The sequence below is a fragment of the Artibeus jamaicensis genome, unplaced genomic scaffold (assembly GCF_021234435.1).
Source record: "Artibeus jamaicensis isolate MK-2021 breed Jamaican fruit bat unplaced genomic scaffold, CSHL_Jam_final contig_64, whole genome shotgun sequence".
NCBI classification, from domain to species: domain Eukaryota; kingdom Metazoa; phylum Chordata; class Mammalia; order Chiroptera; family Phyllostomidae; genus Artibeus; species Artibeus jamaicensis.
In genome coordinates, this window is record NW_026521911.1 from 10027311 (window position 1) to 10171489 (window position 144179).

Consider the following 144179-nt stretch of genomic DNA (forward strand, 5'->3'; position numbering starts at 1 on the left):
AGGAGCTAATATCCAAAGCACATATAATACTCATACACTCAACATCAGAAACAACAAATAATCTAATGTAAAAACAGGCAGAGGAACTGCATGAACATTTCTCAAAAAAAGACATACAGATGGCCAACAGATACATTAAACAATATTTACACTCATTAATCCTCATGGAAATGCACATCAAAACCACAATGAGATATCACTTCACATATATCAAAATGCTATTATCAAAAACACAACAAATAAGAAGTGTTGGTCAGGATGGGGGGAAAGCTCATGCACTGTTGGTGGGATCCTAAACTAGTGCAGCCATTATGGAAAACAGTATGGAGTGCACTCTCCCTCTGGAGGACGCCTGCACCTTCCCCTTCTTCTTCCCTCTCAGGTGTGCATCTCCTAAACTAAAGGAGACCCATAACACTTGCAACCAGGGGAGCAATGGGCAACAGCTGCTCATCCAGAGCCAACCCCCCAAACCTATCTCCAAGGCCCCCTGTTCTCCGACTTCTCAGTGAGCCGAAGCAGCCCTGCCTTGGCTCTGTTGCTTCTTCTATCCTAAGCCCTTCCGCATTTCACTGTCCCCAACTTTAATAAATGTATTTTTAAAAAATAGTACGGAGATTTCTAAAATATTAAAAATAAAATACTATATGATCAAGCAATTCCGCTTCTGGTGTATTTATTTAAAGAAAACTAAAACAATAACTGAAAAAGATATCTGCACTTTTATATTCATTGCAGCATTATGTACAGTAGCAAAGACATGGAAAGAATTAGATGTTCATCAATAAATGAATGAAGAAAAGGTGGTATGTGTATTTATATATAATGGAATATTAGTCATAAAAAAGAATGAAATCTTGCCATTTATAACAACATGAATGGACCTAGGGAGTATTATGGTAAGTAATATAAGTTGGACAGAGAAAGACAAATATCACATGATTTCACTTATATGTGGAACCTAGAAACAAAATCGATGAACAAACAAAATGAAACAAAAACAAACTCATAGATGAAGAGAACAAACTGATGTTTGACAAAGAGGAATGAGGGTGGGAGGATGGATGGAAAACAGGAAGAGGATTAAGAAGTACAAATTTCCAGTAATGAAATACATCACAGAGCTGCAATGTATAGCACAGGGTACACAATCAATTATATCATAATAACTGGATACAATGGCAGATGATCACTAGTGTTGTTATGGTGATCACTTCATAAGGTATATAAATGTTGAATTCATATGTTTACACCTGAAACTAATATATTTTATTTCAACTATAAAATAAATTTGAAAACCAAAACCATAAAAAAAAATGTGTTACAATGGTAAATAACTCAGATGTGAGGGTTCACGTGGCCTCAAAAATTAAGATCCGTGATAACTTGCCTGCATCTATACCAATTTACAATACTACCACCGGTTTACCAGGGTTCCCCTCTTTCCACACCCTTGCCAACACTTGTTATCTCTTCTCTTTTTTATAACAGCCATCCTGGCAGCTATGATATGATATCTCATGGTAGTTTTTCTCTGCATTTCCTTGATGATTAGTGATGTTGTCCACCTTTTCATGTATCTGTAGACTATTCATGTCTGGAGACATTGTATGTTCATGTCCTTTCACCATTTTTAATGAGTTACTTGGTGTTTTGCTATGGAGTTGGAGGAGTTTCTTGTATTTTTTCTTATATTAACTCCTTATTAGACACATACTTTACAAATAGTTCTCAATCAGTAGGTTGCCTTTTCATTTTGTTTATTGTTTTCTTTGCTGTGTAGAGGCTTTTTTGTTGGATGGAGTCCCACTTGTTTATGGTTGTTTTTGTTGCCATGTAGAAAATAATCATTGCCAATGAGCTTTTTCCCCTATGTTTTTTCCTAGAATTTCAAAGTTTCAAAATTTACATTTAAGTCTTTAATCCATTTAGAGTTAATTTTTGCATATGGTGTAAGACAGGGGTCAAATTTCAATCTTTTTTTATGTGAAGATCCAGTTTTCCCAATACCATCTATTGAAGAGACTATTCTTTCCTTGTGTGTGCTTGTGGCACCTTTGTCAATGGTTGACTATATATGCTTAGATTTCTCTTTTTTTTTTTTGGCTCTATATTACCTTCCATTGGTCTATGTGTCTATTTTCATTACCATACCTTTGTAATATACTATAAATCAGGACCTGTGATGTTTCTATCTTTCTCTTTCTTTCTGAAGATTGCTTGTGCTATTAAGGATTTTTTGTAAATCCATATGAATTTTAAGATAGTTCTTTTCTATTTATGAAAATAAATAACATTGATTCTTTTTTCAATTACTTTGCTGTTGTTCAATTACAGTTGTCTGTATTTTCTCCCCACCCCTCCCCGCCACCCACTCCAAACCCACCTCCCTCCCTTGCTTCCACCCTCCCCCTTGGTGTTGTCCACGTGTCCTTTATAGTAGTTCCTGAAAACCCTTCCCCTCACAGTACTCCCCTCCCCTCCAGCTATTGTTGGATTGTTCTTAGTTTCAATGTCTCTAGTTATATTTTGTTTGCTTTTTTCTTTTGTTGATTATGTTCCAGTTAAAGGTGTTAATTTCTTTCTTTGGTATAGTTTCTGAATACAGGTCTTTCACCTTCTTGGTTAGGTTTATTTCTAGGTACTTTATTTATATTTTTGTTGTTGCTTTATCAAATGGGATTTTTTTCCTGACTTCTACAAATAACATTGATTCTTCATAGGGACTGCAGTGAACCTATAGACTACTGGGTAGTGTGGACATTTTAACAATATTCTTTCAATCCAGGAACTCAGGGATATTTTTCCACTTATATCTTCTTCAATTTCTTATGTCAATGTTTTATAGTTTTAAGTGTACAGATATTTTATTTCCTTGGTGAAATATATCCCTAAATACTTATTATTTTTTATGTAATTATTAATGAGATTCTTTATTTGGGCAGCAGGCAGCAAAAATGAGTGAATTCATCAAGGTTAAACCACTAGTAAAGGGAAGAACTAAAATAAAATCTGGTTCTGACAGATATTAAATCCAATGCTCTTTATTAAAACTCATTAACAAATCAATGACAAATATGTACATCTTCCTCCAAAATTTCATTCTGGCACACTCTTTAAGATTTTATTAGGTCTGGCTTGTTTAAAAACCCTAAAGAGAGGGAAGACCTACAAAAACACGTACAAATTTATTCCCATCAGAACCAATTTGACTACAGAATGAAAGCCTCCTGAAAGTTTCTCTTGAATAACTGCATCCTAATGAAGCCCAGTGTACATCCCCTACGCCATCAGGGTACGTTTCCAACAGGCCAGGGAAGTGGTTGGCGTGGCTGAACACCTGGGTCTTGCAGGCCCAGTTCAGCAGGCTCCCTCACATGGCAACTTGAGACTTTTTCCAAAGCCCCTCTATGTATATGACTCCCTAACTTACATCCGTCAAAAAGCCAAGCCTCGTTAAAGGGAAAGGAATATCACCCACTTCTATTTTCATGCAAATAGTCCCAGCAGAATAAAAAGGGGGGCAGTGAAAGTGATGACACTGATCTAATTATCTGTGGGCCAATATCACCAAGTTCCTGAAAGGACCCCAGAGAATGCCTGACACAGACACACAAAACACAGCCAGAAAACAATGGGGACCTTAGCAACAGACACAAACTGCCTCCTTTCTGCATAAAGAGCTGTTTTATGAGCACTTATTATTCCTCTTAGTTAGGTCCCCACACATCCCCCAAAGAAAGTTGCAGCTCCTTTTTCCCAGCTTTGTTGATATATAATTGATATTAAAACACTGTGGAAGTTTAAGTTGTATCGTGTGCAGATTTTTAATATGTATGTGTTACAAAGTAATCACCACCAGAGCATTAGCCAAAACTTCACATAATTACTATTTTTTGTGTGGTGTGAATGTGTAAGATCTACCCTCTCAGCAACCTTCAATTATGATCACCATATGGTACATCAGATTCCCAGAATTTGGTAATCCTATAACTAGAAGTTTATATTTTTGACCAAAATGTCCCTATTTCTCTAAGCCCCAAATCCTTGGTAATCCTCACTCTGTTCTCTGTTTCTAGGAGTTCAGCTTTTTAGGATTCCACATGTAATGATATCAAACAGTATTTCTCTTTGTCTGTCTTATTTCACTCAGCATAATGCCCTCAAGGTTCATACAGGTTATTGCAAATGGCAGGGCTCCCTTCTTTCTCATGGCTGAATAATATTCCCTTGTATGTATACACCACATTTTCTTCTCCCCTTCATCCATTGACACCCACTAGGTTGTTTTCATGTCTTTGCTATTGTGAAATAATGGTGCAGTGAACATGGGTGTGCTGGTATGCTGTTGGGATCCTGTTTTCTTTCCTTTGTTATATACCCAGAAGTAGAATTGCTGGGTTGTTAAAAATAGATACAACACACACACACACACACAAAAAACACTTCAGGGGGCACAGTGCCTCAGCATCCAAATAATGTTCTTCACAAACTTTCACATCATTTTCATCACCACAGACTGAGGCAAATGTTAAAAATCCCACACGTAAAATAAGAAAATGAAATTCAGGGAAATGAATCTGCCTGACAAAACATTCAAAGCATCAAGTACAAAGAAAGGAGTCGCAAGTCCTAAGATTCTTTATACTGTACCACACTACAGCTATGTTGTTAATGTATCAGCAAAGGATTAAAATGAAAGATGTGCCCTAAAGAGCAAGAGTCTATGCAGTTCAGTGAACAATATAGTTTCCTGAATCACCAAGTATTGCGGCCTGAATTTCAGTATTTCAGGCCCCTCCCAGGCCTGAACCCAGATAACTCCACCTGGGTTTCAATACCCAAACCTTCTAGTTCCCTCTCCCAATGGAAAGTCCCACCCTGTCTCCCCCACCTCTGCTTCCCCCGCCTGGCAAGCTCTAGTCCTACTTCAAATCCTGTTGCTGCCTTACCTCAGTATCATCACTACCTGGGACCATGCTACACCCTGTTTGGTTTCCCAGATAAAAAATCTTTTCCCCTAATACCAGCTTGGATCAAATCAGGTTCATCACAACTTCTTAGACTCTTGCCATGTCCGTCAGTGATCAGACCGACAGGCAGCTTAACCCTCCCCCAGCCCTGAGTCAGTCCAACTCCACCTACTCCTCCAGGGCCTGACATTAGGGTCCACAACTTTTGCAGAGACTGCAGGGTAGGCAATGATTATAGGCTTTGGAGTCAGGCAGACATACCTGGGTTCAAATCCCTTATATGAATTGGGCAAGTTACTTTAGCTCTACAGACTTCCATTTTCTTTCCTTCCTATGGAGAATGACACTTGAGAGGAAACAGCACACAGTGTGGTCAAGGTCATACCTCTCATTTCTATCTAATCAAAACTCATCCTAATGTCAATTTAAGGATATTTTCCTCTCTACCTAAAAACAGCTAATGCTATTTAAGGAGTGAATAAAGGACTAAATGAATGATTAACTACTTAGATTAATCAATCAAACCATTGGATATACTTGATATAAATGAATCCATTCAATTAAAAAATATGTATTAAATACTACTATGGCCTAGGCACTGTGAAAAAGACAGACAGGATCCTTGCCCTCAAGGAGCTTTTGTCCAACAATTACTCTCTCCTTCCTTTGGTTTTTGACATGAAATCTATTATAAGATTGAACTAACTACATTGAAACTATTTGCTTTGAAAACTGCCTTCCCTATTGACCTGTGAGCACCATGAAGGTAAAAGCTAGGTCTTGATCACCTGCCCAGGAGCCTGGTAAGGATTAATTACTTCATGTACTATCCCAATGTGCCATTCCTGATGGAGAGTTTGCTGTCTTTTCTGGATTCCTTAAGTTTGCACAATTCTTTTTCTTGCCCCCTGGCAAAAATTCAGGCAGGAGAAGGCCCTAGAATTTATCCTTCATGATCTGGTGAAAATGGAGGTTTAGGCAGGGAAACACTTTTGTGTCCAAGACAATTGATGGATCTGGAGAGAACATTTTAATGTAATGTATGTATATTATAAATGAAAATGTTGGTATGTAAAATAAAAGTAAGTCCAAAACAGCATGCCTACTGAAGAGAGCTTAGTAATGAATAAGAGCCAAAGAGGGCACTAGGGAGCAAGGAATGGCGACCTGCAGCAAGCCCATGGTGATGCCCAAATTAACTGTGGAGACAGGGGACAGTCCTTTCGTGTCTTCTCGCTATGTATTTGAGTTAAGTGGGCCCAGATTAGTTAAAGGAAGAGAACTACATGGACACTCTTACCTACACAAGGAACCAAACAAAATCTACACCAAGAGTAAGTAAACTTGATAGTGGCCACCCTTTGCCTGACAGGAATATTTGCTGTGGGTGAACTTCGCTTGATTAAGAAAATGGACTCAATTCTATGTTTGTACATTGGCAGACACCTGTGCAAACACAACGTAACAGGGTTTCCTCACCTTCTCTCTAGTGTCGCAGTTGGGGGAAGGACAGATAATAAGGACTAACAATAATTTGCCGTTACAATGGATGGAGAACAGGAAGCTTGGATACAACGGCCTCACCCCTTTCAGAGCTCAAAGCTGGAGACCAGGAACATCTGAGAGCGTGCACATTGCAGCTTTACACAGAGGAACCCTTCAGAGTAGTTGGTGCACATAGGCTATTTCATAAAGCAGATGGTAGCAGACCTCTTGTAGCTGAACTGAGGGCTTGAGGTCTGGAAGGCAGCATGCTCATCCTCGTCCTTGTCCGTTGCAGTTAGTTGGTAGGGGTGGAGGGAAGGAAGCAGGCAGAGAGAGAGAGAGCTAGGCGGGGAATGAGGAGGTTGTGGTTCATGAAAAGAAACCACAATGCTGCAGAGAGCTGAGGATTTGATATTCTTTCAGGATTTTACATGTCTAAACAATGGTGAATGGGAATGATCAGGAAGGAATAATAATTGGCTGCCAGGATCCTCCTTAACCATGGTGATTATCGGCCAGCCAAAGTCAGCAGGCAGCAGACTGATAAGAGACACATCAGTCCTTCTGTTCACAATTCACTTAGAGCTTTTTTCATGTGGAAGACAATTTATTCAGATTTTCAGGTCTCTAGTCAGCAGGAGGGCACTGGTCCATTATTCCTCATCTTCTCCGACTTCTCAAAACCAGAGAGAAAAAGGTGCCAAACCAGGTGGTCAGAAAGTCTAAGTTCATGCAGAAACTTCTTTTAAAACCTTTGGAAGCAGAAGCCTGTGTAACTGCATTTGCCTGTAGCCAAGCATCTTCAGAGGCTCCCCTGCCACCACAGCCCAGCTGTGGGCAGCGGCTGCCCAGCTGCAGAGGTGCTGGCCCTCAGACTAGAGAAAGGGAAATGAACTGTTGCCGTGTATCACCTGTCAACAGCTCCAACTCCACTTGTCTTGAGCAGCGCATGGACACAAAACGAAACCACAAGACAGAGTATACCTATAATAGGAAGGCAGATTTAACAAACCACGTGTCATGTTTTTCTAACTGCTCTAATCTTCCTAAAAATCTGCAGGACCAATAGGACTCAAAGTTTTCAATTAAATATCTCTTTTTCTTCTAGTCTAACAGTCTCTTTCACGTAAATTTTCAGGCTTTTGGCTGTCTCCCCGTCCTCTGATCCACACCAGGTATGGCAAGTGGGTCTGTGAGAAGGGGGTTACCCAGTCAGTGGCAGGTGGGAAGAGGCCCTCATATCTCTTCAGAAAGTTCCTTATGCTTCTGCCTCATGTGTGGTTCTTAGACCAGTACACATGGAGGTATTCTGATCCCATCAGATCTTTGGGGAAATCACACCAGTATCTACTGCCCTTTAAATTCACACTGTTGATTAATTGCTCATAGCTGCAAAATTTCTATTCATGTCTGGCTTTCTCTTTATCTCAATCCCAACTCTGTGCTTCTCCACCAATCTTCTTGGCACACCTGAGCCCCATCGCCAAGCCTGGCAGAAACTTCTGAGTTCCCTGTGTGCTCTTCACAGGTCAGGAGAACCAGAAGTGCTCTTGCATTAATTACCTGGACTACTTCCCAGACACTGCTGCACTACACAGCTCCTGACTCTGGTTAGACTCTTGCTAACCCAAATGCACAACTTCTTCCGGAGACTTGAAGCATCCCTAGGCCCTGGACCCAGGCCCCTATTTCCAATGCTTTCAGTTCCCTCACACCCATCTGAAGACTTCTATGGTACACACACATGCACGCACATACTCCCTCTCACATACACAACTCTAGGTTATACCCTAAAAGGTGGGGAATACGGACCCCCGGGTCTACCTTAAACTACCTCTGCCATGGGATTTCTTCAGTCTCAAGAGTCAGACCTTTACCTACAGATCCTGACTGTTCCCTGCACTGTGGTTTTATTGTAGTTTTTAAAAATCACGTGTTATAAGTTATTGATGAGTGCAAAATCAACTTGGAGAGTCAATACCAGCATTTTTGTAAATTAAATAAAAATAAGTTGAATAGAATACAAAATATTAGGGAACATTTCCTGAAGTAGTGGAAATAAATAATTTTTGATTACTGAATTTTGAATAATTTCTGAAGCTGTTGTTTTAGTTTTACACAAGTATGTGTGTGTGAATGTGTGTGCATTGGGTAAGAAAAAAAATGTGTGTTTTTTTTACCAGGGATTGTAGTCCAAAAGTCTGAAAACAAATGGATAAAATTAAATGTTCATGTTGAGAAATCTAAGCTTTGCTTTTGATATATAAACATAGCTTAAAACCTTTAAAAATGAATCTTTTTTTCAATAATGCCTGACTCTCAAAATGATTGTCTTCCTAAGGATTCATTAAAGAATCAGACACAAAACTGAAAGCTGAGTAGTGGACACTCTGTTCTAGGGGCACCTGCCCTTCCAGTGAAAGAGACACTGAGTCATTGAGTAAGACATTTCAGGGCAACAGGATTTATGTTAAAATTCATCTCATTAGGCACTAAAGTATTATCTCCAGGATACCTTGTAGAAGAAGAAGTATGCCACTGCCAGCAGACCTGGCCCGAGGAACACACCAGCTTTTAGTGACTTGGGACTCCTTAGTGTTTTCCAGATGACTTAGAATAGAAGATACGTGGCTGACTTATATTCTGTGATAAAGGGTCCATTTTAATCCAGTGTTTATCTTCAGCCAAAGTGAGTTATTTATTATTCCGAGAACCAAATTAAGGTGTGGGCCAGCCAGGCCACTTCACGAGACCCCAATTTATCAGGCATGTGAACACAGATGGTTTCAAACAAGTGAGAACAGCCCAGTTTCACCAGAAGAGTCCACCCATAGAGACAGGAAAAACCAACAGAGTATCTGGGGCTGTATGAATGAGAAGATTGCCTTGGAATCTGGTTTGATCCAGACAAGACCACCACTTGGAATTTTGTGCTCAGACGGGACCCTGATCCATCCTTCTCCTTCCCAACACCTGAAGCCTCACACCACTGTCTGCCTTGAGACCATCAGGGTTAATCTCATATACCCTTTATTCCCACTTTAGTCAAACACCTTGTGTTTAGGGCACCCTCACCCTCTGGGCCCTTATCCCCTACTTGTCTCTCTGTATTCACTTCTCTGACGCCATTGACCTCAAATGTCCGAGGAGACCCTTCCACTACATCCTGCTGGGAATCAGCCAGTCATTAGCAAACCTCATACATCTTCAACCTTTTACTTTCCCTTTGCCTTCTCATCCTAACAGAAATCTGACCCTCCTGGAAGGACATCACTCCCCAGCAGCATGTGAAGTGGTTGCTATTTTATCTCCAAAGTCCTTGGACCACAAAATCCAGGAGGGGTAAATAAATGTTTGTTTTGCTCACTGTGGTACCTCTTGACCATTCTTACCCCCTTCCTTCCTAAAACTCCCAGCTTTAAGGAATGTTGCCAGACTATACTACCCACTGCCCTCTCTTTATTGCTGTCACCTAATGACCTTTTAGTCTTGCCCCCTCATTTTTGGAGATTGTATCTCACTTTGACTCTGAGTTATAATTCAGTAATGTCACTGAGACATAATTTCAATAATCATATAGCTGTTCCTCCTTGTATCCTGGCTTCTATGTTCTTTGACTTCATCTCCTCCAAAGACACTGTGCTACACGCTAACCTAGCCACTTATTCCCACAATCATACCTATACCTTATTACTACCAATAATTGCAATTCTTACCTAATCTCAGTTCCAAGCATGCTATTTTCTGATTACCACCACCTCTTATATTTCCAGTATTAGTGTCCCAATTCCAACAAGTCTTTGACCCAAAGAGACCTACAAACTATACATTCTACTCTTTTTCACTGTGCCCCACTAGCACTTTGCTGTGGTTCCACTCCCCTCTTTAACCGAGTAGGCGTCTACAACCATCAATACAGTTTCTCTCTTATGTGCATTTTCAACTATTTTTTTCCTTCCTTACTTCATTGTATTCTTCTTTAAAATTCCCACCCTTGTGAGATTTTCCTCTTCACTTCTCCCAGCCTGCACCTGAGCAGCTGAACCTGACTGCAGGTAAACACCAACCATCCTGACTGTTCTGGTTTTAAGTTTATGACTCCTAACTTGAAGCAGATGCTTGGAGCTGCTTGGAAATCATATCTGTGATTTATTCACTCTCCCACTTTCTTAGATAAGTTTTTCATTCATTTCACTCTTTAAACTTTTATCCTTTCACCCTGACTGGTGCAGCTCAGTGGATTGGGGGTCATCCTATGAGCCAAAAAGTCACTGGTTCAATTTCTGGTCTGGGCACATGCCTGGGTTATGGGCCAGTTGCCCAGGTGGGGTGTGTGAGAGGCAACCAATCAATGTTTCTCTCCCTCTCTTTCTCACTCCCTTCCTCCTCTCTCTAAAAATGAATAAAATCTTAAAAATCAAAATCCAAAGCTTTATCCTCTCTCCCATCATTGCTTCCTTTTTCACTGGGGCCAGAGAAACAGTCACAAAGAACTTCCAGAGGCTGCATCACCACCTTTACCCTCACACATGTGTCTCTGCCCATGTTCTCTGCCTTCTCTCCAATTACTGTGAATGGACGGTTTACTCCTGCCTGGTTCACCTGTCTAATCCTGTGATTTTCAGCCTTTTTCACCTCATGGCACACATACACTAATTACTAAAATTCTGTGGTGCACCAAATAATATATTTTTTGCTGATCTGACAAAATAGATATAATAATAGGTATAATTTTGATTCATTCACAACAGACAGCTATTGTGTTGGCTATTGTCATTAGTTTAATTTGACAATCAAAGGGAAAAGAGGCAGTGCCCTCACTAAATAATCAGGTATTGCATGTTTTAAAATGTCTTGCAGCAACCAGTTCAAAAATCACAGGTCTAATCTACCTGGATTCCTTCTCCTCTCTCCTAATCAGGAGCCTCACTTACAAATTCTCTTCTCCCACTTTTATACTATTGGTTATTATCTCTCTGTAAAGCCATCCCCATCTACATAAAACACCTGAAATTCTTTCACATATTAGAATGGAAATCTTGAGATCCCACATCCCCTTCCACCTAACAACCTATTTTTCTGCTCCCTTTTGTAGAAAAATTCTGGAAAAGGTTTGTGTATGTTCATTCTAATTCCAGGCTTTCTGTTTTCTCAGGAATCAACCTCAAACAAGAATTCAACACTACCATTCCACAGATAGTGCTCTTACACCAATCTTTTTTTTTTTAATTTTTTAGGGTTTTATTTATTTATCTTTAGAGGGGAAGGGAAGGAAAGGGAAGGAGAGAGGGAGAGAAATATCAATGTATGGTTGCCTCTCCAGTGTTCCCTGCTGGGAACTGGCCTGCAACCCAGGCATGTGCCCTGACTGGGAATTGAACCGCGATACTCTGGTTCGCAGGCCCACGCTCAGTCCACTGAGCTAAACCAGCCAGGGCCCAGTCTTTAGTAATTTAATGATTACCTAATTCAATGATTAATTTTAGTCATATTGAATTTGCTAGTCAGGAATATTTGATGTGTTCCCTGTTCCCCTTCCTTTAAACATCTTACTTGGAATCCAGGCAACTACAATCCTCATAACCTCACTGACTGCTACTTCTGAGTCTCCTTTTCTGCTTCCTCCTTATCTTCTTAACCTTTAAACATTGAAACACCCAAGGATATAGTCCTTTGGTCCATCTTTTCTTCATGTATAATAGTACCCCTTTATCCATGGTTTCACTTTCCCATGGTCAGCCATGGTCCAAAAACATTAAATGGAAAATTCAGAAAAAAATAATTTACCAGTTTTAAATGTGCTCCATTTTCAGTAGTGTGTTGAAATTTTGCACCAAACTGCTCTGACCCATGCGGACGTGAATCATTCCCTTGTCCAGCATATCCACACTGTATATGCTACCTGTCATCTGCCACTTAGTGGCTGTCTTGGTTATCAGAATGACTGTCACAGTATAGCAGTGCTTCTGTTCAAGTAACCCTTATCTTACTTAATCATGCCACATTCATATAACTTTCGTTATAGTACCTTGCCATAATTGTTATATTTTATTAGCTACTGTTTTAATCTCTAACTGTACTTAATTTAAAAATTAAACTTTATCATGGGTACATATGACTAAGAAAAACATAGTGTATAATAGGTTCACTAGTATCTGTGGTTTCAGGCATCCACTGAGGGTGGTGGACTGTATCCTACAAGAATAAGGTGAGGGGTGCCAAGATGGAGGCAGAGGTGGAGTGACCGTGCTTTCTCACATAACCAAGTTTAGAGACAACTAAATAATAGCAATAGAAAACACAGCCAGAACACAGAAAACTGAACTTTTCGGAAGTCTGATAACAACAAATTCTTCAGCCTGACCGGTTAGAGGGGCGAAACCAGCAGCTGGCGGAGCGGGGTAGCACAGGAAAACTCGGTCAGACAGACTCAGGTGCGGGGAATCCAGGTGCAGGGTTGGACCTGGTGGGCAACTCAGCAAGCAATCTCGGGGAAACAGCGAGGGAGCAGGGCTGCAGGTTGACTGTGGTTGCGCATTCATGCGTGGATAGACAAGCGAGGGAGTGGGCGATTGGACAAGACCCAGCAGGCCCCAGTGGCCAGCGGCAGCAGAGGGTGCCGCCATTTCCCCACTCTGACCCCGCTTCCACATACAGCATCATAACCCAGGGACTCTGAGTGGCCCGACCCAGGTGAACCACCTAAGGCTCTGCTCCTCACCCAGCTGCACGAATCAGCAGAGGGAGCCGCCATTTCCCAGCTCTGACCACGCTCCCACATATAGCATCACAAACCAGCGACCTGGGAGTCCAAGGCTCCGCTCCTCATACTTAACGGGTGCGAACAGACCAAAAATGGCTCAAGAAGATCTCAAAGCCCCAGAGCCTATAAATCTAAGCGATGAAGAAATAGCAAAACTCTCAGACGCACAGTTTAAAACACTGGTGATCAGGATCCTCACAGAACTGGTTGATTATAGCCACAAATTAGACAAACATATGAAGGCAAAACAAATTGAAATGAATGGAATTGCACAGGAAACCAATAGCGATGAAAAGGAAACTGGGACTCAAATCAATGGAGTGGACCAGAAGAAAGCAAATAATGGACAAACAGAAAAGAGTCAAGAAGCAAGAATTCAAAAAAATGAGGAGGGTCTTAGGAACCTCCAGGACATCTTTAAACGCTCCGACATCCAAATTATAGGGGTACCAGAAGGGGGAAAGGAACAGCCACAAGTGGAAAACTTATTTGAACAAATAATAAAGGAGAACTTCCCCAATCTGGCAAAGCAAATAGACTTCCAGGAAATCCAGGAAGCTCAGAGAGTCCAAAGAACTTGGACCCAAGAAGGAACACACCAAGGCACATCATAATTACATTAGCCAAGATTAAAATGAAGGAGAGAATCCTAGAAGCAGCAAGAGCTAAGGGGACAGTCACCTACAAAGGAGTTCCCATCAGACTGTCAGCGGATTTCTCAAAAGAGACCTTACAGGCAAGAAGGGGCTGGAAAGAGGTATTCCAAGTCATGAAATCCAAAGACCTACAACCAAGATTGCTCCATCCAGCAAAACTTTCATTTAGAATGGAAGGACAGATAAGGTGCTTCTCAGATAAGATCAAATTCAAGGAGTTCATCATCATCAAGGCCTTATTATATGAAATGTTAAAGGGACTTACCGAAGAAAAAGAAGTTAAAAAAACATGAACAGTGAAAGGACAGCAAACTCACAGTTATTAACAACCACACCTAAAACAAAAGCAAACTAAAAGGACAGCTAGATCAGGAGTGAAAGCATAGAAATGAAGATCTCAAAGAGGGTTAGCAACAGGTGAGTGGGAGCAGGAGAAGGGGGGAGAAGGTACAGAAAATAAGTAGCATAGACAGTAGATAGAAAATAGATGGGGGGGCAAGAATAGTAGGGGAAATATAGAATCTAAAGAACTTGAGACACATGGTCATAAACTAAAGGGGGGGTAATGGTGGGGATGGGGGGGTTGGGTGGAGGGGAATGAAGGGGGGAATAGAACAACTGTAATGGCATAATCAATTAAAAAAATAAATTAAAAAAAAAAGAATAAGGTGAGGGGACTACTGACTCACGCCCTTGTGACCTCATCCAGTCTGATGATTTTAAATACAGTCATCAAGCCTTCTAATAGGCATCTCAGTCTCAGCATTGTAAAGCCAAACTCCTGAATTTTCCTTCGAACCTCTTCTACTATTACTTTTTTCTTAGTTAATGAAAACTCTACACTTTTAGCTTCTCAGATCAAAAACTTTGTAGTCAACACTCACTCCTTTCTCTAGTACTAAACATCAAATCCCTCAACAAATTCTTCTGGCTGCATTTTCCAAATACTATGTAAAATCCAACCCCTTCATACCCACATCATTACCTCTTTGATCCAAGACACCCAAACTAGTTTATTGCAATAAAATTATTAACCAGTATCCCTATTTCCTCCCTTGGACACTGAATCTACTCTCCAAACTTTTAAAAACGCATTACTGTGTAAACTAGTCACTATTTTCTCTGAATTCTACATATACCATTGTAACAACACTTATCCCACCGAATACTAGTGACCTAGTTCAACAGCCTGCTCTTTCCAACTCTGTTAATTCCTTGAGGATATGGGTTGTGGGCAGTTTTTTCCTTTTTCATTTTAGTATTCCCAGCTCCTAGCTCTCTGCTTAGTATATAGAATAAAACCAGTAAATAGTCATTGAATTTTAATTGCACATGACCACAGTGGATCCTCCTAAATACCCAATTTTGCTTGAAGAAAAGTCCCAGGTACATTCCAAGCTGGACTTTAAGCTCCATGAGGGTAGAAATTGTACCTGCCTAATTCACAGTTCTGTCTTCATTACCCAGCATGATGCCTACTACATAGTAGGTGCCAGAAAAGGGCTATTGAGTGAGTAAGTGAATAAGTAAGCAATGAAGGATAAATAAATGTCCCACAGCTCAGGCCCAATATGCCACTGTCACCTCCAGAGCACCTCCCTGAACTTTTGTGAGGGAAGGCTTGGAGCTGCTGACTTCTGTTAGCAGTGCCTAGTTGGCAGACAGAAACTGCTGGCCTCATTTCCTGGGCCCAGCTGGCTGAGCTTCAGGCTCCAGGGCTGGCTGTGTGTTAGGGGGAGAAAGAGCAGGGCAACTATAGATCACTGTTTCACTGAAGTGAGCAACACGCTTCCGCAAAGAAAATATCTTCTTTATTCATCTTCGTATTAACTCAGCGGAGCGCCCCACCAGCCAGTTGGTCCTCAGTCTCAGGAAGCCCGGAGCCAGAGCCCACTCCCTCTCTTCTGGTGTGTGGTCTGAGTTTCAGTTCCGTCTGGCAGACGGTATGGAGGGCTCCAGGTCAGCAGGGTCATCAGAATGCTAGGAGGAAATCTGATTGATGAGCAAGTGTCAGAAGGAATGAATGGGAGCCTCAATTAATGACTTCTGCTCTGTTTCAAAGAAAGGTTCCCTTACACCCAGTTCTCTCTTTTCTCTCAAAAAAAAAAATTGGGTTGGGGTGATGTACTGAGGAAGAAAAGGTGGGAAAAACACCCCTATAATCCAGACTTTTCTAAACAACATAAAGGAGACTTCAAAGAGAGACATGGTCAGTTTTTTATGTGTAAGACTGGTTCAGTGATTCTCTCCTCTCTTTGTTTCCATGGACAGCTAGGCTCCAATCCAAAGCTAAAAAATAAAGGCTACATTGTTCTGGGGAGAGCTAGCTTTTACAAGAAATTTCCTCCTCACCACGGGGACAAATTAACTGCCTCAGCCCTGGGTGCTCCTGGAGCATTTCTCCCAGAGCTGGCTCAGCAGGCCAGCCTCCCACCCTGCTGTGCTCACTCTTGCCAGAAAACAAGCATAATCCACCTAGGCCACCCAACAGGCCTGGAAAATGGACAGGTGTGTTGATAGATCACAAGTCAGCACGATAAATGTGTTAACAGAGGTCTGATCAGGGTTCATATGCAACAAAGGGGCAGCATTAGGTTACAGAAGAACTCTTAGAATGGGGGTGTCTACACTGAAGTTTACATTCAGTAATATTGGTTTGTAATTCAGCACTCAGTGTCCTGTGCCTAGTTATGGAGCTGGATGATACAACAGAATATAATGAGGAAAGTTTCAAATCACAGCTCAGCGAGTCACTAAAACTCTGTTCTTAAGATGATATCCAATGGTCAAGGAACATGTATAAGGGACCCATGGACAAGAACAATGTGGGGGTGACGGAATGTGGGAGTGAGGGGTGGGTAGGAGAGGGAAGTACAATGGGGGGGAATGGGGACAACTGTAACTGAACAACAATATAAAGTTTTTAAAAATAAATATATATGTGACTACAGAAAAAAAGGAAAAAGAACTCCCTTATAAAGTGGACTTACAATGTCTATCCAGGGATTTCAAAGGAAGCAATAAAATGAGATTAATATATACAATTCTTATATAGTACTTGGCACAAAAAAAGTTAATCAATGATAGTTTTCAAAGGGTGTGGGGATACAGTCTCTTCCTGGAGGCCCCTGTGTCTAGTGAGAACAATGAACTTAAAAAAAAAGTCATTGCATTGTCTTTTCTTTAATTATATTTTATAGATTATGTATTACAGTTGACCGTACTTTTCCTCTTTTGCTCCCCTCCACCCAACGCCCCCACTCCCTCAGGCAATTCCCCCACCCTTGTTCATGCCCACGGGTTATACATGTAAGTTCTTTGGCTACTCCCTTTCTTGTACTGTACTTTACATCCCCGTGGCCATTCTGTACTATTTGTACTTTTTAATCCCCTTACCTCTCACCCATTCTCCCACACTCTCTCCCCCATCTCTTTATCTTTAACCTTTGGCATTTTAATTATGAAGTATCTTGGGGTGGGCCTCTTTGCATCCATCTTGTTTGGGACTCTCTGAGCTTCCTGGACTTGCATATCTATTTCCTTCACCAGGCTTTGAAGGGGTCCTTCCTAAACAATAGGTGTGTACTTTTCTGAAGACTTGAGGTCTCCTCAGAACCAGAGGTCTCTGGTGACCAGATGCCCGAAGGAAGTGCCTGAGCAGAAATGTTAGGCAATGCAGGTGAGGTGCAGTGGTGGTGCCTCAACCTGTCAAATTGCTGGACCCTCATAGATACACAGCAGCAGGGGTTCTTCTCTATTTTGTTCACTGCAATTATCTTCTGCCACTAAGGAGGCACCCTTGCTGGCTCACAGTGTGCCTCTTTGGAGGTTTGAACTTGAGGCCTTAAGGGTTGGGTGGAGGGGCGTAGGTAAAGGCTGGTATCCTGGGGAGGTCTAGGAGGGCAGCCTGGGTTCAAATGACCCTCAGAATCACCTCCTGTTTAGGGACTTCCTTGATTTCTAAATCTTGATGGGCAAGTGAAAGGCTGCTCTTGATTGGAATTCAAATGATTTCTTCAAATTCTACATACTAGTAAAATAAAAGCCCTTAATTCTGTTTTTGTTTTTTTTTTTAAATGAATATGCCTTAGTGACAGTCTGTTAGGGAGAACAGGGGAGTGGGAAAGACCACATCAATTCATATGTTGAATTTCTCAGTCCCAAGGTGATGGTGCTAGGAAGTGGGGCCTTTGGGAGGTACTTAGGTCATGAGGTGCTGCCTCAGAAGTCTGAGGTGCTGTCTGGACTTACTGTCTCTGAGTAGAGTGTACATGTTGGCTTTTTTTTGTTTTTTTTTTTTAATTTTAATTGTTGTTCAAGTACAGTTTTCTGTCTTTTACTCCCATCCCAGCCCTCCCCACCTCCCTCCCATTTCTACCCCCCTCCCCCTTAGTTTTTGTCCACGTGTCCTTTATACTTGTTCCTGTAAATCCTTCCCCTTTTTTCCTGAAATTCCCTCCCCCTCCCCTCTGGTCACTGTTAGCCTGTTCTCTATTTCAGTGTCTTTGGTTATATTTTACTTACTTGTTTGTTTTGTTGTTTAGGTTCCTGTTAAAGGTGAGATCATATGGTATTTGTCTTTTTAAGAAGGAACAGACTACATGGTTTTCCTCTACAACAAAGGTAATATATAAGAAATCACCATGATTCCAGAGGCCTGAGAATTATTTTCAGAAAAAAAGACTCCAAGGTTGACTCTAGTTTTCATTTTGATTTTGGATTTCTAGCCTCTAGAACTATGAAAAATGAATTTGTGTTGTTCAGTCCAGCAAATCTGTATTATTTTGTTATGGTGGCCCAAGCAAACCAAGAGCCAAACTTAATCCATTTCATATATGCTCTCAATAGAAACAATAATTAATCCTCCTCGGGCAAAAACACCTGAAAGCACATTTTGACACAAATAGTTCATCCTAGATTCACCTGGCTTACCAGGTGAGGTGGCCATTCGTATTTGCTAATTGGCTTTAAGCAAAGGAAAGATAAACTTCTGAGACCATCACCAATGAAATAGTTTCTCACTTTGGAGGGAGTCATCTGAAGTTAGGCTCCTCCCCTCCCACAGACAGGGCTACTGTCTCCCTTGATGATTCCATTTCCCAGAGACCACTCACAAGACGGATGGTGGGGACCCTTGTGCAACAGTGTGAATGTACTTAATGCCCCTGAACCATACACCTCAAAATGATTAAAATGGTAAATTTTACGTTATATATATTTTACTGCAACAACAAAAAAGAGGGAGACAAAAATGGTTCCCAGGTTTTTTGAGAAAAACATTTCTGGGTAGAAAAACTGGCAAATGTGCTTTTTAAACATTTACACGTACATCTTAAGGGGTAGGGAAAACATTTGTTTTCTAAAGAAAATGTTCTAACAAGTGGGAAGGGGAGAAATCTCTTCTCTTACTCTCAACAGGGTGAACTAAGACTTTTATCTTTATTTTATTTTTTATTTCAACATATTAAAACTATAAACAAAAAAATAATTCACCACTTTTCCCCACCTACTAGATCCAGCCTACTCTGGCAACCACAAATCTATTCTCTGTTACCTATGAGCTTAGTTTTATTTTATTATTATATTTTTAAATTCCACACAGAAGACAGATCATATGGCATTTATCTCCCTCTGTCTGATACATTTCACTTAGTATAATGCCCTTGAGGTCTGTCTGTGTTGTTGCAAATGGCAAGATTTCATTCTTTTTATGGCTGACTAATATTCCGCTGTATACAGGGAGTGGCAAAAGTAGATTTACAGTTTTTCACATGGAAAACAATATAACAAATAATGAATAATAATGCAAGAATAAACCCTAGGTTTCACATACTCACAACTGTAAACCTACGTTCCCCCACCTTCTGGTATATACGAGAATTTCTTTATCCATTTCCATTGATAAATATGTACTCAGGTTTCTGTCATATCTTGGCTCCTGTAAATAAGGTTGCAATGAACATGGGAGCACAAATATTTCTTTGTGATTCTTCTCTCTGTTTTTTATTCTTTTTAGGCAAATACCCAGAGATGGAATTGCTGGGTCATATGGTAGTTCTATTTAAAAATTTTTGACAACTTTCCAAACCATCTTCCACAGTTGCTGCACCAATTTACATTTCTACCAACAGTGCACAAGGGTTCCCTTTTCTCTACAACGCTTTTTATTTTTAGGGGCTTTTTTTGACAATACCCATTTAACAAGTATGAGGAGGTAGCTCACTGTGATTTTCATTTGTATTTTCCTAATGATTAATTATCTGGAGCATCGTTTCATATACCTCTTGGCCAATGTATGTCATCTTTAGGGGGAAAAAAGGCTATTCAGATCTTCTGCCAGCTTTTAATTTAATTATTATTGCTATTGAGTTGTAAGATTTCTTTATACATTTTTTTATATTATCCCCTTATCAGATATATAATTTGCAAATACTTCCTCTCATTCAATTCCCTTTTCACTCTTTGATTGTTTCCTTTGCATTGCAGAAGATTTTACATCTAATGGAAAAACCACTTTTTTGTTTTTGCTTCTGTTGCTTTGCTTTTGTTGTCAGTTCAAGAAATTATAGTCAAGGATACTATCAGTTATGTTTTCTTCTAGGAGATTTATGATTTCAGGTCAGTTTTGGTTTTGGTGTAAAGTAGTGGCCCAGGTTTATTCATCTGCATGCAGCTGCTCAATTTTCCCAACATAATTTATTGAAGAGACTGTCCTTTCTTTATTGTGTATCCTTGGCTCCTCTGTCATAAATTACTTTATCATATATATGTAGGTTTAATTCTGGAGAGCCACTTATTTTTAATTAACATTTGCCCTTATAACCGAAATCTTATTTCCTAATTTCATTGTTAAGGAAACTGAAGCCCAAAGAGAGGAAAGCACTAGTCACACAGCTGGTGAACAGCAAAGCTTGGATCTGAATATAGGTCTCTGACATTCAGTCTAATGTTCACTGCCAAGAGCCCCCTGGAGACAACAAACTCCCTACACTGAGTAAGTTACCAAATATGACGTTCAAACCCCAAGATCCAAATAAGCAGGATCTTGTCTTGCAGTTCACTGCCTGGGCGCTGGGCACATTAGAGAAGCGAAGTCCTTCGGCAGCATCTGTGTAGCTGGAGTCAACATGACTCATCTCAGTTTGAGTCAAACACAAACTACCAAGGGGCCTCTCCGGGGTCCTCACTATCTGGTGTAAGGAGAAGGCCAGTGAGGAGGGAGGGAGTATGCAGCCATGGTGCTGAAGGAAGCCCCTCTACCTCCCTTTCCAATCTGCCTTGGCAGGGGCAGATGGTGTAAGCCCTGGACTCCCCTCTGCGTCTGGGCTCAGGAAAAGCTCTGTGGAGGCAGTGCAGAGGAAGACAAACTGGAAGAGTTAGAGGAGAAAATCCTGGTGTTCATCCCCTTGTCCCCATGTTGGGCCATCTTCAAGAGCCTGTATTCTATTGCTGTTGGTGCTAACAATAACAGTGACCACGTGTCTATAGCGCTTAATAGTTTTTCAAAGAACTGTAAAAAACGTGTTTTATTCTCTAAATGAAAAAAGGTTATTATATTACCTACCACTTTCCTCTTCCACTAACACACACGTACACACACAAACACACCACTTCACACTCCAGTCAGAATACACACAACTATTGCTTAAACCTTTTGCCCTGTTTTTTTAAATATATTTTATTGATTATGCCATTACAATTGTCCCATTCCCCCCCTTCATTCCCCTCCACCCTGTACACCCCATCCTCACCATTCCCCCCTTTACTTTATGTCCATGTGTCACAAATTCTTTAGATTCTATATTTCTCATATTATTCTTGCCCTCCCCCTGTCTATTTTCTACCTACCATGTATGCTACTTATTCTCTGTACCTTCTCTCCCCTTCTCCTCCTCCCACTCCTGTTGCTAACCCTTCATGTGATCTCCATTTCCGTGGTTCTGTCCCTATTCTAGCTGTCCTCTTAGTTTGCTTTTGTTTTAGGTGTGCTTGTTAGTAACTGTGAGTTTGCTGTCCTTTCACTGTTCATCTTTTTTATCTTATTTTTCTTGGATAAGTCCCTTTAACATTTCATAGAATAAGGGCTTGGTGATGATGAACTCCTTGAATTTGACCTTATCTGAGAAGCACTTTATCTGCCCTTTCATTCTAAATGAACGCTTTGCTGGATAGAGCAATCTGTTCTAACAGAATACACACATCTGTTCCTTAAACCCCTTGCCCTATTTTTTTAATTTAAAAAACCCTCAGGACATTCAGGAGGTCAATCAAGATGGCAGCACAGTTCATTTCTAAACTCCTCTCTCCCCATGGATGCACTGAATATACTGCTACACATGGAGCAATTCCCTCCGAAAGAAATCCAGGTACTAGCTGGGCAACTCATACGCCTTGAGCACAGGAGAAACACCAACATTAAGACAGATAGGAAAGGCTGGGACACACTCTCACCATAGACTTCACCCCCAGCACAGTGCCATTCATTCAGGAGGAAACTCCCAACACCCAACTTCTCCCTGAGGTGCTAAGGGTTTGGAACTCACATTTAGTGCTCTAACTTAAAAGGCTGACACCTGAGAAATGGGTCCCAGCACCCCTACTTCTAAAAGCCAATGGGGTTCACATTCACAAGTCCCACAGAACTACAGCAAACAAAGAAGCAGTTCTTAAAGGCTGTGCGAGCACTGGATGCAGCTGTGTACCCCAGGTCTCCGTGCAAACAGAGCAGAAAACATGAGTCCACCTCCCAGTCTTTCCCTGAAACAAGTCCACCTGCATACTCTGAAAGATGCTGCCTGAGAGTGAGTTCTCTAATTTATCACACACCTGGGGGCTGGCTGCAGTCCTCCTCATACCTCAAAGAAGTCAGTGGACATTTCCCCAGACTTCTCCTTCTAACCTGCTCCAAAGTTCCAGCATTTCCCTGGAAGGTGTGTACATATGTCTGCATCTCAACTTTTACAGCCACCACCCAAGGGACAGGTCTCCAGATTGCCAGACAACCAATGAGACTTCCCTTCATAAGTTTCACTGGCCTGTAGCAAACAAAGAAACGGTCCTCATCCAGCTATCTCCACAGGACTAAACACAAAGAGAGCAGGCAAATATAAGTATCTTGTGGTCTTTACCACAAAGAGGTCATCCACATACTTTAAAAGATGCTACCTGAAGATAAGGCTTCTAATTTAGCACACATGTAGGTTCTGATTGTGATCCACCTCAGGGACCAAGGAATCCAACAGACACCTCCTCTACCTCTCCCTCTAGCAAGTTCAAAGTTGCCAGCATCTCCCTAGGAGAAGTTTATATACACGTCTGGTACCACAGGTTTTGCAACGGCTGACTAAGGGATGGGCTGCCACGTGGCCTGTCTTTGATAACTAATGGGGCTTGCATTCACAAGTTTCATCAGACTGTAGCAAATAAGGAATTACTTCTTAACCTATACAGGAGCATACCCCTGTTGTCACATACTCAGGTTAAGAGAAAGCCACTAAAAATGCCCATTTACCAGTTTCTCTGTAGAAGGAGCTTAATTGCACACCTTCCCACCTGCTGCCTGAGAATATGACTTTCTATCAACCTGCATCTTACTGCTAAATGTATTTCTCCCTTTTATGACACTGCAGTCTTGGCACACCTTTTACTAGGTAGCCATTAAGAACAAAGAAGGAAACTTGGACAATCACTAAGGTTGAAGAAACAACCAATAGCTAGGGGTCAGGCTGAACAAGGATCATCTCCTACATAAAACCATTTCATTAAGACTGGGAGAAATGGCTTTTTTATCTAATGGACAAAAACCAACACAGACAGTGAAGAAAAAATAAATATATATAAGACTACATTTCACACAAAAGAATAAAATAAAACTCTAGATGAAATAGAGATAAGTGATTAACCTGATAAATAATGGTCAAAATAATGGTCATAAAAAATTATCACCAAAAAAACCCTATCTCCAACTCAAAAGAACAACGCATGAAAAAAAGTGATATTCCCAATAAGAATGATGGAAAATATAAGAAAGTGTGAGACACAAATCACAGGCCTGAAGAATACAATAACTGAACTGAAAAATTCAATGGAGAAGCTCGATAGTAGACTAGATCAAGCAGAAGAAAGGATCAGAAAACTTAAAGACAGTATAATGAAATTCATTCTCTCAGAGGAATAAAAGAACAAAAAAAGAATAAAAAGGTAAAGCTAGCTTAAAGGACTTATGAAACAACGCTCAAGAGACCATTATATACCTAGTCCTGGGTAAGTGGATAGTCACATGCAAAAACAGAATTGGATCCCTATTTTATTTTTTATTATTTTTTTAGTTTAAAGATTTTATTTGTTTTTAGAGAGGGTGGAAGGGAGAGAGAAAGAGAGGGAGAGAAACATCAATGTGAGAAAGAAATGTTGATCAGTGCCTTTCATGTCCTGACCAGGGGCAAAACCCAGGAATGTGTCTTACCAGAAATCAAATGTGACTTTTTGCTTTGCAGGATGATGCCCAACCAAATTAACCATACCAGTCAAGGCTGGATCTCTATTTTACACATTACACAAAAATCAACTCAAAAAAGAGTAGGGACTTAAAAGTAAGGCCTGAGACTATAGAATACCTAAAGAAAACTTAGAAAAATGTTCCTTAACATTGATTAGCCTTGGCAATGATTTCTTCAATATAACACCAAATGCAAGTTACAAACACAAGCATAAACAAGTGGAACTACAACAAACTAAAAAGCGTCTGCACAGCGAAGGAAACAATCAACAAAAGTGAAAAGACAACCTATGGAATGAGAGAAAATATATGAAAATCATATGACTAATAAAGGGTTAATATCGAAAATACCTAAGAAACTCCTATAGCTCAGCAGCAAAACAATTCAATTTAAAAATGATTAAAAAAACTAAATACATATTTTTATAAAAGAGAAAATACATAAAGATCATAACATTAAGAGGTCACTTAAAACACAAGCCATAGAGATACAGTGCTTTCAACCTTTCTCATCAAGAGTCCCTTGACAAAGTTGAATCCCAAAGAAAATATTTCAAATGATTTTTTAAAAGTTTTTTAAGTATCGTACATAACTAGAATCATTTCTGAATGCAATTTTAAAAAGATAATTTGTTACACACAATAGGTCTTTGAACAGTGGAACATAACACTTTCTTAAAATAAATGAGAAAGACTTGAATAGAAAGCTTGGAAAGGAGAGACTTTCGGCCAAGATGGAGGAGGTGTATGTTGCTACACTATGCCTCCTCACACAACCAAAAGAAGGACGACAACAACAAATTTAAAAAAAAAAAATAAGAACTGACAAAAAATTGAACTGTCTGGAAGTCTGACAACCAAGGAGTTAAAGAAGGAACATTCATCCAGACTGGTAGGAGGGGTGGAGACAGGCAGCAGGGCAGAGAGAACATGGGGAGGGCAGAATGGCAGATGCCACATCTGCAAGCAGATAAACTAGGAGGAACAACTGAAGATCAAGACAGACCACACAACCAGGGTTCCAGAATGAAGAAATAAAGCCTCAAAATCTCTGACTGAAAAAATCTATGGGGGTTGCAATGGCAGCGGGAGAAACTCCCAGCCTCACAGGAGAGTTCAGTGGAGAGACCCACAGAATCCTAGAATGTACACAAATGCACCCATCTTGGAATCAGCACCAGAGGGGCCCAATTTGCTTGTAGGTAGAGAAGGAAGTGACTGAAAGCTGGTTGACAGCAGCTTTCAAGTGGCACTGTTCCTTCTTAGACCCCTCCCCCACATACAGCACAACAACACAGCAACACGGGTTGCCCTGCCCTGGTGAATAACTAAGGTTCTACCCCTTACTATGTAATGGGCACACCAAGACAAAAATATATATGTATGGCCCAAATGAAAGAACAGATCAAAGCTCCAGAAAAAATACAACTAAGTGATAAAGAGATAGCCAACCTATAAGATGCAGAGTTCAAAACACTGGTAATCAGCATGCTCACAGAAATGGTTGATATTGCCACAAAATAGATGAACAAGTGAAGGCTATGCAAAGTGAACTAAAGGAAAATGTACAGGGAGCCACAGAGAGGGGAAGGAAACCAGAACTCAAATCAGCAATTTGGACCAGAAGGAAGAAATAAACATTCAACCAGAACATAATGAAGAAACAAGAATTCAAAAAAAAATTAGGAGAGGCTTAAGAACCTGCAGGACAACTTTTAATGTTCCAACATCCAAATCACAAGGGTGCCAGAAGGAGAAGAGAAAGAGCAAGACATTGAAAATTTATTTGAAAACATAATGAAGGACAACTTCCCCAATCTGGCAAAGGAAATAGACATCCAGGAAGTCCAGGAAGCTCAGAGAGTCCCCAAAAAGTTGGACCTAAAGAAGCACACACTAAGGCACAACCTAATAAGTTACCCAAGATTAAAGATAAGGAAAGAATCTTAAAAGAAGCAAGAGAAAAGTAGACAGTTACCTACAAAGGAGTTCCCATAAGACTGTGAGCTGATTTCTCAAGAGAAGCCTTGCAGGCAGCAAGGGGCTGGAAAGAGGTATTCCAAGTCATGAAAGGCAAGGACCTACATCCAAGATTACTCTATCCAGCAAAACTATCATTTAGAATGGAAGAACAGATAAAGTGCTTCCCAGATAAGGTCAAGTTAAAGGAGTTCATCATCACCAAGCCCTTATTATATGAACTGTTAAAGGGACTTATCTAAGAAATGAATAAAATAAAAAACGTGAACAGTAAAACACAACTATCAACAACCAAATCTAAAAAAAAAACTAAGCAACCTGTATGGGAACAGAATCACAGAAATGGAGATCACATGGAGGGTTATCAGCAGGGACAGGGAAGGAGGAAAGGGGGGAAAAGGTACAGGGAATAAATAGCATAAATGGTAGGTAGAAAATAGACAACAGGAGACTAAGAGTAGTATAGGAATTGGAGAAGCCAAAGAACTTATATATATGACCCATGGACAAGAACTACGGGGGGAGAGGAAATGGGGGTGAGAGGGGGTGTGCAGGGTGGAATGCAATAAAGGGGTAAAATGGGACAACTGTAATAGCATATTCAATAAAATATCTTTAAAAACAAAGAAAGCCTAAAAGAAAAAGGTCAAAAAGGAAATCGGAGTTTCTGGCTTGGAAAATGAGTGGCTGGAAGTTCTATTTACTGAAACAAAAAACACAGTTCCCTTCCCTGACCAAGTAGTTCAGTCAATTAGAGTATCTTCCTGGTATGCTGAGGTTGCAGGTTTAGTCCCCAGTCAGGACGCATACAAGAATCAAGCAATGAATGCCTAAGTAAATGGAACAACAAATCTCTCTCTCTCTGTCCCTCTCTTTCTCCCTCCCCTTTTCCTTCCTTACTTTTCCTCTCTCCCTCCCCCTCCCTTTCTTCTCCCCACCCCCTCTCCCTATGCCTCCCACCTGTCTGAAACCAATAAATTTAAAAAAAAATAGAAACAAAAAAGACTTTAATAGCCTGAGCAAGAGAGAAGAGTCAAAAAGTAAACCTGAGTTTCAGGCTTGGGACTTGAGGAGCTAGAAGTTCTATTCAGTCAAAATACACAATCTCTCACCCACATCCCTATGGATGTAGAAAGTTCTGCCCTATCTTGTAAGTTGATTCTTGTCCTTTCTACTCCATCTGCTTGGATATCCCCCAACAGAATCATTCCTCATGTCCCGAAACCAAGTTGTCATTTTCCAGGTCCCTACATCCCATTTCTACCCTCAGACTTTACCCCAGAGATGATGGAAAATCAGTGTCTTGTAATCATCAGTTCAAGGGCAGCATCTACGCAGATGTATCTCTTCAGTCTCCCAGTGCCGACCACAGGACACGGGCTCCATACACACTGGGTGATAATTAGGGATGCATTTATGATGATGCTGACTAAACCATATGGGACTTTTTAAAGCAAGAAAATGACTTAATATTTGTATTTGAAAGGATTGCTGTGGCTACAATGTGCGACATCTCCTACAGCAGGTTTTCTCAGCCACAGCACTCAGTATTTGAACTGGTCAATTCTTTGTTGTGGGGGCTGTCCTGAGCTTTGCAGGATGTTTAGCAGCATCCTTGGCCCCTACCCAATAAGTTCCAGTTGCACTCCCCTCCCCAATCATGACATCCAAAAATGTCACTCTAGATATTGCCAATGTTCTGTGGAAAGCAAACTTGCCCCTGGATGAGAACCACAGTCCTGGAGGGAAAACAAGATAATGATCGCTCAGCCCATTCACTTAATGTCAGAGAAGGAAAAAGGAAGTAAGTACACTCACACTGACCAGAAATGCCTACTATGTGCTGAGACTTTAATATGGTACCATATTTTCAAGAGGAAGATGGGATAAGAGGGCCCCACTCCCACAACAGTTGCCCCCAGAAATCCCCTCAGGGTTACCTGAGGTCAAGCTCCCAAATGATTAAACCCTACAACAGACACCATCACTTTCCCTGGCCCCACATGAGTGCAGTGAAGTCTAATTCCCACATTATGTCAAAGAGGAGTATCTGACTCTGCTCCATGGATATTAATTTCAGTTATCCTAGGGAGGCCTCAGTGTCACTTTCCAGTCAGCTCCAAGGGGGGATACAGCAGAGGTCCTTTGACACAAGCTGGTCAGACCCCAGCAGTTGGGTGTCTTCTTCCTGTGTGCAGGCCCTGGGCCATCCTTGGGGAGTCTCTGCCTGGGGACTATGGGACAGCTGGGCTAAACCCTGAATGCTGGAGCTGGTTTGCTCTCCAGGTGAGGTCCAGCTACAAAGGCCCTGGGAGGTGCCTCCACACTCACTCAGCAGCCTGGGGACTTGGTTTGCTCTTCTCTGCTCCCACCAACACCTGCTGGGTGCTGCTGGTATTAATAACACAAACAGCAGGAGGCTTCGCACCAGAATCCAGGCTGTCTGGATAATTACCTAGAGGCCAAGGACCAGTCAGTAAATTACTCTGTGACCTGGGAATTCAGCAGGAAATCACTCAGGCCTGCTCACTTTATTGCTCCCCCCTCCTGCTGCACTGACATTTATTTACCTCATTTACATTTGGAGCATCAATTTCATGCCTTTGTGTTTTCCATCCCAGAGGTGAGAAGTGCCCCCTTTTAGGGACTGGTTCTCAGGTCACTGGGATGGCTGTACTGATGTGCTGTAACTCTTTTTTTTTTTAATCTATAACACTCTTTGCCCTCCTATTCTTCACACTCTTACTCATCTTTCAGACCTTAACTCACTTTCCTCCATGCCCCAAAAAACTTTTGCTCACCCATCCAGAACCTGGGTGGATCACTCATGCCCCTTCTGAGCTGCCGTAGCACCCTATTCCTTACTACATGACTAATTGCAGTTAGTTGCAATTACCTGTTTTCTTTCCTGTCCTGGCTTTCAGATTGTGAACTCAGTGAAAACAAGAGCAGGCCCCCACTTAAGGAAGCCAGTGAAAATTAATAAGTAGACATACGAAGATATCCCCTAACTCCACCTTTCAGGCAAACCTGATTCCCAGGATCGGCTTAGTTAACTCACTTACGTATCAACACCACTCTCCCTAAAGAGCTGTCACAAAGGTTCTCAGCGAGAAACTTGCAGCTTCAGCTAAGGACTTTATTTTAATTCCCTGGATTATTCAAGATACCTCTGCCTCTTTTTCATTCACCAATTTTCATAAGTGCACCTAAAAATAATCCTGTAACTCTCATGTAATGTTCACTTAACCCCCATAATTCATGTAAAAATAAGACAAATATTCTTGGCCCAGCTGATTAAACTAATTTATAACCTTGACTGAGACATTTATATCCACTCAGCCTTGATTTGCTCTTGCATAGAATGAGCTCATTATCTCTTAAGCGCTTTCCAACTGGAAAGTTTTCTAATCCTAAAATTTGAAGTACATTTTGTGATTCTGCAAAATAAAGGTGACAACAGTTCTCACTTGCTACACAACGCTTTTTGACAGAAAATTAATTAAAATAAATAATTTGCCTACTTTTTTCAGCAAGGTGCAGGTGAGAGCTAAGCTGGCCCTTACTTCCTCCTTCAACTGCCCCCCTCACCACTCACCACTAACTGCTCCTAGTTCCTCTCTGCACACTTTCTAACCAACGTGCCTTTACCCATGTTGTGGCATCTGCCTGAAACACTCTTCTCCTCTGTACCCCTGGCAAACTCCTAATTCTGCCTTAAAACCCAGCTATAGTCAATTCCCCCTGGGAAGTCGCCCTCGAGCTGAGACGCAGCACAGCATGGCGACAAGGCGTTCAGACTGTAATGTCAGACTGATCTGGGACTCTGGTTTGGCCCATCACTTACCAGCTGTGGTTCTGGGGAAAGGTGAAGTGATTGATCAAACCAAGCCTCAGCCTCCTCACCTGTTAAAAGGAAATGATAGCTCCTACGTCATATGCTTCTAACAATTGAATGAGGTAATGCACGGAGAGAATACGGTTCAGCTCCTGGCAAATAATAAGCACAGTGCAGGGTTTAGCCACTAGTGTTACTGTACCCAAGTTAGAACTAATCACTTCTGATACATGTTTATCAAGCTGAATTTTGCATACCTGTGTCCCTGATAAGATTGTGACCTCCTTAAAGATCAGAGACTTATTCATACCTCTGTCCCCAGAACGGGGCATGATGCTCTGCACAGAATGAACAGCTAAAAAATGTCCTATTGAATGAAACTGAATCATACATTTAGGAAACGGGACTATTGTTAAAAGACCATAATATTAAAATAAGACTTTAAGGGAAGTAAGATAAAATAAAAGTGCACACAGGTTATCAGATGTCCTAGACTGGCTGTGACAGTTTCACATTCATGTTCACATTTTCACTTTGAGTCTCACACTAAATTTATGTGCAGATGTTATTATCCAAGTTCACAAGTGAGAGAACAGACTCAGAGAGACTTCATTTTGGCCCCAAGTCACACAGCAGATTGCAGAACCCAAATCAGCATCACTTTTATCCCCCTTTTAATGCCTCTCATCCTCCCTTACTCCCCATAAAAGGAATAACTAAGCAATTCTTACAATTTAGGTATAAGATTTTAAGCTTCCACAGGTGATCCCTCACCCAGCACCCAAGGAAATCACACACTAGATTGGGGCCCTTCTCCAACACACCATTCCCAGTGGTGACCACAGATCTGGCTTCTCCACATGCTGTGGAGAAAGCTGTGTTCTGCCCTCAGCATTCAGAGGAGACGTCTGTGTCTGCAAGTGCTTGGGGCTCCTCCAGGTTTTCCTGTGCTTTTGTGCCACTGAGAAGATGCAGCAAGGGTATCAAAAGCTGCAAGCAGTCCCTATCTCTGGAGACAGGCATTTACTTGGAGGAAGAATGAACCAATGGCTTCCCAGAGCATTGTGCAGCCACATTAGAGAAAGGATTAAGCAGATACATTCAGCTATTCTAACAGACTTGCTGTAAGCCTTGAATATGCCTCTCACACTCACTCAGATAATCACATTAGTTTTGTCATTAAAAGATCCCTTTTATAGAAAGTACCTAAACCGCTTAAACCACCCAGAGAGGTTGCATACATTATCAAAGAGCATGACAAACAAAAGAATTTTCTGATCCACATCCCAGTTTTCCTTACTCCTTAAAAAGTTCAGGGAATTGAGGTAGAAACGAATTTGCAAATGGGCTGAGACGGCACAGCAATTCTCTCTCCTTCTTTTCCTCAGCAACTGGAACTGGAAAGACTGAAAAACTCCTTCAGCATCGGGGCAGCAAAAACAAAACACAGAGACGACAGCAGGGCAAGGAGTGGGTAGAAAAAAGTGGGCTTGCCTCTGCCACAGGAATTGCCTTCGACTCAAAGGAAGAGTAGAAAATCTCAGGATCTGGGATCAGACAACTGCCGCTAGCTAGATCAGTGGCCATGACTGAAGCTGGAGAAGAGTTACTTTGTTTCTCTTGGCCTCATGGTCCGCCTTTATAATACGGGGGTTTTATTATTATATGCCTTGCCTCCCTCCCAGGGTTGTTGAGGGGCTCAAATGAGAAAAGGCAGACAGCAGAGTTCTGAGGTCTATAAAGTATGATATAAGCATTAGAGAGGAGGTTTCCTTGGCCTCTTTTTATGACCCCTAAATGAGAGGAGCTATGTGTGTTTTTTCACAGTAACACAGTAACATGATTGGTTTTTAATAGGTGAATTAATAGTTTTTGGTTTGTTTTGTATTAGTAGATGACTCATAATTTTTATTTTTATGAGTAGTGCTTTTATTGCTTTTCTCACTAAGACCCATCCACCCTGCAAACTCTCATCCTTCAAGTCTCAGTTCAAATGTTCCTTCTCCTTTAAAGCCTTCCTCAGACATTCAGGTTGAATTCATCTCTTCTGCTTTCATGCTAACAGCACCCTGAATGGAACAGATTCTTAGACCAATGTATTTAATCTGACATCGTAAATGTTTCTACTCGTTAAAAACTACCTTCTTTTTAAAAACTGAGCTTTGCCTTCTTTTTCTTCTTCTTATTATTAATAATATTATTTACAATGTACCTACATAGAGTTACCATTCAATAAATATTTGAGTGAAGGAATGATAAAGGAACAATCCACAGAATTGGAAATATTTGGTCCAGGGAAGGGAAATTTCAAGATTCAGCTGAGAACCCATCTCCAAAACAAAGTTTATTCAATTTTAGAGAAGAGTGTACATTCTAAATATTGTACTCTAAATTTTAGACTGTACATTCTAAACATTGCCCTATTGTGTTTTTTAGAGTATAAGACTATTGGATGATTTGAATTGATGATCAATTTTTTATCTCCTTTGCAAGATAAAACTTGAAAAAAGGGCCTTAAATTATGGTATTTAGGTTAGACCTTAAAAGTATTGCTATTTTGGCCACATAATACATTGTTGTGGGAGTTTGTCCTTTGTATTATGAGATGCTTAGTAGCATCTCTATTGTCTACTCATTAGATGCCAGCAGCAACTCCCCCACTTACCCAGAGTTGTGACAAATAGTAACATCTCCTGACATTGCCAAGTGTCCCCTACAGGGCAAACGTGCTGCCAGATGAAAACCACCGGCTTAGACTTAAAGAGTAAACTCCTGACATCAGAAAAGGAGACAAGAGATGGTGGAAATCTTCCCATGAGTCTCTTAATACAAAGTAGATGGATACTTTACTAGTTTACATTGACCTGACATCACGGTAACACATGAAATGTCTCCTGTCGACTCTAAGGGAGATTTCTGAAACAAGAATAATTCAGTGAATTTTGGTGATGTGAGAAGGAAGCCGTTTACCAAATCATCTGGCTACTTCTCTCAGTTGCACTTATTCAGGGGTCCTTCTGGTATACCTTCAGTGTCAGAGCACTCTGCAGATCACAGGGGCAGAAGGTTTCATTTGGAATTTGATACCTTGGAGTTATTGGTTTCTGGTTTTCCATAAATCTCTCTTTGGCTATATACCTCAAATTTTCAAAGTTATGAAACAAAATACAATAAATGGTTAAAACCACTCCCCCAAAGCCACAGAGGAAGTTTGGTAACAGATGCAAACACCTCTGTGGTCAAAGCACCTGACCCTGTCTCTGCCCTGCAGCAGCTCAGAACCAGGTGAGCCACAGGGGGTGCAAGAGTTCACTCGTGAGCCACGTAGGACGATAGTCAGTCACTTCAGGTGCCTGAGCTTATTTTTTTCAAACAACTTCATTATGTTAAAAACATCATTCTTCCCCTCTCTGTTCATCTATCTACTACAGCAAGTAAACTATGTCTCTGTCAAAACTTTGGCTGACAGTCTTCTCCACACAGTAAAATCAACTTCTAGATTAAGCCAGATCAGCAAATATGTGGAAACTCATATAACTAGACACCAAAAAACAATCAAACTAAAAAACACTCAGAGGACCTGAATAGACACTCTTCCAGAGTGATATTTTTTAACAAAAATCTGTTCATGTCACTCTCCTGACTAAGGACAATCAATATATTCTCATTCCTTACAGTGACTCCTTACCATGGTCTACGTGAATGAGCTTTTTCCCATCACACCTCCAGATTCATCTTCTGTCACTTTCTCCCTGGTCACCCACTATTCCATTATGGTGGCCTTCTTCCAGTTCCTTGAACAGGCTACACTCGGGGTTCTGCACATGCTGTTTTCCATCCTCTTCCAAGTATAGTTCCCACTCATCATTTTGATAACAGCTAAAATGTCACATCTAGAAAAAGGAGTCTTATTCCCACAGACTAACTTGGATTCCCTGGTAAATGCCCTAAGAGCCCCTACTCTTCATAGCACTTAAAATTATACCAACTCACTGTATAATTTGACATTCCAGATTTTTTCCTCAGAAAAATGTAAACCTTATTAAGACAGGTACTGTGTTTGCTTTTAACCATCATATTTTCCAGTTTTCAGAACAGTACTATATGCCTGTAGCTCTGTAAGAGTAGGAAAATAGGCCTGGCTGGGTAGCTAAGCTGGTTAGAGTGTTGTCCCAATATGCCAGGGTTGCAGGTTGTATCTCTGATCAAGGCAACCAATGAATGAATAAATAAGTGGAACAACAAAGTAACGTTTCTCTCTCTCTCTCTCCCCCTTTCTCTAGCTGTAGAAAAGTTGAATTCTTGATTACCATTTTGGAGAGTTACAATTCATATTTACAGTTTTTTTAAAAATGCAACTATTTAACTTTGTTTAACCCTTTATTTTCCAAAGTTGCTTAACTATAGAACTTTCTATTGCATAAGTCTTTGGCATTTTGTTAGACACATGTAATCCCAGAAATGCTGTGCAATAGATACATACTAAGGTGCCTGAACTGCCCCACCTTTCACCCCAAATAGGGAATCTCTGACGCCATGTTTTTATGATATTGTCCCCCAACTAACCACCTGAAAGTTGTGGGCTTCTGAAGTGCTGCCTCTGGGGCATGAGGATAACATGCTGGGAAGTCTTCATGGGCCCTGAACAAGCAAAGAAGAAAAAATTGGTCTGCAGACAAAATGAAGCAGCAATGGGAAGAGAAATGCTAGGCAGGGCTTCCAGACTCAAATGGGGTCAGGCAGGACAACAGGAGTGAGGTGAACTAAAGGGACATGCCCTGTCTGAAGAAAATTAAATTCAGAATTCTTTCAACTAGAAGTTTCAAAGTGTGATCACCCAGCATCACCTGGGAAATTGTTAGAGATGCAACTTCCCAAGATCCACCCTAAGATTTATTTACTACAAACTCTGGGGTGGGGCTCAGCAGTCAATGTTTCAATGAGCCACAAACATCCCAGAAACAAATCTCCCCCACAGGCTGACAACTGGTGACCTCTGTTCAAGGCGAGACAAAGAGAAATAGCAGTCTGGACTTTTAATGACCTTCCAGACCCCAGTTCCATTGACTCATGACACCTGGTTACCCAAGTTCTGGGGCTAACCCTGCCGTTACAGTAAGTTCTCTCTTTTGTTTAAGCTGGTTTGGTGAGGTTGTTTCTTGTACCCAAACAAAGATTAAGCTACACCAATAAAATGAAAAACAACAACAACAACAAATAAACCTGAATTCATGGCCCAGTTCTGTCAAAAATAAGCTGAATGAGGAGGCCTTACACCATGTTCCATCCCTCTGTTCCTATCAGTGCCATCCACCTACAAACGATGGGGTGGGGCTGGGTATCCAGGGTGTCTTCACTCTCTAATATGCTAGACTACACACTGGCTCCTCTGGATAGTCTCTTGACTTTACAGAACCCTTAAGAAAGATCCCCAATTTTCCTTAGTTTTACCCATTGACTTTAAGTAGTTGAAGTAAAAAACCAGAAGATAAAAACCACCTCAATTCTCTTTGTCTCTTCTGGTCTTTCAAAAGCATCAACTAATAGAGAGGTATTTTGAGTAAGGTTTATTTGATGTTCTAATTATTTTTTAAGTTAAAACTAAATTTCAGCATGCTATAATTAGGCTAAATTTAATTAAGGTTGCCATCTATCATAAACAGTACATAAAGAAAAATATAAAACCAAATTATATTTGCAGAAAATAGTCTCTTTTGGCAGTTATTCTCTTAAAAATGCAATTCATACAAATAATTAATATTAGATGAAGTGGCAAATTATTTTAATGCTTTTAAACATGTAAAAATCATTAAGGGAAATACCCCCAAATCAATAATATTCTAAAATAAATAGTAAGAATATCCTCCATTATGCCCATAAACCCTGTGTTATATAACTTCTTAGTTGACGATGAATAAAACTAGAAACTAGTATTGTTTTGATGCTTAAATTCCCACCTCAGCAGACTTTTCTCTGATGTTGAAATGAAAATAGTGACCAAATGCTTTGATGGACAACTCATTACAATGAGAACCGGAGGCTTCTGAAACCAGACAAAGATTTTTCTGTGCCTCCCAGATGCCAGGGAAAATATTTCAGTCTCTTAACTTTAAGAATTAACTTTATATATGCATTTTTTAAAGTACTCTAGTCATGGTCAAAGTCAAGGTATAGTTTTTAAAAAGCAGAAAGACAAGGTGAAAAAATTTTTGAGAGAAAATAAAAAGAAACAAGGGGGAAATTTTTTCAGCAGAATAGAATCTCTTTGCCCTTGAAAGGTTTGGATCCAACCCTATTTGTTATCCTAGAAAAGCTCTTCTAAAGAAAGGTTTCAGTGTAAGAACTGCTTGAAAGAAGCCAACCCTTTGGAAACAGCAACGGCTCAGTCATTTATTAATGTCAAATATGCTGCCCGCATGAATTAGCTTGCCTTTTGGAGCCACACAGAAAGTTCTCGTGCACCTGCCTCTTAACGTCCTGACACTTCTGGCTTCAATGGCAGCAGCATCAACCACCAGGAAATAAAAATTTTTTTTAAAAAGTTGAACATAACTACAGTCCACTTTTTCAATAGTTGATTCATCAATTTTTAATGGCTTCTTACAAAAGTATCATCAGTGACCACAGCATATAAAGGCCTGCTCTGATGTAAAAGGAAAAGCAAAACAGAGTCATTTTCCCAAACTGACAAAATGTAACTAAATTACCACAAAACTGACCTTAGAAACAAAGAGAAATGGAGCAAAAAGAGGCCAGATTTCTCACTGGCAGTTCCACAGTGGCAAACATCCCAGAACTAAGAAAAGCTGCCAAGTAGAAGACAGAAAATTAAAGGACTTTCCAAAACCAGCCAAGCCCAGTGCACAGAGCAATCCCAACAGCTGGAGTGAGCTGCAGGAGCAGGACACAGGGACAAGGTGCCGCCTTACTTTTTATTTACAGCACAGTTCCAAGTCATTAAATCAAGGACACATGAAATGACTCTTTCTTCCTGGTTGGCATCAGACATCCTTCCTATCAGCTGCAATCACATCATCTTTATCCACCTTCTGCTTTTCCTTTTGTGAGGACAAGGGTGGGGAGTGACACATGGGCCAAAGAGACTTCAGTCTGAAAACAAAGAGAAATCCCTGCTTGCAGAGAAACAAAGGAACGGACTTCCTCTCTTGTGAAAGGCAGGAATCCTGCTGCAGTTATGAGGAGCCTGGTAAGGAGAGAAAGCTGCCACAAAGAGATTCTTTCTGGAAGTGGTCAAAGAAGGCAAGGACCTGGGGTGTGGGGTGGCTGCTGTCACCACCATCACCCTCTCTTCTGTCTCAGCCTTTGCCCTGGCAAATCCAATGATAAACAAGGGAAAGTAATTTTGTGTAGAAAACCAAAGTGAATGGGAATGTGAGTGGAATGAACGTAAAAGAAGAAACTGAAAATGGTCAAAAGTTTCTCAGAGTGTCTTTCTCAGACTGGCATAGAAATCTCTGATCCACTGCTTCAGGTATTTAACTTCCAAGGAGCGGGCTAATAGCAGAGTCTCGGGATCAAAGGCATTGTTGGCTCGAAGATCTAGGTGATGGGCCCCTTCTGGGATAGTGATGGCAACCAAGGTGTCTGTGATGTTCTTGGTTACTCCACCTCCTGACCAGGGGTCTAGGTCACCATTGCTAAGTGAGGAAAAGATGAAAAAATAGGATTGTTAAATTTTTGTATTTATATCCAGATAAGACAGGAGAAACCTATTTTGTGAATAACAGCTAAAATTACAAGCTTGTAACCTAGGCATTTGATCTGGGGACCTAATCTGTCATGCAGGAAGGTTATTCACACCAGTACATTTTTCTGCAAACAACTACTAGAAACAGGACCAAGGAGTAAAGGTGGTACCTGATAAATCAGTTCAGATTGCACCAAAAATTGGAATTTAGAAACCTAAATTTCAATCCCAGCTTCATCACTCAAAAGCCAGATGACCTCCCTCCTCTGAAAGACAGAGATAACAAGGCCAACCTCACAGGGCTGTTGCCTGGATTAAACCAGGTGGTACATGTTGTATTTAGTAAGCACGAGTGTCAGGCACGTAGCAGTCCCTCTGTTAATGCCAGTGTCCTCCTTCCTAGGACCAGCTATCAAAGTAATAAAGAAAAACTCTCCTATTTTAAAATGCTAATTATCTCTTAGCTATCAAAGAAAAACCTTCATTTTTCACACAATACATCCCTTGTAGTAGATTACTTGGGGAAATAGGGTATAAAACTGAAAAAATTCCTCCAAATTGGAATCAGAAAATGTGGTCATTACTCAAAGATCCCCATTTTACAGTGGCTTTAAAGTTAAGAAAATGCTATTAGGTTATTAGTCTTAGCTGATACATACAACACATTTCAGAATGATCGCAACAGGATCACTCATTGAAACAGGCTATTCAGTTTAGCTGAGTAGAAATCTATTACGACCACAGAAGACAGCTTCCCTAATAATATTCAGCAACTTTGTCGAGATATAATTCACTGCAAAGTTCACCCATTTAGAATGTAAAGTTCAATGGTTTTTAGTATATTCAGTGTTTTGCAACCATAACCACAATTTTAGAACATTTTCATCATCCCCAAAAGAAACCCATTCTCATTGGCAGCCAATAATCCCCATTCACCTCCCCAGAACTTTCTTACTCTTAGCCCTAGGCAACCACCAATCTACTTTTCATCTCTAGAGATTGCCTGTTCCGGACATGTCATATAAATGGAATTATATAATGGGTGATCTTTCATGATTAGCTTTTTTCATTTCAGAGTAATGTTTTCAGTTTTTGTTCATGTTATTGTATGCTATCAGAATATTATTCCTTTTTATTGACAAATAATATTCCATTGTATGACTGTCACATTTTATTGTCTCCACTTTTTTCTATTATGTACATCATGGCTCCTGTGAACATTCATGTACAAGTTTTGGCATGGATGCAGGTTTTCATTTCTCTTGGGAACATTCCTAAAAATGGAATTTTTCTTATACATGGTGATAACCTTGGGAAGAACCAAAATACTTTCCAAAGTGGCTGCACCATTTTACATTTTGCACTAGCAACACATGAAGTTTCCAGTTTTTCTATATCCTCACTAACACTTATTATCTTTTTGTTAATACTTTCATAAATTTAAATATAGTTGGTATACAATATTATGTTAGTTATACTACTTTCAGGAGTACAATATAACAACTCAACATTGTTATATCTTTCAGTGGGATGACCCCACTAATTCTAATAATCAGCTGTCACCGTCCAAACCTATCACAAGAATATTCACTGTATTTCCTTTTACTTTTTCACCCATCCACCCATGTTATGTGGCTATAGCCATGTTACATGGGTATTAAATGATTCTTTTTGTGACTTTCATTTGCATTTCCCAAATGGTTTATGGTATTGAGCACTTTTTCATGATCCACTGGACTGTATATCTTCTTTGAAAAAAAGTCTAGTCAGATCTGTGCCCATTTATAAACTGTTTATTATGAACAACTTTAATTTTAAAATATATTTTATTGATTATGCTATTACAGTTGTCCCATTTTTTCACCCCTTTATTCCTCTCCACCCTGCACCTGCCCTTCCACCAGCAGTCCCCCCAGCCTTAGCTCACGTCCAAGGGTCGTACATATAAATTCTTTGGCTTCTCCATTTCCCATACTGTTCTTAACCTCCCTCTGTCTATTTTGTACCTATCTTTTATGCTTGTTATTTCCAGTACCTTTTCTCCCATTCTCCTGCCTCCTCCTCCCCACTGATAACTCTCCATGTGATCTCAATTTCTGTGAATCTTTTCCTGTTCTAGTTGTTTGCTTAGTTTGTCTGTTTGGTTTTTTTTTTTTTTTAGGTTCCATTGTTGATAGTTATGAGTTTATTGTCATTTTTACTATTCATATTTTTGGTCATCTTATTTTTCTTAGATAAGTCCCTTTAACATTTCATATAACAAGGGCTTGGTGATGATGAACTCCTTGAACTAGACCTTATCTGGGAAGCACTTTATCTGCCCTTCCATTCTAAATGAAAGCTGTGCTGGATAGAGCAATCTTGGTTGTAGGTCTTCGGATTTCATGACTTGGAATACTTCTTTCTAGACCCTTGCTGCCTGTAAGGTCTCTTTTGAGAAATCAGCTGATAATCTTATGGAAACTCCTTTGTAGGTAATTCCCTCCCTTTTTTTGCTGCTTTTCAGAGTCTCTCCTCATCTTTAATCTTGGGTAATGTAATTATGATATGCCTTGGTGTGTACTTTTTGGGGTCCAACTTCTTTGGGACTCTCTAAGTTTCCTGGACTTCCTAGAAGTCTATTTTCTTTGCCAGATTGGGGAAGTTGTCCTTCATTATGTTTTCAAATAAGTTTTCAATGTCTTGTTTTTCCTCTTCTCCTTCTGGTACCCCTATGATTCAGATATTGGAATGTTTAAAGTTGTCCCACAGGTTTCTAATCCTCTCTTCATTTTTTTGAATTGTTATTTCTTCATTCTGTTCTGGTTGAATGTTTATTTTTTTTCTTCTGGTCCAAATTGTTGATTTGAGTCTTGATTTCCTGTCCTTCACTGTGAGTTCCCTGTATATTTTTCTTTATTTCACTTTGCATAGTTTTCACTTTTTTCTCTATTTTGAGACAATACACAACCATTTCTGTGAGCATGCTGATTACCAGTGTTTTGAACTGTGCATCTGATAAATTGGCTATCTCTTCGTCACTTAATTGTTTTTCTAGAGCTTTGATCTGTTCTTTCAGTTGAGCCATATTTTTTTTGTCTTGGCATACCTTTTACATTGTAAGCGGTGGAGCCTTAGATACTCACCAGGCTGGAGCAACCCTTCTCACTTTGTTGTGGTGCTGTTGTGGGGGAGGGGTCAGAGAGGGAGCAACGTCTCCTTCTTGGGTCTCATTGAGCTTTCAGTCACTTCCCCAGCTACCCACAAGCAAATTGGGCCCTTCTAGTGCTGATTCCCAGATACATAGGATTGTGTACATTCTAGGACCCTCTGGGTCTCTCCAATGAACCCTCCTGTGAGGATGGGAGTTTCTCTTACCACCATAACCCCCACAGATTTTTACAGCCAGAGGTTTTGAGGCTTTATTTCCCTGTCTGGAACCCAGGGTTGTATAGTCTGTCTTGCTCCACAGTTGTTCCTCCTGGTTTATCTGTATGCAAATGTGGGACTGCCCACTCTGCCAGCCGCTGCCTTGCCCACGCCAGTCCTCCAGCCACAAACTTGCAGTGCATCCTCTCTACCCCAGCTGTCCATCTCCGCCCCTCCTACCAGTATGTACAAATGTTTCTCCTTTAACTTTTTGGTTGTCGGACTTCTATACAGTTTGATTTTCTGGAAGTTCTGGTTGTTTTTTTGTTTTTAAATTTGTTGTTGTCTTTCTTTCAGTCGTGTAAGGAGGCAAAGTGTATCTACATATGCCTCCAGCTTGAATGCAAGTCCCACATGATTATGGAGGCTGAGAGGTCCAAATCCATGAGAACTGGTGGCATATTTCCAGTCCTCCTCCAACACTAAAGACAGGAGAAGACTCATAGCCCAGCTCAAATATAGTAAGGCCAAAACTGGGTTATCAATGAAATCATTTGATCCATTCTGAGCTAATTTTTTGGTATGGTATGAAATGGGGATCCAGCTTCATTCTATTGCATGTGAATATCTAGTTTTCCCAGCATCATTACTTGAAAACCTATTCAGATGTCTAAAAGCCAATTAACCGTACATATATAAAGGTTGACTTCTAGACTGTCAATTCTTTTTCATTGATCTATTTTCTATCTTTAAGGCAGTGTAACACTGTGTTGATCATGGTAGCTTTATAACAAGTTTGAAACCAGATGTATGAGTTCTTCAAATTTGTTCTTTCTTTTCAAGACTATTTTAGCCATTTTGGGTCCCTTGCATTTTTATATATATTCTAATATGAACTTTTAATTTCTGCAAAAAAAATGCAGCTCCAATTTTGACTGGGATAACAATATATCTGTAGATCAGTGTGGCATATTGACATCTTAACAATATTAGTTCTTCCACAAGAAGAACATGAGTACATCCACAAGAACATGAGATATTTTTCTATTTATTTAGATCTTTAGCTTCTTCCAGCAATATTTCGTAATTTTCTATGTATGCATGTCACACTACTTCTGTTAAGTATTTAATTCTTGATGTTTTTGTAGATGAGATGGATTCCTGGTATTAACTTCATACATACATACACTGGTTCAGAGTTTACAAAGCCTTTCATATTTGGCAATTATAACAATCCTACAAAGTAGGTTTAATTACAATCCTTTTGTAGAAGAGAAAACTAACACCCAAATTATTCACCTAGCAATGGCAAATCTGATAGACAAACTCAGGTCTTATAACTCTAGTCCAATGCTCAATGTATTAACAGTCCATTGTAATAACATTGCATGTTATTAACATTATTAATATTAATATTACAATGGAACGTTAATGCACTCCATTGTAATAACATGGAATGTTAATAACTACATTACATTCCATGGGAACATGATTGCTGTTCAAAATCTTTAGCACATACCCTCTTGACTTGTTTGGTGCAGAGTAAAAAAAACACATGAGCTTTGAGGTCAGACACACCTGGGTCCCAGGCCCATGTCAGCCTCCTAATCTCACAAAAGCTTAGATTTCTCAAAGTAAAATAGGGACCAAAATACCTGGATTTAATAACCTGGCCTATGGCACAATAGGTATTAGATCACTTTTCCTTTATATGGCATCACTTGGAAACTCTTTGTCACTTGAAATAACAGGGCATTTTATGTTATGTTGTGACATTTGTTTAACGCACATTCATTTTGCTGATATTGTTACAAAGCCTGACATAACAAATCTTCAAGGTTTTATCATTAGATATATGAAATTACTCCCATAATTTGCATAACCATCAAGAAACCCTTATCTATAATCTATACATAGGTGACAATACAATAGTGTACCTAGCCAAGACCTTACCCATAAACTTCAGAACCAAAATTCAACCACCTACTTGACATTTTTATGTGGGAGTCTAATTAGACTTCTCAAATACCAGGTCCAGAACAGAGCTTTTGGTACTGCCCAAATCCCAACCTGGCCTTCCCTCTATTTTCTCAATCTCTGTTAATGGTAACCCTGTCCTTCTAGTTATTTGGGCCAAAACATTTGGTGTCATTCTTTAATCTTCTGTTTCTTTATCACCCAATCTGTCAACAAATCTTGTCAGCTATATTCAAGTATACCCAGAATTTGGACATCTACCACCACCACTCTGATCCAACTCACCATTATCTATAGACTGAATAGTCTTTTATTGACCTTCCTCCTTTTCTCTTACCTCCCTACTGTCACTAAAAGAGCAATTTGATCATATTAAAACCTGAATCAGATTATGTCAAAGCTCTGCTCAAAACACTTCAAATTTTTCCATCTCATTCAAATTAAAAACCAAAGGCGCCACTGGGGCCTGCAAGTCTCTACATGATCTGGGCTCTCTGCTAACTCTGATTTCAACTAATGCTACTCTCTTCCTCATTAACTAATTCAGCCACACTGGCTTCCTTGCTGTACTTGCAGAACATGCTTGGTCATTCACTCTCAAGAACTTGGTCCTTGTTTACTCCTGTGGGTGAAGTATTTTTATCTCACCAAGCTCATATCTGTCTAAGTCCTCCCTACAGATCATTATCCAAAAGTCACCCCTTGGTGATGTCTTCCTTGGTCACTCTCTGCTAAAATTTCAATCCTGCTATTTCCCCACATACCTTGACATTTTATAGCCCTCTTTCCTGTTTATATTTTTTCTCCTTAGCACTTATGTCCTTATATATTTACAGATGCTACCTTGTTTATTATTTCTCTATCAAAACTAGCACTCCCCAAGAGGAGGGACTTCTGTCTGCTTTATTATGGTCCCTTTAATACCTGGCACATGGTATAAGCTGTACAAATGTTTAATAAAAGAGTAAGAATGTAAATTTCTAGTTGTCTTTGTCCTGGTACCATACACCCTACATGAAGATGTCTAAATACATGTATGCAAGGTCAGGAACATATAAATCACTTTAGTATTTTTTCAAGATTTTATTTATTTTTAGAGAGAGGGGAAGGGAGGGAGAAAGAGAAGGAGAGAAACATCAGTGCAAAAGATGTTGATCAGTTGCCTCTTCCATGCCCCCAACTGGGGACCTGACCCACAAGCCAGGCATGTGCCCTCACTGGGAATCAAACCAACAACCATTTGATTTACAGGCCGGCACTCAATCCCACTGAGCAACACCAGCCAGGGTCGTGTAAGTATTTTTTATGTGAAAAAGCAGAGTGCATATAAATGATTAATATAGATATATAGAGACTGATCTGCAGTGGTGTATAATATGTGGCAAGAAAAATTAACTAAGCAGCAGATCTAAGTTTTATAGCCTTACTAGCCACATAATTTTGGGTAAGTAACCTGACCTCTCTGATCCTCCATTCCCACATGTAGAATGCCCCCATGTTTTAAGGGCAATGCCCTTCCTTAAAGAGATACTGTGGGGTTTCAGTTAAATTATATATGTGAAAGGTATAAACTGTAAGACACCATATAGATTTGCAGTTTTATTATAATTATTAGCATGTTCTGTAAGCCTTCGAGGTATTAATGTAACCAAGCAGCATGGGGTCCAGCTGCATGTCACCATATACATGCACAACACAAAGTTTCATGGGAAAGGAAATGGGTTTTTATTAGCAGGGTTCCCAATTTGAGGGGGTTGGGAAAACCTCACCCACAAAGTACAGAAAACCAGCCACCCCTAGGAAGCTTCAAGTCCAAATCTATAACCGGAGGTTCCCCATTATTGCTTATTTATAGCCCAGTGTTTTTTTTCCAATGAGCCTCCATCTCTCCAGCTCCAGGTCTCTCTACCCCTTGCCAGTGATGCCATTGCCTCGCAGCAGCTCTCTCTCTCTCTCAGAGTCTCGGTGTGCCTCCAGAACACTCCAAACAGTGGTGCAGGGAAAGCTCCATTCATGGGGAACTTCCCGCCTCATGCTCCATGTGTTTCTCTCCATCTCTGTGCTCTGTCTCAGGGTGAGATAGTGGAAACAGTTCAGGACCCGGTTTGCCATGCTGCACAGGGTTGGAGCATCCCAAGGTCTGGTGCCCAGAGAGGCCGCATCCCAGAGAGGAACCCTGTCTCCCAGAGCTCACTTTTCTAAGCTTTAAGCAGTGTCAGCCACACCCCCCATGCAGGGAAAAGCAAAAGGAGCCCAAGAAGCCAAAATGCCAAGTGGCCAACAGGCCGAGAGGCAGGAGAGGGAGCTTTTGCTTCTCTTCTGTTTAAAAGTCCTTTCCCAAAATCTCATGTTTCCAACCAATGAGTGATAATGTAGCGCTGTTTGTCTTTGCTCCTTTTCCAGCCACCATGTTGCATAAGGATGCAGCCTCCCATCAAAGTTTCTAGTGACGCTGCCTGAGGCCTAGTTTTCTCCTGCAGCTCTTCCCTGTTTGGAAGGCAAGGGCTGCTGGATTTCTGGGACTGTGTACGCTGGCTTGTTTACAGTTACCTTTGTTTATAGTTTGCCTGGGGCAATCTCTTTCCTGCAGTGGCCCCTCCCTTTACAGGGAGGGCAAGCAGCTTCTAACCTTCAGTTCCAAGTTGGGGTTCTCTCCCCTCCCCTTGCTTTCTCCTGGAGATCTGGCCTGACCACTCTTACATTAATACTGCTGAGAGGTAAATGAATCATGAAAAAAATGTAAAATCATTTCTCATAGAAATTGAATCAGATAACTAATGTAATCATTTTTTTCTACACAAATGTACAAGTTAAATGAAAAATATATTCATTTAGGTACATTAAATATACATATGCTTGAAATGCAAGCTTAAATTTCCACAACAAATTCTCACCACAGTTCTTTTTTTGTTTTTTAAGTCCAGTTGCAACATAATAATATCATTCTTTGGAAAAAGTCAATCCAAAAATTTACTTTGTTTGCTGTTATTAAAAACAAAAAGGAGCCCTGTCCAGGTAGCTCAGATTTTTAATGTTGTTCCAACACACCAAGGCTGTGGTTTTGATCCCTGGTCAGGACACATACAATGAATGCTTGATCAAGCAGTAAGAGCAACAACAACAACAAAAAATCAATGTTTCAATCTCTTTCTCTAAAATCAATAAGTGATTTTTTAAAGAGGGAAAATGCACATGCAAAATAGGATCCTTAAATTTTAACTATCAGATCAATTTCTAAAGTAAACTACCCAAGGGGTTGGATTCTCTTAAGTGAACAGTTAGCCTTTATCATTATTCCCATTTGACAGAACAAGCCCAGATAGGAAACTCTCCATTATTTGCAAAACAAAAAAGCCATCCTAACAGCCACACGGCAAGTAAACTGCATTTGATTTAAAAGGTCATCTGAATCGGCCCAGTGACTTAGCAACAGTGTTTGGAGTTGCTGAGCGACCTAAAATGCATGTGGACTTGAATTTCTTGGTCCTATACAAGTGAAATGTAAACAAGTCACCGGGGAATGTTTTTAAAAAAAAATAGTAATAATGACTTTCATGAGAGAATTAGATGCCCAGATAAAATTCCCACCAGTGAACTTAATTGCTGGCAACAATTTTTCTGAAATATGATATTAAACTAATCAGCTTCTCAGTAATTGCCTTTCAGAATTTATATTTAAGTAACTGAGAATGACCACTGACTTAATACCTTATCGTTTGGGGTTGGGGAAAAATTAATCCTTCCAACAAAACCACTATGAAATTGTTTAAATGCTGAAGTGAACTATTAATAGCTATTGCTTTTTCAATCCTCATTCATTCAACAAGTGTTTACTGAGTGCCTACTTGTTACCAAACAGAGGTCCAACAGAGGGGGGGCCAATATTTGGCCCACCTAGGGATACCAAAAACTGCTACAGAACAACAGGGGCCCCTCCCAAGGACGGTATACTAATATCTACTGGGCTCTTCTGTCTACCGCCAATTGGAAAGACATCTCTCAATGCCAGAGATTTGTGAAAAGGAAAGGAAAGGTTTATTTAAAGCTGTACAGACTTAAAAGTAGTGACCCAATGTCCCCATTAAAATATCAAAGTCCTTTAGGATAACCACAGACGCCCACAGCACTTCCTTCTCCCCCTGCCCAGATTCAGGGTACCGTATCTCAGAAAAAGAAGCACACGTCTGTGTTTCAGGCCACTGGTACCGTCAGCTGTGTCGCCGTGCAGGCAGGATCTCCAGTTAATCCAAAGTCATATGGCACCTTCTCCCGGTCCACTGGCAAGAGTTCTTTGTACCCATTTTTCCAGTCAAAGTCTCTCCTGCTTCCCAGGCCACACGGACAAAGGGAGCATCCCAAGGCCGCGTGGGCCTCTTCTACCAAAGCTGCAGGGGTCAGCACTCTGACCAAAAGTGTGTGGCTTTCTTCTTTACCTGGCTGCAGGGGTCTACATTCTGGCCAAAACCACATGGTTCTCCTTCAACGGCTGCTGCGTCTGAGGTTAAATCTCTGCACCCATCCTCCTTTGCAGCCCCATTCTCGACTCCTCCTACAATTGGTTACACCTGCCAGGATTTCCATATCCTCCCAGCTTTACTGGGCTGCCATAGTGTCTGGGCAGGTGTGGCCCCATGGCGTGGAGCCAATCAACTCCAAGCTCTCACACAGGTGCTGTAACTCAGGGGACCAGCCCCCAGTTACATCCTGCGTAGAAACCACTCCCTTCTCCCTGGCTCAAAACTTGGCCACAGCCATTTAACATATCAATGAAACCAGTTAAAGATTATAGATATGTTAAATGACCATTCCAGAGGTTAGCTACAAAACTGTTGCTATGCAAAAAACAGCTCTCAATGGCCTTGCTCCATTTGCCCTTTCCCCCAACTGACACCTGGTGGGTGGGGGTGAGGACATCATAATATTTCCTGGACACCCTGAGCTCTGGACCCCATCCCAAATCCTTTTTTTTTTTTTGGGGGGGGGGGGAGCCACCTTCTGGCTGCGCCCTGTTACATACTCTGTACCAGGCACTGACTGGGCACAGGGCATTCAGCAGTGAACAGACAGAATCTCTGCCCTCATGGTGCTCCCTTCCATAATAGTCTAACCACTCCCTGAAATGACCCTGTCAGGCACTCACAATTTCTACCTTAAATAACTAGCCAATCTGCCTGAGGCCACACAGCTTACTCAGTGAAGAAGCAGAACAACACCGTAGTCTCTCTGACTTCAAAGCCCAAGTTCTTAACTGGCAAATCTCCAATTATGGACTGAACTTCCCAATCAGAAAAGCAGTCATGCGTTTGTGGGAGGCATGTAAGGAGGGAAGCATGAACATAAAGATATTTTCACATGGCTCTTCATAAGACATTTTCTCACTCACCAACCAGAAGTGTTTTCTAGCAGGTAGCCATTAAGTACACAGCACAGAGACACCTGAGGCTGCTCCTTACTTTGCAAAAGTGCTTTCTTCAGAAAAGCAAAATTGTGAATTTTTAAGTAACTTAAAAAAATTGGCACTGGAGTTTTCACCAAGCAACATATAAAAAAGATTTCTTTTAAAAAAGTAGACTTGGCGCTGCAGAAGTGGATTAACCAGCATCTTCACATCTTTAACCTTTCACGTGCCTCTGACGCCTTCCCGAGCTTTGTATTTCATTCCTCGTTTTTACCAACACATTGATTGTACATTCAGTATGTGCCAGTCACTGTAGCAGGTGCTAAAGGTACAGAGATGATTCAGACAGTCCCTGACATTAAGAAGTCCACAGTCTCATGGGGTAGACAGAAACACGGACAGATAATTTCCACACAGAGTGCTGGTGACAGTCACAGGCCCTGGGAGCTAAGCGGGTACAGAAACCTGACCTCCCTGAGGGAGTCAGGGAGGGTTTCCTGGAGGTCGCCTGTGTCTTAAGAAAAGGAGGAAAAGGACATGCAGGGACAAATAAACCAGTACTTCAGGGACAAGTAATTCATGGGAGTAACACTTTTAAGCATGACAAGTTTATGGAGTGAGTGGTATAATTATTCTCATTTTTTTTGGGAGAGAAAACTGAGGATCAAAGAGAACTTGAGTAATTTTATTTAAGACAGCTCATTTCTACCTTTGCACAGCTCTGTTAGAAAGTCCTTTCTCACACTGAACTAAAAACTTGTAACACTGAGCTATAATTTCCACCTATAAGGTTCAGTTCTATTCCCTAAACTTTTCTCACAAAATCAGAACTGCTCCCAGTGATGAGGAGAAGGAGGACTGTTATACTGATGACTTGATGAAAATAATGTAAGAGGACAAATGGATAATTAAAATCATATCTTTGATGGTTGTATCCAATAAAACAAGTGCGATGTATTTGACAAAACGCATATATTAAAATTTTCACACAAGGATTTAAAGATTCCACTTTATAACTCAACTTAAATTTCAGCTTTATAAGGTCAAAACAAGCGAGGATGATTTAAAGTGTCAGCGTGCGAGAGCAGTTTACATTAATGCTACATAGAGATAGATTAGCTCCTAAAGGAAAATCTCTGGGGGGCAATAATGAACTTAGATCCTCTCCGTCCTTTCACACTTTCCTAATTTCAAACACTTGAATTTGGCAGTTTCTTTACATTCCCTAAGTAGATTTATCTGTTCATTTATAAAGCTGAGCTGAAGACTATATTTGTGAAGAATGCTATTGAGAGCAAGGAACACAATTTAAGGAAATTAAACAAAATGAATCTCTAAGTTCTCCATTAAAGTGTTCCTACTTTTATTTTGGGTAGACACCCCACTGAGTGAGAAAACAGCACCAACCCAGTCAGAGAGACTGCAAAGGGGGCCCTGCTATGGGCCTAGACCCAGATGGCGATCCTTCCCGATCCTTCCATCAGAACGGCACTCCCCACTCTTCAGTGCTGTTGAGCACATCCCTAAGGCAGTTTGAACTCTTGTCTCTAAGAGCTTGTCAAAGAATGACATTTATTCAATACCATTTAAACAACAGCTCCAGGGTAAGATCTATGGAAGGTTATCTCTCTACTCTTTCCATACAGATTTGGCAAGTTTTTGGATTAAGAATAGCAACTAGCTGACAACCCTTACAGCTAGTCTTAAGGGCTGCTATTCTTAATAGTTGACAACCTGCTGTACAAGCCAAAACATGGAAATATTGAAGTCACAATCAGACACACAGAGAGTCTGCTCACGTAACTCTGATGTGAACCAAAGCCAAATATGTCTCTCTAGGAGCAGTGTAACATAGGAGAACAAACAGGATTTTTATGGTCAAACAGACCAAGGTTTGGCTTTATCAGTAACTAAAACAAAGCTGGATGAATTTTGGCAAATGACTGAACACAGTGGCCCTCACTTTCCTCTTCAGTTAAAATAAAAGAAGAACTATCACACCACTTCACAGGATTGTTATAAGGGTTCAATTTCAGGTAATTTATTTAAAGTACCTCAGACAGTGTCTGGAACAGAACAGATTGGGAGCTTCAAAAGTGTCTGTTGACTACATACTGATAATTTTTTATTACCATTAATAACAATAGTAACAAAAGTAAAACAAATTGAGAACAAATGATGCTTCCTTTTGTGCCGGACAGTTTTTGAAAAATAATTTTGTCACTGGGTTGTTTTTAAGCCTCTAAGAATGTAGAACAGGTAATAGAGTGTAAAATCATACTTCTCAGCATCCTCTGTCATTCTTTCTTCTTCTCTTCCTTCTTCTCTTCTTCCACCTCTTCTTTCTTTTTTAGGAAATTTTCTAAGAGTTTAGTTGAGCCAAATTGATGACATACACAGAAGCAAGATCTCAAAAGCTCCCAACATCCTCTATCTTTCAAGGAATAAGTAAACAGGATACCACTGGGTATATTCTATAACATTTTGTTGTCCAACATTTTTTTCTCATTCTATTTTCCCACCTATTCTACGAAGGTATCCATCAACCAAGTTTTTCTCTGGACCAATAAAAACTCACCTGAAAATGATATTCGTATGGGAACCGATGTTTTTGCCTCCATACATAGTAGTGATCCAGGAGGGCCTTGGTTTCACACCCCACTGTTTAAAACAATCATCTGAAAATTCCTTCAAGTCCCATAAGTGAGGTTCAAACATGTCATCAATCCCTTTTGTACAAAAGGGCATAACCATTTCTGTGCAGGCCTGAGAAAGCAAACCAGAAGAATCTAGTGAAAAATAAGGCACAAAGAAGTTGAATAACTTGTCCAAGGTCATACAGCTAGTAAGCAGCAAAGTCAGGGTTGGATGTCAGGCAGTCAGGCTTCAGAGCTCCTGTCTGTTAGCTCTGTCCCACACCACCTCTCATGGTGGCTCAACTAAGAAGACACAGAAGTTAGAGCTATATATTCCTTCCCTGTAAACTGCTTTCTTTCACATCTATTATCATATTCAATCCTCAAAACCACTCTGGAAGGAAAGTATTCTTATCATTTTCATTGTACAGACGAAAAAAGGCTCAGAGAGAATCGAGTTAGACTCTCCTTCTTATATGTGTCCATAAAATGCTTCCTTTATAAACCTTACAAGATCAGTTATAATATTAGTGATGTTTCTTTCTCACAAGGTACATTTGATGGTAAGAGCACGTCTTATTTATCTTTGTATCTTTGCAGCCCTTCTGTGCCTGACCCATGGTAAGTACTCAGAATGCAAGTCATTTATTGAAGAAGATACAAGATACAAGAAACACTGTACATACAACAATGACACCTCAGTCCCCTTCAAACTAGGCACCTTGGGACTTCACACGATTCTCTCATTCATCATCAACTACTCCATCAGATTTTCCTGATTCTCATCAGTGATCCGAAATCTCTGCCCTTTCAAAGGTGATTTCAGTTTTGGAAAAAGCCAGAAGTGGCAGGGCACCAAATCTGGGCTATAGGGTGGCTGAGTCATGTGGGTAAAGGGGTGTTTCACGAAAAACTCCACACTAACTGTGATGCATGAATGGGCACATTGTCGTGATGAAGCTGCCAATCACCAGTTGTCCATAGCTGTGGCCCTCTGAATCATCAAATAGTTTCTACAAAGGAATGTTCAAGCTTAATATAAAATTTGTTACAAACTCATTGCTCTGTTTGCTTGGTCATTTTGAATGCTACAGCCACACAGTGCACATGCTCACTCAGTGGCATCTACCACCCTCACTGACTAATACAGTGAAGGCATCATTGTTCACACATGCGCATTCCAGCCCACTCGTCTTGGCTACCATTCATGTTTCCAAACTGCTCTTGTTAATTAACAATGACTGCAGTTTTTCCCGACAGATATCCACTTATTTCAACTTTCCTGTGTTTAAAATTTTTTACGATAAAGTGGTAGGGGAAAATCACAGGCAATGGAATCATAACTGAATAGCAACAACAATAGCTACTGATTACTGAGCCCTGGGTTTACAACCATCACATCACTTAATTTTCAAGCAATCCTATCAGATGTGTTATAGTCCATTATTTCACATGAAGAAATTGATTCTTGGGTTAAAGCACTTTATTCAAGGCCATCCAGCTAATAAATGGCAGGACCTAGATTCAACATCAGTCTTTCTTGTTACAAAATACACATCTGAGCCATTATGCTACACAGCCTAGGCTGTAGCCCCTTGTAAAACTGCAAACAGCCCCAATCGCAAGGAAAACACATTAAGTTTCCATCCTCTGCTAACACCTTCACATGAACCCAGTAGTTTGGTCTTTTCTCATTTCATATGAAAAAGATATATATAACAGGCAAGTTCTGATAAAATTTTTAAAAAGAGAGACAAGTGGATCCAGAAAAGAAAAAGCCTGGAGAAAAAGAACTCAGTTACCCCACTTTAGAGAGAGAGTCTGGGCAGCAGGAGCAACCAGGCCTGGGCCGGTGATGTGCTCCCATCAGGGAGGGAGGTCAGTGAAGAGAGGAGGTAAGTGGCTACAAGCAAACACAACCTCTCAATACAGTTCTGCCTAGGACCAGCTTCCAGAAACACTTCCCTGGAAAAAAGGGAAAACTTGAAAAGACAGAGAAAAAGAATCATAGAAAAAGTTAAATGCCACTCCCCACATGTATTCAGCACAATATTTCTATGTAATGTTAAATGACATTTGGTGTTTGTTTCATAGTCAATTTTAGGAAAATTATTAGCAAATGTGAACAGTTTTCTTGACTGTAGGATTTCTCAGAGCCTTTAACATTCTCAACTCAGTGTGACTTTCCAAAGGGGAGATGGAGTATGCATTATTCCCAATACTTTTTTTGGAAATATTAAGTGTGAGAAAAGTCAGAAATTATGATGTCCAAACAACTGGATATTCCATACCTTATAAAAGTAACTATGAGACCACACACTAGGGTTTAGAGGGCACATAGAGAAACAGAATTGTGCTAAATGAAGAGCTTCACAAACCCACTGAGACTAAAATAATGAGGAAATGTAAGTCAAAAAATACCTAGCTCATAACACTTTTCTCAGAAAATCTTCCTAAGAAATATGCCAATCAGAAATACCCAGGAACATATGGAAATCAAGAATCAAACACAGAATTTATTAAATTAACTATTTCCAACAGATGATCAGCACTGTGTCCTGTATGTGGACACCAACAGCAGATTCAGCTCTTTCAAAACGCAGCCCAAAACTAGAGTAGACACATGGATGCAGAGAAGAGCATTATGTTCAAGCACAGCATGGGAGATGAGGCAGGGAGACAATGCAAGCTGGGTAGGGGGAACAGAGGGTGCTGACTTGCAGCAACAAGTGGCCTCAAACTCTGGAAAAGAACAGTAGCAAGTGAGTGTGACTCACATGTTGGCATCAGATCCCCTCTCGGCACTAGAACACTGGGCCTCTGTCAGGCAAAGAAAAGAGGAGATCCCATGAATAGCATCTGAAAATAGCAGTTACTGTCGCTCCTTAAAAGACACAAGCCTGGCTGGGGAACAGCACCGGTTGACAATGCTTGATGAACAGTTGAAAAAAACCCTACAATTGGTTATTGGTATCATTCTCGAGCTTTCATTATTACAAATAAGCCCAAAATATGTATACTTGGGGCTAAATATTTGCATATGTCTTTTGAGATAAATTCTTAGAAGAAGTACCAGTTCAAAGGAAATAGCATTTTTAAAGGTTTTACAACATTCTTATCAAATTGTCCTATAGAAAGGAAGTAACCATTTATAATTTTATAAATATATTAGATAGAAAGCCAGATAAATATCACTTAATTATTTTTTGCAAAATATTTTAAAAGTTACCAAAGGTATTTTATTATTTCAGGTGGCTCCAAAGTTCTTTGCTAACTCAGAGACTACAAATCCAAGCATCATCTTCTGGCATGAAAAACACAATCTCTGCATATCACTCTGCATTTTCTTAACAATTTTGGTAGCAAAGAGTGAAGTTTTCCAAGAAATATTGAAGTTATGGTTAAACCTTAGCACTATCCCATATTTATTTAAAGACTGTAGTAATTCGAAAGGAGATATTCATATACTTTCATTAAAGATCTGTAGGATGCACAAAATGTTAAGTTGAACCCTGTGAAATTTCCATGTTTATAAGTCAAACAGTCAAATATTGGCATATTTGGGTTAAGGTCATATAATACTTCAACTTAAGCCTGATAATTTGCAGACCTTACCCACTTTTGAGGGCAAGCACTCAGTCTGTTGATTGTTTACTTGGGGGCCATGATCTAATCAGACAAGAAGAAGAGTCCCTGCCAACCACTTCCACCCAAAATACTCAGCACGAAGGTAGCCCCTGTACTATATTTCCTATTTATTTTGTGGGCACTGGCAAACAGTATCTTCTAAACAATTTCTACATGAGGCATTGCTTAAGGCCATAAATTCACTTATTTGGGGTCAGCTGTGACTGAGGCTGCTAGTACAACTATTCAATGTCCCTGGGGGCCAGGTACTTTCCCTAGAGTGGCACAGGGAGAAACATATAGGGACAGTCCCCATTTCATGGAGGAATAAACAGTTTAGAGAGGTCTGGCTACAGACACATCACTTAAAAACTGTGGCTATAGGTTCTGAACCGAGACTCAGGCCACAGAGTCCTGGGAATAACAATCTGTCTCCCTCGTATTACATAGTAGCAATAATAGCTATTATTATTATTTGACATAAATTTAGTGCCTAATTATATGTCATCCTATTAAACCTTATTACTTATTAATGACACTAATAAGTATTACAATTACTATTATTCCCATTTTACAATGAGAAAACTAAAACACACAGTAGTTGAGAGACTTCAAAGCCACACAACCAGGAAATGGAAAAGCTGAGATTCAAAGAGACTTCCTCGGAAGCTCCCATTTGTAATCACTAAGCTACACATACTCAACTTGGCATTTTTAGTGTATGAGATCAATAACAACACAAACATTACCTAAGTACACCTGTAATCTCATGCATATTTATTTATTTATTTATATTGATTACAGGTGACGTTCAATATCCTATGATACTAGTTTCAAGTGTACGTCACAGTGGTTAGATATTTATATAATCTATAAAGCGATCCCCCAATGTCTAGTACTCACCTGGCACCCTCTGTAGCTACTACAATATTACTGATCATATTTCCTATGCTGTACTTCACATCCCATGGTTATTTCCACAGTTAATTTTTATACAAATTTCTTTTATTCTTAGATTGTCTTTATATTTTTCCAAGACGGTTTTTTAGGTAAAAACTTGGAAGGGATTCTTGGGCACTATAAAATCATAAAACTTTTTTATTATGCTATAGTAAGAAGAAAACTGTAAAACAGTAATAAAAGGCTTAAGAATCACATGAAATAGACTTAATTCACTTTCTACTTCCTGGAACAAAAGTAAAATAATCAGGAAAAAACAATAAAGAGCATTAGAAGTCCATTTTAATAAGTGTGGTTTTTAAGAGGGTAGAAATCATGGAAATAACAGCACATTCTAACCTTAGCACTAAACTGACCAGCTCTGCACCCAAATATTTAAGTTCTGCCCCTTGAGCCCATGAACACCACCAGAGAAAGTAAAAGTAATGATTTCCTGAAAAGCCTTGTGTCCCCCACCTATAAGGATAAGCATTTGAATAAAAGAAAGAAAAGGGAGGCAAAAAATGTTTAAAAGATGAAGGAAAGAAGATAGTTTAAATAAAAAGACCAATCTCTCAGAGAGTAAGGCCCATCCACATTAGAGAAAGGATTAAGCAGATACATTCAGCTTTTCTAACAGATTTTCATTCTCTGGGGCTTCAATACCCCTCTCACACTCACTCAGATAATCACATTAGTTTTGTCATTAAAAGCTCCCTTTTCATAGAATGCACCTAAACCGCTTAAAACCACCCAAGAGAGGTCGCATACATTACCAAACCAAGACAAACGGAAGAGATTTTCCACTTTATATCTTATTATTTCGCAACATCTATCTGCATGCTCAGAAGGATAAGCTAAAAGATTGGGTGAGTTGCCAGCTAAAGAAAAATGATTCCAAAATAAATAAACTCTGCAATATCCTTTAAGAGTGCTCTTTAAGCTGAGAAGAGACCTAGTAGTTTTTTGCTAACAGAGCAGTCCACTGACAGAGGTGTGTCCTATTTCCCTCTTCTCCTCTTCCGTGGGTTCTATCAGCCACATCCATGATTACTTCTGCATGAATACTGCAGCTGCTGTTAACAGTAAACAAAGCAAATGGAGTCTCAGTGTGCAAAGTCCAATGACAAATTAGAAAGAATGATACTTGAGTTGACACAGAAAATGGCATTCGGTCACTGCCCATGAATCCTTCAGAACATTACAAAGTCCAGACAGAACTGGAAATCACCTGCTTTTTACCATAACCCAACTGTTGTTTATTATCTCAGCATCCTAAGTCAGAGTGGGATATAAAACTCAAACTCATAGACACAGACAAGAGTATGGCAGTTACCAGAGGGAAGGGTGGGAGATTAGTAAAGGGTATAGAGTGTCAGGTATATGGTGATGGAAGATGATTTGACCTTAGGTGGTGGGCACACAAAATATACAGATCATGTACTAGAGAAATGTACATTTGAAACCTATATATTCATATTAATGAATGTTACCCCAATACATTTAATTAAAAATGAAATAATATAAAAGGGAAACTTTAAAAGAAACAAAAGAAAAGGACAGCTGTTTGTCAGCCCTTTAAAAAGGAGGAAGTGTATCAGAGGGAGGAGGAGTCCTGGTTAAATGGAACTATCCAAGTGAAAGAGAGGACCCGACTGGGTAGTGTTCCGGGGATTAGTGGGCTGGGAGAACAGAGAGGGGTCAAGAAAGGAGAAACAGAATGAACAGTGAAAGAAAGTGATCTGAAGCTACAAGTCTGGGAGTGAGACATGTAGTAGAAAATTCTGAAATCATTTAGAATGAAACTGAAAATTGATGTAGTCAAAATTTCTCAAATAAGAGGCAAAGAGAGGTTATTTTTGGTGGGGTACCAACAGGAAACAGAATCAAAATATATTACAAGCAATCAACAATTCCTAAAATGTCAAAATGAAGTATAAAGGCAATAAGAAATAATTGAAGAAAATGACAAAAACTCATCCTGGATTAAAAGGTAAAAGTTGACTTTGGGACAGACACAAAGTTATCTTGTCTTAAAAATGAACTTTTATAATTCATATATACAGAAGCTAAAAGAAAGACAGACTGTGCTAAATCAAAAACAGGTGACTAAATATGTGAGATATACTCCATTCGCTTTGAGTGATTATTTAAAGGGGGAAAATAGAATATTTATTTACATTTAAGACTCAACAGAAAAGTATCTTAAAAGGAATATTAAAGAAATGGGAAAGAAACCAAAGTTAGACCGTACACTGTTCCAAATCATAAACAAATGAATACTAAAAAGCTATATTCTTGTAGCTTTTTTTTTCTAAATTGGGGTTGGCAAACTACAGTCCCCAGCCAAATCCAGCCCTCTGACTATTTTATAACTAAGTATTATTGGAACACAGTCATCCTCATTCATTTATACATTGTTTATGGCTATTTTCTGCTACTTTCTTAACTATACTTCAGACTTCAGTATCTGTGACACAAACCATATGGCCCACGAAGCCTAAAATATTTATTATCTAGTCCTTCATAGATAGTTTGCCAAACCCCATTCTAAAAAACAAGAGAATTCCCCATGTTTTTACCATCTGACAATTCATTTGTTCTCAGGTGGGCAAAGATGCAGATGTAATTATTACTGTGGATACAGAGGACAAAATTAAATCTGATGGCTGTCACACTGTGGCCAGCAATCCACCGAAACCTTTAGACAAGTCTTGTCCTACCCCAGTGCAATGTGGTAGATCATAGGCTCAGAACAACGGTAGGCCTGAGTTCAATTCTACATCCTTACCTCTTCGTTGAGCTTAAATTTCCTCTCCATAAAACTGGGATTATGCCTCCTTTTCTCACAGTACTTTTGTGGGGATTAAATGAGATAGTGTCTAAGAAAATGCTTTGTAGACTTCCAGTCAAGATAAGCAGACAAGGCTCACCACTTCCACAACCACATCAAAATTACAACTAAAATGTAGAACAACCATCACTCAGAACCATCAGAAATCTAGTTGAATGGAGGTCTGACGATTACAGAATTAAAGAAACCACATTCATTGAGACTGGCAGGAGAAGCACAGTGCAGCACAGGCTGGTCCCACACCCACACATGGTGGATAAAGATTGGGGAGGGACATCTTGGGAGCAAGGAGTCCCAGACCTATACCGGGCACCCAGCCCAGGATTCCAATGCCCGGAAGATAAGTCCCCACAACTTTTGGCTGCAAAAACCAGTGGGATCAGAGTTGGTAGAAGAAAATGCTAGAGCCTCAAGCTGTTCCATTGAGAGAACCCACACATTGACTCACCTACTCAGTCACTCCATCTGAGTTCCAGCATTGGGATAGCAGCTTGAAAGGCACCAGTGGCACACAGGGAGAAACTGAAGTGTCTGGCACCAAGGCAAGCAGAGGCCATTGTCCCTTTCTAAACTCTCCCCTCACAGAGCTGATAAACTGGGGCCATACCTAAGACTCCAACAACCTGGATAACACTGCCTGACTTGCCTTGGAGAGCCCTAGAGACTCTGGCTCATCCATTTTATGGGGCCCACCCAATCTGCTTTTCCATAGGAATGACTGGTCTTGGCTCACACTTCACAACTTCCTAAATCCTCTCAAACAGGCAACAGCTGGCCTCAGTGAACCCCAGGCCCAGCACTAATGGACCAGATTAGATCCACAACATGGCTTCACCTGGGAATCTCTAATCCCAGCACAAGTAGAAGCCACCTCAGGTTGCTTTATAGCTCAAGCAGGGTACCCCAGAAAAAACACAGGATGGGGCTGAACTTGGCCTGCACCACCCAGGAAACCCCAGGTTCAGTGCACCCAGTAGATAGCTACAGATCACATCAGAGCACCACCACACTGCCCCTACCCAGCTGACCCTCCATGGAGGGCAGAGTTTGGTGGTCAGTGGTCACAGCCAGTTCTCCCAGCTGACTAGCCTGGATAAATCCCTCTCATTGATCTGCCAATAGCAACCAAGGCTCAACTACGAGAGGAGGGTGTATGCAGACCACAGAAAGAGTGTACCTCAAGTACACAGCTTGGGTGATAGAGGAGGCTATGCCACTGGACTCTACAGGACACCCTACTATATTAGGCTACACAACCAAGACATGGAGTCAGAGCAGCTCTACCTAATACATAGAAACACACACAGGGAGGCTGCCAAAATGAGGAGACAAAGAAACATGGCCCAAATGAAAGAACAGATCAAAACTCCAGAAAAAGAGCTAAACAAAATGGATATAAGTAATCTATCAGATGCAGAGTTCAAAACACTGATTATAAGGATGCTCAAGGAACTTAATAAGGACCTAAGCAGCATACAAAAGGTTCAGTCAGAAATGAAGTCTACACTAATTGAAATAAAGAACAATTTACAGAGAAAAAACACTAGAGTGGATGAAGCTGAGAATCAAATCAATGATTTGGAACATAAGGAAGCAAAAAACAACCATACAGAACAACAAGAAAAAAGAATACAAAAAAATGAGGGTAGTATAAACAGCCTCTGGGACAACTTCAAGGGGTCCAACATTCACTTCATAGGGGTGCCAGAAGGAGAAGAGAAAGAGCAAGAAACTGGAAGTCTACCTGAAAAAATAGTGAAAGAAAACTTCCCTAATTTGGTGGAGGAAATGGATATGCAAGTCTAGGAAGCACAGAGAGTCCCAAACAAGATGGATGCAAAGAGGCCCACTCCAAGACACATCATAATTAAAAGGCCAAAGGTTAAAGATAAAAGAGAATCTTAAAAGTAGCAAGAGAAAAGAAGTTAGGTACCAGATGGTTGCCAGTTGGGAAGCAGGTGGGTGACAATGGGTGAGAAGTGAAGGGATTAGGAAGTACAAATAGGTGGTTACAGAATAGCCATGGGGATGTAAAGTATAGTGTAGGAAATGTAATAGCTGAAGAACTTACATGCATGACTGACCCATGGACAGGAGCAATGGTTGGGGGATTGCCTTAGGGAATAGGTTATTTGGAGTGGAAGGGGGCAAAAGTGTAAAAACAAGGACAACTGTAATAGCAGAATCAATGAAGAAATAAAGTGCTTTGTAAATAGTAAAATAATATGAAAGGAAAATGCATTATTAGCACATAGACATATATGGAAACAAATTAGTTCAGATTTGGTTTTTCTCGTTATTTTGATTCAGGTTTTCCTACCATGAGAGAGATCTGCTCTTTTAAATAATTTTGTATTATCAAAATTCAATTTACTTCAAGACACATTGACCTCAGGCCTGGTATGTGCGAGATACCCAGTGGTCATTATACTTTCTAGAGGGAGAAAAATATCTCTAACAGCAATCGAACTTGTTCCATTTGGGTTACAAAGTTTTAAGCAAGGTGTGCATTCAATAGTTCAAGGGGACAGTTATAGTAAAAGTGCTTTCGAGATCCGGTTCTTGTATTACCAATTCTATTTACATTTCCAGCACTCATTCCAGTTGCAGAGTCAGTTATATTCTCTAAACTTAATAACTATCAAGTTGGCCAGCCTTTGTTTTTAAAACTAAGAGGAATGTTCTTTACAATGGCATCTTTTAAGAAGAGCACATACAATAACAGATTTTGGTCTAAAATAAACTTAACATTTATGGTGTAATGTGTCTTTACACTTTCCAGAGTATATTCACATCCAATATTTTATCTGATACTAGTGTAACCTTAAGGAAAATGTAAGTATGAGTATCCCATTCTGCAGAGGAAGACACGAAGGCTCAGGAGGAAGAGAGCCTTGCCCAGATCACACCACTGGTGAATGGTAAAAGGATCCAGAGTCATTGCTCTTTCCACTCCACGCCCCTGTAGGTAGATGACCCTTTATGATGTATGTAGCACTATAGTACAGAAGCAGTTGCCTGAATCACAGTGCTATGATAGCAGCTGCCACTCATTAAACACTGACCGTATATTACATAGATCTACATATCTCACATACATCACAAAGATTAATAAACTGAATATGCAAAAGGCATAGCACAGGACTTGTCTCAAGTAATTACTCCATTTACACCAACTGTTGGTCTTATTTCTAAGTTATATAACTCTATAATCTATACACTTTACATCCATTATTCAAAAATGATGATAAAATAATTGATAGCTGTTAATGAGATAGAGACTAGAAATCTCAGTATAATAGAATGGAACGTGTTTTACCCAAACTAAATCTCTAGGTTTGCCTTGACAACCACTTAGAAGTTCTCCTGTCCAACATAAATGCATTTACCCAGCCACCACGTGAGGATATTTCATCCTGAACCAGGCTGCAAGCATGCCACCGTAAGAGCCCCCCAGGGCAATGACAGGTTGATTTGCAGCTCCCAGGATTGTCCTTTTCAAGTGTTTGATTAACTCTCCAAAATCAGCCAGAGCTTGTTCTGAAGTCAGAAAATTCAAGTGCCTGGAATCCTAAAAAAATAAATAAATAACAAAGAACACGGGTATGAGTGTGCAGATAATAGCAGCTTAGGCATAGTGCAGATCCAGAAAAAAGCCAGAGTCAGATAAGCTTTTCTCCAAATAGGCTTTTAGGCAATTGAGTTAAAATGCCTGGTCAAAGCCATAGCAGTGCTGATTTAAAGAGATTTTATGTTTGTAGAGAGAGCATAATGTATTTTGCATTCAGATATAATTTCTATTAAATGTTTTTTACCAAATACCTTGCTGAGTTTATAGAAACAATAGAAATGGATGTAAATATGTTTAACAGCAAATGTCATAGAATACAATACTAAGCTGAATAGATAACTGCTATAACTTTTATTTCAAATCTTCAAACATTTTAAATGGCTACCATGTAGGCAATGGTAAGCTAAATCATGTGGAAAGCTGAAGTAAGAATTGTTACTAGAAATGAAATTCACCCTTCTTTATCAGAAAAAAATTTAAGTCTGATATACCAACTTCTAAAACAAATTAGCCTGCCTATTGTAAACTATAAAATTCAAGTTAAAAAAAAAACAACCTATGGAGCAACTATTTTCAGGCGTTATAAAACAGCAACACGAGACACAGAGAGCTCAGAGAAGGACACTCATAGAGTAAGTTCCATGACCATCTAGGTCTCTGCCCAGGGGCCATTTTCCCACTGCAGTGTAGGGAGGTGAAGCTCAAACAGAGTCTTGCTAAGCTAGGAAGACTAATGAGATATCTCCCTTTATAAGGTGAAGCCTAATTCCTCTATTTTTAAACTTGGGCTGGACTTAGTGACTTGTTTCTAACAGATAGAATGTGACAGAAATGCTTTGTCACTTCCAATCTTAGGTCATAAAAAGCACAGTAGTTTCACCTTGCTCTTCCCATTGTCAACTTTGAGGGAAGTTGGCCACCATGTTGAGAGGCTCCTTAAGCAGGCCTTTGTAGAAACCCGGGGGAGACGAGCTCAAGCCTCTTGCTAACATCCAGTACCAGTCTGTCACTTACATGGACCCTCCATGAGAGGAGAGGGACCTCCTGCCCCAGGCAAGCCTTCAGACGACTGCACCACCAGCTGACATCTTAATTTCACAAGACCCCCTGAAACAGAACCACCTAGCTGAGTCACTCTTAATTCCTGTGAGATAATAAATGGCGGCTGTTGTTTTAGGCTACAAAGGTGTGAGGAAATAGGTACACAGTGATTGATAACTGCTATGGCTGCAGACCTCTTCGAGGCTACCCTATTTGGCCTTCACGCTTTGGTCTCACCACTCTGTTTGACTCCTCCCATCATCTGGCACATCGGATCACACAGTTCCCATCGTTCTATGTGTGTCAGCTACTCCTTCAGCCTTCTGACTTCCTACCTCCCCCTCACTGTCTGGCACTACCCCTCACTTTGTTTTCACAGCACTTGTATTCTTGAGAGAACTTTTTTTCCAATTCTGGAATATTTGTAATATCCCCCAAGTGACTGAGGAATTTGTTAGCACACAAAGAGAAGAAGTTTATCACAGAGAGCTCTCAGCTCCATTTTATTAACAAAGCATGAACCATAGGGACCCAGGAGAGGAGGTATGTTTGTATCTGCCACAAGCTGACTTCTTCCCAATGGTTTCAGGACTTGTCATCTCCCCACAGTCAGATAATTATGCAAAATAATAAGCTAAAAAGTAATTTCACGTGCAGCCCACAAATATCAACAAATTGTCTGCTTATCATTTATGACAAAGGAGTTTTTCTTTATTTATAATACAGGATAATAAAACCTCTGAGGACAAAAATAAAAAACTCTTTTCAAAACAGACAGTTCAGAAAAATAATTGAGCTCAAAATCTTCTAACTCAGAGTTCCTCAAAAGCATGGTATGTGTACACTGGCGGTATGTATAATGATCTTAGGTATTACACAAATATTTTTAATTTAATAGTTGTTTTAATATAACTTAGAAAATATAACTAGTACATAAAGCCCTTGTTAAGGTAGTGCTAAGGTTGAAAAGCGAACTGCTTAAGGGAAAGCATTAAGTAAATAACAGCATAGATGACAAAATCACATAGCCAGAATCACAAGGGTATCACCGGAATGACGCAGCTGAGCAAAAGGTGTCCTGGTGTCCTGGTTTATCAGGTGTAGAGTCTATGGCCAAGGCCCAAGCTCCTTGTGAGAACGGGAAAGGCCAAAAGGGAATCCAAGTGGCCAGCTGGCCTCAATGAATCATAGATTGTCCTTAATTTACTAAAAACACCTTATTAGACAAACATTTGAGTTCTCATATATTTCCCAGTGGTAAAGGGAATTATTGAAGTGTGTAATTTACTGATGTTTTAGAAACAATGAAGAGTTCTCCCCACAGTCTCTACAGCCATAGATTAAGACTCACCTGGGAAGACTAGCCTCATCACACTGACTTAAAGACTGATCAACATTAGAAATAATAAAAATATGGTTTTAAAAATCATAATCTGTTCAAATTACATTTAAAAGTGAGAGATAAAATACAAATAATAGAAATCTTAGGCAGTGCGATTAAAGCTATTATGTCCTTTTTACAGTACAACTGTAATTAGAAATTGTTTTAAAATTTACACAAACTTTTAACCTACAAGTGAAAAGTATATTTACTTTGGGTGTGTTGGCACCAAAAGGTAGTGACTTTCCACAGTATCTGTGTTCAGCAAACACCAACAAAGCTTTCATTTCCTCAGCCACATCCCACATGAACCCCTAGGAAGAATTTACAAATTCAGAGGATAAAATCAGGATATCAAAAAAGTCATTAAACTTTTTTATGACTCATATTTAAATGTTAAATCAGACCAAAAAGAGGTCTCTGAAAACTACCTAATTTGTATTTGTTCTACAAATAAATGAGAAAATTCCTATTTCAGTGTCACACATGAGTCTCACACTGTATTATAGTGAAACAATTAAAACTCAGCACAAGATGTTTAACCACAAGTCACCCCAACTCTCCTTATTCTGATACTGTAGCCATAGAATCAACGTAATTTCTAAAATAGTCTTAAAATTGTACTGTTTGTCAAATAACCTAATAAGAGCTGAGGATATCTGAGTGCACTGTCTACTCTTAGACATTTATAACATAAGAGAGAAAACAGTACACATAGGCACACCCGACTCACTTAAGGTTTTCGTATGAATCTTATGTGCTGGAAAAGAAATAGGAACTAGCACTAGCTAATATTAACTGAGTGCTTACAGTGTGTCAGGCACTGTTGTAAACATTTTATATAGTATCAATTCACTTAATTTCACAACAATACAAGCTATGCATTTTGATTACTCCCATTGTACAGACAAGGTCACTGAGGCACAAGAGTTTAAATAACCTGCCATGGTCACACGGCTAGAAGTGGCAGCACTAAAATTCACACATGGGCTATCTGGCTCCAGAGCACAGTCACCCAGGGTTGTAAGACATTCTTATTCTTATTTCCACAGACACTGCTGGTCATCATTAATCAGTCACTGCAATTTTTCACTCATATCAGTGGTGTCCTCAGAATGTTCTCAACAAAGCATTCTAGGCAGCCAACAAGCACCGATTACATTTAGATTCAGCATACATTCAAACTATTTGTCATCCCTACTGCAGATTTTCGCTTTTAATGTGCTGCTCCTCCCTAACAAAGATTAAGAAATTCTAAAAGTTTGTGTTTTGATCAATAATGACAATTAAAAGAGCTGCTGTATGTGTGTAAAAATGAAGAATTTGACCTGATCTGTGATGATCTCAATAACCTCACTTCTCCCTACTGTGATCAACACCCTACTCATTCCTGCCATTTATCTCTAGACCCTGTAACACCCAGCTCAAGGGCATCATCCTCTGCCTGCCACACCGTGGCGGTGCTTATCACTCCCTCCTCTAAACACCACTGTGCTAGGTACAGATCTCTATTACTGAGATGCAATATTTGCTTACATGTGTGTCTTACCCTTACCAGACTATGAGATTATTAAAGGTAAGGACCATCCATCATAGCAGCCAGACCTCTGTGGACTTGACCCCAGGCTTTGAGAAGAAGCAATTTATTTGAACTGATTCACATTGTAATAAGTGATTATTTGTCTCAACTTCAGTATTTTATTTTTCTTTTTTTTTTAAAGATTTTATTTATTTATTTTTAGAGAGAAGGAGAAAGAGGGAGAGAAACATCAATGTGTCGTTGCCTCTCACACACCCTCCACTGGTGACCTGGCCTGCAACCCAGACATGTGCCCTGACCAGAAATCACACCAGCAACCCTTTGGTTCACAGCCTGCACTCAATCCTCTAAGCTGCACCAGCCAGGGCATTATTTTTCAAATGAGGCCCATGTAATACATTGACATTTAGTAACATGATGTGTCTGCATTGCTCTAAGTGCCTGATTCTTATTTAGAATAACTTTATAAACTAAACTTTCTTATTATACCATATAACAGATGAGAAAGCTGAGGCACTGAATAAGAAACTTGCCCCGAGTCACACAGCATAATGGCAAAACCAAAATTCAAACCTTATCAGTCGGCTGAAGTCTTCATTCTTGACTACTATGACATCCTGGCTCTCGAAAAATGAATGTCCAGAATATGTGAATACGTAACTAGAACACTTTAGGAAGTGTGAAAAGGTGTGTAGGGCTGGGAAAGGACCAGCATCTGTCCTTCCAGGAACTGGCTCTGTCTAGCCAGTCCTCTGGAATGCTGCTCCTACACTGTCTACTCCCTTCCACCACTTCTGAGGTCAGACTCCCCAACAAGCCTTCAGTTCACTGCAGCGCCAGTGAGACCAGCGAGGGCTGGGAGAGGCAGGAACAGCCCCCAGCCTATGATACAGAAAAACAGGAGCTGGGGACATCCCTGGACTGGAGAAGCTGCCCTGTGGCCTTGGCACAAAAGGGAAGTCACACAGAAAGAGAAAGGCAGACAAGGCAGACTCAGTTGTTTCACAGAATACCAGGGCAGGCATCTGACAGAAAGTAAGTTCTGATTTCACTCGTCTCTGATCTAAGAGAATAGCTATCCTAGCTTCTCATTTCTCAGGGAATTGTTTTATTTTCATGTAACATATTTATACCCTTCACATTACTAAGGAAATAATCAGAAATGTGTCAGACAATAACACAGTATAACTGGGTTCATATCTTTGCTTTCAGTTTAGTTCAGTTCAACATTTACTGAGACATCCTGAGTACCAAGCACAATGTCAGACATTTACAGTGGAGAAGATAGGATTCAACCCCCACTTTAACATAATTCACATCTAGGTTTTTGGTAGAACAGTTACATTTTCTAGTCATAGCTCTGGCACATATCATGTGTCCTTCTAAATTAAGTCTTATTAAAGAATTTAAATATTATTATAAAAGAAAACATAGAAATGGAATAGATAATAGATAGATAATAGAACATAATAGATAATTGAAAACATAGTAAAGAAAGCAAGCTAACAACTATACCATTCTTAACCCTCATAAATATAAAAAATGATAAAATAGTAAAGCTAAATTCAAATATAGCTACAACTTTAACTTTGTCAGTTCCTATTCAACAATTAAACTTGTATATTTTCTTTGCATTGGCTTTGATCAGGATTTATTCATTCATTTACTGAACAAATATTTACTGAACACCTACTATACACCTACCAGTCCTGGACTCTGTGTCTTTAATACTAAAGAAACATGAAAATTTGTGCCTTTGTATTTACATTCCAGAGATCATAATATAAACAAAATTCAAATAACTACATGCCATAATATTCCTGTTTCCATTTTTCTCATATCTTGTTTACTCTAGAGATAAACTATAATAAAAAATATTTTAAAATTCAATTGTCTAGATATAGTATTTCATTCTTTTCATGAATAATTCATTAAAGCTGAACATGCAGGCTTATTGGGTATCTGTATTTATTCTTTTGTGAACTGCCAATTCACATTATTTTGCTGTTTTTCTATTAAATTTATTTTCTTGTTGTTTTTTAAAGAACTTCACAATTAAGTGCAGTAATATTTGGTCATATATACTGCAAAATATCTTTCTAGTTTATAATGATAAAAGATAAACAAAGTATAGGAACTTTACAAATCTGTACATACCGTATTGTTGCAAAACCAGATCATGTCCCCTTCATTACCAGTGTAGAAAAGTATGGACCTGCCCCCTTTCTGCCACTGCTGAGCAGCTATTAGGTAACGCTGTTTAAAAGTTTTATCAGTCTTAAATCCAAAATGATCAACCTATGACAAAAATGAAACAGACAAAACACATATTACAAAGGAAAATAATTAAATGAGATCAACAAAAAAATAAATTTATTCTTTCATTAAAATCAAACTATGCTATAAAAATCATGAAAAGTTAAACTGCATTTGATTTATTATTAGTAGCAATATTGATGCTGTTATTTTCTTTATATTGTAAACTAAAGCAATGTTATTGGTGGTCAAGATTTTCAGTATAAAAGATACAATTATAAAATCAAGTAACTACTTTAAAACATAATAATATTAAAATTGAATTGGAAATACTGATGTGAACCCATTAATTTAAAAAATTTATTGAATTTATTGGGGTGACATTGAATAATAAAATTACATAGGTTTGGAATATACAATTCTAAAATACATCATTTGCATATTGTATTGTGTGTTCACCACCCAAAGTCCGTTCTGCTTTGTCTCCATTTTTCCCTCCTTTACCTTCTTCTCTCTCTACCCCTTTTTTCTTCTGGTAATCATCATACTGTTATCTATGTCTATGAGTTTTGGGGTTTGGGGTTGTTGTTTGTTTGTTGGTATTTTCTTGTTTAATGCCTTCACCTTTATCACCCAGGTTCCCAACTGCTTCTCTCTGATAGCTGTCATTCCATTTTATGTGAGTCTGTTTTTTTTTAATTTGGTGAACCCATTAATTTTTTAAGGTATAGATATCTCTTACCACCTGAATTTTCATTATTCAAACTTTCAATATCAAAACAAAAAATAAACAGACCACTGAAATGTCTTTAAACATTATCACTCCAGCAACGTTTGATATTTCATGGTCCCAGATTCTGGTGTCTGACCATTCTGGTGTCTGAGGGCCTGTTTGTAATGTGTCTGACTGACATTGAGACATGGAAGCTATGAGATAAAGCTATGCACTTTGCTATTCAAGGAAGCAAGAAAGTGCTCAAAAATCAATAAAGTTATGTCTAACAGGCATAGGAACCAACTATGAGAGATTACCACAGAGTAAAGTTTTAATAAATTGAATAGAAAATAAATTGAATACAAATAAGAATAATACTTGTAATTGATTAAATATTCAATTCATGAAAATTCATTAGTCCATAAGGATATCCAAAAAGAGAAAGCAAGAAAAATAGTCATTTTCACCATATAAGGTGTCTATTAAACCAACTCCTTTGAAATTGGGAATAAAAAAGGTAAAGAACTCAACATTTAACCTGCCTTTTCAGCAGAATTGTATTTCGCTGTTTTTACTAAACAGTCCCAGTTGATGAACAGCATTAAAAGTATTAGGAGAATGGATGACAGGGAAATAGCCGTTCATATTAGTGCCAAAGTCGTAGCATAGAGAGTTCTCTCTTCTCACAAAGGGAACCTGTACCTTCACAACATAAGGATCAGACCATCATCACCTTACTCTACTGATCAATGTGAGTCAGCCTCACTGACAGGCAGGCAGGGGCCATGTATCACTTCACATGGTACAGCACAAAACACAAATCACCTAGGATGAATTCCTGACAAAAATGTTCAACTGCATCTTGCTTCAGCCTTTAGATCTAATTTCCAGTTTCCAGGAAATACACAGAGTAGAAGAACAAGCTAAAGACATTCTACAGAGGCAATCAGAATGAAAAATCCAAAAGCGGGATATTTTACAAGACAATGGCAAGGCGATGTTTAATTTAAAAACATATATGCACCCCTGTGTTCAGTGCAGCATTATTTACAAGAGTCAAAGTATGGAAGCAAAATACTCAATAGATGAGTGGATTAAAAAAGTGGTGGCGCATACACACAATGACACATTACTCAGCCATTAAAAACAAAATCTTACCATTTGTGACAGCATGAGTGGATCTAGAGAATATTATACTAAGTGAACTATGTCAGAGAGAAAGACAATAATACTATGTGATTTGTTATATGTGAAATGTAAAGAAAATAAAACAGCAAGCAAAACAGACACATAGCTACACAGAACAGACTGATGGCTGCTGGAGGATGAGGGGGTTGGGGCGTCAGCTGCAAAAAGCAAAGGGACTGAGCAGTTCTCACTGGTGGTTTGCAAACAGTCTTGGGGTGCAGAGTACAGCACAGGTGGTGTGGTCGATGCGATCGTAATAACTCTGAGTCGTTTCAGGTGGGTCCTTGAAATACCTGGGGATCACCATGTAAAGTATATTACTGTCTGGCCAATGTCTTATACATTTGAAACTAATACAAAATAGTGTTGAATTTAAACTGCAGAATTTAAAAAGAGAGAGAGAAAGAGAGAACATATAATCCGCCCAAGGAAACAGACGTTCCAGAAAATGTTGAAAGATAAAGCTCTGTGAAATACAGCATCATTCCAGCACATGGCTTGCTTTGCTGCCACTTAAATTGCTCATCTATAATTGCTAGAGACAAACTGCAATCAAATTACAATATATTCTAGTAGTTTTGCCCACTGGGGATGGTTTGATCATGGTGAAATTATCCAAAAGGTAACTTTGCTTGCTTTACTGCCTCAGTGGAAACTGGCACTAGACCACTTGGAGGGATAGGATGATGGCAAGTGTTGTTCCCTGGTGAGGGAGCTTTTCTCTCCTCTGCACAGGACTGAGCAACTAACTAAGCTCCTGCCTCTGTGACTGACAACCACATAGGGAAGCAGGAGTTTACTCTGCCCTCTTCCTCAAAGCATTACCCTCAGGCTTACTGGCTTCAATGTGGAGTCATATTCTAGTAGCTCAGTTGTCACTGAGTCATACCTGATGATTATTTAGGTAGAGCTAGCCTGCTGCAGCTAAACCTTCTAAACAACATTATAAGGAAAGTGTTTAAACTGATTGAGAAAATAAATCACTTTTAAGCACTTTTAAAAAACAGACTGTTTGGATTAAGTAAATTTTAAGAAACATTATAACCAGATGCAATGCACGATTCCAGGTTGTATCTGGGTTGAACAAAGAGATATAGTGATGATTTAGGGACAATCAGGTTAATTTCAATGTGGACTAGGTATTAGATGGCAGTTAAGAATGTATTAATTTTGTTAGAAGTGATATTAGTTTAGCTACATAAGAAAAAATTTATTTTTATAGCTGTACATAGAAGAATTTAGAGACAGAATGTCATATTGTATATAATTTACTCTTAAAAACCTCAGCAGAAAAGTAAATAAAATGAATTTAAAAAAACAAATCTATACCCAGAGAAAAAAACACTGGGTACTGAGACTTTCCAAGAAAGATAATAAAAAATATGTCAAAAATGATAAAAATGACAACAATGTTAAACTTAAATTGAACTTTGAATATATATTTTCCAATTTTCCTTCTGCTTAATAAACTCACCACTTAAAATATAATCATCAAGTCCTATCTCGATAAGGGTCCTGTACAACTACTGACACTTACAGTTACCCCACAGCAGAGCTCCACGGAGCCTTAGGGTCAAAGGGGCTGAATTCCCCAGTGTAGCAGACCCTGTCCAGCGGAGTCTGCCTGTTGTGGCTTAGAGCAGGAATGAAAGCACAGGTGACAACAATCCTGTATGGAAAAAGGGAACAGCACAACTACTCTCTCAAGGGGAGAGTGCCTATGATGCCTCGGCCACTCCCTCAAGAGGGGAGCACCCCAACCCTTGCCTCGACAGGCTTTTATTGTTTTCCTGGTGTCTTACATCAGAGAAAGATTTATTATCTATACATAGAATATTATTGTCTACATTCTAGGTACAATCAAGGAAATAAAAATAACATGCAGAGGGGGAGAGCAATGAGCTCATTAGCTCTGTCCTTGGGAGAGCTCACACAGGCTTTGGAAATTACCTTGAAGATAGACAATACACATTTGTTGCTTTAGACCAGGGTGAGGGAGTTTTAGCAAAAGCAAGCCATAACAGTCTGTAAGTATTTTCTAGGCCTGATTCCCACGGGAGAACTCGGTTTGAAGGTCTGGCTCCTGCCCGCCACTTTGCATCTGTAGGTTTTCCATACAGAGCTGAGTCACATTTGTCAGGCCAAGACAAAATGGTCCCCTACAATTCTTCCCTTTTTTTTTTTTTTTTTGTTAAGGGTGCTGTGGTGATACATTCTACAAGACTTGCTACTTTCTGGTCTCTTTTGTGACCCTGGGCAAATAATTTGTAAATGCATCGTAATATGCAAAACATTATTAAAATCAGTAAACAACCAGCGGCTCTAGTGACCCACAGTCTCAGGTTGAGTCCATCAAACCAGTGTTTTGGGTTTAATGAACCGAGATTATCACTAAGGGTTCGAAGAATCTCCTGTGTAGTTAAGCGTTGAATGTCCTATAACTGTTTGTGTAATCCCAGTTGCAATTTATTGATTTGTCTTTTTTAATTAGTAGAAAAAGCTCCTCTTAGGAGATGTTGAATATCACTCTAGGAGTATTGGCTGGAGTTCCATTGTAGTGGGGTGACACACAGTTTGGAGAAACCAGGATCACAGGTCAGCCGCTGATAGGTCACTAGTGCATCTTGGTGTTCACTGATCCAGTGGAGTGCTGATTCAACTGCAGAAAGTCAAGTCAGGATTTTTTGATCAATCTGGGCCTATTGAAGCATTTCTAAGGTGGAATTGGTTAAGAGAACATCAACAGTATGAGCAGTTTGAACTGACCTAATGAGGGCAGCGGTTGCCATGGCCACAGTAGCTGTGACAATTATAGCAGAAACAATAAATGCAATCAAAGTGCCAACAAACCATCGGACTCTTAAAGAGGCCAGCACATTGTTAAGCGCTATTATGCCGTGGGGATTTTCCCATTCACTGGTTACATTAACTGGCACCCATATCTGAGTTTGTCCTCTAACTATATAAACTGTAGTGAGGCTTAACCGAGTAATATTGAGATGAGTAAGACAGCTGGCATATATGGAGCCTGCAGGAACGGGCAAAGAATAAATTTTTGCTGATTCGTTATAAAAGACTTGAGTTGCCTCTGGAATTGCCAAAAACAAGTAAGGGTGAGAGGTACAAACTGTGACCCGATCTCGTTTTATAGGGTCAATTTGATAAAAACATCCTCGGATACCTTTAGGGTCACATACAATTCTTATATACAGATACATTCTAGTAATAAAAGGCAAGCCCATTTTCCATGAGTTGTAATGCCAAGGGCTAGTGTGGTTGGGAGAAACAATTTTGATTATAGGTGCCCCAGTACCGGGCCCCTCCCACCACATATCAGTATATGGGACTTCAGGCAGAGCCGAAACTATTGTTTTGTTAGACTTAGCCAGTACTCTACAATTAGCTCCCCAGTTCTCCACTACAAAAGGACTTTTGGGGGGGAAAGCAACAGTAGCATTCGGTCCTCTGCACAAAGACCAAGAGACTGAGTCTTTGTGGCTCTTGTCTAAAGTACAAGGAGGAATCAGAGTGGGATTGAGAGTATGATAAATCCTCTCCTGGGTACACAGGCCAATTATAGTTACTATGGAAAACTAATAGTAATTACTGTATTGCTCTTTGCTTGCAGCATAAAGTTGCTCCTTTAAAGGAAAACACAAAGTGTCAGTAAGAACAGAAAAGTAAATTAGTAAATATTTAGCAACATAAACTGCCTTTTTTGGCACCAGAATCCAGTGCTTGTTTTCTTCTACTTGGCCAGTGTCAGCTGAGCCACCTGGTCTGCTAGCTGATCAGTTTTCATCTCCAGGTAGCAGAGCTTGATGTCTGTTCTGTTATAAAGCTTCACCCATTTAGCTGGAAGGACCTGTAGGGATGGAAACACACGCATACCGACTTCCCCGTGTTACGAGATCTACAGGACTCTGCCAAGTATCATCTCCCAGTGGATCTCTGTGCAAAACTCAAGGATAAGATGACTTTGGTTCTTTCTTCTGAAAATGTTTCTCAGTTGGAGTACAGTGATTCATCACAGTTTAGAAAATTATAGGTAAACATAGTTCACATAATCAAATTTTGGAGGGTAGACTCCTGACTCCCCCTTTTTTGTTTTTTAAGAAGACTTTTAAAGGTATGATGTGCCCATTCAACAATTACCTGACCGGTTGGATTATAAGGTATTCATGTTTTATGTTGGATATTTTAATGCTGAGGGAAGGCTTGAGTAGAATGGGCAAGATACCCTGGGCCATTATCAGTTTTAATTTGCTGAGGCCAACCCAAATGACTGAAGGCTTCAAGCCAATGGGTTTGTATATTTTTAGCAGATTCTCCTGTTAAAGTAGATGCATGTAGGGCACCAGAGTGAGTATCAATAGAAATGTGAATGCATTTGAATTTTCCAAAGGGAACATAATGAGTGACATCTGTTTGCCAAATCATTTGAGAGCTTAGTCCTCTAGGGTTAACTCCTGTGGATGGAGGTGCCTTAGTAAGGGCTTGGCAGTCAGGGCATTCTTTAACAATTTGCCTAGCTTGAGAATGATAAAGAAACAGTCTTTTAACTTTTTCTATTACTTTTTCTGTTTAGCTTTGGGGGTCTGATTTTTGCCCTTCTGGAAGGGCTCCTTTAAGCTCTTCACCTTTGGCTTTCTAGTTTGCAATAGGTAGGGAGCAGTTGGCTGAAAAATAGCCTCAGTTTTATTATTATTTTTAATATATTTTATTGATTATGCCATTACATTTGTTCTATTCCCTCCTTCATTCCCCTCCACCCTGCACACCCCTCCCCCACCATTCCCCCCTTTAGTCTATGACCATGTGTCTAAAAGTTCTTTAGATTCTATATTTCCCCTACTATTCATGCCCTCCCCCCATCTATTTTCTATCTACCATCTATGCTACTTATTTTCTCTACCTTCTCCCCCCTTCTCCTTCTCCCACTCCCCTGTTGCTAACCCTCCATGCAATCTTCATTTCTATGGTTCTGCTCCTGATCTAGCTGTCCTCTTAGTTTGATTTTGTTTTAGGTGTGGTTGTTAATAACTGTGAGTTTGCTGTCCTTTCACTGTTCATCTTTTTTATCTTCTTTTTCTTAGGTAATAAAAGTGCCATTTTTTTCTTTACTTGGAAAGACAGGCCCTCTGCTGTTTTTGCAAGCTGCAATGAGTTAGAGGGGGACAAACCAGTTCCCTACCCCTCAGTGCTTTGGGGGATGTGAGTGAGAACGCCGTGTCTGGTCTAGAGAGGACAGGGGCTGATCCAAGTGCTGCTCAAGCCCCCTGGGGCAGGAGTTGGCTCTGACCTAACCCAGACCCTGCAAGACCTCCCAGGCTATTCTGAATCAGACGGGACTCCCAGTCCCCAGCTACATCTACACATACCCACCACATTCATAGTATGGGTCCCAAAGTGCACGTTCCTCACAATGCACCTAATTGCATACTTCTCAGTGTCCATGATATTTGCATATGCGGTCCTATTCTGATGTAAAAATCACCTACATTCAGGAAAATAAGTAGTTTGTATAGGATAGATATGTATAATAATGATGTCCATGTGCTAAAAACCCCTTCCATTATATGTTAATTCACTAAATCATTCATCGATGTTGCATGAGCCAAGTACTTGTTCTGGGCCAAGTAGTAAGTTAAGCAACAGGATTAAGAGTAGGCTGAGCCACAGTCCAGATGTTTAACTTAAATTAATCAAACTAACCTGCTCAGCCTAAAAATAAAAGAGAGACAGACACCTGCTTCCACCTGCTTCCAGTCAACAAGTACAGTGCCTGCCTAGTTGAGTTCCCTGGAGGAAGGGCATCACCTGGAACCCGATAAAACACAAATCCTCTGGCTGAATCCCAGACCTACCGAGGCAGAAACTGTGGGAGTAGAATCCTGGGATCTGTGGTTTAACCAGCCATCCAGGTGACTCTGACGTACGGCTAAAATTCTGAGAACCACTGAGTGAGCACAAGCCTCAAAATAAGATATGAATTTAGCATTCCTTACCTCAATCTAAATTTAGTAGAATACTTTTCATACTGTAAGCATCTCACCATGATGAATGAGTCTCGGTGTTTAAAGATGTGAAGTACCACCCAAATATAAGCCACCTACATCATTTAAAGTTCAATAAGAAAAACCATGATCTTTGCAACCAGGGAAGAAAGACTGGCTGTGCCGGATTTAAAGAAAGGAAGCACATGGCTCTCCAACAAGACGCCTTCCTGCGGGATTTTCAAAGATAACTTTGCCACAATGCTGTTCACCTTACCCTCTGACTTTAGAACCTAGCCTTCCTGTAAAATATGATATGGCTGTATCCTTAAAAGTAGCCCACACAGTTCAATAATCCAGGTTACAAATTTAAAAACATGGGTATTTGTTTGTACATGTCATGTTAAATGTAAATGGCAAAAAATTCTTGCCAGAGGAAAAGCTTCCATCTAGAAAAACTGGGGCCACACGAACTTTGAAACCAGAGAAAGTCACACTTCCTTCTGTGTTCACTCTCAGGCACTCCTGCTCCTAGCAATCACCCAATTGTTTAGATTGGGGGAAGGGACAGGGACCCTGATGGAGTAGAAAGAAAGCAGGTTTGAGAGGTCACAGACCTGAACTTGAATCGCTACTGCAAGGACTCAGGCAAGTCACAAAACCTCCTTTAAGAGAAATGATGCTCTGTCACAGAACTAAGAGGAAATACCCAGAGAAGGTTAAAATTACCTATGTTTTCAGTGCTTCACCTATATATTAAATACTAGAAACAGGCAGTGAAATTTCCTTTGAAAAACATTAAATTACAGAATTTTCTCGGCGCCTTCCCCTCACCAAGGATATAAACCTCCAGCTACAAAAACCTAATTTCCAACACCTAATGGCTAGTACACTAGGGGCATGGTGCCCTCTGCTGTTGGAAAGTAGGACCTGCATGCCACCTCAGCTCTGCTCTGCAATAAACAGTTTTACAAATCACAATACGAACGGGGATAAGGACCTTAGAAACTGTTTGATCCGTGATGCTCAGCTTAACAGACTGAACTCAAAGATCAGGTGAGTCATGAGTCAGAAGCAGAGTTGGAACTTCTAATTATTTTTGTAATTTGGTTCCCAGGACTCACTAGTCAACAATAGTTCTGTAAAAGCAGCCTAGGCACGATCTCAGAAAGGAAACACACAGCTAGTCACACACAGCAGTCCTTTCTAGAATGCGGCCCAAGAAATGTCTTAATTATATTGTATTGACTATGCTATTATAGTTGTCCTGATTTCCCCCCCTCTGATCCTCTCCTCCCAGCACCTGCCACTCCCTCAGGCAGTCCTCCCATTGTTCGTTTCCACAGGTCATGTGTGTAAGTTCTTTGCTTACTGTGCTTTACAACCCCATGGATATTCTGTAACTACCTATTTGTACTTCGTAGTCCCCTCAACCATTCTCCCACACACTCCCCATCTCTTTATCTTTAACCTTCAGCATTTTACTTATGGGTCTTGGAGTGGGTTTCTCTGTGTCCATCTTACTCTCTGGGCTTCCTGAACTTAAAAGTCTATTTCCTTCACCAAATTAGGAATGTGTCTTTCTTTATTTTTTCAACTAGATTTCCAATTTCTTGCTCTTTCTCTTCTCCTTCTGGTACCCCTACGAAGTGAATGTTGGATTGCTTAAAGTTGCCCCACAGGCTGCTTACATTGTCCTCACATTTTTGGATTCTCTTTTCTCGTTGTTCCGATCTGTTGTGCTCTGACATGCCCTGTAGCTGTCCACTGGGTGCACTGGAACATGGATGGGGTTTCCCAGGTGCTGCAGGCCAAATTCAGCCCCCACCTGTGTGTTGCCCGGGTCACCCTGCCTGAGCTATAAAGCAGTCTGAGATGGTGCTACTTGTGCTGGGCTTGGAGATTCCCAGGTGAAGCCATGCTGTGGATCTAATCTGGTCCATTAGTGCTGGGCCTGGGGTTTACTGAGGCCAGCTGTTGCTTGTTTGAGAGGATTTAGGAAGTTGCTAAGCATGAGCCAAGACCAGTCATTCCTCTGGAAAAGCAGCTTGGTGGTCCCCTAAGTTGGGTAGGGTAGAGTCTCTGGGGATTCCAAGGGGGGTTAAACAGTGTTAGCCAGGTTCCTGGAATATTAGATATGGCACCTGCCTGCTGGCTCTTTGGGGAGAGGGCCCTGAAAAGAGACGATGGTCTCTGCTCACCTTGATGCCATACACTTCAGCCTCCCCCTGCACCCGACTAGTGCCCCTCAAGCTGCCACCCTGACGCCGGGGCTCAGAGGGAGTGAGTGTGAGTGCGTGAGCTCATGTGTGGTTTCTTTAAGAGCAAATCTTCAAGAGCCCCATGTTTGGGGCTCCAGAAGTTTCTTCCACCAACTCAATCCCCACTGGTTTTTGCAGCCAGAAGTTGTGAGGACTTATCTTCCTGGCACTGGAACCCTGGGCTGGAGCCTGGTGTGCAGCTGGAACTCCTTGCCCCTGAGACAGCCCTCCAAAAACAGCCCATTCCACATCGGCACCCCTCCTACCAGTCTGTATGGATGTGGTTCTTTAATTCCATAGTTGTCGCACTTCCATTCACCTAGATATCTGTTGGCTTTGAGCAATGGTTGTTCTATATTTTTGTTGTACTTTTGTTGTGTTGCGTGAAGAGGCAAGCCTTGTCTGCCTATGCCGCCATCTTGACTAGAAGTCAGTCCAAAAATTTTTAAGAGATGCTCTCTCTCCTTCACCAAGTAGAGGAGAAAGAGATCCATGAGATTGGTAAGCAAGAAGGTACAAAAAGGACATTCTTCAAATAAAGTTTATTGTGACAGAAAATAACTACTTGAACCTTAAGACTTGAAAACGGAGTTCATATCTAGAAAAGCCTGTGAGAACATCAGATCTGGTAGACACAGTTTGGGTGGCCATTTGGGAGCAGCGGCAGGGCAGGGCAGAGTACCTGGGATGTGCCTGGCCCTGTGCTGGTGCTTCCCACAGGTCACTGCATCATCCTGCCAGTCACCCTCTGGGGCACTCTGACCACATCAGTGTTACAACAAGGATGTCAAAGCTCAAAGAGGTCAGATAACTTGCCCAAGCTAACACAACTAATGAATAAAAGTCAAATATAATTCTTTCTCATGTGCTTTTATGCTCTACCCAATCCCACCTCCAACAAACCCCAGTCTGCTTCTGTCAGCATAACACACTACTGCAGACAGGGGCTGACTACAAAGTGCAAACTTTGTCAGGGGACACGAGGGTACCCCCAGCCACTTCCTAACAGTTACACTGAAGAATGTGTGGAGTATCAGTGTTTTCACAGACCTGACTCAATAACTGTTACTATACTACTATTAGTAACTCCTTTCATTGGGCCGCTGTTAAAAAAAAAATCACATTGACTCTTACTCAGCAGCCGTAGTTTTAGAAAACTCAGTATACAGTTGGCTTATTTATACACCCAGACATATGATAATTGATAACTAATATTTTACTAAAGATAGAAAAGTAACTCAGAGATGTACAGGACAAAAAACAATGGACTCACACCTCCAATATACCAAAGTACCCTCAAGGAAGGTGCCCTGGTTTCCAAGCCAGTTTTTCATCTAGAGGTGCTAAAATGAAGGAAGATATTTTTCTTCCCTTTGATGTGCGTCCTATATTAATTCTGACATTCTGGCACTGCACTGTTAGAGTTCCTGAGTGGAGACTGACACCATTTCTGCAGAAGTTGATTTCCCCTGAAAGAGTGAACACCTTCATGTTGGAAAGAAGTAAGTTCTCAAAGAAGGGACCAAAACCTGGAAGGAAGGTGAGTGTTAGGTAAGCCCTCACCTAGAGTTGGAGAGTGGTAGATGTCTACAAGTGGAGTCCTACTAAGTTGTCCCTCACACAGTAGTAGCCAAGAGCTGGGACAAGATGGGAGAGCAAGACATATCTTAGGAGTCAGATCTTGGGTGACTCCCATTTATTTCCACCTCATTATGTCAGGCCATTAAAAAGTCCTGCTTAAATGTTCCATCTTTGTCCATCTCCATGCTGAAGATATCAGGAAGAAATGGAGACTCAATTTGACTTACAGAATTAAAATAAAAGAAACCTGTATTCCTTGAGCACAGTATATGGAAACAAGTGAAGTAATCCCAAGTCCCTCTAAGAGGAAGGTGAATATGAAAAACAGAATTGCCTTTCTCTACCCACAGGGATGCTCTCCTCATTGTCAACCTTAGCAGGTCTAGTTCCCACTTTAACAAGGAAAATGAGAGCTTCTTCAGAGAGACTCTTGAAATGAAATCATTGTTCTATGTATTAAGACACGGACCTTCTTCGCATATTTCACACACACCTTTGTCCATATTTACCAGGAGAGAGAATGCTATACCCTCACATACTTTTTTTGTAGTCTGCCTGAACCTTGAAAAGGAGGCCTTTATTTAAAGAGAAATAGTTAAGTGGGAGAAAAGAATACACGAGACATAGGAGAGTCTACCTTGGAAAAAGTGTGGCTACGTCTAGCCTATCTTAATAAATGGATAGTTAAAATGGCAAGAACACAATAGCTACCACAGTGCTCCTGTACAAGACAGATACAAGGTCTGTACAAAAAGCATCCAGCCAGGAGCTATGAAAAATAGAAACATTTACTGAAGAAGATATAAGATACAAGAAACATTGTACATAGGACAATGATGCCTCAGTCCCATTCAAAGGAGGACCTCACACAGTTCTCCCAATCGCCACCAGCTGCCCCATTGAAGTTTTCTAAATCTCATCAACAATCTGAAATCTCTTCCCTTTCACAGGTGATTTTAGTTTTCGGAAAGGCCATAAGTTCCCGGGTGCCAAATATGGGCTAAGAGGAGCTGAGTCACCTGACTTGATATTTCACCCCCAAACTGCATGAGAAATGATGCAGGAGCAGGCAAGTTGTCCTGATGAAGCTGTCAGTCACCAGTTGCCCATGGCTGCGGCCTTCTGAATCTTCTGAATAGTTTCCATGGAAGAATGTTTAAGCTTAACACAAAATGTGATGCAGACCTGGCTGGTGTAGTTCAGTGGATTGAGCACAGGCCTGCGAACCAGACAATCGCGGTTTGATTCCCAGTCAGGGCACATGCCTGGGTTGCAGACCAGTTCCCTGCAGGCCAATTCCCAGCAGGGGATGCACAAAAGGCAACCATACATTGATGTTTCTCTCCCTCTCTCCTTCCCTTCCCTTCTAAAGATAAATAAATAAAATCTTTTTAAAAAAACTATTAAAAAAAAGTGATGCAGATTTGTTGCTCTGCTCAGTAATTTTGAACAGCCACACGGTACACATACTTACTCAATAGCATCTACCACCCCCCACTGACTGGTACAGTGAAGTTGTCATTGTTACACATGTGCATTCCAGTCCACTCTCTTTGGTTGCCCAATTTACCAATGTCACACAAACTGTTCTCATTATATTAGCAATGGTTAGACTTTTTCCGGAGAGACCTTGTACTTTATATATAAACACAGTTCAAATCTTTTACCTCAGTGGTTCCCCAAATTACTTACATTAAAATTTTCAGCCCCAGATGGTGTGGCTCAGTGGATTGAGAGCTGGCCTACAAACCAAAGGGGCTCCAGTTCAATTCCCAGTCAGGGCACATGCCTGGGTTGCAGGCCAGGTCCCCGGTGAGGGCCATCTAAGAAGAGAGCACACATTGATGTCTCTGTCCCTCTCTTTCTTTCTCCCTTTCCCTCTCTCTAAAAATAAATAAAATCTTTAAAAATTTTTTCATAGATGTGCTCTATTTTAGTAGTCAGTGCTTGAGAAAAAAAGGAGAAGTTATCACAAATTCAATACTGGTATAAATTAATATTATACAACAGAATCTGGTTACATTTTTAAAATGCACTTGGTAGGAAAATGGATTCAAACACACCGTCCAATAGCTGTGCATGGCTCACTAACCCCCTTTGCTCTGACCAGGTCTGAGAGGCCCAAAAAGAAAATTACATTCTAATTTACCAAAATCCTATGAAATCAAAATACTCTCTCCTCTACTGCTGCAGCTGAAGTGGAGATACCCTGCCCGTGAGAACACTGAAAATGTAATAAAACAAGAAATAACGTTTAGTCAAGCAGAGTTAAGTTTCACCATGTAAAGATTCTGGCACCACCCTCTGGCTAGACAACTCTGAGAAGCACCACCTGATCGATAACTTGCAATGGCTTCGGGAACTTTGGCGCACTAGAATTATGTGGCCCCCGCTTAAGCGCTCAAATTAGAGAGAACCTGCTGCTGTGATTATGAAATATGTCAATTGTACATCATAAATGTTTCACCAACAGAGGGCACCGTAGCATAAGAAGTAAAGTGGGAGAGACCATTAAGTTCTAAACAGATTCATAAAATTTTAGGGCAGGAAGGGAACTTAGATCTCCCATCCAAACTCTTAAATGAAAACAAACAAACAAACAAACAAACATAAAACAGAGATCCAGAAATGCCAATTATTTAAAAACCTTATTTCTTTAAGTAAAGACATATTTATGTAACTTAAATATGATGTTCATCATCCTTTCAAGGCAGGAATTAAAATCTATGCTGTTAGAAGTCAGGACAGTTGTCAGTCACCCTTGCAGGGGAAAAATGACTCTAAAAAAAATGATGGGGAGATGGAGTTAAGACACTGCATTTTCCCATATGCATAATAGGATAATTAACAAATAGCTTAGTTAATATTTGAGTTCCTTTAAGACATATTTTCTATTTTAAGACATATTTTATCATGTAAACCTTATGTTTACATTTCTATTTCAGTGTAGTCATCTGTAAATTATATAGCACCAAATCACATGTACATAGAATGTTTCTTTCATTTAAAAATATGTATTGTGTACTCTTAAGTGACAGGCATTAAGGAAAGAGGACAGAGGAGGATACAATTCCTCTCTCGAGTGTTGAACCCAACGAAAGTGGGGAATGTACTAATAAAACGAGTGCATGATGTTGGGCTCAGGTACTATATACAAAGTGCTGTGGAGTTCTGGAGAGGAGGTGACCATCCTGCCTGAGGAAATCGTGGAGGCTGCACCAAGGAGGTGACATCGGAGCTGAACCTTGATAAGTGACAAAAACTTCTGACGTACAGAAGAGGAAGAAGAGCACTTCAAGCAAAGGGACCACGATGAACTGTGTAAGCAAACATACGGCAGGAGGTACATAGTTTATATGGGTAAGATTAGATTCATCAGGCTGCCATTAGATACAGACATGAAACTCTTTCTATAAAAAGAAACCTGGAGAAAACCTTACAACCAAAGATACATGGAAGAAGGCACATCACCACAACATACTCGTAGGGAGTGCGGAGAGGGCACGAGAGGGCTGGCTGGGTTCCTCGGTGGCTGCTGAAGTTGCAGAGAGACATTTCAGCAGCTGGGGGCTTCTCTCTGTGAAATATCAGGTCTAAACCCCAACCTGGTCTCCCCAGCCTACAGCACAAGAGCTGTAGGAACCCAAATAACGTACAGCTGTGAAAAGCAGTGGGGTTTCTGTCCACCAGAGTAAGACCACTCCAGGTACAGAAAGCCTCTTAAAGGGCCGACACACAAAATTCTGTTTGCAGTCACTTACCCTGGGCTCAGGCAAAGGAAGAGCAGAATAGACTAGAGAAGAGTCTGGGGTTAGTGGCTCTGGGGAAAGAACTGATGACAGCAGCCAGGATCCTGGTGCTGATCCCATGCTGCTGGAACCATCTTTCTGAGGCAGAGCACTCCTCACTGAATGGCATCAGCCTGAGGGGAAGCGATGGCCCCGCCCACAAGAATTACTCTGCCCCACACTGTGGGTTTTTTAAAGTATATTTTATTGATTATGTAATTACAGTTGTACCATTTCCCCCCCTTTATCACCCTCTGACCTGTACCCCCCTCCCACCAGCATTACCCTACCCCTTAGTTCATGTCTGTGCATTGTACATATAAGTCCTTTGGCTTTTCCATTTCCTATATTATTCTTAACCGCCCCCTATCTATTTTGTACCTACCATTTATGCTTCTTACTCCCTGCACCTTTTCACCCATTCTTCCCCCTCCTTCTCCCCACTGATAACCCTCCTTGTGATCTATGATTCTTACGCCCTGTTGCTGAGGAGTACAGCTGCAAGACATTCACTAATTAACCCTACAGAAAGCCTGCAAGCCGAGGCAGATCACTGGGAGCTCTGAGATTTTAACTGATCTTCCCCAAGGCGTGGTGCTGATAAAAGCTGGCCTTGGTGCACAGTTTGGTTCTTTCTTCACACAAAACAGGCCAAGCATAGAGAGCCACACGCTATGGATCAAAATGGTAAGACAAAAAAACAGGTCCCAAAGGAAAGAAAAGAGGATTCTCCAGAAAAAGACCTAGGTGCAATGTAGGCAAGCAATTTATCAGATAGAGTGTTTAGAGTAATGATTATAAGGATATACAACATGAAAAAAGACATAGAAACCATAAAAAAGGACCAGTCAAAAATAAACAATGCAATATCTGAAATAAATAACACACTGAAAGAATAAACAGTTGGTTAGATGAAGCAGAGTGTCAAATCAGTAATTTGGAAGACAAATTAGAAAAAATCACATAAGCAGAGCAGCAAAAAAAAAAAAGTTTAAAAACGAGGAGAGCTTAAGAAACCTTGGGGACAACATGAAGCTTAAAAACATCCACATCATTAGAACACCAGAAGAAGAGAGTGAGCAAGGGATCAAGACATATTTGAAAAAAATAATGACTGAAATGTCCCTAATCTGGTGAAGGAGAAAAGCACACAAGTCCAGGAAGCTCAGAGCATCCCTAACAAGTTGGAAGCAAGGAGGCCTACACCAAACTACAGGATAATAAAAATGGCAAGACCTAAAAACAAGAAGAGGATCTTAAAAGCCACAACAGAAAAGCAGGTAGTTACCTACAAGGTACCACCAATTAGACTGCCATCTGTTGATTTCTCAACAGACACAGTTTAGGCCTAAAGGGAATGGAGTGAGATATTCAAGGTGATGAAAAGTAAGGACTTGTAACCAAGACTACTTTGCCCAAGAAGACTGTCATTGAAAATTGGAGAAATAAGGAGCTTCCCAGACCAGGTAAAGCTAAAGGAGTTTGTTAACACCAAACCAGTACTGCAACAAATGTAAAAGGTCTTGCTTTGAAAAGATGATGACAAAGAAGAACAACAACAACAACAAAGACGACAAGAAGGAGAAAGAGAAGAATAAATAATGAAGGAAAATAGTCTAACAATAAAATGGCACTACATACATATACATATCTGTCAATAATCACCTTAACTGTAAATGGCTTAAATGCTCCAACCAGAAATCATACAGTAACTGAATGGATAAGAAAATAAGATCCATAAACAGGCTACTTCCAAGAGACCTACATCTGATCAAAAGATACACACAGACTAAAAATAAAGGATTGGAAAAGGATATTTCAAGCATGAAAAGGGAAAAAAAGCTGAGAGTAGCAGTACTTATATTCAACAAAATAACCTTTAAAATCAAAGCTGTCATAAGAGACAAAGGAGGACACAATATAATGATAAAGGCAACAATCCAGTAAGAGTATATAACCCTAATAAACATTTACACATCCAACATGGAAGCACCTAATATGTAAAACAAATCTCAATGGACATAAAAAGAGAGATTGACAGAAATACAGTCATAATCAGATGTTTTAACACCCTTTTGACTTCAATGGATATATATTCCAGAAAGAACATCAACAAGCAGACACCTCCTGTGTCTCCGTGTGACACATCCAGTGTGGCATTAAATGACAATCATTAAATGACAACCTACAAGTGTTCCCCTTAAGATGGGGATGATACATAAAAAGAAAAACAACGAATGGCAGGATGTTACCATAAAACCGAGAAAGAGAACAACCAACACCCTTTCACACCCCGGGCCCTCTTATTCAACCATCTTTCGCTCCTCCCACCCCTTTCCCCATAGTACTGGATGTTCTAGCCAAAGCAATCAGAAAAGGAGAAATAACAACTGATACCAAAGATATACAAAGGATTATAAGAAAATACTATGAATAAATAGTCTGCTATGAACTTTGGGTGCATAGCAGCACAATATACAGTAGCCAAGTGCTGGAAGCAACCTAAGGGCCCAACAGTAAATGACTGGATCAAAAAACTGAGGTACATTTACACAATGCAGAAGAAAAAAGGAAGGAGCTTCTACCCTTTGTGACAGCATGGGTGAGACTGGAGAGCATTATGCTAAGTGAAATAAACCAGGTGGTGAAACACAAATACCATATGATCTCACTTACAAGCAGAACCTAATCCACAAAACAAACAATGCAAGCAATATAGAACAAGAGACACTGAAATAAAGAACAAACTTACAGTAACCAGAGGTGGTTAAAACTGAACAAACTCAGAGGTGGGGGGAATAACAGTAGAAAGAAGGGAAAGGGTCATCAAGGAACATGTATAAAGGACCCATGGACAAAGCCAAAAGGGTGGAAGGATGGACGGTGGGAGGGGGAAGTAGTGGCAGGAAAATGGAAACTGTATATGAACAATAATAAAAAAATTAGGAAAAAATTATGAATGAACACATGCCAAAACTGGACAACCTGGATGAAATGGATAAATTCTAGAAACATACAATTTCCTAAACCAAATCAAGAAGAACCAGAGAGTCAGAATAAATATATTACATCTAGTGTAGTTGAAGCAGTAATCAAAAAAACTCCCAACAAACAGAAGCCCTGGACCAGATGGCTTCACAGGTGAATTCTACCAAACATTGCAGGAAGAATTCCAGATCCAGGGATCCTCTTCCCCTTCCAAACTATTTCAAAAAATTCAAGAAGAGGCACACTTTCCAAGCTCATTTTAGGAGGCCAGCATTATTCTAAATCCAAAACCAGATACAGACACTACAAAAAAAGAAAATTTTAGGCCAATGTCCCTAATGAACATAGATACTAAAATCCTCAACAAAATATTACCAAACCCAAAACAGTATTGCATCAAAAAGGTCATATACCATGATCAAGTGGGATTTATCTAGGAATGCAAAGTTGATACAATATTCAGAAATCAGTAAATATGATTCACCACACAAACAAAGTGAAGTATAAAAATCATATGACCATATCAAAAGATGCAGAAAAGGCATTTGATAAAATCCAGCATTGATTTATGATTTAAAAAATACTCAGCTAAGTGGGAATGGAGGGAGCACACCTAAACATAACAAAGGCCATATATGACAAGCCCACTGCCAGCATCATATGCAGTGGGCAAAACCTACAAGTGTTCCCCTTAAGATGGGAAACAAGAAAAGGATGTCCATTTTCGCCTCTCTTATTTAACATAGTACTGGATGTCCTAGCCAAAGCAATCAGAAAAGAAGAAATAAAAGGCATCCAAATTGGAAAGGAAGACATAAAGATGTTTTTATTTGCAGATGACATGTTATTATACATAGAGAACCCCAAAGATTCCACCAAAAACTACTGGAAATGATCAATGAATTCAGCAAAGTAGCAGCATGCAAAATTAACTTCCCTTTTTGTTAGTTCATTATTGGCATATAAAAATGCAACTGATTTCTGGATATCAAGAAAACAATCCCATTTGCAATTGCTTCAAAAAGAATATAATACCTAGGAATAAACCTAACTAAGGGTATAAAAGAACTACTCAGAAAATTATAAGACACTGTAGATAGAAATTTAAAAAGATACAAATAAGTAGACGCACATCCCAGGTTCATGGGTAGGAAGAATTAACATCCTGAAAATGTCCATGCTACACAAAGCAATTGATAGATTCAACACAATTCCTATCAAGGTTCCAATGATGTATATTTCACAGAACTAGAACAAATATTTTAAAATGTATATGGAACCACAAAAAGCCCTGCAAAGCAACAGTGATCCTAAGAATGAAGAACAAATTTGGAGGAATCACGCAACCTAATATAAAACTATACTATAAGGCCATAGAAATCAAAACAGTATAGTTCCAGCATAAAAACAGACACATGGATAAATAGGACAGAATGGAAAGCCCAGAAATATACCCACACCTTTATGGTCAATTAATATTCAATAGATGAAGTACATCAAATGGGTTAAGATAATTTATTCAAAATTCAAATTCAAATTCAAAATGGATTAAAGACTTAAACATCAGACTCAAAAGCATAGGAGGAAACATTGTCGAAGGAAACATAGGCAGCAAAATCTCAGACATTGTTCATATATCTAATATTTTATTGGATGTATTGCTCAAGGCAGAGGAAACAAAAGAAAAAACAAACAAATGGGACTACATCAAACTAAAAGGCTTTTCCACAGCAAAAGAAAACATCAAAAAATAAAAAGATAACCCACACAATGGAAGAACATATTTGCCAATACATCCGAAAAAGGGATTAATATCTAAAATTCATCAAGAACTTACAAGATTTGACACCAAAAACACAAACAATACTATTAAAAATGTACAAAGGACCCGAGTAAACCTTTCTCCAAATATGATATGCAGATGGCCAAATGATATATGAAAAGATGCTCAACATTGCTAATTATCAGAGAAATGCAAGTTAAAACCACAATGAGAAATCATTTATCATCAATAAATCAACAAACAAGTGATGGTGAGGATGTGGAGAAGGGAACCCTTTTGCACCATTGGTGGGATTACAGATGGTGCAGCCACTGTGGAAAGCAGTATGGAGATACCTCAAAAAATTAAAAAAGAATCTTTTTTTTGTCCCAGTGATATCACTTCTGAGAATATATCCGAAGGAACCCCAAACACTGATTCAAAACAAGATAAGCACTCCTGTGTTCAGTGCAGAGTTGTTTACTACTGTCAAGATATGGAAGCAGCTCAAGTGTCCATCAGCAGATGAGTACATAAAACAACTACGGGACATTTACATAGCCAAATACTACTTGGTCATAATAAAGAAGAATGTTTTATCCTTTGTGACAGTATGAATGGACCTGGGGAACATTATGCTAAGTGAAATAAGCCAGTCAGAGAAAGACAAATGCCATGATTTCATTCATATGTAGAATCTAATAAACAAACTGAACTAACAACCAAAATAGAGACAGACTCATAAAAAGCAGGATAACATCTTGCGGGGAGCAGGTAGGGCGTGGAGGGATTGAGCAAAAAAGAAAAAGAACTCATGGACATGGACAACAGGAAGCAGTTTGGGGAAGAGAAGGCTACAAGGGGACTAAATGGTAATGGAGAAATTACAATAAAAATAAAAAGAAATCTGACTTAAATCTAAAATTACCTCTCTAAACCAGAGGTGAATGAAATCAGTCCACTAGAAATAGAGCTTTAATGAGGCAAAGACTTTAGTCTGTTTTGCCCATTGATAAATCCCCAGAGACCAGAATAGGTCTAGCAAATAGTAGACCAGCGAATATGTAGAGAATGAAGGAATGTATGCATACATCTTAGCTCCACAATAGATATCAAAACAGACCAAAACCAGCTTCAAAGAACAGCATGACTCAAACCAATGAGAATGGAGAGCAAAATTCCCAAGATCAAGTTTGTACAGGTTCTTTTATTGGACAAGTCTGTTACTGGCTTTGGCAGAGTTGCAGAATGCTGTAGTTAGAGGTCCCTTTTGCCCAGTGACAAATCACATGCCTAAGGGAAAACCCAAGCATAAAATCTAAGACCAGTTCATAAAGTTTAGGCTTACTTAGACTGCTGAGGAAGCAGGAACTGCATGCCCTCTGCTGGAGGTAGAAACAAAATAAATAACTACAAATTAATATACACAAGAAGCCAGAATCTTGCTGGAGGGTCAGGGAAGGACTAATAGCATTTCAACGAAGTACAGAAGCTAAAATATCCCTGATCTTATGACAGGCTTAGTCACAGTGTTTCGGACTGGAAAGCACCTGCAGTTGTGCCTCTCAGCCAGTGCAGTTATTTAACCTACACGACAGCTTCCTGTGAAAGGTATAGCATATGGCTCATTCAACAGCAAACTTGAGTCCTGTAATCCTAAATGTGCTACAAAATGTTGATCTGATCAAGATGTAAAATACATTTCTTTCAACAACAACATTTTATGAAGAAGGAAGAAACTGGAAAAGTATAATGCCCAAGGGCAATAAATGATCAGGTGGATTAGTTAAGACTATTGATGAAAAGGAAGATTTCGTGATGCAGAGACATCCCGAGGTGGCAGGAGGGGATGGGGTCCACAGCACAGATGGAGGGGTCTGACCTGGACAGGAGAGAAACCCTCCTCCAGTGGGAAACAGGGTGGTGCAGAAGGAAACACATTTCTAAATGGAAAGAGGGGAAGTGAAGGGATTCTACTAAAACCCTCTCCACAACATCCTAGTTTTTTAATCAGTGAAACTGGAGGCAAGGCTGCCTATTAAAGAGTAAAATGGCACAGTGTGGCAATGCTTGGAAGACAGAGGAAAAAGTATAGCATGGAAAAAAGAACTGATGCTTAAATCTTCAGGGAGTCCCTGATGGTTAAGGTTGGATTTGCAGGCACAGCAACCTGCCTGGATGTCAGTTCACTCCAGCAAAAATCCACAACCCAGGGCTACAGGGAGAGCCGTTTCACGGCTGGATCACACTAGGATGGGAATTTCATAAAGAGGCTGTGACAGATGGGCAGAGGCAAGAGGACTGAGATCATCCCTGATCTCCATGTCACCATGAACACCCAGACCAATGAAGTCCTCTCCAGCTTAGACAAATGCTGCCAAAATCTGCTTGCTCACTTGCAAGGGAATCTAAACTACGGTACAGTTATTCCATTTTAAGGAATGGAAAATGTTGCCAGAACTCATATGTATAATATATAACCATTTCCATGGTAATCTTATAAAAGTCATTTAATGCTGTACATTACTGAACAAAGCTTTATAGGTTTATATTCTGTTGTTAAATATATGATATATTATTCTCGTTTCTCTTTCTTTATATGCTATTGCTGAATGCCTCTACATATAAAACATTCTCCTCCTAGCACTACCGCAATCATATTTAATGCCAGATCTGAGATGGAAGATGGTAACGTGACAGGAGAGTAAGAAGCTGGGAAAAGCCCTGGGCATGTGGAAAGGGGGAGCTGAGAAACAAAAATTAAACACAAACAAACAATTTAACAACTTAACAGCCAGCCAGTGAATGGCAAGACCTTACCTTCCCTACCAAAGGAGTTGGTACCTCTCCTCCTTAACCAGAAAATACATAGCTTAAATAACCCTCATCTGGGAAATAGAGAACACAGACCCAGTTAATGCCATTTGTGCCACCTAAAACCAAAGACAGATGAAATAAGAGGAATAAATTTAAAAAAAAACACCATTAGAGCCAGACAGACCCAAGACACAAGTAAAACACTGAAGCAGACCAAGAACCATCCCAATCTCCTCTATATGCTCCTTTTCATGCATCAGCACATTAACACCACACCTGGACAGCTGATGAATATTCTGCTGAAACCCTCCCCTAAGGGTCTCACCAACAGGAGAGACAAAAACCCTCAAGACAAAGACCAGATGCAGGCTCGCTCCAGAGCACGCCCATGCCCCTTCCCAGGCATGAACTTTGTACTTCCTCCTAAACTCTAAGGGTCCCAAGGAGACTTGCAGCCAGGGGAACAGTGGGCAGCAGCAGCTCATCCCCAGCTTACCCCGATCCTGTCTCCAGGGCCCCCTTTTCTCTGACCTCCCAGTGAGCTAACAGCTCTGCCTTGGCTCACTTCTGTCACTGTGACCTTCGCTTCCCAGTGAGCTAATAGCAGCCCTGCTTTGGCTCACTCATTTCCTGTAATGTTTGTAGGGAGCCAAAGCAGAGCATACCTAGGCTCTCCTATTACTTCTTCTACCCTAAGTCCTTCCTTTGTTTCACTGTTCCTCACTTTAATAAACATACTCTCAAAATCACCTGGACTCCTGTTGTGAAATCTTTACCTTACAAAGTCTAGAACCCACACACTAGAGGCTGGCCTGAGGCAGACATGCTCTGGGTTGGTCCCTGTCCAATAACAGTATCTGGTGTCATGTCATAGGCCCCACCCCTACCCCCTAAAGAGACAGAAGCATGCATCTCACATAGAGGAGTACACCCCTGCATGTAATTCATAATCTGATCTTCCATACTACCCTCCTCCAAAGGGACAGTCCTCCTGCAGAGGGCTCCAATGACTTCCCAAATCTCTTCTCCAACTCAGCAACCCCAGTTCTCACCCATGTAACACTAGAGAAGGAACCAATCTTGCCTAGACCTTGGTTTTGAAGTTCTGCTCTCCAGGTCTGTGAGAAAATAAATTTATGTTGTTTTTCAGCTTCCCAGCTGGTGGCACGTTGTGACGACAGCCCTAAAAAACTAACACAGAAGGCCTCTCCCAGGAAGTGGCACTGGAGGTAAAGCCTGAAGGAGGAGCCAGCAAGGGGAAGAACCCGAGAAAGAAGGAACAGAAACACAGAGGCCCAGAGGCCAGAAAGCGCTTGGAATGTTGGAGAAACAGAAAGGAAGACAGAGGCTGGAGCTTGGTGAACTAGGGGCAAGAGTGTGGGATGAAGCCCAGGGCTGAGCAGGCCGAGGCAGGGAGTGTGAGTTTAGCATTAAGTGCCATGAGAAGCTTGAAAAGAGTTTTAAAACTGATTCTGGTTCATGTTTTAAGAGACCACTCTGACTGTTCTGTGCAGGATGACCTGGGGAAGGAGATGATAATGAAAGGAAGAGTAAACAGAAGGGAACTGGAAGGTCCAGGTGAGAGAGGATGGCAACTCTACTGAGATGGATTTCAAACCAGTCTCTCTTCAACTGCTACACCGGTAACACATGAACAGTTTACTTTCCAAAATCATGATACACCCTGGAAAGATCCCAGTGACAAAGGACCCAATGTATGACAGCAGCAGGATCCAAATCACAGCAATCAACAAAAATAAGTCTTTTGAACAGTTGCAACTACCACCCTTTTATAAGCGATTCTGCAATGACACTGGGAACATTTCAAGATTTGACAGCACCACCAAACTGGTGACAGAGTTCTAAGACCATCAGGCTCTCCCAGCATTTAATGGAAGTTAACAAAGTAGATTCCGTTTCTACCCTTTTCCTTCTACTACTATTTAAGAAACTGTACAAAGTGAGATTCTAATAGTTCTCAACTTTACATTGCTTGTTTCCCTCTGCTGAAAGAACATATCAGGGATCACAGTCTTTACCTGGTCACCAATGTTAAGTTTATGCTAAAATGCATTTCCTTTCGCATGGAGGATATTCTGTGAATCACACTGTGAGAACCACGGAAACAAAACCTTCAGCATTTTCTTTAGAGATTATTGACTAATACGTGATTTTAGAGGATTTGAGCATTCTGAAAAATTAAACTTAACAAAATCCCCATATGAAGGGTATCCACAAAAGGCAACAACTGAAAAAAAGGAGCTGCCTATGCTTCTTCCTCCTGGGGAACTCCAGCATCAAATTTCCTGTCACGGTTTCACTATACAATGGCCTCAAGAGACTTTATATCATCAACTTAAAAATATACTCTATAGACTACTCATTGTTTCCAACATTCATCTGGTCTGAATGATAAGGCCAATGTAAAAAAAGATAAAGGAAGGGAAAAGGATATCCTTAGCTAAAACCAAAAGATCAGAACAATGACAGCAAGTTCAGACACAACCAAGTTGCTTCTTTGATTACTTTCAGGTGCTTTTGCCACTGCCTCACCATCCTGTACAGCAACTGCCCAGAGCCAATAGGATGTGCAGGGAAATGACAGGGAAGTGATTATAGTCATTCATTCACTTATTCAAGTATTTCTCAAGAGCCTACCTTGGGGTAAATGCCAGACATACAACAGTGGACAAGCTGGATATGGTCACTGCCCTCACAGTGCAATAGTCTGACAAAAGAAACAGACAACAAACAAGGAAATATACAAATAAAGAAACACTTAGAAACTGTCATTGTGCAGGTTTCATTCTGACAGAGAAGGACAGAGGTAGGCCCAACTAAGCCTTTAGTTAGGTACAGCCCAGCCTTCTAATTAGGTACGTCAACCATGTACCTAACAGTTGAATAAATAAATAAATGAAAAGGTCCAGAGGATGTTGCTCAATGCCACTTCCTACACGAAGCATTCCTAGGCCTTTCTGCCTTCTTTGTACTTCCACAGTAATTTTAGTTCTATTACAGTGCTTTTTAAATACAGGGTGGAGCAAAAGAAGGTTTACAGTTGTGAGTATACAAAACACAATTTATTCTTTTTTTTCTTCCACAATTTATTCTTATATTATTTTTAGTTACTGTATTATTTTCCATACAGATAAAGCCCTTAATGTCAATGTGAAAGAGACTCAGAGCATCTTTGTTATTTTTTAAGGAGTTAGCCTTTCTATAAGAAGGTGGTCATCAGTGAGGGTTAAGAGTGAATAAGACCAGCATTTTAATTTTAGGCAGCGCTGTTGTAATCACTCATTCAGCGTTTATTGATCATTTATTTACTGTGCTGCTGGGTTGCACAAGGATGAGCATCAGGAACTGGAAATGCAGGAAGGAAAATGGTAATACCCCAGCGTTTGAGGTGCTCAGAGATAAATTTTCAGCTAGCTGCTATGCGACAGTATTGTGTACTGAAAATGGGTCTTTTGCACATCGCCTTGATGGCCCAGAGGCAAAAGTGATTAACTGAGCGGTGTGAGCAAACCAGAAACAGGAAAGGTTTCCAGATTCCTTCCTTACCACTCACATCGAGTCAGTCGCAGTGCCTGCTGCCTAGCTATGACGGTAGTCTCCCAGCTGGTTCTCCTTTCAGTCCTGTTACATTCCAAGCCAGTCTCCACACTGCCAGGCTGATAAAGCTCAAATCTGATCATCACTCTGGATTTACAACCTTTCAGTCACTGCTATTTTCCTTCAGAGTTAAGTCTAAACATCTTACCATGGTTTGTTACAGGACCCTTGCTGTCTGGCCTTTGCCCGCCTCTCCAGCTTTGTTTTCCACCCTCTGGCCCTGGGTTCCAGCCACACAGAATGTCTTTTCAAGTTTCTTAAATGCACCATCATCGCTCAGCTTTGGTTATTCATTCTGCAGATAATTTTTAAGTGCTTCCCTCCTCTGTGCCAAGAACTGCTAGGTGCTGTGATTATAACAGTTAACAAGGGAGACTCCTATCTTAATGGAATGTAAATCTTTGATGGACGGACTTGAGAGGAAAAACAGGGGAACCTATTGGAATTAGGTTGGTCTGAGAAGGCCTCTCTGAGAAGTTGATACTTAAATTGAGGCTTAAGAGATGAAAATGATCCAGCCATTCAACAGAGGAAAGGAAGAACCTTACAGGGCGAATGGGCTATGCAAAAGGCCCTGGGGCATCTTCACAGTCAAGAACCTAAGAAAAGTCAATGTATCTGGACTTGAGGAAAACAGCAGAATGGAGGCTGACTTGGAGGTGTCTGGCCTGAGTTACTGATAGAGAGTAGTGCCATTCACTGAAATGGAGAAAATTACAAGTAAAGAGGTTTGAGAGGAAAATAAGAATTCAGGTTTTTTACCTAGCAAACCTTGAGATTTCTATGATATACCCAAATACAGTTGACTCTCAGGTCAGCAGTTAGGATATGGAAGTCTGGAGTTTGCACCTTTGTCTCTCTTCATTGACAGTTATCCATTGCCTCAGTCAATGGATGATGAATTTATTAAACACAAGAGCCTGTTTTTCCTGTCTGTAGGCCTGTCCCCTTCCGCATCCCTATAATAGTACTTTACCTACCACGCATGCAGTGGACATACTGTGTGTTGCACTAAGACTTTCCTAGGGAATGTTTCGAAAATACTTTTCACCAATATTTTTCTCCAGATTAAAGAAATTTTGTCTCTCTGGTTTTTTGTTTATTTAATTTTCTGTCTCCTGCCTGCCTCTGGCTTCCCTTTCTAGAATTTCCATACCAGGTTAGTAAATCATTCCTCAGGGACTTCTTTAGACTGTCTTTAGAAAAATTAGACAAAGTATGTGCCCTTGAAGGAGACCATTACATAACACTAGTTCCTACTGGTATTCCATAGGTTAGGTGTTTATTCTATAAAGCACTTTTATGTAATTTCTCTCTTCCTATCATCTTTGAAATAGTTATATGCCATTATTTGTGAAGTTATGGGACCCACTGCTCTCCCATGGCTGATGTCACACGACTCCCAACTCTCAGGAAAGGGCCTACTTCCACACTCACAGGGCCAGAGTTGATGTGACCAGGCCTCCTGCTACCTCAGGAAGGACCCCTCCCCTCACTCAGACGACCCAGAGGTGATATGACCCCCAAATCTCTCAGGAACAGACCTTTCCTTGCACTCACAGGACACAACTGATGTGACAGGACACCCTGCTTTTACAGGATGACATCCCTCTCCACACTCACAGGACTCAGGGCTGATGTCACAGGATCCCCTACTCTTTCAGGCTAGAGCCTCCCCTCCCTCAAAGGACCCAGAGATGATGGCAAAGGATACTCCATATTCTCTTAGATGAGTCCACATTCCACATTAGATAAACACAGAGCCGATGTGTAAGGATCTCCAATTCTTTCCTATGGGAGCTCACCCCACACTCAAAGGACTCAGCTGACAGGATCCCCAACTCTCTCAGGTGGGACCCTCCCAACACCTAGAAAACCCAGAGCTGATGAGGCAGGACCCTCTATGCTCTTAGAATGGAAAACGTCCTCACATTCAGATGCACACTGCAAGGAAATGTTGTTTTCTTCTGTAATCTAGTGGACTTCTTGGGAATAGCACCTATTTACTAACCATCTGCTCTTACCATTTTGCAAGAACCCAAGAATCCCCCAAGGCACTTTTACAGTATCTCTAGCTCAGAATGTCTTACATACCCACAGTGGTAGCACCCAAAGCATATGTGGCAGGAACCACTACTCTCTTAGGTGGGATTTTTTACCAAACAGGACCAAATGCTGATTTGACAGGGAACGTTATTGTCTTAGAGGGGACCCAGAGCTGATATGACACTACCCCTTACTATCTCTCGTGAGGACCCAGAGCTCATATTACAGGACTTTATGCTCTCGCAGGTAATACTTTTCTCAACACTGAGCGGACCCAGAGCTGATGTGAGTGAACCGCACCCCCATTCAATACGCTGATGCACACTGCCATCTAGTGTGCATCTTCGGAATAACACCTGAGTCGAAGCCACCAGGAAATGCTCTTTTTTGGCGCCATCTGGTGTATTACTCACCCACCCCTCCCATGGGAGGCACTGCCAAGGGAGGAAAAGCTGAGCAGAAGTTTCCTGTATGTGAGGACTGCAGAGGGGTGAGGGCAGAGGTTTAGGTTCTCTAAGGCCCCAGCAAAGGATGGGCTTTTAATGAAAAATTGTTGGTTTTTCAGTTAGTTTTTAGTATCATTTTGCCTATGGTTGTCCAGTGTTCTCAACGCCATTTATACGGGTTCATTTTTGAGTTCTGCATTCTGTTCCATTGAACAAGGTTTTTAGTGGTACTGCGATGTGGGAAGTTGGAATTAAAAAACCCCGCAATGTCTACACCACCCTAGTCATCCACAAGACACCCAAGGCACAGTGGCTTCAAACACAGTCTTCCCACCCTGCCTTTCGATGACATGTGGACTGCTACGGGGGACTAGCGTCGCCACTTTTGGTGAACTGGGTCTGCATAGGGCTTCGTCTCTGTAATGATTTTGGATTTCTCTGCTTTCCAACTTTGTATCGGCATGGCTGCTTCAAACAGTGATTTACCTGACAACGTTTTCAAAACTCCAGAAAACTGCCCACGGCAGTGCAGACACTCCCTCTGCACGCAGATTCCCCTTCACCACATTTCACGTGGAGAACTACAGTGTGTTTCTCCCAAAACAGGGGCGCTGCCCCGGGGAATCGGCACGTAACACCCAAGTGTGGAAATCATGATGGTTTCCACATTAGAATCCAATCCACAGCCCCAGGTTACCTTTTACCTGTGAACTTTGGTGAACCGTAGTGACCACAACAGGCTGGTATTGCCATTAAAACAGACACGCTGATCAGTGGAGCGGAATGGAGAACCCAAAATGGACCTGCATGAATGGCGCTGAGAACGCTGGGCAGCCACAGGGAAAACGACACTGTCCGACCGTGTGAAAGTGTCTTCTTCCCTTCTGGAAGCTAGTACCCTTGCCAAGACGTTCCCTCATTTTCACAGCCTTTGTGGGTTTCAAGTGCACAGGTGACTTCATTCTGGGTGGCCTCTTTGCCTGGCTTCTTTCACTTGAAATATTTTCAGTTTATCCATGTTTATACATCAAGTAACATATATCAATACTTCATTTATTTTTTTACTGTGATTCATTATATGCAACATAACATGTGCATTTTAAACCATTTGAAGTATACAGTTCTATGGTATTAACTGTATTTACATTGTTATGTAAATACCAACACCATACAACTTCAGAACTTTATTTTCCTTACATGAAACTATTCATTAAACACTAACCCTCCATTACCCCTTTTCTCCATCACCTGGAAACCACAATTCAACTTTCTGTCTGATTTTGATTTCTGTAGATGTCTCGTAAGTGAAAGTAATAATATTTGTCTTTTGGAGACTGCCTTATTTTACTGAGCATAATGACTTCAAGGTTTATCCATCTTGTAGCCTGTCATAATTTCCTCTGTTTTTAAGACTAAATAATATCCAACTGTGTACACATTACATTTTGCATTCATTGTACATCATCCATTCATTGATGGACACTGGTGTTTCTTTGGTTATTGTGAATCATGCCATGAATGAGGGTGCACAGATACCTGTCCGGGTGCTGCTTTGACATGTTTTGGGTATGTACCCTGAAGTGGAAATGCCGGATCATACATGAAATCTCTTTTTGATTTTGAGGACTCTTTATACTTTATTCCTTTATATGGCAGTATAGAAATCCCATTTACGGATTGACCCATGTGTTGACCTCTTCATGGACATTTGAATACTTTCTACTTTCTGGTTATTGTGAACAGTGCTGCTATGAGTATCATGGATAAGTTTAGTTTAACATGAGTTTTCAGTTTTGGGGGGTGTATACATATTTTGAAGTGGAGTTGTTGAACCCTACTACAATTTTTTGAGAAAATGCCAAACTATTATACACACAGACTGCACCATTTGACATTTGCACAAACAATGCTGAAGGGGTCCAATTTCTCTGTATCATTGTCAACACTTCGTTGTTTCTCATTTTTTTATTATCATTATAGCGTATGGAGGGGTGTCGTGTCCCAGCTTTACTTTGGATTTATATCATGACTTGACATTGGACATCTTCTCTTATCCTTGTTTACCATTTGTGTCTTCTCTGGAGAGAGGATTATTCAAGTTCATTTTAAAATTTAGTTGTTCATCTTTTGTTGATGAATTGTAAGAGTTTTTTTATGTTCTGGAAATAGTTATTGGAGGTAAAATGTGCAACTGTTTTCTTCCATTCTGTGAGCTTTATTTTCCCTCTCTGTTTAGCTTCTTTTGATGCACAGAAGTTTTTAATGGTGAGGAAACCTTATTTATTTTTTTGTCATTGCTTATGCTTTGGTGCCATCAAGAAACCATTACTAGATTCTAGGTCAGGAAGATTTTTTTTAGAGTTTATGCTTTTACCTCCTATAGTTAAGCTTTTTATCTTTTCAAGTTAATTATTGAAAGCGATGTGAGGAAAACCAATTTGAACTGCAGGCTCATAGTCAGTCACTTAGCACCATTTATTGAAAAGTCGTTTCTTTGCTTCATTCATTGTTGGCAGCACTTGTCAAACATCACATGACTGATGGATTGGTTGATTTCTGTGTCCTCGATTCAGTTCCAGTGATCTATGTGTGTCGTCATAGGTCGCACCTTTACGTTTCAGTCAGTGACAGACCATATGGTACCATCCAGATCAATTTATGAGTCAGTCTGGAGTTCTCTCTGATCTCTACAATTAGTTTGAAAAATTTTGCAGATTCTAGTTTGCTGTGATGAAGATGGTTGACCCAACTAGCTCTCCTTCCTGCTGTCGATGAGTCGAAGCCCAAACCCTTTGGTGCCTGAGTAATACTGTCCTCTTTTCTGAAGATCTGACACCTGTTCTCCTTCCCAACCTTGAACTGCAAAACCAATTACTCCCATAATTCGGGTCATTGTTTTTGTTCATACTATATCACCACATTTGTTTAGTTATCCAAAACCATGATATTGCCCTGTATTCCCAATAAATGATAAAAACACAATCAAAGTCCAAATGGGGGCGCTGCTTGCTGTCCCTTTTATTGATTAGGGCACAATCAAGCTACCTTTGACCAGAATGCTGCTGGTTTGAGAAGTTCATCATAAGGACCCTTTGGCTGTACAAAGAAAAGCAAATACCCACACATCGTCACGGGGTTGAGGTGAAAAACAAAGTTCATTTTCTGGCTCTGAGATCCTAGGGTTTAAATTCTGTTTGAAGGTGAAGTTCTAGAGATTTACCAGTTACTCATTTATTTGCATCATCTATATTTTTTCAGGGAAGTTTCTAAATGGGAAGATGGACAGATTATTTCTCCTTGAAGACTAAAGTTACAAACTACTCTGGCCGGCCGGCAGGAAAGGACAACAGAAGTCCCCCAAATGATATGCAAAACAAGGAAGGGGTGAGATAACCAGACTCAGCATCAAAATCCACGTTGTTGCAAAATGTGAAGAGTGTGTGGCTGGTGCTGATACTCTGAGGCAGTCAGACTGACACCATAAAGAGACCATATAATTCAGAGCCCAAACCTAGAGCCATTTGAAGTGGCAGGGTGAGAGAAGGTGACTATTGATAATTACACCTGGAAAGAGGCATACATTGAGACTGTTTGGGAAAACTGGGGTACAAACCCCAGAAACGTGGGGCAGACTGGTGTGCCCCTGTTGGTACGGCACTCCCTGGGGGGCCCACACTTCGTACCAGTGCACGGACTTCCTGGTCTCAGAGCAATGCCCTGCGGTGGCCAAACTCCTGAGGATCAGGGCCCTTTAATTTGCTGTGGGGAATCCAAAGTGCAATGTGGACTTGAGCAAGCCCTTGAGAGAAACTGGAACTTATTCCTGAGTCCAGAGTGAAAAAGACGTGTCTGACGATGAGTAGTCAACAGACACAGGGCCGTTTTATTAGCATGAAACCTAATCTGTTACCAATATGGGTGTGTCAGTGTTGGAAGTAATGACTGACCATGGGAATAAAAGGACACACTAATGATGTAATTACATATTGTAATGCAATTAATTAATAACTCCATTACTTCCTAAGGTATGTACTGGTTTTCTGGTAGTTGAGTTGTTTCTAAAGAATCCAAAGCTTTCTCAGTTTCACGTGTGGACCTGATGGGTCGGTGTCTTGTCAAGCTTTACACTTTTCCTGACAGCCCAGAGAGATGAGAAGCTTCCAAGCTGTGTGACCATCAATTAATATTATGTAGTGGGCCTTCACAAAAATGTGGAAGGAAGGCATTTCCAAATGTGGTGTTTATTGTTTTAAGCCTTTTCGTTGACTGGATATTATTGTAGAAAATACAGGGATGTGAACATATTTTTATATTTTTTAATGTGAAATAAACAGATTGATAAATTATAAATAAAAATAAAGCCATAAACTCTAAAAGAGATATTTGAAATGATCAATCAATTAGGCTTACTTAATTAAATTTAATTGCCATTCCTTTCTTGCTCAAAGTCAGGAAGAAGAGCAACATTCTAGGAAAAGGAAGGAACTCTTTCTTTTATCAAAAGTCCTCAAACCTGGGAATTGGCAGAGGGTCAAAAGCTGCAGCCCAGCGCGGGAGGGTTGCTTACCACCCACAGCGGTGAGCAGCAGGAAGCGTCTGGGAGAGGAAGCTGGACGCTGCCTGTCCTCTGGAGCTTCCTCTGCCCGTTTCTGTGAACTGGCCCAGTAATGGGGATTCATTCTCCCAGATGGTACAAGGGTTTCCTGAAAGCTGCAAAGAAGGGTTGGGGTAGGAAGGTGATGGATCAAAGTTACGTTACATGTACAAGTAGGTATAAGACACTGAGCATTAATTGGTTATCCTTCCATTTTAAAAAAAAAGTGAAAAAATATAACATAATTAAGGTCTGATTATAATAGAATAAGACTCTACTAGATTTAATCATACACCTTGCTGTGTAGGGATTTATTTAATTGGAAATTGGTGGCCTCTGCTTCAGGATTAGCTTCTTTCTCTGTTGGTGTTTTAAATTCCGCCCTGCATTCTGTTCCTTAGAAGTAATGTGGATGCATTCCCTCAGTCACTGACTCTGTTCCTGGTGCGGGGTGAAAGCGCTTGTGTATTTTCCTCTGAGTCCCCTCCCTCCCCCTCGTTTTGTGGCTGATGTTAGATTGATGGTTGCAACAAGATAGAGGGGTTTGTTAACCGGGGATTCGAGGGTCCTACACATGAGCCTCGTCCTGCTCCAGCCCCCTGTGCACCTGCTCCACTCGCCCACCACACACCCCACTCACCTCCTGCAGGGCACAAGCAGCGATGCCCCAAGGGAAGCCGATTCACAGAAGACAATGCCAGTCCCTCAGTGAAACCCTACGCCTAGAGTTTCAGTTTGGGGTAACAAATTCAGTTTCTCTACTTGACATAAGATGATTATTCATATAATAAGGGCTTGGCAATGATGAACTCTTTGATTCTGATCTTATCTGAGAAGCGCTTGATCTGCCCTTCCATTCTAAATGAAAGCTTTGCTGGGTAGAGCAATCTTGGATGTAGGTCTTTGAATTTCATGACTTGGAATACCTCTTTCCAGCCCCTTCTTGCCTGTAAGGTCTCTTTTGAGAAATCTGCTGACAGTCTGATGGGAACTCCTTTGTAGGTGACTGTCCCCTTATATCTTGCTGCTTCTAGAATTATCTCCTTCATTTTAATCTTGGCTAATGTAATGATGATGTGCCTTGGTGTGTTCCTTCTTATTACATGAAATGTTAAAGGGACTTATCTAAGAAAAAGAAGATAAAAAATATGAACAGTAAAATGACAACAAACTCACAGCTATTAACAACCAAACCTAAAAACAAAAACAAACACAAACTAAGAAAACAACTAGAACAGAGACAGAATCACAGAAATAGAGATTACATGAATGCTTATCAGTGGGGAAATGGGAGGAAGAGAGAGGGGGAAAAGGTACAGAGAACAAGTAGTATGGATGGTAGGTAGAAAATAGACAGGGGGAAGTTAAGAATAGTATGGGAAATGTAGAAGCCAAAGAACTTATATGTATGACCCATGGACATGAACTAAGGGGGGGAATGAGGGTGGAAGAGGGTGTGTGGGGGAGAGGGGAATAAAGGGGGGAAAATGAGACAACTGTAATAGCATAATCAATAAAATATATTTTAAAAAGGAAAAAATTAAAGCTCTGATGTGTATTACTCCATACTGACATTTATTTACTTCAATACTGACTTATTACCAAAGGGTTAAAAATAACATACACATAAATATTTTTATTATACATATATTATATAAAACTACATTATAATTTGGTGTTTTTATGCATTCATGTTAGTAAACTAGTTTTTGTTAGACTACTATTGATACTTTATTTGCAACATAGGTCATTATTAACCAGACTGTCCTTATAGACAGCATACAAGAAAAATGTCCAGGCTAGAAATTCAAAGCCTTGGATTTGGGTCATAAAATTCACTAACTTATTCTCCTTGGGCAAAAATTCATCCTAATTGCCCCATATGTAAATAGAAATAAAAGGCCTTGTTTACTTATCAGAATGAAATAATGTATGTTGCAAATGTTTATAAACTGAAAAATGCTGATGCTTATTAGTAGTCTAAGATTTGTTAAGAATTTTACATTAGACTGAAAACTTTATTGATACACAACTTTCAAAGAAGTTATATTTAAAGCCAAACTACAGCACAAACTCCAGCAGATTTGAAAGAGTATATGAATGGATCGGCACAGATCCATCCTCACCGTAGCAAATATAATAATTAGTTCAGATCTAATGACTGATCAATAAACTCTTTTTAACTGAATTTGATTGGGGTGACATCAGTTCACAAAACCATGCAGGTTTCAAGTGTACAACTCAACAAACATCATCTGCACACTGCATCATGCATCTATTGCCTCAGTGAGTCTCTTTTCATCCCCACACACAGACACACACTTCACCCACCTCCACCTAGCCCCCACCCACCTCTGGCTATCACCACACTGTTGTATCTTTTTTTAAATTTAATCTTTATTGTATTTTTATGTCACCTTTCAGTCCCCCTATAACTCCCACTCCCCAGCAATCACTACAGTGTTGTCCATGTCCATGAGTCCTTTTCCCTTTTTCTCAATCCCTCCTTGAAGGATGTACCTTTGTTTGAAAAAAGTCACCTTGGTAGCTACATGTAGGGATCTGGTTTGTCTTGGTCTGGCAAATGTGACTCAGCTCTGTATGGAAAACCTACAGAAACAGGGTGGTGGGCAGGAGCCAGACCCTCAGACCAGGTTTTTCCATGGGAATCAGACCTAGAAAATGCATACAGACTGCTATGGCTTTCTCTTGCTAAAACTCCCTCACCCTGGTCTGAAACAGTAAATGTTTATTGTCTATCTTCAAGGTAATTTCCAAAGCCTGTGTGAATTTTCCCAAGGACAGAGCTAATCAGCTTGCCGCCATCCCCCTCTGCATGTTATTTTCATTCCCTTGATTGTACCTGAAATGTAGATAATAATATTCTATGTAATAGATAATAAATCCTTCTTTGATGAAAGACCTGAGGAAAAAAAAAACAATAAAAGCCTGTCCAGGCAAGGGTTGGGGTGCTCTCCTCTTGAGAGGGTGGTTGAAGCACTCAGAGGCGCTCTCCCCTTCAGAGAGTGGCCTGCCGTCCCCCTTTTCTCCACAGGATTGCTGTAGCCTATGCATTTGTTCTTGTCTTCAGTCACAACAGGTGGACTCTGCAGTCCAGAGTCTGCCACAGCTACAGAGTTTAGGCTCCTCCTAGTGGCTATCTAGCAGCAATCACATTTTTTTAATTTATTTTTTTTAATTGATTATGCTGTTACAGTTGTTCTATTCCCCCCTTCATTCCCCTCCACCCAACCCCCCATCCCCACCATTACCCCCCTTTAGTTTATGTCCATGTGTCTCAAGTCCTTTAGGTTCTATATTTCCTATGCTATTCTTGCCCCCCCATCTATTTTCTATCTACTGTCTATGCTACTTATTTTCTGTACCTTCTCCCCCCATCTCCTCCTCCCACTCCCCTGTTGCTAACCCTCCTTGAGATCTTCATTTCTATGTTTCCACTCCTGATCTAGCTGTCCTTTTAGTTTGCTTTCGTTTTAGGTGTGGTTGTTAATAACTGTGAGCTTGTTGGCCTTTCACTGTTCATGTTTTTTTAACTTCTTTTTCTTAGGTAAGTCCCTTTAACATTTCATATAATAAGGGCTTGGTGATGATGAACTCCTTGAATTTGATCTTATCTGAGAAGCACCTTATCTGTCCTTCCATTCTAAATGAAAGCTTTGCTGGATAGAGCAATCTTGGTTGTAGGTCTTTAGATTTCATGACTTAGAATATTTCTTTCCAGCCCCTTCTTGCCTGTAAGGTCTCTTTTGAGAAATCTGCTGACAGTCTGATGGGGACTTCTTTGTAGGTGGTTGTCCCCTTAGCTCTTGCTGCTTCTAGGATTTTTCTCCTTCATTTTAATTTTGGCTAATGTAATTATGACATGCCTTGGTGTGTTTCTTCTTGAGTCCAACTTTTTTGGTACTCTCTGAGCTTCTTGGATTTCTTGGAAGTCTATTTCCTTTGCCAGATTGGGGAAATTTTCTTTTATTATTTGTTCAAATAAGTTTTCCACTGGTGGCTGTGCCTTTCCCCCTTCTGGTACCCCTATAATTCGGATATTGGAGCGTTTAAAGATGTCCTGGAGGTTCCTAAGACTCTCCTCATTTCTTTGAATTCTTGCTCCTTGACTCTTTTCTGTTTGGCCATTATTTGCTTTCTTCTGGTCCACTCCATTGATTTGAGTCCCAGTTTCCTTTTCATCGCTATTGGTTTCCTGTGGAATTCCATTCATTTCCATTAGTTTAGCCTTCATATGTTTCTCTAATTTGTGGCTATACTCAACCAGATCTGTGAGGATCCTGATGACCAGTATTTTAAACTGTGCGTCTGAGAGTTTTGCTATTTCTTCGTCGCTTAGATTTATCTCTGGGGCTTTGAGGTCTTCTTGCGACATTTTTGGTCTGTTCTGGCCCTTTAAGTATGAGAAGCGGCGCCTTGGACTCCCAGGTCGCTGGGTTGTGACGCTGTATGTGGAGGCGTGGTCAGAGCGGGGATATGGCGGCGCCCTCTACCGCCGCGGCCATTCCAACCACCCACTCCCTCACCTGTCCGCTCGCGCGCAAGTAGGCGACTGCAGTCAACACGCAGCACCGCCTCCCCACTGTCTCCTCGGCAGTCGCTCACCTGGTGGGTTGCTCAGTCGCTCACTAGGTCCAATCCTGCGTTTGGAACCCGTGCGTCTGGATTCGCGCGTCTGGATTCCGCGCCTGGGTCTGCCCGACCGAGTCCTCCTGTGCAACCCCTCACCAGACGCCGGTTTCGCCCCTTACCGGTCGGGCTGAAGAATTTGTTGTTAACGGACTTCCGAAAAGTTCAATTTTCCGTGTTCTGGTTGTGTTTTCTGATGCTAATATTTAGTTGTCCCTAAACTTGGTTGTGTGAGAAGGCACGGCACATCCACCTATACCTCCATCTTGGCGGAAGTCCCCTCACATTTTTTACAAGTACATTTATTTTCTGTTTGCATTTTGCCACTCTTTTTTAACTTAGATCAGCAATTTGCTACTGGTTTACTGCAAGAATTTTTAAAACATGCAATTTCTGACTATTTAGTCAGTAGTACTAACCTCTTTTCTTCTAGGGTTGTCAAGTGAAAAATGACGATAGCCAACAAAATAGACATCTGGTGTGAATGAATCACAATTACACCTATGTTTTTTGTCAGATTGGAAAAATATATATAATTTTTGGTGTGTCACTTAATTTTAGTAATTAGTGTATGTGTGCCATGAGATTAAAAATTAAAAATTACTGAGCTGGCCATTAGCCACAAAAAGAAAAACAAAGTCCTAAGATTAACCATTACCACAGGATGTTTTAATTGGTCAGGTTGCTGAATTGAGAATATGAGTTATAAGAAAGTATTGCAAACAGCTGCAGAGGAGAAAAACAGTACAAGTTATAATGATCATCAAAATATTTACTATAATTATGAAAGAAGTAGATTAATACTAATTGGCAAAATACGCAATATACCTTTCCTTTACTTTCTTTTACTTTGGGTCCTTTTATCCTTCTTCAACCTAAATTTTACAGATGAGGAAATCAAGGTTTAAGGGACTTAGTAACTATCCCAAGACAGGACATTTAGTACATGACAAGAGAGGTACAATTGATACATAGTTTTTGACCAGAAAAACATTAATCATAACTACACGTTGCCTTTTAAAATATATTTTATTGATTATGCCATTACAGTTGTCCCATTTCCCCCCTTCAGTCCCCTTCACACCCCTTCCCCCACATTCCCCCCCTTTAGTTCATGTCCATGTGTCACAAGTTCTTTAGCTTCTACATTTCCCATACTATTCTTGCCCTGCCCCTATTTTCTACCTACCATCTATGCCATTTATTCTCCGTACTTTCTCCCCCACTCTCCTCTTCTCACTACCCTGTTGCTAACCCTCCATGTGATCTCCATTTCTATGGCTCTGCTCCTGATCTAGCTGGCCTCTTAGTTTGCTTTTGTTTTAGGTGTGGTTCTTAATAACTGTGAGTTTGCTGTCCTTTCACTGTTCATCTTTTTTATCTTCTTTTTCTTAGGTAAGTCCCTTTAACATTTCATATAATAAGGGCTTGGTGATGATGAACTCCTTGAATTTGGTCTTATATGAGAAGCACTTTATCTGCCCTTCCATTCTAAATGAAAGCTTTGCTGGATAGAGCAACCTTGGTTGTAGGTCTTTGCCTTTCATGACTTAGAATACTTCTTTCCAGCCCCTTCTTGCCTGTAAGGTGTCTTTTGAGAAATCCACTGACAGACTAATGGGAAATACTTCGTAGGTGACTCTTCCCTTATCTCTTGCTGCTTCTAGGATTCTCTCCTTCATTTTAATCTTGGGTAATGTAATTATGATGTGCCTTGGTGTGTTCCTCCTTAGGTCCACCTTCTTTGGGACTCTCTGAGCTTCCTGGACTTCCTGGAAGTCTATTTCCTTTGCCAGATTGGGGAACTTTTTCTTTATTATTAGTTCAAATAAGTTTTCCACTTTTTACTGTTCCTCTTCCCCTTCTGGTACCCCTATAATTTGGATTTTGGAATGTTTAAAGATGCCCTGGAAGTTCCTAAGCCTCTCCTCATTTTTTTTGAATTCTTATTTCTTCATTCTTTTCTGTTTGGTTGTTTCTTTCTTCTTTCTGGTCCACTCCATTGATCTGAGTCCCAGTTTCCTTCCCATCACTATTGGTTCCCTGTGCATTTTACTTCATTTCACTTACTGTAGTCTTCATTTTTTTTCATCTAAATTACAACCCAAATCAACCAGTTCTGTGAGCATCCTGATCACTAGTGTTTTGAACTAGTCATCTGATAGTTGGCTATCTCTTTGTCACTTAGAAGTATTGGCTCTGGGGCTTTGAGCTGCTCTCCTGCTTGAGCCATAATGTTTTGGTCTGTTTGTCCCTGTTATGTATGAAGGGCAGAGCTTTAAGTGTTTGCGGGGGGGGGGGGTCAACCCACATTGCTGGGTTGTGACGCAGTATGTGGGAGCAGGGTCAGAGAGGGAGCAATGGTACCTGTTCCTTTCTCTCAAATTTCCATTCCCTCTGCCACTTCCCACAAGCAAGTTGGGCCCTTCTGGTGCTGATTTCTAGAATGGGTGTGTGGGCTTGTGTACATTCTAGGACCCTGTGGGTCTCTCCAATGAACTCTCCTGTGAGACTGGGAGACTCTTCCAGCAGCTCAACCCCTGAAAGTTTTTCCAACTGATGCTTTTAGGATTTATTTCCTATCACTGAGGCCCTGGGTTGCATGGTCTGTCTCACTGCCCATTTTTTTTGCCTGGTTTATCTGCACACAAATGTGTGTTCATGGTCAGTCAGCCACCTTGCGAGCCTTACTGGGTTTGCTCATTTAGTCCCCACACCTGGTCCGCTAACTGCTAACCACCACATTTTCCTGCCCCAACCTTTTTCTGCGGGCACCCACTCCACCCCTTTCACCGGTCAGGATGAATGGTTCATTGTCGTTGTCGGACTTTGGTACAGCTCAATTTTCTATCTATTCTGGTTGTGTTTTTCTTTCTAAAACTTTGTTGTCCTTAAATTTGATTGTGCGAGGAGGTACAATATTACCACCTACACCTCCATCTTGGCTGGAAGTCCTACACATTGCTTGAAAAGCAAGTTAAATAAGATGTTTTGTATTTAACTTTTTGTAACCTGGCAAATTATTAGCAAAACCAATGCATTTGAGAAAGGAAAGTTAGTCTTATGGTGGGAAAAATGTAACTGAGTACTCTGTATAAATTTTTTATTAACTGTTTCAAGATTATTCATTATTTTTAATAGAAGATAGACATTAATTTTCAGGTTTTCTGTTGGTATGGTGTTTACTTCATTATATTAAGTTTCCACATCTCTCCAACCCCAGACTATATAGTATGCTTCACTTTGTTCATGATTTAGCTACCCAGGAAGAACATAAGAACATCTCTGTCTCCCCACCAGCACCCCCCCATGCACACACAGTTTTCCTTCACTTTTCTGTCAGTTGGCACTACTTATTAAAATCAATGAAGGTAGCTGCTATGAATCAAGAAATTCAAAAGAGATGAATCTGACACTGTTTCACAAGAATGTAAGTTGTACAGAAACACTTGTACACAAAATAGTATTTTGAATTTTTACTTTTCAAATTTGTTTTTCATTACTTGAGACAAAATTCAGAGAACATTTCTATACATTTTTCCTTCTACTTTTCCAGGTCTAATTGTCCAAAATGTGGTTCTGCAGGTGTCTATAATATAATTTATATCTGTAATTGTAATTTACAGTAAAACTTGCCATTACTGACTTGGAAGCTGCTCAGATGAATTTTTGAGTCTTAAAGCCACTGATTTGTACCAGTAAGATCATAAAGCATTTTTTCCCTAGCTACTCCTTTGGTATATTAATAGCATCTGAATATATGTGTTTTAAGGTAATATGTATTTAGTAAAAAGATGACCACTCAACTACAGATCATCAGTTTCTTCAAAAGATAAAAAAATCAAGAAATAGATGTTTATTTCCTGTATACATATTGTGATGTTAAAGTGGGTTCCTTTTATTCAGGCCAACTAAGCTATAATTAGAATATTAAATTACAAAATTCTAATCCAAGTTAGAGAACATAGAATAAGGAAGTAAACTTGTTTCAAACTGAAGGACTATCCAAATTGAGGTTAACACTCAAGTGGCTAAAGTCCCTTGAGGCAGAAACTAGCTGTGGGAACATTTGCACATCAAAAGTTGAAATTCCATCCCTTCTCCTATTTGCCTGCCCATTTCACCTGCACAGTTTGCCCTGCCATGATGATGTCCTGAGAATGCAAGGATATGTCCTGGCACCTGAAGCTCTTTCTCCCCTTCAGTCTTCTCTCCTCCTCCTGCTGTCCTTGACAGAAGAAATGTCTGTCTCCTTCCTGTGCAGAGCCAACTCATTTGATCAAAGGACAGCAGAGGGACCAGGGCCATGATTGCCAGGGAAGAGGGAAGACTCCCCTCTGCTTTGAGGAGAAGGGCTAGAGATCCCACCACTGCTTCCACTGCCACTTTTAGAAAAGTTGCTGGGCCTGATGGCTAGGTCGGCATCTACTCAACTTATACTTGATCAGTTGTAATCGTCTCTCTAGCTGTGGGAAACTAGAGGGTAGAAATGCCTAAATATATAACTCAGAAGGTTCATGCTGCATTTTCAAGCTAATTGTTCATATCTTCTGACTTTATGGCAAGTTAAAATTTCAAAGTTTATCTCTTCACCTGTTTTATTTTCTTTCTGATAGATACATCCAGGATCCTAATGAAATCCCAGGAACACTGGATAGTGATGCAACTCAGAACCTATTAACCAAAGCAGTTGAAACCTGCTTTGTCGGACAGAGCTTTATATTTGGAGTGACGGTAATGGAGACCAGCTTTTTTGCGTGACATTTCATTTTAATGAAATCATTTGAATTCTCTAAAATGTTTTTAGGAGTCATAATAACTGTGGGGGCCTGTAAGCAATTCAGACTATAAAAATAGGCTATAGGTGAGCTATTAAAACACCATGTGTGGCCACTTCTTTCAAAAGTCAGAAGAACCTACTTTAAATGTTTTCAGAGCTTTACAAATCTAAACTTCTATAAATTCAGAAGTGTTAGATATTCATTTATCTAGATATTGATAACTCTAAGAATAGGTTCAGAAGGATGGTATTAAATAATTATAAAAGTTAAAAAGAACATACTGACTCCTAAGTAGTGATTGTTTTCTGTCTCATCTGTGCTGGCAGGAACAGATGAAAATTTTATCCACATTGGAATCAGGATTTTAAAAACAGGAACATAGCACTTTGTAACCAAACAGTAAAGAAAGATCTCTAGGAAAGGTGAAGCCAGGATCTAAAGAACTTTTTTGAAAATGCCAAATGGTTCTTTCTTTTCTTTTTTAAACAGATAAGAACATTCCCTTAAGCACTCAAAGTTTATGGAAACTGTAGATCCAAGGGGGCAGAGAAGTAAGAGGAAGCGACACTAACCTCCTCCAGGACCAATCTGGAATTACAACTAAATTGTAGAGAAATCATCCTAAATAACCAACTGAACACTAACTGGAGAGGAGCCTTATAACCATGGGCAGACAGAAGAAACCACTTCACCACAATGACACTGGTAGGGAGTGCAGAGAAGGCACAAGAGGGCTGCCTGGACTCCCATGGTGGCAGCTGTGTTTCTGGGGAGATATTTCAGTGGCCGGAAAGTTCCCTCTGAGAAGTGTGGGGTCTAATCCTCAAGCTTGGCTCCTAAGCCTACAACACCAGAGCCAGAAAGGAACCCAGATAACTTCCAGCTGAGAAAAGCCGTAGGGTTTCTATCTGCCAGGAACAAATGACTGGAGACACAGAGAGCCTCTTAAATAGCCAATGTACATAATTTCATTTGTAGCCACTTACCCCAAGCTCAGGCAGAGAAAGGGCAGAGTAGACAAAAGACACTTGAGAAGAGTCTGGAGTTTGTGGCTCTGAGGAGAGAATTGAAGAAATAGCTGCCAGGATCCCTGTGCTGAATGATCACCCATACTGCAGAAGCCATCTTTCTCAGGCAGAACAATCCTCTCCAAGTAAAATCAGTCTCAGGGGAAGAAATAGCACCACCTGTATAAATTACTCTGCAGTGCCCCATGCTTCTTAGCTGAGCTGGTGATTACAGCTTGAAGCTATATCACTGATTAGCTTAACAACAAAGGCGGAACTCTGACATTTCAGTGGACCCTCCCTTGAGCCCAGTGCTAATAAAAGCTGACCTTAGTGCACAACTTGGATCTTTCTGCACACAACCAGGATCTTTCTGCACACAACCAGGCTCAGCAGAGGGAGCCACATGCTGTGGATCACTGATAGCTCCAAACAGGTCACAAAGCAGGTCACAAGCAGTTTCTGACAAAGGTCTACACCAGAGTCTTTGCAGATCTACCTAATTTATACAAACAAATACAGGGAAGCAGCCAAAATGGGGAGACAAAGAGACAGACCTGAATGGAAGAACAAGAGAGTTATCCAGAAGAACTAGATGAAACAGAGAAAATTTATTTATCAGATAGAGTGTTTGCAGTAATCATTATATGGATACTCAACAGCATAAAAAAAAGACCTAGAAACCATAAAAAAGGACCAGTCATAACTAAAGCATGCAATATCTGAAATAAATAATACAATGGAAGAAATAAACAATAGGTTAGATGAAGCAGAGGATTGAATCAATGATTTGAAAAACAAGGTAGAAAAAAATGTCCAGGCAGAGCAGCAAAAAGAATTTTAAAAAATGAAGAGAGCTTAAGGAATATTTAGAACATGAATCATAACATCCTCCTCACAGGAATACTAGAAGAAGAAGAAACCAAGCAAGGGATTGAGAACTTATTTGAAGAAATGCAAGAAAAAATTTCCCTAACCTGGTGAAGAAAAAAGACACACAAATCCAGGAAGCTCAGAGAATCTCAAACAAGTTGAACCCAAAGAGGACCACACTGAGACACATCATAATTAAAATAACAAGGCTTAAAAACAAGGAGAGAATCTTAAAAGCCACAAGAGAAAAGCAGGTAGTTACCTACGAAGGAGCACCAATTAGACTATCATCTGATTTCTCAACAGACACATTTTAGGCAAGAAGGAATGGCGTGAAATATTCAAGGTCATGAAAAGTTAAGGACCTACAACCAAGGCTACCTTACCCAGCAAGACTGTCATTGAAAATCGAAGGAGAAATAAGGAGCTTCCCAGACCAGCTAAAGCTAAAGGAGTTTGTTAACACCAAGTTAGTACTGCAGCAAATGTTAAAGGGCTTCTTTCATTAAGACATAGAGAGGAAAACAGTCTAACAGTAAAAGGACACTAAGTGTGTATCTATCTGTAATCACCTTAAATGTAATGGCTTAAAGACATAGGGTAGCTGAATGGATAAGAAAACAAGACCCATTTATATGCTGCCTCCAAGAGACCCATCTCAGATTGAAAGATACACACAGACTAAAAATAATGAAATGGAAAAAGATATTTCATGCAAACAGAAATGAAAAAAACTGAAGTAGCAGTACTCATATCTGAAAAAAATAGATTTTAAAACCAAGGCTATGGTAAGAGACAAAGAAGGGCACTACATAACGATAAAGGGAATGATCCAACAAGAGGATATAACCCTAGAAAACATTTATACACCCAAAATAGAAGCACCTAAAGATGTAAAGCAAATCTTGATGGACTTAAACAGAGAGATTCACAGAATTACAGTCAGTTGGGGATTTTAACAGCCTTTGACTTTAATGAGCAGATCTTCCAGACAGAAAATCAACAAGAAGACAGTGGCCTTAAAGGACACAATAGATCAAGTGGACTCAATTGATATCTTCAAGCATTTCACCACAAAGCAGCAGAATACAAATACTTTTCAAGTGCACATGGAATGTTTTCTAGGTTAGACCACATGTTAGGACTTAAAATAAGTCTCAATAAATTTAAGAAGACTGAAATTATCTCAAGCATCTTCTCTGACCACAACGCTATGAAACTAGAAATCAATCAAAAGAAGAACACTGAAAAACACATGAAAACATGGAAACTTGTTATTAAACAATGAATGGGTCAACAACGAGATCAATGAAGAAATCAAAAGATACCTTCAAACAAATGAAAATGAGGCCACAACAATCCAAAATCTGTGGGATACTCGGAAAGCAATCCTAAGAGGGAAATTTATAGCATTACAGGCCTAGCTCAAGAAACAGGAAAAAGCTCAAATAAACAATTTAACTTCACACTTAAAGGAACTTGTAAAAGAACTATAAATAAACACAAACTGAGTAGAAGGAACTAATAAAAATAAGAGCAAAAACAAATGAAATAGAGTCTAAAAAATGATACAAAAGATCAATGGATCCAAGAGCTGGTTCTTTGAAAAGATAAACAAGATCAACAAACCTTTAACCAGATTCATCAAGGAAAAAGAGACAGGACACAATAAATAAAATCAGAAATTAAAGAGGAGAAATAACAACTGACACCAAAAATACAAAAGATTGTAAAAAATATTATGAACAACTATATGCCAAAAAATTGGACAACCTTGATATTTCTATGAATAAATACATAGAAACATACAATCTTTCAAAAACTAAATCAGGAAGAACCAGAGAATCTGACCAAACAGATTACTTCTAATGAAATTGAAGCAGTTATCAAAAAATTCCTAACAAACAAAAGCCCTGGATCAATGGCTTTACAAGTGAATTTTATCAACCACTCCTGGTCCTAAGAAGATAGACATATTCCTAATGATCTATTTGAGTCCAATAGTCATGTCATTTATTTACTCATTCAGCAGACATTTACTGAGCCCTCCTATACCCTGTGTACACCATGCTCTAGGCATGGAGAAATGGCATAGACATGCTTCCTGTCCTCAGGCCAGTATTTTAATAGAGGTACAGCAAGTAATGAGATGTCATTAAGTTGAACCATAGAGGAGAAGTAGAGTTTCTGACAGGTTAAAAAAAAAAAAGCATATGTTGGGGAGGGAATTCTAGAGAGTCCTTATGAGCCAGGACATGGAGGTATAAAGCTACAGAAGGGTGTCAGGGTAATTTGAATAGTTCTATGTGGCTGATATGCAGAGTGTGAGGCAGAAAGTGGAGGGAGATAAGATTGGACTGGGTGCCTGGAATGGTATGCAAAAGAGCCTAGACTTGGCCACAAGAAAATGGGCAGAACCATGAAAGATTTCTGAGCAGAGAAGCTGATTTATCTTTGTGTTCTACTGCACGTGGCACACTGCCTTATCCTTGGTGGCAGTTTTTAGCATCTGTCACTTTCCTGGCACCAGAAAAGACTCTGGCCCCCACCCTGATGCCATGCTCCATTTACACAGGCAAAATAATGCCCATGCCCTTGCATATAGCAATTTTTTTTTTGCCAGTCCCACTACCGAGGCATCCCAGATCTGAGAGCAATCTTTTTTATTCAAGGTCAAGTTGTTGCTCTCATGTTATTTTCGCTGCTCAAGACTGCTGATTTCTTCTTGGTCCCAGTCAGTGGAAGGTAAACTACACTCATAGGTTTAAGGAACCAGGACTCTGATCCTTGGTCTACAAGAACCTAGACTATAATTTGGCCTGTCATCTATAAAATGGAGAAATGATTTCTAAATTCCCATTCAAAATTAAAATTTAATTTCAGAGTCAACATGCTTTTAGTTAGGCCAGTCAGTGTCTATATCTGCAAAGTCCTGCTTTAACATGTGGCAAAATAATTTTCTATGATTATAATCTGTTTTATTCTCCCTGAAATTTGTTTCACACCTTCACAATCTACCTCCTTCTTGCCCACTCCAGGAAGATTGCCAAGGATGTTTCATCTCTATGCCTCAAGAGAGTTTTGTGTTGCTAAGTAGGGGCAGAACTTGCTAAAGAAAACTCTCTATGCCAAAAAGGATCTTCTTTGAAATCCTAAATGCAATGAAGATATCAGACCATTTGTCCCAAACTGGCTCCAGAAAGAAAACAGCACTTTTCAGAAAAGAGAGGCAGGCCTAGTAAGATTGAGAAGAATTTCTTTCTCAGGATAACCATAAAATTGATCTTTTGTGGGAGGATATTTTGTAGATAAAAGTAACATTACTTATTAAAATTACCCTGAAGCACAGGCATAAACCAGGATGGTCCAAGGCACACACTGTGTGATGTAGTCACCCTCCAACACCATTAAAGCCAAGAAGGAATGTGGCAGCAACCCCACCCTCTACAAAAATCACTGATCCATCCCCATACTTCTCTACTGAGCCCAGGTAAGTCTAGAACGCTTTCAGCACAGTGCTCCTGACATTACCAATCCATCAGTGTTGGCCTTTCAGTTGAAACCTTTTATTACAGTTAATTTTGTAATAAAAATGAGACATGGTGGATATTGTAGTGCTAGGCCCTGATTCCTTCTTGGGCTGATGAACCCATTCCTTGGTGGCTAAATCTACTGTCTGCTGATGCTGGACAGCTTGACCCCTCACTAAGTACTGCCCACAGCTGAAGGAAACTGACTTCTTCGAGGTCATATTCTCTCCCAAGCACACCATAACTGCCTGGGTGATGCAGGGATACAAAGCCTAGACCCACCTTGCTCCAATGTGGGTCAAGTCTGAAAGGCCATTCCAACTTTAGTGTTTCTCATAAGGTCAGCAGAGGCTGATGGTTGGTCAGCTTCTCCTTCTGCCCAACACTGACTTCCTCACTTTCCTACAGACGTGTCTCCCAAGAGTCCTTCTCAGTCATCCTTCTGCACACAACTGTCATCTCAAGGTCTGTTTCCAGGGATCCCTATCTAAGGAACCAAACTAACCACGTGCTATTAGTAAGAAGTAAACCACTGGATGTATAGATGGCCAATAGAGACGTCAAAAGGTCCCCAACATCACTAATCATCAGGGAAATGCAAATTAACAACCACAATTAGATGTCACCTCACACTTCTCCTGGTGGCTATCATCAACAAATAAACTAACAGGTGATGGCATGGATATGAATAAAAGGGAACCCTCATATATATTTCGTGGGATTGTAAATTAATGAACCCCCTATGGAAAACAGTATAAAAGTTTCTCAAAAATTAAAAATGAAACTACCATAGATCCAGGGATTAAATTTCTGAGTATTTATCTGAAGAAATCAGAAACACTAATTTGAAAAGATGTATGTACTGCTATGTTTATTGCACTGTTATTTATGACAGCTAAGGTATAGAAGCAACCTAAACATCCATAGATAGAGGAGTGAATAAAGAACATGTACATATATAAATTGAAATATTACTTGGTTATAAAAAATGAAATCTTGCCATTTGTGACAACTTGGATGGGCATAAAGGACATTATGCTGAGTGAAACAAATCAGACAGAGAAAGACAAATACCATCCAATTTTATTAATATTGGAATCTAATAAACAAAATGAATGACCCAAAAAAACCAGAGGAACAAACTCATTAACCAAAAAAGCCAGATTGATGGCTGCCAGATAAGAGGCAGTTGAGGGAGATGCATGAAAAAGATGAAGGGATTAAGAAGTATAAATTGCCACCCTAAGTGGTGTACATCAGTTGGTTGGGCATTGTCCTGAAAACCCAAAATTCACCACTTCGATTACTGGTCAGGGTGCCTGCCTATATTGTGGGCCCGGTCCCCAGTCTGGGTGTATGCAAGAGGCAACCAGCCCATGTTTCTCTCACACACTGATGTTTCTCTTTCCCTCTTTCTCTGTCCTTTCCCCTCTCTTTAAGAATAAATAAATAAAATCTTTAAAATATTATAGATTGCCAGTTCCAAGAACAATCACAGGGATATAAAGTACAGCATAGGGAATATACCATAATCACTAATATTTTAATAAATATGTACAGTATCAGATGGGTTCTATGCATATAGGGGTGATATTCTGTAAGTTATATGTCTAATCACTGTTATATACCTGAAACAAATGTAATATTGTATGTCAATTGTTACTGAAAAAAAGTTTTTTTAAGTAAACCTAGTACAATGGGTAATCAACACATTTTGTTTTTCATATAATTCACATTTAACTGAGTTTCATATAAAAGCTGCCCTGGGAAATACCTGTTTATTCAATCTGTGCAGTCAGAAAAGTACAAGTTGCCTCCTTCTCTGGTCTCTAGTAGAAGGAACAGAACTGTTATTTGGTTCCACAGCAATAAAATGGAACATTTTTAGGAAGACAGGAGAGTGGGGTTTTGCTTCTGGCTTTGCCAACAACTTACTGCAATGTGGGCAAATCATTTACTTTCTCTAGATGGGTCCAAATTTACTTGTCTACAAAATACAGGACTTACCAGAACAATCATCCAAAAAAATGAAGCAGAAGGGTGGCCCCACATTTTTTCACTGTTATACAGGAAGAAAAAAAAAAGAGAGACTTTCCAGAGAAATGTATTTAATTTCTCTTACCAACCATTATTGATTAAAGGTGCCAGATTTAGAAAAGTTGTTTATGACCTGGTAGAGTTTTGTCCAGTATATAAGAAAATAATTTCTCTTTATGAAACAGATAACAACAAATATTTGTAGCCTAATTTTTAATGTAATCCAGTAAACTTACCCTTTCAGCTAATATAATCAGCTTATTAAATGTTCTTTGAAACAGTCATCATCTTAGTGATTCCTTGCTAATTCATGTGTTAAACCATTTTCACTGGGAGCCACATAGCCTCACAGTTGCCTTCAAAGAGCTGAATGTAATTTTAGGATTGTATAAATGTAACTACTCCTTAACTAGGGGCAAGGAGCTCGGCACTGCGACCAGGCAGAAACAGGGTGCCTGGCCGGATAAAACAAGGTGGAGGGATGGATTGAGGCCACAGGCATTGTGTTTGCCCCCTGTGCTCTGGACCATGTTACCCTCCAGAGTACTCAGCAATACCAGTTACCAGCTGTACATCCCTGATTGTGGGGCGACTTTTCCCAAAAGTCCCCCATCCACCACGGATAAAAGTAAACACTACCAAGACATGATCTGCTTGGGGAGGAGAGGTGGCTGATCCCTCAAAAGGGTAGGGCCTCGAGCCCCTTCCTCCAGGGGATTTTATTGGGTTGTAATACACAATACAGGGCAGTAAGGATCAAACAGCAACATTTCAAAGAAATCTGAGGGCTTAGTCTGAGACAGAGTCTGTCAGGAAGGGAGTTTGCAGAAACTTTAGGGTTTCTTGCTCGGACCCTTAACATGAATGAAAACACTCTTAGAGCAGGTTTCACAGGTTTTTTTATGAATTTTTTGTGATGCCAGATTTTTCCCTGGGATCCGCTCTGGCAAGGCAAAGAGCTGCAACCTTCCCCATCAGGTACTCAGGCTTAAGTGGATTAGAGCCAGGAAGCACTTCTCCCAGAGGACATGGGGACTCAGCTATGTCACATAGCGGGGGAGTTGGGGGTGGGGGAAGGGTCCATTGCTCGCTCTTTGTTGCAGCCCCCGAGTCCTTCCATGATGGCCTCCCTAGTAATCAAGTCCGGCGTAGGTGGCTCCTCACTATGAGGAGACTTACCTGTCATGGACTTCCAACCATGCTTTGGGGGCAGGAAGGAACTGAGGCAGTGTTTGCTACCAAAGACAAGCTTTGTCTCCTGTGGCTCCCATTCCAGAGGTCACTCAGTCATCCTTAGCCATGGCAGGTAGTTGCAATTCCTGAAACCAGGCAGAGCAGTTCCCAACACCTCATCACTGTGAGACTAGGGTAGAGGCTGGGAAAAGAGCAGCACAGTCAAGGCTTAGTGAGAGAGGCTTTCCCAAGCTTTCCCAAGGTCTGAAAGGTATGAAGGTTACATATTGTCAGAGCTGGGACTCACAGAAGGCTTGTCTTGCACTGAAGGCAGGCCCATAGCTACACTCCTCACACATTCATGCCATGTCTCAGCCGCCTATATATCACATACGCCTAGTACATAATAGGCATTCAATTTATACTCTATGCAATTTAAAAATTTTAAGTATTCCTAGTGACTAGTACTTACATGCTTCCAAAAGACAAAATCTATCAATTAGCCCCCCTTCAGGCCACTAGCAAAGTCAGACATCAGGAGCCAGACAGGCATATGTTCTGTCCCATCATTGCCATTTCACAGCAAATTAGCAGTGCAACCTTGAACCTCAAATAAAAGGGTGTGTCAGTTTCCTTCCCCATCATGTGAATAATCCGCATATTATCGATTATATCCTTGTGATAAGGATTGAAGTAGAAAAGAAATGTGAAAGCACTTAGCACAACACCTAGCCCAAAGGTGTCCCTCCACAATGGTCTTTTGGTCTTTCCTTCCCCTCCCAGAGGCCCCTGGGAGGCCTTGAGGCCTTGGCTGTGCTGCTGCTTCTACCAGCCACACAGGGGTCAGGGGATGGTAAAATCGCTCTGTTCAAACAGGTGTCACTGTTCTTAACCCACAGTCTCGTTTCCTGATCATGTCTTAATCTGCTTGTCGGTGGTGAAAGTTGATTTCTTGCACATTCTTGTATCAGTGGGAATTTCTGCCCTTGGCTGACAGGCATTATTGGCTGGCTTTGACATACAGCCCTACAGGGCCTGAACAGCCCCTATTCTTTCCCAGTCCTGAAAGGGCGCTTTGTGCCAAGGATTCATTAAACTGCACTGCACAGCCCCTTCAGAAATGGGGCCCAATAGTGAACAGTTGATTTAACTGGAAAAGCTGCTGGAGCTGTTAAATTAAAGGGAAATAAAATGCACTTTGGACTCAGTCTGCCAGAAGAAATGGTGACCTAAAAGGAAAATCTTCATTTTTATTGAATTGATGTTCTTATAAAGTTTAGTATGTCCTGGAAACTTCCTCATGACAGGCAATGAGATGGATAGACTCAGAACACAGGCTTGAGAGAGTGGGCTGTTTATTCACCATCATTGTCCCAAGTGAGTCTTGGGCTCTTAGAGGGTGCAAAGGAACAACCTGACTTTGAGAGAAATATCAGGGGACTCTGCACTGTGTCACATAAAGTGGGTTTTGAAAATTATTTTTAAAATACTTTAAGACCAGGCTTCTCTTTCATTCTTTGAACATTTGAAGGACCAAGAGCTATTCTTTTCCATTTTTCTGCTGTCTTTCAGGGAGGAGACCCAGCTGTTTCTCCTCATACTGCAGTGCAGATATATTTGAGTTGAGCACTGTGCTCTGACATCTGGCTCAGCAGCCTCTCTTTTAGGTTTGAGATTACAGAAGTACGCACAATTGCTCCAAATGACTTTCTCTTCAGCTTCACCTTCTGAGTTATAGAACTTCTTAGCATGGTAAGACAGAACTGCTACTCACGTATGCTGGGATACTGTAATTTTCACCAAGTCCCATGTGCAAAAAGCAAAAGCCACTGCCCTTTCACAGGTAAAATGTAACCATGTGCTCATCTTACCTTTTCTCTGCTAAGCTGCTGTGAGCTAAGAAATCTTAACTTGTTGTGCATTTCTCTTGTTTTCAGATCTTTATACAGAATCTGCTCCTAGATATGTTACAGATATCAAAATCCTAGTCAAGTCCTTTTTGGATTTTCATCTGAAGTATCATTTTACTGAAAATGACAGGGTCACTGTCCCAGAATTTAAAGGGAAATCTGAAAGGTGATGTGAAATAAATAAAGGCCCACTTCCACCCTCATTGGTCAAGGTCACTGGAATCCAAACACAGATTTTCAGTTGCAAAGCTGTACAGGAAAAGCAAAACCTTCCTCAAGAAATTTTATATATTCTTTCTATAACTGTTTTTACATTGAATTATAAGCCATCGATTTCATTGTTTAGGATTCTGCATTAGGCAATTCAAAGCCACCTTGAAAATATCCTGAAGTTGGAAAATAGAAATCTCCGCATGTATTTATTTTCAATCATAACTATGGCATCCCACTAATTAGTATTGTTTTATTCTTTGTCCATCTACCACTAATGAGTCATGCTCAAACAAAATAAATCATGTATGGGCTCTCCACACCAGAAAATTCTGGGTTCATAATGAAACTGCAGCCTGTGAACACTTCTGGGATGGACTGTGCCCACTGTGAGCCCTGATAGTGATTAGGGTCCACACCTGCAGCAGAGCAAACACAGTTCCATCCACCTTCCATTAAGGATCGTCAGAGTGCGAATTGGCCATGCCATTCTGTGTGGATTGTGTGGGTGATTACACTCCACTACTTGGCAGTAGGGTAAATACTCATTAAGAAATACATGTTACACCAGTCCAGCTTTTACACATGGCATCAGCCATTCAAATGCACTCTTCTACTCATGAGTTATCCCAACACAAACAATTATAACCTGTTCAAAATAGATTTAGCCCTAAAGATGGGACAGAAGAGGACTTTCTGGATCTACATAGATTCAACCACAGGCAGACTACCAGTGAAAGAGAACGTGAGTTTGTTACAGCTTATCTAACAGAGAATGACCAGGAAAGGGAGGTGACCAAAATTCAAGTACAGGAGGGAGCATGTTTCTATAGAATTCAGAACAGACCTTAATTCTTTCATTTGTTTAAGTGACTAAAATTTGATGGGCTTTTTTTTCTACCAGTGTGTAATCTTTCTGAGGAAAAAAAAATTGTACACAGGCATACCCTCAATGCCTGTGTACAATTCTAAAAGGAATAAACATATGTATAATGGGAAATACCAGAAGGAGAAGGAAGGGAGAAAGGAACAGAACAAATATTTGAAACAATAATGTTTGAGAAGTTGCCCCAAATTAATTTCAACTTCAAACCACAGATATAGGAAGATCAGAGAACACCAAGCAGGATATATGCCAAAACAACAACAAGATACTACACTTAGATCTTTTATTTTGAAATTACAGAAAATTATAAATATAAATTCCTAAAAGAAACCAGAAGAAAAAAAACACCTTACTATGCTAACACTAATTAAAAGTGGAAGTAGCCATATTAATTTCACACAGAGCATACTGACAGGAACGTCATTGGGGTAAATTGAAGCAGTGTGTAATAATAAAGGGGTCAATTCTCTAAGAAAGCATAACAGTCCTCAACATCTATGCATCAAAATGCATTAGTTAAAATTGGTAGTAGCAAAGAGAAATGAATAAATCCATTATTATATTTTGAGAGTTCAACATCTCTCTATCATAATGGACACATCTACCAGTAATACATAGTTGAACTCAACAACACCATTGATCAATTGCCTATGATGAACATCTATAGACTACTTCATTCAGCTACAGTAGAATGGATATTTTTCTCAAGCTTACCTGTAGCATTCATCAACATAGACCACATTATGGGCCAAAAAATACACCTTAACAAATTTAAAAGAATAAAAATCATATCATGTCTGCTCTTAAACCTAATGAAATTAAACTAAAAATCAGTAACAGTGAGATAGTTGGAAAATCCAAAAATACTTGGAGATTAAACAATGCATTTTTAAAATAACATATGGACCAAAGAAGGAATCTCAAGAGAACTGAAAGAATATTTTGAACTGAAAATTAAAACAGTCTACCAAAATTTATAGTGTACAGCAAAAGCATTGCATAGAAGGAAATTTATAGCATTGAATGCATTGATTAGAAAACAAGAAAGATCTAAAATCAATCTAAGCTTCCACCTTAAGAAACCAGAAAAAGAAGAGGAAATTAAATAGAACAAAAGTAAATAGAAGAAAAGAATAATAAAAATTAGACATGTCCAAACACACACTAAAATCCTGCTGTGCCCATAGCTCCAGGCTCCCTCTTTTCCCCCTATACTCACTCTTCATTGCTCTGTCCCTTTCCTCCTGAAAGGTTTCACAAACACACTGTTATGTACTTCTATTGTAAAGGAAAACTCAACTTCAACTCCTACTTCCAAGTTTGTCTATCCAGACCCATCAAAGGCTCAGCTAAACTAAGGGCCTTTAGTAACCATAGTCCTTAGATGAAAGCTAAAATGAAAATGCAATGAAAACAATGTGTATCTGTCAGGGCAGTTCCTCAAACATTCCAAAGAGAAAGTCAGGAAACTGACATGTAGAAAGGGAGCCAGACTTATCTAAGGCAATTTGTCAATCCAAACCAGGGGCACCTGAGCACCAAACTCAAGTTCTTAGTCCCCTAGTCCAGAACTGTTTTCAGATAAAGAGAGATTAAGTGGAATAAAGTCTGAGATCTAGAGAGGGCAAATTACTTAGGTCTTCACTCTGACACCACTTTTCTCCACTTGCTCTCATGGCCATTTCTGGACTTGTCGTCACCTAGAATTGCCTCACATCTGTCTTAAATTCAAACTTTTTGATTTCCAATATGGATATGGCTGCATAAGTGAGTGCATCCCCCAAAACACTGTACCCTGTTTCTATGTGGTACTCTTTCAATTATTCTCTTTATTCTGCATCTGGATAACTACTACTTATATCGTAATTTTGGATGAACTATTACTTTCTTAAAAAGTCTTTCTTTTACTGCTCTCACATTGAATTAGTTTCCCCTGTTATTCTTTTTTTACAGTACCCTGTTGTGTTCATCACATTGGTACTAAAACAAATGCAATTGTACACCTATTTCCTTGTGCACTTATATTTATTGTCAATGTCACTCAGTATGCAGTAAGTTTCTTGACAATGGGGGTGGGCATGATTTTTTAAATGATTCTAAACTCACTCCCTGATACAGTACAGGGAACAAAAAAGAATTGAATAAATATTTGTTGTTAAAGAATCAATAAAGAGAAAGGTGTTTTGAATAACTTATCCATGTGGACCCTGAAGTCACTAAGGTTAATGACAGATTTTGGTCTGCAGGATGGCATGGTAACAGTGCCTGGTGCCATCGACGAATGAGGAGAATGACCATGAGACCAGACATGGGGAGATAAAGACTAGTGCAATGAAACAACCCAAGACATAAATTTTATATGATCAAGTTTTATGTGTGACACAAGTTACTCACCCCCTTTCATCATCTAATTTGAATCCATCTCCCATTGTTCCCAGTACCCCAACCCAAGAATTTCTGCTGGGCCCTCTAGAAACTTGTTCAGTTCAGAATAACTCCCATGACATCTTCCATCTCTTCCCTCAAATTCCATCTACCTACCAGCCTTGGTTAAATTTCCCCTAAGAATCCTACTTTCCTGTCATTATACTCAATTCTCAGGACAAATTCTAGCCCTTTCTTTTTTTCCAATCATGGAAATACTTCCTGTTTTTTAAGTTTGTCACAAGCCAGTTTCTTACAACTGAGTTATAGACTGGCTCTCCACCCCAATACCTACCATGACCTTAGAATTACTTCCAGTTCAAAAAGGCAGTTCATCTAGCACACTAGCATCTCAGTTCTATGAAGACCACATTTCCACTAATATACATTCATCCACACAGTTATCCAGCAAATACTTATTAAGCAAGTTTTCTAAGCCAGCATACTACTTAACACTGAGATGCCATCATGGCTAAGATATTTTCTATATTAATAAAACTTACAGTCTAGCAGGTAGAAAAGGCTGTTTGCACAAGAGAGAAAATCTTTGAGGGACAGTTAGACCATGTTTGCTTGTTCACCACAGTATCAGGAAAACCTCTCCCTGCGTGTAGCTCTAAGAGGAATTCAATACATATTCTTTGAATGAATTAAACTTAATTATAATGCAATGTATACAGAAAGCGCAAGATTCATTAAAAACACAAAGAGAGATAGATTATGGAAAGGGAGATAGATTATTATAGATTAAGAAAAGAAATCAGCGTGCAATTTTCAAAATGTTAAAAACATAACTCTCATAAGAATATATAGAAGGTACAGAGAATAAGTAGCATAGATGGTAGGTAGAAAATAGATAGGGGGGCAAGAATAGTATGGGAAATATAGAATCTAAAGAACTTGAGACACATGGTCATAAACTAAAGGGGGGAATGATGGGTGAGGGGGCATGCAGGGTGGAGGGGAATGAAGGGGGGGAACAGAACAACTATAATGACATAATCAATAAAACCAAAAAAAGAAATTATAATGTATATTTTTATGATTTATAAATCACAGAAGATAAATCTAGTTTATAGTTTAGCATTTTTTATTCCAAGATTTAAAAGTATCTTATCAATGTAGTTACAGGTATTTTAATACATTCTTTGTGGAGAGATAATAAAAAATAATAATTCTTTAATTAAAAAAAAAGAAATGAGCCCTGGTTGGTGTAGCTCAGTGGATTGAGCGCGGGCCTGCGAACCACACGATCATGGTTTGATTTCCAGTCAGGGCACATGCCTTGGTTGCAGGCCAGTTCCCAGCAGGGGACTCATGAGAGGCAACCATACATTGATATTTCTCTCCTTCTCTCCTTCTCTTCCTCTCTAAAAATAAATAAATAAAATCTTTAAAAAAAAAGAAATTATTCATTTAGATCTTTTCTACAGGGGCCAAACATCAAAGCTTTGACCTTGGTTCCTACTTTAGTACTTTTATACTGTTCGGAAAATATAATTAAAACAAATCTCTTCCCAATCGAAAAAAACTTCTCCACAAATATTGAAGAGACAGAAAATAATGTTATTATTGTACAAACATTGAATCACAATTCTTTGATGCATCCTACAGGGAATCCCTCAGAGATTACAAAAACAGAAAGAAATATCACCCTTTTATATAGTTGTTATGAGCTATTTTTTTCCCTTTAAAATTCTTCTGTTGAAGTTACATCCCAGCACCTCAGAATGTGACTATACTTGGAGATAGGGCCTATAAAGAGGTTATAAGTTAAAACAAGGCCTTTAGGGAGGGCCTGAACCCAATCTGACTGGCAGCCTTATTTTTTTTTAAAAAAAATGACATTTGGACACCAAAAGAGCGACCAGGGAGGTATGTGCACAGAGGAAAAACTGTATGTATGAAGACACAGTGAAAAGGCAGTCATCTGCAAGCCAAGGGGAGGCCTCAGCAGAACCAAACCTGCTTATACCTTCATCTTGGATGTCTAGTCTCCAGAACAGTGAAAAATAAATTTTGCTGCTTAAGCCAAAAAATCTGTGCTGTTTTGTTATGGTAGCTTGAGCAAACCAATAACCAGGCAGATATAATCCATTTCATACGTGTTCTCAATATGAACAATAAGTAACCTTCAGGTAAAAGCACTTGACGGCACTTTTGACACAAATAGTTCATCCTAGTAAGTGAGGTGGCCATTCGTGTTAGCTAACTGACTTTAAGCAAAGGAAAGATAAACTTCCGAGATCTTCATAAAGGAGGTAGGTTTACAACTTGTGTTGGGCACCACTGTAGTTAGGCTCCCCCCCTCCCACAGACAGGGCTGCTGTCTCCCTTGATGATTCCATTTCAGAGAGACGGCTCACCAGACGGATGGGGGGGGGGTGTCCCGTGCAACATTGTGGATGTACTTAGTGTCCCTGAAACATACACCTCAAAATGATTAAAATGGTAAACTTTATGTTATAGATGTTTTACCAGAATAAAAAAACAGAAAGATGATTCCCAGGTTAGAGAAAGACATTCCTGGGTAGAAAAACTGGCAATGTGCTCTTTAAACATTTACACATACGTCTCAAAGGCATGGGGAAAATTTTTTTTCTAAAGAAACTGCCCTAACAAATGGGAGTGGGAGAAGTCTCTTCTCTTACTCTCAACAAGGGTAATTAAGCCTTTTACTTATTTTATTTTTTACATTCAATATATTAAAAACAAAAACAAAAAAAACAATTCACCCTTTTCTCCCACCTCCTAGATCCAACCTACTCTGGCAGCTACCAATCTTTTCACTGTACCTATGAGCTTCATTGTATTTTATTTATTTATTTATTTATTTATTTATTTATTTTAGATTCCACATATAAGAGAGATCATATGACATTTATCTCTCTGATTTATTTCACTTACTATAATGCCCTTGGGGCCTATCTATGTTGTTGCAAATGGCAAGATTTTATTCTTTTTATGGCTGAGTAATATTCCATTGTATACAGAGTGTGGCCAAAGTAGATTTACAGTGAATTGTTGATATGGTAAACAATATAATTAATAAATAATAATCAAGAATAAACACTATGTTTCATATACTCACAACTATAAACCTACTTTCCCCCCGCCTTATATATACCAGAATTTCTTTATCTATTTCCATCAATAAATATGTACTTAGGGTTTTTTTTTCCTATCTTGGTTATTGTAAATAATGCTGCAATGTACATAGAGGTACAAATATTTCTTCGTGATCCTTTTTTCTGTTTTTTTTTTTTTAAGCAATTCCACCCAACGATGGAATTGCTGGGTCACATGCTAGTTTTATTTTAAAAGTTTTGAGAACCCTCCATACTGTTTTCTATAGTGGCTGCACCAATTCACATTTCTACCAACAGTGTACAAGGGTTCCTCTTTCTCCACAACACTTGTTATTTTTAGTCTTTTTGATAATAGCCAATTAACATGTATGAGGAAATATCTCTGTGATTTTTATTTGTATTTTCCTAATGATTAATGATCTAGAGCATCATTTCATGTACCTCTTGGCCAAATGTATGCCTTCTTTAGGAAAAAAGTCTATTCAGATCTTCTGCCCATTTTTAATTGAATTATCATTATTTCTTTTTTTGCTATTGAATTGTATGAGTATTTTATATATTTTGGATATTAACCCCTTATCAGACATACGTTTTGCAAATATTTTCTCTCATTAAGTTCCCTTTTATTTTTTTCATGGTTTCCTTTACTTTGCAGACGCATTGTAGTTTGCTGTAGAAAACACTTCTTTAATTTTGTTTTTGTTACTTTTGATTTTGGTGCCAGAGGCAAAAAAATTATAGTCAAGAATATTATCAATAGTGTTTGCTTCTAGGAGATTTATGATTTCAGGTCAATTTTGTTTTTGGTGTAAAAGAGTGGCCCAGTTTTATTCTATTGCATGCAGCTGCTCAACTTTCCCAACATAATTTATTGAAGAGACTGTCCTTTCTTTACTGCAGTAAAGAAAGGCTCCTCTGTCATAAATTAGTTGAGCATATATATGTAGGTTTAATTCTGAAGAGCCACTTATTTTTAACTTATATTTGCCTTTATAACCTAAATCTTATTTCCTAATTTCATTGTTAAAGAAACTGAGGCCCAAAGAGGGGAAAGAGCTTGTCATACAGTTGGTGAATGGCAAAGTTTGGACTTAAATTTAGATATACTGACACCAAGGCTAACATACACTTCCAAGATCCCGCTGGAGACAAAAAGCCCATACACTTGTATCTGAATTAGCAGGATTTTATCTTGCAGTTTGCTGCCTGGACGCTCGGCACATTAAGGAAGCGAAGTCCTTTGGCAGCATCTGTGTAGCTGGGGTCAACATGACTCATCTCAGTTTGAGTCAAACACAAACTACCAAGAAGACTCTCCAGGGTCCTCACTATCTAGCGTAAGGAGAAGGCCAGTGAGGAGGCAGGGAGTATCCAGCCATGGTGCTGAAGGATGCCTCTCTGCCTCCCTTTCCAATCTGCCTTGGCAGGGGCAGATGGTGGAAGCTCTGAACTCCCCTCTGCATCTGGGCCCAGGAAAAGCCCTGTGGAGGCAGTGCAGAGGAAGACAAACTGGAAGAGTTAGAGGAGAAAATCCTGGTGTTTGTCCCGTTGTCCCCATGTTGGGCCATCTTCAAGAGCCTGTATTCTATTGCTGTTGGTAGTAATAATAACAGTGACCACGTGTCTATAGCACTTAATAGTTTTCCAAAGAACTGTAAAAACGTGTTTTATTCTCTAAATGAAAAAGGAAGGTTATTATATTACCCACCACTTCCTCCTTCTGCTAACACACACGTACACACACAAACACACCACTTCACACTCCAGTCAAAATACACACATCTCTTTCTAAACCCCTTGCCCTATTTTTTTAATTAAAAAAACCCTCAGGACATTCAGGGGGTCAATCAAGATGGCAGCACAGTTCACTTCTAAACTCCTCTCTCCCCATGGATGCTCTGAATATACTGCTACACACGGAGTAATTCCCTCCTAAAGAAATCCAGGTACTAGCTGGGCAACTCGTACACCTTGAGCACAGGAGAAACACCAACATTAAGACAGATAGGAAAGGCTGGGACACACTCTCACCATAGACTTCGCCCCCAGCACAGTGCCATTCATTCAGGAGGAAACTCCCAACACCCAGCTTCTCCCTGTGGTGCTAAGGGTTTGGAACTCACATTTAGTGCTCTAACTTAAAAGTCTGACACCTGAGAAATGGACCCTAATAAAGCCCCTAATTCTAAAAGCCAATGGGGTTCACATTCACAAGTCCCACAGAACTATAGCAAACAAAGAAGCAGTTCTTTAAGGCTGTGCGAGCACTGGATGCAGCTGTGTACCCCAGGTCTCCGTGCAGACAGAGCAGAAAACATGAGTCCACCTCCCAGTCTTTCCCTGAAACAAGTCCACCTGCATACTTTGAAAGATGCTGCCTGAGAGTGAGGCTTCTAATTTAGCACACACCTGGGGGCTGGCTGCAGTCCTCATAGATCAATGAAGCCAGTGGACATTTATGCAGACTTCTCCTTCTAACCTGCTCCAAATCACCAGTATTTTCCTGAAAAATGTACACATGTGTACACTTGTACACATGTCTGCATCCCAACTTTTCCAGTCACCACCCAGGAGGTAGGTCCCCACATTCCCTGGTTCTGCCAGAGGAGACTTCCATTCATGAGTTTCCTGGGACTGTCCCAAACAAGGAAACTGTTCTCATCCAGCTATCCCCACAGGGCTAAGCACAAAGAGAGTAGGCAAACACAAGCACTTCCTTGTCATTACCTCAAAGAGGTTCGTTCACACATACTTTAAAACATGCCACCTGAAGGTAAAGCTTCTATTTTGGCACACATGTAGGTGCTGAGTGTGATCCACCTCAGGGACCAAGGAATCCAGCAGATACCTCTCCCACCTTCTCCCTCTAGCAAGCTCAAAGTTGCCGGTATCTCCCTAGGAGAAGCTTATACACACATCTGGCACCACAGCTTTTGCAACAGGTGAGCAAAGGAGGCATTGCCACATGGCTTGTCTCTGATAGCCAATGGGGCTTGCATTTAAGTTTCATGGGACTGTAGCAAATAAGACCAGTTCTAGCACACGCAGGAGCACACCCCTGCTGCTATACACTCAGTAGAAGAGAGAGCTGGCAAAAATGACCATTTACCAATTCCTTCCTGGGAGAAACTTAAATACATACTTTTCCCCCTACTGCCTAAGAATCGGACTTCCAATCGTTTTGTACCTAGGTACTAAATGCATTCCTCCCCTTTAAGACACTGACCAATCTTGGCATACCTATTACTTCTAGCCCCTAAGAACAAAGAAAGCAACTGAGACAATCACTAAGGTTTGATACAATGAGCTATGGGCCTGGCTGAACAAGAAGGATCATCTCCTACACAAGACCATTTCATCAAGACCGGGAGAGGTGGCTGTTTTATCTAATGGACCAAAACCAACACAGACAGTCAAGAAAAAAATGAAAAAATATAAGACTATGTTCCAAACATAAGAACAAAGTAAAACTCTAGATGAAATGGAGATAAGTAATTAACCAGATGAAGAGTTCAAAATAATGGTCATAAAAATTATTACCAGGTCAGGAGAACAGTGCATGAAAAAAGTGAGATTTCAAAAAAAGGATGGAAAATATAAGAAAGGGCAAGAGAGAAATCACGGAGCTGAAGAATATAAGTGAACTGAAAAATTCAATGCTGAGACTCAATAGTAGACTACACCAAACAGAATAAATGATCAGCAAACTTAAAGTCAGGGCAATGAATCCATTCTGTCAGAGGACAAAAAGAAAAAAAAAAACAGAATGAAAATGGTACAGCTAGCTTAAAGGACTTATGTGACAACATTAAACAGACCATTATATACATTATAGACGTTCTGGAAAGAGAAGAGAGCCAGAAAGGGGCAGAGAACATATTCAAATAAATAATGGGGAAAGAAACAGACATTCAGGTCCAGGAAGCCCAGAGAGTACCAAATAAAATAAAAGACCCACACGTGCCCATGTGGAAATAAATCTTTGTTTACAAAACAAAGAAACAAATAAAAAACAGTATGGTACTGACATAAAACAAATATATTGCCCAGTGGAACAGAATGAGAAGCCCAGAAATAAATCCACCCATTTATCATAAACTGATCTTCAATAAGGGTGCCATGAATACACAATGGGGAAAAGACAGTCTTTTCTTTTTTTTTATTATTTTTTAACTTTTTTATTAATTATGCCATTACATTTGTTCTATTTCCCCCCTCCGTTCCCCTCCACCCTGCATACCCCTCCCCCACCATTTCCCCCTTTAGTTCATGAACACGTGTCTCAAATTCTTTAGATTCTGTATTTCCCCTACTATTCTTACCCTCCCCCCATCTATTTTCTATCTACTGTGTATGCTACTTATTTTCTGTACCTTCTCCTTCTCCCACTCCCCTGTTGCTAATCCTCCAGGTGATCTTCATTTCTATGATTCACTCCTGATCCAGCTGTCCTCTTAATTTGCTTTTGTTTTAGGTGTGGTTGTTGATAACTGTGAGTTTGCTGTCCTTTCACTGTTCAACTTTTTTATCTTCTTTTTCTTAGGTAAGTCCCTTTAACATTTCATATAATAAGGGCTTGGTGATGATGAACTTGAATTTGGTCTTCTCTGAGAAGCACTTTATCTGTCCTTCCATTCTAAATGAAAATTTTGCTGGATAGAGCAATCTTGGTTGTAGGTCTTTGGATTTCATGAATTGGAATACCTCTTTCCAGCCCCTTCTTGCCTGTAAGGTCTCTTTTGAGAAATCCACTGACAGTCTGATGGGAACTCCTTTGTAGGTGACTGTTCCCTTAGCTCTTGCTGCTTCTAGGATTCTCGCCTTCGTTTTAATCTTGGCTAATGTAATGATGATGTGCCTCGGTGTGTTTCTTCTTGGGTCCAACTTCTTTGGAACTCTCTGAGCTTCCTGGATGTCCTGGAAGTCTATCTCCTCTGCCAGAATGGGGAAGTTTTCTTTTATTATTTGTTCAAATAAGGTTTCCACTCGTGACTCTTCCCCTTCTGGTACCCCTATAATTCGAATGTTGGAATGTTTAAAGATGTCCTGGAGGTTCCTAAGCCTCTCCTCATTTTTTTGAATTCTTGTTTCTTCATTCTTTTCTATTTGGCCATTATTTACTTTCTTCTGGTCCACTCCATTGATTTGAGTCCCAGACTCCTTTCCATTACTATTGGTTTCCTTTGCATTACCATTCATTTCAATTAGTTTAGCTTTCATATGTTTCTCTAGTTTGTGACTAAAATCAACCAGTTCTGTGAGGATCCTGATAACCAGTGTTTTGAACTGTGCATCTGAAAGTTTGGCTATTTCTTCATCACTTAGATTTATCGGCTCTGGGACTCTGAGTTGTTCTTGAGCCATTTTTGGTCTGTTCGCGCCAGTAAGTAAGAGAAGCGAAGCCTTAGTTGTTTACCAGGGTGGGGTCACCCAGGTCGCTGGTTTGTGACGCTGTGTGTGGGGGCAGGGTCAGAGAGGGAGCAATGGCGGTCCTCTCCGCTAGCCCAGTCTGTCCCGTCCCACCACTCGCCCTGGCCTGTTTATCCAAGCAGAATTGTGCAAGTCTGCTGCCCTGCGCTGTGCGGTCTCAATGCTCACCTCTTCACTGGTCTATCTGCACGCAGATGCGCGACCTACTGCAGCCACCCAGCCACACCTCTTCCCTGTGTGCGCCCGTAGCTAGCCCGTGATCCGCGCCTTTGGCTGCTTCCGCACCACCAGGTCAGGGATCTTTTTGGTCGACCGGCTCTGCTGCTGGCTTCGCCCCCCTTACCAGTTTAGCCAAGCATTTCGTCCTTTTTCAGACTCCATATTGTCGATTATCTGTGTGGTCTGGTTGTGTTTATCGTTGTTAAAAATAGTTGTTCTTAGATTTGGTCGTGCACGGAAGCAAGGTGGGTCCACCTACCCCTCCATCTTGGTGGAAGTCCTCAAGACAGTCTTTTCAATAAAGTGTTGGGGAAAAGTGGGTATCCACAGGCAAAAGAATAAAATGGGATCCCTATTTTATTTTTATTATTTTTTAATTTAAATATTTTATTTATTTATTTTTAAAGAGAGGGGAAGGGGGAGAGAAAGAAAGGGAGAAAAACATCGATGTGAGAGAAAAACAATGATTAGTTGCCATTACTTAAGGCCCTGACTGGGCACTGAATCAGCAACCTTTCACTTTGTAGGAGGACAAAGCCCAACCAATTTAGCCGCACGGGTCAGGGATGTATCCCTATTTTACACCACACACTAAAAGCAAGTCAAAAAAGATTAGGGACTTAAAAGTAAGGCCTGAAACTACAACTCCCAGAAAAAAAGTTAGGAAAAATACTTCTTGACATTGGCCACAGCAATGATTTTTTTCAATATAACAACAAAAACAAAGGTTACAAAAGCAAGCATAAACAATTAGGACTACATCAAACTAAGAAACTTCTGCACAGCAAAGGAAACAATCAAGAAAAGTGAAAAGACAACATAAGGAATGGGAGAAAATATATGCAAATCATAGGACTAATAAAGGGTTAAAATTGAAAATGCATAAGAAACTCCTACAACTCGATGGCAAAACACAACCCAATTTAAAATTTGGCAAAAATCTTGAATAGACATTTCTATAAAAGAGAAAATATTTAAAGATAATAATATTAAGAGATCAATTAAAACACAAGCCATATAGGTATAATGATTGCCACCTTTCTCACCAAGAGAACTTTGACAAAGTTATATCCTACGGAAAGTATTTGAGTGACTTTAAAAAAAAATGTCTTAAGGATCACACATAACTAGGATCATTTCTGGATGTAATGGAAAAAAGCTAATTCATTACATACAATGAGTACTTCAAGCACAGGGGCACAATGCTTTCCCAAAACACTTGAGAAAGAATTGAATAGAAAGCCTGAAAGAGAGAAGGGTAAGAAAGGAAACCTGAGTTTCAAGCTTGGGACATGAAGAACTTGGAAGCTCTATTTATTGAAACAAGAAACACAATTCCCCTTCCTTACTGGGTAGCTCAGTTGGGTTAGAGCATCATCTTCATATGCCAAGGGTACATGTCCAGTTCCTGGTCAGGACATATACAGGAATCAACCAATAAATGCATAAGTGGAACAATGAATCAATGTTTCTTTTTCTCCCCTTTCCTCTCCTTCTCTCTCTAAAATCAATAACTATAATTTTTTTTAAAAAAAGACTTGAATAGAGAGCCTGAGCAAGGGAGAAGGATCAAAAATGAAACCTGAGTTTCAGGTCTGGGACTTAAGAAGCTGAAGTTCTATTTTCTGAAACAAAATACACAATCTCTCGCCCATATTCCTATGGATGTAGAAAGTTCTGCCATATTTTGTAAGTTGATTTTTGTCCTTTCTACTCCATCTGCTTGGATATCCCCCAACAGAATCATTCCTCATGTCCCAAAACCAAGTTCTCATTTTCCAGGTCCCTACATCCCATTTCTACCCTCAGACTTTACCCCAGAGATGATGGAAAATCAGTGTCTTGTAATCATCAGTTCAAGGGCAGCATCTACGCAGATGTATCTCTTCAGTCTCCCAGTGCCGACCACAGGACACGGGCTCCATACACACTGGGTGGTAATTAGGGATGCATTTATGATGATGCTGACTAAACCGTATGGGACTTTTTAAAGCAAGAAAATGACTTAATATTTGTATTTGAAAGGATTGCTGTGGCTACAATGTGCGACATCTCCTACAGCAGGTTTTCTCAACCACAGCACTCAATATTTGAACTGGTCAATTCTTTCTTGTGGGGGCTGTCCTGAGCTTTGCAGGATGTTTAGCAGCAACCTTGGCCCCTACCCAATAAGTTCCAGTTGCACTCCCCTCCCCAATCATGACATCCAAAAATGTCACTCCAGATATTGCCAATGTTCTGTGGAAAGCAAACTTGCCCCTGGATGAGAACCACAGTCCTAGAGGGAAAACAAGATAACGATCGCTCAGCCCATTCACTTAATGTCAGAGAAGGAAAAAGGAAGTAAGTACACTCACATTGACCAGAAATGCCTACTATGTGCTGAGACTACCATATTTTCAAGAGGAAGATGGGATAAGAGGGCCCCACTCCCACAACAGTTGCCCCCAGAAATCCCCTCAGGGTTACCTGAGGTCAAGCTCCCAAATGATTAAACCCTACAACAGACACCATCACTTTCCCTGGCCCCACATGAGTGCAGTGAAGTCTAATTCCCACATTATGTCAAAGAGGAGTATCTGACTCTGCTCCATGGATATTAATTTCAGTTATCCTGGGGAGGCCTCAGTGTCACTTTCCAGTCAGCTCCAAGGGGGGATACAGCAGAGGTCCTTTGACACAAGCTGGTCAGACCCCAGCAGTTGGGTGTCTTCTTCCTGTGTGCAGGCCCTGGGCCATCCTTGGGGAGTCTCTGCCTGGGGACTATGGGACAGCTGGGCTAAACCCTGAATGCTGGAGCTGGTTGGCTCTCCAGGTGAGGTCCAGCTACAAAGGCCCTGGGAGGTGCCTCCGCACTCACTCAGCAGCCTGGGGACTTGGTTTGCTCTTCTCTGCTCCCACCAACACCTGCTGGGTGCTGCTGGTATTAATAACACAAACAGCAGGAGGCTTCGCACCAGAATCCAGGCTGTCTGGATAATTACCTAGAGGCCAAGGACCAGTCAGTAAATTACTCTGTGACCTGGGAATTCAGCAGGAAATCACTCAGGCCTGCTCACTTTATTGCTCCCCCCTCCTGCTGCACTGACATTTATTTACCTCATTTACATTTGGAGCATCAATTTCATGCCTTTGTGTTTTCCGTCCCAGAGGTGAGAAGTGCCCCCTTTTAGGGGACTGGTTCTCAGGTCACTGGGATGGCTGTACTGATGTGTGGAGGGGGAGTACGGGAGGTTTTGTGTAATCACTTAATTTGTGCCCAGCGCATCAGCACCCACTCACTGTGACACCCTCAGTATATTTCCATCTTCCTGTCTGAGTTGTGGCACTCCAGTACACTGACTCTCCATGGAACCTTGCATATCAGAGAAAAAAATCTCATCACTCCCACCTCACACACTGCCCAGGAGCTACACCAAATTTGAATAGCACATTCAAGAAAATTTTCCCACTGCAGTGGTACCTGTCCTTGGGGCATTGCTATAACTCTTCCCTTTATGTAAGACACTTTGCCTTCCCTTCACTACACTCTTAGTTCTTTCAGATCTTGTCTTAGCTGTCACTCTCTACCCAGAGAGCATTTGATCACCCTTGCAGAACATAGTTGGATTACTCATGTCCCTTCTGAGCTGCCGTAGCACTCTATTCCTTACTACATGACTAATTCCAGTTGGTTGCAGTTACCTGTTTTCTTCCCTCTCCTGTCTTTTAGATTGTAAACTCAGTGTGAAGGAGAACACACCAACATCTATACGAGGCCCACATAAAGTAGCCAATGAAAGTTCATAAATAGATATAAGAAGATATTCCTTAACTCTACCTTCCAGGGAAACCTGATTCCCAGCTTCACCTCTACTAACTCACTTACATATCAACACCACTCTCCCAAGAGAGCTGTCACAAAGGTTCCCCATGAGGAACTTCAAGGCTTCAGCTAAGGACTTTTTCTTTTTATCTTTTGCCAAGGACATGCTTATTTATTTTAGAGACAGTGGAACAGAGAAAAAGAGAGGAGAAAAGAAGCACCAATGCAAGAGAGAAACATTGATCAGTTGTTTCTCATATGTGTCCCAACAGGGGACCGAACCTGTAACCCAGACACCATGTCTGTCCATACCCAAGCTCATATAATCTCAGGGGAACAAAAAAATTCTCTCCCCTGGCCCCCGCCCCTACCTGGTGATACGCTCCCAAGTTCATTCACATGATTATTGCCCAGGAGCATGCAACCATAAAGGTAGCAGCTACAGAGACTGCAGCAAATGGCATGGGCTCCAAAAGTACTAAGCCCTCTCTCTCCCTCTGTCTCTCTCTTCTCCCCCTTCCTCCACCCCTGAAGATTTTATTAATTAATTTTTAGAGAGAGGGAAAGGGAGTGAGAAAGAGAAAGAGAGAGAAATATTGATGAGGGAGAGAAACATCAGTCCATTGCCACTTATACACATGCCTACCAAGGCACAAACACACAAGCCATGCATGTGCCCTGACCAGGAATGGAACCAGACACCTTTTGCTTTATGGACAATGCACAGCCAACTAAGCCACACCATCCATGGCTAAGCTCTTGCTCTTGTCCAGGCAACCAGCACTCACCCCATGTATTTGCACATCCTCTCTCCATGTCTATGTGGTCCTTAGCAGCCATGCAGCCCATGGCTGTGCAACTCCACACGCAGGCTTCAGGAAGAGGGAGCCTGAAATGGACCTCAACACACACTAGAAAGTGTGGCCAGATGATGCACTGGACTGTACATTGATATGAAGCATATACGCTGGGCAGTGGTCTTCATCCTGGCCCTGTTGAAGACAAGACTAGACTTTTTCGATGGTGAGATGGAAAAAGAGGAGACATTAGGAAGCCAGGAGGGAAATGCCCTTAATTTTACATCATCAATATACCATGCCACAGGGCCATATTTCCCTGTGAGGGTCTCAGGTAATTCTTTTCTTTTAGATACCACGAGATTCCCACTTCCGCCAATAACGATGGCATTTCACCTATAATAATAGGACTCTAAGAATTGTAGGAGATAACGCAAGTAAAGAATTTGGCTTAGCTCCTGACAAATAAGAAGCACTGTATAAATTTTAGCCATTATTATTAGTGACCCCAAGTGAGAACCTCCCACTACTGATGTACATTTATCAGGCTGAATTTTGTATGCTTGTCACTCCAACAAGATTGTGACCTCCTTAAAGATCAGAGACTTATTCATACCTCTGTCCCCAGAACCGGGCATGATGCTCTGCACAGAATGAACAGCTAAAAAATGTCTTATTGAATGAAACTGAATCATACATTTAGGAAACAGGACTATTTTTAAAAGAACATAATTTAAAAACAAGACTTTAAGGGAAGTAAGATAAAATAAAAGTGCACAACAGGTTATCAGATATCCTAGACTGGCTGTGACAGTTTCACATTCATGTTCACATTCTCACTTTGAGTCTCACACTAAATTTATGTGCAGATGTTATTATCCTGAGTTCACAAATGAGAGAACACTCCGAGAGACTTCATTTTGGCCCACAGTCACACAGCAGATTGCAGAACCAAAATCAGCATCACTTTTATCCCCTTATGCCTCCCTTGCCCATCCCCCATCCCAACTCTCCCCCCCCTCCCCCCAAAAAAAGGAATAGCTAAGTCACTCTTAAAATTCAGGTGTAAGATTTTAAGGTTCCACAGGTGATCCCTCACCCAGCACCCAATGAAATCACACACTAGAATGGGGCCCTTCTCCAACACACCATTCCCAGTGGTGACCACAGATCTGGCTTCTCCACATGCTGTGGAGAAAGCTGTATGTTCTGCCCTCAGCATTCAGAGGAGACATCAGTGTCTGCAAGCGCTTGGGGCTCCTCCAGGTTTTCCTGTGCTTTTGTGCAGCTGAGAAGATGAAGCAAGGGTATCAAAAGCTGCAAGCAGTCCCTATCTCTGGAGACAGGCATTTACTTGGAGGAAGAATGAACCAATGGCTTCCCAGAGCATTGTGCAGACACATTAGAGAAAGGATTAAGCAGATACATTCAGCTATTCTAACAGACTTGCTGTAAGCCTTGAATATGCCTCTCACACTCACTCAGATAATCACATTAGTTTTGTCATTAAAAGATCCCTTTTATAGAAAGTACCTAAACCGCTTACACCACCCAGAGAGGTTGCATACATTATCAAAGAGCATGACAAACAGAAGAATTTTCTGATCCACATCCCAGTTTTCCTTACTCTTCAAAAAGTTTAGGGAATCAAGGAAGAAATAACTTTGCAAATGGACGACAATTCTCTCTCCTTCATTTTCTCAGCAACTGGAACTGGAAAGACAAAAAATTCAGCATCAGGATCAGCAGAAAACAAAAGACAGAGACAACAGCAGGCTAAGGAGCAGGTAGAAAAAAGTGGGCTTGCCCCTCTGCCACAGGAAGTTGCATTTGGATCCAAGGAAGAGAAGAAAATCTCAGGATCTGGGATCAGACAACTGCCGCCAGCTAGATCAGTGGCCATGACTGAAGCTGGAGAAGAGTTACTTTGTTTCTCTTGGCCTCATGGTCCTCCTTTATAATATGGGGGTTTTATTATTACCTGCCTTGCCTCCCTCCCAGGGTTGTTGAGGGGCTCAAATGAGAAAAGGCAGACAGCAGAGTTCTGAGGTCTATAAAGTATGATATAAGCATTAGAGAGGAGGTTTCCTTTGTCTCTTTTTATGACCCCTAAATGAGAGGAGCTATGTCTGTTTTTTCACAGTAACATGATCAGTACCTAACCCTTGGTTCATATTAGACACTTAATAATTTTTGTTTTTATGAATAGTGCTTTTATTGCTTTTGTCACTAAGACCTACCCATCTTGCAAACTTTCATCCTTCAAGTCTCAAATGGTACTTCTCCTTTAAAGCCTTCCTCAGATCTTCAGGAGGAATTCATCGCTTCGCTTTCATGCTAATGTAGCACCCTGAATGGCACACAGATTCTTAGTCCAGTGCATTTAATCTGACATTCTGAATGTCTCTCCACAGCATTGAGTTTCTGAAATAAAACTAAGCTTTAATAATTACTTTACAATGTACCTCCATAGAGTTACCATTCAATAAATATTTGAATGAATGACTGATAAATGAACAAACAATCCAAAGAATTGGGGTTATTTGGCCCAGGGGAGAGAAATTTCAGGAGTCAATTTAGAAACCGTCTCCAAAACACAGGTTGTTCAATTTTAGAGAAGAGTGTGTCTGTACTACAGTGTTTAGACTGTACATCCTAAACACTGCACTGTTATGTTTTTTAGAGTATAAGGCTATTGGATGAATTGAATTAATCAATTTTTCATCTCTTTTACAAGATAAAACTTGAAAAATGGGCCTTAGGTTGAGATAGAGATTTGGATTAAACATCAACACTATCGCTATTTTGGGCCACATAATACATCATTGTGGGAGTTTGTCCTTTGTATTGTAGGATGGTTAGCAGAATCTCCGGTGTCTACTCCGTAGACGCCAGCATCAACTTCCCCCCTTAACTAGAGTTGTGACAAATAACATCTCCTGACATTGCCAAATGTCCCCTACAGGGAAAAGTGCTGCCAGCTGAAAACCACTGGCTTAGACTTAAAAAGTAAACTCCTACAGGCGAGAGTTTTGTGATATTATAAAAGGAAACAAAAAAGATGATAGAGATCTGCCCTTTCAATACAAAGTGAGTGGATACTTTACTAGTTTACATTGTACCGTCCATTCTGAAGGTAGGAAGACTGACCCAATGAACTGACATCATGGTAACATATGAAATGTCTCCTGTCAACTCTAAGGGAGATTTCTGAAAGAATAAAAATTCAGTGACTTTTGGTGATGTGAGAAGGAAGCCGTTTACCAAATCATCTGGCTACTTCACTCAGTTGCACTTATTCAGGGGTCCTTCTGGTATACCTTCAGTGTCAGAGCACTCTGCAGATCACAGGGGCAGAAAGTTTCATTTGGAATTGATACCTTGGAGTTATTGGTTTCTGGTTTTCCATAAATCTCTCTTTGGCTATATACCTCAAATTTTGCAAAGTTATGAAACAAAATACAATAAATGGTTAAAACCACTCCTCCAAAGCCACAGAAGAAGTTTGGTAACAGATGCAAACACCTCTATGGTCAAAGCACCTGACCCTGTCTCTGCCCTGCAGCCGCACAGAACCAGGTGAGCCACAGGGAGTGCAAGAGTCCACTAGTGAGCCACGTAGGACGATAGTGACTTCAGGTGCTTGGGGTTATCTTTTTCAAACTACTTCATTTATGTTAATCTATCTCTAGATTAATCCAAGTCATTGTGAGTGTGTGTGTATTATAATTACTTTATAATGAGCTAGTGAAATATACCCCTGGTGTATTTCAATTTCATATATATATATATATATATATATATATATATATCAGTAGTATATTTCATTATCTCATTATAGAATTGTTATGCTTTGATGTTATGACTTTCCTCTGTACTGAAGAATCATACATGTATGAATATAGCACAATTTAGCAATATGTGTAGAGAAGTTGAAGATTTCATTCATCATATTACACTTTTCCTCTTTCTGAGGCTCTTCCAAGAAGCTCCTACCTGGGCTTCTCCAGGCTGACTGATCTGGTTTTACCCCCCACACACTGCAAACTGTTCAGCTGACTTTCCTCTTTAGAAGCTGCTAGAAAGCTTAGAGGCAAGTTTTCTTGGCTTGTATCTTCAGAAAATACATAGTTTCATGGCAGCATTTCCTGGTGGGTGTTTGGCAGAGCACTGCATCCTCCAACGTTGCTGAAAAAAAGGGATGCTGATCAAATACGTTCGGAAAATGTCACATTCTTATTGATTCACAATGCACGTGGCATGTCAGGGTTTTATAATATATTCTATATATAATATAGATTCTATATATATGATAGATTCTATAATAAACATACTTATTTAAATTTACTCCAACCATGTTCAAATATTTTGATCTTGAATCCATTTCTAAGTAATACCCAGTAACATCTGGTCTTACTGGCACCCTCTGGAGCTTATTTCATAAATGCTGCCTTATGGTTTGCTTCTCTAGATCCATGTTACATCTCTATGCCTTTTCAATCTTACTGTGTTTAATTTATATCTTTAAATAGTCTGACATTCTTTCACAACCAGGTGTAGTAAAAATTTTTAAATGAATAAATAAACATGTTAGCTCTATGACCTTGGACAAGGTCATACTACCTTGGACAAGTAATTTTGACGCTCTAGGCCTGTTTCTTATTAAAGATAATAGCCATGTTAAACATACATGTAAAACTAGATGATCCCAAGACTGCTTTCTAGTGCTGTTGTGAGTTTCTATCCTCACATGTTCATTATTAGGCTGCAGAATCTGTTGGAACCAGCCCCTTCTTTGACCCCTTGCCATGAAAAGTGGCTCCAGAGAAATCCATTTACTTCAATGGCTGTTTCTAGTTAGTGTTCTCTTCTCACCTAAGGCAGAGTTACATTCAGCCCCCTGAAGAAAGACTGCCAGGCTGATGCAGTGGGAGAGGGAGAAACATGGAGTTCAAGTGAAGGAAAATCAATAAGTCCAAGTTCTAGAGGATCTGAGTACGAGAAAATCCCCAATCCAAAATCTAGGGAAGCCCAGGGGAGGAGGCCACATGAGCAGAGAGAGGGATGGATAAAAAGCATTATAGGGAAC

General features: G+C 40.2%; 1 protein-coding gene across 1 annotated transcript; it reads right to left on the reverse strand.

Moving 5' to 3' along the window:
• Positions 1-37404: 37404 nt before the first annotated feature.
• Positions 37405-102354, reverse strand: LOC128628248 (lysosomal Pro-X carboxypeptidase-like). The gene is made up of 9 exons (XM_053670734.1): positions 102243-102354; positions 92062-92162; positions 68371-68511; positions 64886-64987; positions 62078-62251; positions 59264-59303; positions 56204-56303; positions 51203-51466; positions 37405-37851 (listed from the first exon to the last, which is right to left on the reverse strand). The coding sequence occupies exons 1-9, from the start codon at positions 102352-102354 to the stop codon at positions 37635-37637; spliced, it is 1251 nt and encodes a 416-aa protein (XP_053526709.1). The 3' UTR covers positions 37405-37634.
• Positions 102355-144179: the final 41825 nt, after the last annotated feature.

Coding starts and splice junctions, on each gene's coding strand:
- LOC128628248 (XM_053670734.1), bottom strand. CDS start 102,354: ATGAATCCCCATTACTGGGCCAGTTCACAGAAACGGGCAGAGGAAGCT. Junction 62,252..64,885: donor TTGGTGCCAACACACCCAAA/GTAAATATACTT, acceptor TTATTTTTTTAG/GATTCCAGGCACTTGAATTT. Junction 51,467..56,203: donor AATATTTGGGTGCAGAGCTG/GTCAGTTTAGTG, acceptor GCTGCTTACTAG/CTGTATGACCTTGGACAAGT.